Source organism: Neomonachus schauinslandi, chromosome 4, assembly GCF_002201575.2.
Source record: "Neomonachus schauinslandi chromosome 4, ASM220157v2, whole genome shotgun sequence".
Classification (NCBI taxonomy): domain Eukaryota; kingdom Metazoa; phylum Chordata; class Mammalia; order Carnivora; family Phocidae; genus Neomonachus; species Neomonachus schauinslandi.
The window spans coordinates 69,016,073-69,160,251 of record NC_058406.1 but is presented as its reverse complement, the minus strand read 5'-3'; the positions used below and the strand labels follow the sequence as shown (position 1 = coordinate 69,160,251).

General features: G+C 35.4%; 1 protein-coding gene and 2 pseudogenes across 1 annotated transcript; 1 reads left to right on the top strand and 2 right to left on the bottom strand.

The window, feature by feature from the left end:
* Window positions 1–2,072: 2,072 nt before the first annotated feature.
* Window positions 2,073–2,652, bottom strand: LOC110580522 (annotated as a pseudogene).
* Window positions 2,653–25,090: 22,438 nt separating this feature from the next.
* Window positions 25,091–91,386, bottom strand: PRKACB (protein kinase cAMP-activated catalytic subunit beta). The gene is made up of 10 exons (XM_021690319.2): window positions 91,117–91,386; window positions 61,685–61,746; window positions 59,170–59,298; window positions 52,871–52,969; window positions 51,778–51,860; window positions 48,461–48,587; window positions 47,245–47,340; window positions 44,102–44,224; window positions 33,576–33,740; window positions 25,091–28,391 (listed from the first exon to the last, which is right to left on the bottom strand). The coding sequence occupies exons 1-10, from the start codon at window positions 91,298–91,300 to the stop codon at window positions 28,266–28,268; spliced, it is 1,194 nt and encodes a 397-aa protein (XP_021545994.1). The 5' UTR covers window positions 91,301–91,386; the 3' UTR covers window positions 25,091–28,265.
* A 52,479-nt stretch (window positions 91,387–143,865) lies between these two features.
* Window positions 143,866–144,179, top strand: part of LOC110580446 — a 5,712-nt pseudogene continuing 5,398 nt past the window's right edge.

Below are 144,179 nucleotides of genomic sequence, written 5' to 3'. Positions count from 1 at the left end.
ATGGACACACTTAGCCTGTGTGAAACTGTCTTACCTGCCACAGTCACAGGAATCTTTGAGTGCTGGAAGGTCAGTGTCTCCTGGATGTTAACATTAGGACATTAGCAAATGTTGGCTGAGTAAGATTTTAATAACAAGTGTCTGCACAACTTGTCCAAGTTTTCTCTAATTGTCTTTATAATCCTACTATTATGAATTTTTCCAGTTGAAGAAATCATCTGATGACATTACTGAAATGAACATTGTCTGGCAGGTTTTCAGAGAATGAGATAAAATTCCCAAATTTTATGTCAGGGTAGAATTTGATGTGTTTGGTGTTCTCCTCCCTTCTCAGGGACACATCTAGCCATCTCTAGGGAGAGTTGGCACCAGGAGCCACATGGAACAGGAATACTCAGGCTGGTGCTCTATACTTCTGAGGTCCTGATGGAACCAGACCGACAAGTCCCAGCACCTTACCCTGACCCCATGATAACTCTTGGCTTCTCTCCCCGGTTTGTCATCTTGTTAGTTCTTCCAGTTTAGACACTCTATTCCAACTGATGGGCTTTCTTCTTCTTTCTTCTTCCATATCCTCTGTGTTTCGTCCCCTCTTCTTTGGTCCGGTGCCTGTTTCAAGCCCTGGTCTTGGTAACTGTCCTCTCCTGCTCAGTCCAGGATCACTTCCTGCCTCAAGGCTGTGCCGTATCCAGGAGACCTCAGCCAGCCCCTGAGTTTCTTTCAAGACTTTACTTTCTTAGAGTAATTTTAGGTTCACAGCAAAATTTAGAGAAAGGTACAGAGATTTTCTATATTCTTTCCTGCCCCCTCCCATGCATAGCCATGGGGCACCCATTATCAACATCCCCATCATTATCAACATCCCCATCAGAGTTCTATATTTGTTACAATCAATGAAATGCATTGACACATCAAAATCATTCGAAGTCTATAGTTCACACTAGGGCTCACTTTTTTTTGAACATTTGACACACGATATTATATTACTTTCAGGTGTACAATGTAGTGATTCAACTTCTCTGTATGTTATGCTATGCTCGTCACAAGCGTAGCTACCATCTGTTACCATACGACCCTATTACAATACCATTGTCTATATTCCCTAGGCTGTACCTTTCATCCCCATGATTTATTCATTCCATAACTGGAAGCAAGCCTGTATCTCCTGCTCCTCTTCACCCATTTGTCCATCCTTCCACCCTCATCCCCTCTGGTGATCATCCATTAGGGTTCACTCTTGGCATTGTACATTCTGTGGGTTTGAATGAATGCATAATGACATGTATCATCAGAGTGTTTTCATTGCCCTAAAAATCCTCTGTGATCCACCTATTCATCCCTTTCTCCACACTAACCCCTGGAAATGACCATATCCATAGTTTTGCTATTCCTGAATGTCATATATTTGGAATCGTATAGTATGTAGCCTTTCAGATTGGCTCCTTTCACTTAAGTAGTAGGCATTTAAGCTTCCTCTGTGTCTTTTTATGGCTTGATAACTCATTTTCTCTTAGCGCTGGATAATACTCCATTGTCTGAGTGGACCTCAGTTTATTTATCCATTCCCTTACAGAAGGACATCTTGGTTGCGTCTAAGTTTTTACAATTCTGAGAATAGCTGTCATAAACATTCTCGTGCAGGTTTTTGTGTGGACATAAGTTTTCAATTCTTTTGGGCAAATGTCAAGGAGCACAATTTGCTGGATCATGTGGTAAGAATATGTTTAGCTTTGTAGGAAACTGCCAAACTGTGTTCCAAAGTGACTATACATTTTGCATTCTCACAAGCAGTCTATGACAGTTCCTGTTGCTCCACACCCCACCAACATTTAGTGTTGTCAGTGTTGTGGATTTTGGCCATTCTAGAAAGGTGTGTAGTAGTAACTCATTGTGCTTTTAATGTGCATTCCCCTGATGACAGATGATGTGGAGCAACTTTCCATATGCTTTCTTAAAAAATACAGAGCATTTGTTGTATCTTTAAAATATCACAAGATATTTTATCAAGAATCATCTTGATAAAATATGAAGAACATCTATCATTTTGTTTCTGTTCCTGAACAACTTAGAAGTTATTCATCAGCCTGAGGAGCTATTCCTTTTTCAGAGACATAGATCCATCCCCAAATTTTCTGATATCCTTGTTTTCAACTGTTGTGGCTTGCTGAATCAAAGCAGCTGGATTTGATATAAGTTCAATGTTGTTTCCTTCCAGAATTAACTCATCTTTCTGGGCACGAGACACTGAACAAAAGTAATGCCTGGCCTCATCCAAACCCTGCAGATGTATTTTTCACCCGAGAAATTTTGGACTTCAATAAGAGACCTGTTCTCCTGAATAATGACGTTGATGGGGAAGTGAGTATACATAGACCTCATCTTGTAATGAAAGCCCAGTGTAACACCCTTGATCACGTTCTGTACGTGACTATAGAAAGTGTGAACAGTAGCCAATTCCTTTCTATTTCCCCACCATTTGTCAACCCAGAGCCCCTTCTTTTTCTTTCCAAGAAGACTGAGTTTTATATTGATGTGCTTGAAGTCCTTTTGCAGGGTTCTTCTGGGGCTCTTCACAATAACTGTGCATCCTTTCAGAGTGATGTCGACATTTTCTGGAATGTCAGTCATCTGATTGCTGAGAGTGGTCTTCATTCTCACAGCTGATGTGGCAAAGAGCTCATATGCTTTTTTGTCATCTCCAGGTCTTCTTTGGTGAGGTGTCTGTTAAGGTGTTTGGCCCATTTTTAACTAGGTTGTTCATTTTCATATTGTCAGGTTTTAAGAGGTCTTTGTGTATTTTGGGTAACAGTGCTTTATCAGATGTGTCTGTTACAAGGTATGCTCCCAGTCTCTGGGTTGTCTTCTCATTTTCTTAACGTTGTCTTTCACAGAGCAGAAGTTTTGGGGCATCTGGCTGGCTCAGTCAGTGGATCATGCAACTCTTAATCTTGGGGTAGTGACTTTGAGCCCCACATTGGGTGTAGAGATTATTTTATAAAATAAAGATAAAAAAAGCAAAATAGTCACCCTTCTTGAAAATTTTCACAGAGCAGTAGTTGTTTGTTTGTTTGTTTGTGGTGGGGGGGGGGAGAGAGAGAGGGAGGAGGGGCAGAGGGAGAGGGAGAGAGAGAATCTTAAGCAAGCTACATGCCCAGTGTAGAGCCCAACACGGGGCTTGATGCGGGGCTTGATCTCACAACCCTGAGATCGTGACCTGAGCCAAGATTAAGAGTCTGATGCTTACCAACTGAGCCACCCAGGAGCCCCGAGAAGTTTCTAATTTTAACAAAGTACATTTTACCAATTATTTCTTTCATGGATTGTGCCTTTGGTTTGTAGTTAAGTCATTTCCATGTCCAAGGTCATCTAGGATCTCTCCAATTTGATCTTCCAGGAGTTTTATAGTTTTGTGCTTTATATTTAGGTCTGTGATCCATTTTAAGTTAATTTTTGTGAGGGCGCCTGGGTGGCTCAGTTGGTTAAGCAACTACCTTCGGCTCAGGTCATGATCCTGGAGTCCCAGGGTCGAGTCCTGCATCGGGCTCCCTGCTCAGCAGGGAGTCTGTTTCTCCCTTTGACCCTCACCCTCTCATGCTCTCTCTCTCTCATTTTCTTTCTCAAATAAATAAAATCTTTAAAAAAAAGTTAATTTTTGTGAAGGTGTAAGGTCTATGTCTAGATTAATTCCTGGGTAGTGAACAAACTGTTATCTGGCAAGATCAATTAAGAATAAGAAAAATAGAAGTTTTTATTTTATCTTCACTATTTCTTCTCTGATGCTCTTCCTTTCTTTATGTAGATCCAAACTTCTGATCTGTATTATTCTCCTCTCTAAAGAACTTCTTTTAACATTTCTTGTAAGGCAGGTCTACTGGCAACATATTCCTTCTTGTTTGAGGGAATTTGTATTTCTCCCTCGGTTTTAAATGTTAATTTTGTAGGGTTCAGAATTCTAGGATGTTTGGTCTACGTGGATGGACTAGGATGATTTCTGAGAAAAAGCCATATATAATTCTTACCTTTGTTCCTCTATAGGTAAGATTGCCCCCCACCCCTTCTGGCTTTTTTCAGGACTTCTTCACTTTTGATTTTCTGTCATTTGAAAATGATATGCCTCCATGTAGGTTGTTGGTGTTTGTTTGTTTGTTGCATGTATCCTGCTTGGGGTTTCTGAGTTTCCTGGGTATATGGTTTGGTATCTGACATGAACTTGGGAAATTCTCATTAATTATTGTTTCAAATATTTCTTCTGTTCCTTTCTCAATTTCTTCTCTTTCTGGCATTCTCATTACACATATATTACATCTTTTGCAGTTATCCTCAAGCTCAGAGATTCTTTCCTCAGCTGTTCCCAGCCTACTAATGAGAGCCCATCAGAGGTATTCTTCATTTCTTTTATAGTGTGTTTTTTTTAATCTCTAGCTTCTCTTTTTGGTCCTTCCTTAGGATTTCCAGCTCTCTGCTTACATGGCCCATCCATTCTTTCATGCTGTCTGCTTATCCCTTAGAACCAAGCCTAGTTGTTTTAAAGTCCCAGTCTGATCATTCCAACGTCCCTGCCACGTCTGGTTTGGCGATTTGCTCTGTCTCTTCCAAAAAAAATTTTTTTTTGCTTTTTAGTATGCCTTGTAATTTTTTCTTGATAACTGGACATGATGTACCAAGTAAAAGGAACTTCTATAAATAGGTCTTTAGTAATGTGGTGTGAGGTGTGGAGAGAGGGAGAGTTCCACAGTCCTATGACTAGGTCTCCATCTCTTAGTGAGTGGATGCCTCTGGACTTTGAACTTCACAAGTATTTCTCAGGGTTTGTTTCCCCGCACCCCCCCCTCCCACTTTAGGTGAGACAGGATGGGCTATTTGGAGTTGGGCATTTCTCTTCTCCCAGTTAGGCTCTTATAATACCTCAGCAGGTTAGCTTCTGGTTAATTCGTTTCCCCTGTGGGCAGGCCTTGTTGAGAATGGAGAGCTCTGGCATATTTCAAAATGGTTCCTTTTCCCCTCTCCCTGCTGGAAGCCCATGGGGATTTTTCTTGGCTATTTACTGTGAGAACCTGGTCAGGTTCTTGGGGATAAAACTCACAAAAGTTTGGGGCCATGTCTAAAACTATGTTCTCCTGTAGTTTTTAACTCTCAGACCTGCCCACATTGAGCCTTTTATAATTCATTAATTGCAAGTCCGGTTTTCTTACCCTGGTGCTGGTTCCCATAGCGGTTTCTGCTCAAGAGTCTGCTCAGGTAAGCTGTGACTTCCCGTATTTGCCTGTCTATCCAATATTAGGGGTAGTGGTTTGCCTTGTCCTCCCCTCTCTTATATGTTCAAGAAGCATTGTTTATTTTTCAGTTTGTTCAGCTTTTTACTTGTTGTGGGGACAGAATTGTGATTTCCAAGCTCCTTACATACAAAACTGGAGACTTTGATCCTGGGTTTCTTGCCCTGGCTGGAGGAATTTATGAAATCTCCAGGCTACCTGGGTCCCAGGTGAGAAGAGCATGTGGTATGAGTGGCCTTCCACCTGACCAGCCAGGCTCAGGAAAAACACTTACATGCAGGAGAATGTTCCCTGCTCAGAAAATATGATGGGGCTCTGCCTGAGATGACTTTCTGTCTCTATGAATTTACTACTCCAGGTACCTCAGATAGGTGGAATCATATTTGTTGTTTTGTGACTGGTGTATTTCACTTAGCATAATGTCTTTAAGGTTTATCCATGTTGTATCATGTGTCAGAATTTCCTTTTTAAGGCTGAACACTCTTCCATGTATGCATATACCACATTTTGTTTATCCATTTATCCCTCATTGGACTTTTGGGTTGCTTCCATCTTTTGGCTATTATGAATAATGCTCTATGAACAGGCGAGTACACATATCTGATCGAGTTCTTGCTTTTAGTTATATTGGGTATATACCCAGAATTAGAATTACTGGATTGTGCGGTAATTCTATTTTCAATATTTGTGAAGAGTTGCCGTGCTGTTTTCCTCAGTGGCTACCCCATTTTACATTCCCTCTAGTGGTACACAGGAGTTCCAATTTTTCCACATCCTAACCACCTCTTGTCATTTCCTTTTTTCCTCCTCCTTCTTCTTCTATAGTTAGCTACCTAATGAGTATGAAGTGGTATCTCATTGTGGTTTTGATTTTTATTTCCCTGTGATTCATGATGTGCATCTTTTCATGTGCTTGTTGGCCACTTGTGTATCTTCTTTGGAGCGATGTCTGTTCAAGTCTTTGCCCATTTTCTAATCATGTTGTTTGCTTTTGAGTTGGGTCAGATCTGATTTTTTTAAATTGTCAAACAAATTTTAAATATTGGTTACCAAGTAACCATTTAAAAAACATGGGGAAAAAAAACCCCCAACAACTGTGGAGGTCAAACAAATCCTATCAGCCCATGGCGCTGGCCCCAGTGCTGTCCGCTCACTGCCTCGGCCCTCGATGGGTATGGATGGCTCCACTGGGGATTGTCCAGAAAACAAAACCTGGTAGGAAGGAGCAAAGGAAGGGCATTCCCTGTTTAACAAATGCAGTGGTTTCCAAAATCCGGTTTTGTTTCCTTCTGTTTCCGAAGCCTTACCTGCGCTCACCACAGCAATGAAAGCAAATTACATATTTGGCTTTATTTAAGGGAGGGCCTCACCTGGTGAGGAGTCAGAGAAAACTTCCCATCAACCAGATGTGGAGCATTAAAGACCTTTGTTCCATTGTACAGAATATTCCATTCTAAAACATCTGTTAACTTGCTATTTGCAGGAGGAGAAAATAGCACATTGATCTGGAAGTATGTATATATATATATTATATATATATTATATATATATATATATATATATATACACATATATAATATATATATATATTATATACAATATATATATATATATATATATATATTGAAAGTATATTAACTAGATAACTCAAGGAGATGGCAATTGACCTCCACGCTGCTGTCTTCCAGTACTGCTGGGAAAGGTACTTCGAGTGGGCTCAGCGGAAGCGACCTGCCGTGGAAGGTCCCGCGATTGATTCTGCCCCTGCTACTGTCTTGTTGTGACCTTCCGTTCTGAGCTCTATTTCTTCCCCTATAAGATGGGCTTAATAATACCTTACTGGAGGAGCTTTTGGAAGGAGTAAAAGATTTTTTCTTTTGAAAAGTAGAGGTGCTTTTAAAATGTAATGTTCTATGTAGCCCTAACCTTTGAATCTCATTTTTTCCAGTGGTCCTGGGAACAAGCGTGGGAGGGGTGACGCTTGTGATGGTGTTAGGTTTGAGCCTGTTACAAGCAAAGCTCCAAGCCACCTGGAGCTTTCATCATATCACTACCCTAGTATTACAGAAGAGGATGTTAAAACTCAAGCTGCTGGGAAACTTGCCCAAGGTGACCCAGCTAGCAAGGAGAGGCCTGGGGTATGGAAAGGCCATGCTTTTGTCTGTTATGTGCTCTCCTATTTTCCATCATTGGGTTTCCTAGAACACTGTTTGCTACACCAGGAGCCTTTTGAAGGCCAAGGAAGTTTTTTTTCCCGGCTCTAATTATTATTGTCCTTGATGTTTTCCACTTGGCAACTTGCATGTCTCCTCCTGGCTTCCTCGGAAGCCACCGCCATCCTCCTCTGACACATCCCTGGCAAAGGCACTGCTATGGTTAGCCAGGGGGTCCGTGTCCTTTGCAACTCACACAAAGACAAGCTCAGGACTTGCTCCTGAAATTCTCATCCACACCCGCTCAGGGCACAGAGGCAGCTCCCTGCAAGTGAGCTCCAGGCCAAAGTCTCTGAGACTCAAGCAAAGTAAAGGTGCTCTAAAGGAAGAAAGCATTCTCACAGACCCTGAGAATACATTTGAGGACCTCCAGAAATCCTTAGCTCCTGGTGTAGCAAACAGTGTTCTAGGAAACCCAGTGATGGAAAATAGGAGAGCACATAACAGACAAAAGCATGGCCTTTCCATACCCCAGGCCCTCTCCTTGCTAGCTGGGTCACCTTGGGCAAGTTTCCCAGCAGCTTGAGTTTTAACATCCTCTTCTGTAATACTAGGGTAGTGATATGATGAAAGAGCTAAATGAGACCATCTTATCAACATGATGAAAGGGCTGAATGAGACCTCAAACTTAAAGTGCCTGGTGTTTGGGGGGATCATAATAAAAGTTAATTTCTTAATAGTTTGGAGGTGGAGAACCTACCAGTGCCAGGGCCATGAAGCATTTGCCAGGTACCAGCAAGAAGTGCAGCCTGCACATTTTTCATTTTCAAGTCGCTGGGCTCCAGGAGGGATCTAAGCTCTGGGCATCCTCATGCCATCCAGTGAGTTTCCTGTTCTTAATGGGTGGTTTCCTGAGACGTGGGAGGTTGCATTGCCTAAAGTCAGTGTCGTATAAGCCCACCCTCTGTCCTTCTTTCCTACTTCTCCCGAGAGACTTAGGAGCCCTTGTACAAATACAGCTCCTGGGCTCCTGGGGTTCTGCCGGATAGCCAAGTTGTCCCAGCATGGGTAGGAAGATTGGGCTCCTCACTGTGCCTTTCTACACAAATGGCCACAGCTATCATTATTCAGGACTGCGCCTGCAGAGAAAATTGTATAACTGTGCAGATTAGGGCCATGACAAATTCATGGTTTTCAAAATCGGTTAACCCTTAATGATCCTTTTGTCAAGGGTCTGCTCCTTTTCCTATTTTCCTCAGCTACTCTGCCAAGCATTAGCCCCTTTCCACAAACCTCCTAACCTACCTCTGCCCCACCTTCTCTGCATATGCACTGGCTTCCACTTTTCTGAGAAAACCAGTTTTCTAGGCATCACCTTTCCCATTCTCACATCTCTGCATCTTCAAAGTTGTCCACTCTGGCACCTTGCCTCCTCAGAATCAATCCACAGGCTCTTGGCAGAGCCACTGGGATGTGGTCTATTTATTTTACTGAGACTCTAGGCCTCATAGGCCAAATAATGATGGAGATGGCAGGCACCATCTTTGCTACCACGTGGGTACAGGCTGCTTGAGAGAAATGAAACAAAGTGGTGGGGGCGGGGAGTGGAGAGAATCCTATAATATTTTGATCTCTCTTTAGAGGCAGTCATGCCTGGTTTTTTTTTTTCAGTTGCATCAGTTAACTCTCTTTTTCTCTTAAGCTGGTTGGCTTCTGTCACTCACAACTAAAGGGGACTGAAAGAAAGTACACTCTTATAGACTATAAATCTCAGCAGGGAGAGACTAAGTCTATGTCTATGTTGTTTATTTCTGACACATAGGGCAGTGCCTGGTGCATAGTAAGTTCTCAATAAATATTTATTGACTAACCCTACCTGTGCCTAGTATTGATGGTCCCATTTCTTCACCTCAGCTCCATCTTTGTTCCTTTCTCATTTTCTTTCCTGTGTTTTAAGCCTCTCCTTTCCTCCGATGGTATATATATGTATTCAAGTCCCCTTAATCCTAAAAATAGAACCAAGCACATAACAACAAAATAAAAATCTTCCTTTATTATGGCATTTCTTTCTAGCACCCTGACCTACTTTCCCATCTCATCTGAGCTTTTCAAAAGCATAATCTTAACTCACTGCAACCTGGCTTCCATTCCAACTATTTCAGTGCTGTCATACTCATTCCTGACATCTCTGACGTGAATGCACATAGCACTCTCTGTCAGCCACTCTTCTTACAATCCACACAATAGATACCCCTCCTTCCTAGAAGGCAGGATGTCCCTCGGAATCTTCTAGACGCCACTTTCTCAATCTCAGCTCATGGCTCTTCCTTTTGCCTGAAAGCTCTGCTTCAATCCTAGCCTTCTGTTAACAGAATTTGGAATTCTTTTCCCACATTGGAACTACAGCAGCACAACACTCTCCTTGGCCTTGGTAATTTGCCCCCGGTGGCAAAGTAGATCAGGCCTCTGTCATCCGGTGTGTCCAGGGCCCACACTGATGTCATATTTTGACCTTCAGAGTTATACCAAGTGGAGGATGGCCTTTGTGGCTGTGAGGCTGATGCTCTTAGCTCAATAATATTCAGAGGCCTGTCTCCTAGGTCCACACTTTAGGTATTGAACTGGAATTTCCTCTGCAACCTCCAGGATTAGGTGAGAGAGAGATTTCATTTTCTGGAGGATAGTGTACTATTACCTAAGGCCATTTCAGGTATGAGACTATGAAAGGAGGTAGCTTGTCACACTGTTTCAGGGGCCTTCTGGGAATTAATCCTGGCTGGTTCTGATGACCTGACAAGTAGTGGAGGATTCTAGGCATCTAAGTAGAAAATTACAACTTCACCCATATAACAAGTGAACGTGCAAAAATAACCTGAATTGTTTAATTTATAGAGGCTTAAGAGATAAATGATCTCTGCTCTTCCTGCTAGCTATAGAAAACAACAGAGTCCTCCAGTGGCTACATCCATTTCATTTATGCACTCAGCAAATATTTGGCAAGCACCTACCGCCTGCAAGTAGTTTATTATCCACCTAGGGACAAAAATCGTGCAGTTAAATAGCTTTAATAAAATGTGGCATTAAATTTCAAATGGGTTTTCTTCTGTTAAAAGGCTACAAGGAGCCTTAAGAGTAAGAGCTAAGTCAACAAACACGAAGGACTCATTTAATCTGGTACAACGCCAGTTCATCTCATTCAGTGATGGCTGAACATGGCTCCATATCAGGTGAGAGCAGTGGCCTGGGGTCGATGCTGGGAACTGATATTTCTAACAGTGTTCCAGAGTGAATCCGATGTGCCCCTAGGTTTGGACGTCATTGGTACATTTCACCCTTTGCCTCAGAAATGGACTTGCCTCCGTAGTGTCATTCGACGGCATCTTCTTGAAAATGGGTCCTCTCTTGATTATCTAACTATACTGTCTGGTTCTTGCCTTTTCTTTCCTCAGTCTCTTTCCCTGGCTACTAATTTTCTATCAGCCGTGTGTTGGTTTTCTATGGCTGTCAGAACCTTAAACTTAGTGTTTGAAATAACACAGAGTTATTATTTTGCAGTTTTGTAGGTCAGAAGTCCAACACAGGTGTCACTGGGCTAAAATCAAGGTGTCAGCGGGGCTGTGTTTCCTTCTGGAGGCTCTAGTGGGGGAATCTATTTCCTTGCCTTTCCAAGTTTCTAGAAGCTCATGGCCCCCATCCATCTTCAAACCAGCAACATGGGGCGGAGTCCTCCTCATGCTGCATCACTCCGACTTCCTCTTTTGTCACCCCCTTCCACTTTTGAAGACTTTGTGATTAGGTTGGGCCCACTGGGGTAATCCACACTACTCTGAGCAACTTTGATTCCATCTGCTGCCCCCTTTGCCATGTATTCTAACCTCTGAAGAGGTTCTGGGGATTTGGATGTGGATGTCTTTGGGTGGGGGGCGGGGGGCATCACTCTGCTGCTGCCAGCCCCCTGCTGTGGTTGTTCTATAGCCCTTTCTTTGCAAACCTGGCCTTCAGAGCCAAACAGGTGGTATGAGTGAGTGAAGCTGGACAAGGGTGTAAAGGGGTACTGGCTGATCAACTGGCCAGTTGTTACTATGTGAGAATGGGCACCCATTGTTGCCAGATCTTTCTGCTTTTTCAGGAAAGTCAGAACTTTCGATTTTGTTTCTTTCTTATATTCCCCAGCTTTTAAATATTGGCACTAAATTTTAATATTTAAAAGCATTATGCGAGCCAAACCAAACACTTCTATTGCTATATTTGACCTTGAGCTGTCCATTTATAACCTCTGCTCCATATATTCCCCCTGGAAATGACCTCATTATGCCTGAGGATTCAATTACCCCCTGTACCGTGCATGATGACTCCCAAACCTCTATGTTTATTTACACTTCTCGGATGTGCCGAGAACAGCCTCGCCAACTACATTTTCAACAGCCACATTGACTCATGCTCCCCCTGCACAAATCTGCTTCTTGAGCCTGAGACCTGAGAGCCCCTCACTCTCTAGACCAGTGGTCACCAAGTCCTACAGTCTGTCCCCTCCTTTGCTCTTGCGTCCATGATTGCCTCCTTACTGGATTATTATAACGCTTTTTTTTGCTCATCTCTCAGGATCCATTCTTCCCGATTCCAGTCTACACTCTAAAATGCAACTTAGACCACATCATCTTTCGCTTCTACTGAATATTCTTCAGTGGATTCCAATAACTTCACAGGGTGAAGTCCAAGGTCCATAATACAGCATTCCATGCCTCTCACGTATCTCTCCAACCTCATTTCTTACCACTTTTCCATTGCTATCTGGTATTTCCCTATTACAGAACATTAATGGCAATTCCCTGTATCTGGGCCGTGGCTTAACACTCACTGGTCCCTCTGACTGGGATGCCCTTACCCATGGAAACACCTGGAGACCTGCTCCTCCTTACCCTGAAGGTCAGGGCTGACTTAAGCTGTGAAATGTTCCCCAACTCCTTCCCCTGAGCCTTTCTGCAGCCCCTCCTCCCAGCAATCATTGTGCTCTGCTTATGCATTCTTTGTTGCATCTCTCACGTGGCTTTAATTATTTGTTCACGTATATGTCTCCTATCTTTGTGTCTTATCATCTTTGTGTCAGGAGTACTTAGCAGAGGGCCCTCACAACAGACACGCCTAATAATATTTCTGAATGAACAAATGAATGAATGAAGGAGCCATGCTACACAGATGGCAGCTGTCCTATTTATGATCAAAATTACCCCAAGGAGTTGTAATTCTTTGATGAGCTTCTCATTCCTCTCTTCAAATAAGTTTCTATCTTCCGCCAGCTGCAGAAGCTCTCTGAATGATTTAAAATGCAGAATTCAAAATTGGCTGCCAAGAGATGCCACTTCATTTCCTTTCTAAAATAACGTGACTTTCCCCATGACCCAGACAAAAGAGCAACCCTTAGATAATGTTTCATTAAAAAAAGGATTTTTCAGGGAAAAAGAGGTGAACTTGAGTGGATTTTAGCTTTCTCCCTTTCCTTGGTGATCCCATTTCTTTCCAGGTGTGAATACTTTTCCCTGTGTAGATGCTACAGGGGAAGGCCACTCCAGGTCCTGCTTTTAATCCCATGGTGACGCCATCTCAGGAAGTGCCAGGAACCTGTGAACCTTAAAGGTTCCTGCAACTTAGTCATAGAACGGGGCAAGGACCACAATTTACAAGGCACTTCTCTCAGACAGAGAGCAGATTAGTCATCTTTCTAAAAATGGAACGAACAGGCACAAAGGGGCACTTGTCTTCACAGGGAGCCTGGCCAGCAGAGCCCCCAGCAAAGCCTGTAGACTGACTGGAAGACCTGGGGGGAAGATCAGCTCAAGGGCAGTCCCACGGTCACTCCCAATCTGCCTGACTGTATGAGGGCAGGCCCAGGGGCAAAAAAGAAACCCAGTTCCTGGACCCACATAGTTACCAGTCATCACTTGTTTTTGTTCTTTTTTAAGATGGATTTTGTTTATTTATTTGAGAGAGGGAGGGGGGCGCAGGGGGAGGGAGAGGGAGAGAATCTCAAGCAGACCCTGCACTGAGCACAGAGCCCACTGTGGAGCTCTATAGCACGACCTGAGCTGAAACCAAGAGTCAGACGCTCAACCTGCTGAGCCACCCAGGCGCCCCCAAACATCTTTTTTTTTGATGCCTGAGGTTTTCTCTTCTCCTGTGTCTCTGAGTATATTATCCCCCCCCACCCCCCGCCCAGCTTGAGGGAAAGAGAGAGGGGGAAAGGAATTGACATTCCCTGTATATTCACTGTATACCTATTGTGAGCCAGGAAATGTGTTAGATGTTTTAATGTTTCTTTTTTTAACTTGTTTCAATTTTATTTGCCTTCTTAAATCTCCATTGTACGAGTGAGGAGACTGAGCATCGGGGAGGCCAAGCGCCTTGCTCATTTCTGAACCACCAGTGAACGGTGGGGCCGAGATACAATTCAGTAGATGTTATTTTAAAGCCCACGCTTGTTCCACTGATGACATGGCTGATACAGGAGAAGAGCTGTACAATCTAGTTTTTGTGACTGTGCGCCAGAACGGACAGCTCCTGTGAGCCTATTCAAGCTCTAATCTTGCTGGCTAGCGTGTCCAGAGTATTCTCAGGCCAACATTCGGGCAACAACTCAACACCCATTAGGTGAAGGGCAGGGCCTGCCAGGTTGACCCCAAGGGGCATAAGGACCAGCCCCTGCCTGCCCGGGCTCGGAGACTTCTCTGCTGAGCTCTAACACGGGAGCGCATGAGAGCCCAGGACCTGCGGCAAATAAGCATTCGGCAGTTCTGGACATTTCTGCCATGACACGTGCTCTGCTGATGTTCTCATGGGAGACACGCTCCCCTGGGGGCTTGTGGGGCCAAGATGCCATAGCGTCTCCTTTGCTCACTCAAAAGCATGCGTTAGACTGCAGGTAATTGAGGGCTTGCCGTTACAGGGACTCCTTGAATCAAGGAGGCTGTTCGGTATTTTCATCGTTAGTAGCGGCGTGCCAGGGGCAGCTTCCCGAACGATGGCGGTACGCCCATAGGGCCGGAGCAACCGTGTCTGACCATCACTGCAGAGGGCAGCCACACGTCTAATGTGGACAGAACATGCTGTGACCTGAGATGGGGGGGCTCGGTAGGGCTGGAGCAGGTCGGGGTGTCTTGCCTGGAGGAGCAGGTGACATAGATTCAGGCGCTTAACAGGTGAATCAAATAGAAAAATGCAGGGCACACCCAAGGTCCAGCATGAGGCAAGACCCCCTTTGCCCAGTGCAGTGAGGACATGCAGTGAACTGCAGCCCCCACCCCCTCCTGCAGACACATTATCTCAGGTAGGGGATCAGGGGGAGGGGAAGCTCTCAGGAGAGACTGAATATTTTCTGAAGGAGTTGCCCGATGTATTCGTCTGGAGTATGCTTTTATTTTATTTTATTTTAATTAATTTATTTTTTTAAACATTTTATTTATCTGACGAGAGAGACACAGGGAGAAAGGGAACACAAGCAGGGGGAGTGGGAGAGGGAGAAGCAGGCTTCTCGCCGAGCCGGGAGCCCGATGCGGGACTCGATCCCGGGACCCCGGGATCATGACCTGAGCCGAAGGCAGACGCTTAACGACTGAGCCACCAGGCACCCCTGGAGTGTGCTTTTAGTCAAACAGCATAAAAACGATTTCTTCCCTTGGCCAGAGGGTGTGGGGGGAGGACTGGAATGATAAGGAGCAAAGGAGTTACATATTCTCTGCTTTGCGGCGTGTGCAGCAAATTTTGTGACTCTACCACATTGATATTGTTATTTGCTGGTTTTTCCATTTTAGGTATTATACCACCTTGTGTCACTTTCTCCCTTTTCATCCCAATTTTTGATAGTTAACACTATCTTTAGTTCTTCTGTCGGTACCTTTGTGTGACTTCACATTTTGTATTTAAGTCTTTCTTTCTTATTCACCAACTTTCGGTGAGGTCTCTGGGTTCCTATTTTGTATACGGTAAGGACATTTCCATCTACTACTCTTTCTACCTTCTAATTTCTGTAATTTGGATAATTCATGTTTACCTTCTATTCTGTAACCAACTTCAAATCTATTTTACATTATATGCAGGTTGAGTCTAAAAAGTTGGGTATCAAAAATAGATTTGTGCTACTTTGACTATGAAATCCTTTTCTGTGTGGGGTCACCTCTCAGTGTCATGACTCCTGCCCTTTGCAGAGGGCATTAGCCCCTAGCAGCTGCTGTCCCAAGTTGCTATAGACTAATCCTACCAAACACCACCGTTGCTTAGTGACTGACTAAAGCAACACAAATCTAAGGTTTTGGGAGTCAGAAGTCCTCCAGGGGTCTCCCTGGGCTAAAATCAAGGTGTCAGCACGGCTGTACTTTTGGGGGTTCTAGGGGTGAACTTATTTCCTTGCCTTTTCCAGCTATTACAGGTCACCTGCATAGGCTTGTGCCATTTCCAAAGCCAGTCATTGGATTTCTCCAATCCTTCTTCCATCATCATGGTTTTCTCTGATCATAGCCTGGAGATGTTCTCTGCTGTGAAGCACTCATGTGATTAGATGGGGCCTAACTGTCAATCCAGGGTAATTTCCCCATCTCAAATTTCATAATCTTCATCACATCTGCAAGATTCCTTTTGCCATAGAAGGGTGACATAGTCACAGGTTCCAAAGAATGGGGCATGGACATCTTTGAGGAGTCCTTATTTTGCCCACCACAAAAGATAAAATGTTCCTGGTGTTTAAAAAAAAAAAAAAGAATGGATTCTACTTCTTACACTCCATCACTGCTCAAAAGCCACACCGTATTTTAATGTGCTTCATTTTATTAGACTTTGGTTTTCTTGTTTAGATTGTTTTAAGTGGAGTCCTTGTTAGTTTTTTGTTAGAAGTATGTTTTCTGTTCACCAAATCCTTATATCTTCCTGCCTTTTACCTTTATCTAATGTATTATTGAGATCCATTTTAGCCTTTTTATTTATTTGTTTATTTTATTTTTAAAGATTTTATTTATTTATTTGAGAGAGAGAGAGAGAGAGAGAGATAGTGAGAGAGAGCATGAGCGGGGAGGAGGGGGAGAAGCAGGCTCCCTGTCAGCAGGGAGCAAGACGTGGGGCTCGATCCCAGGACCCTCGGATCATGACCTGAGCTGAAGGCTGACGCTTAACCAACTGAGCCACCCAGGCACCCCACCTTTTTGGTTTTTTTAAAGCCATTTTTTGGGGGGAGTTCACCACATTCTTATTCTAGTGTGGACCAATCGCTTTCTAGGCCCGATGTGCTTGCATTTCTTGTTCTTGAACTTTTGGTTTGGTCTCACCATTTCTTATATTCCACATCTTTATGTTTGTTGTGTTTTACCCCAGTCTCTAAACAACTTGCCGTGAACAATGCACGGAAGATAACCTCTCTCAATTCTTACACAAGAAAAATATTCCCCCGCCCCCAAATCTTTTACATTGTTTTGCCATCTTATGTTCACTTCATGCTGATTCCTAATATGCCTGGGCTTTCTAAAAAAAATTTGCCATTTATATTTTTTAATGGATTAATGATATTCTTTTTTCTTACTTTTAGTTGGGTTATCTTTTGCTAGGACTCTTTTTATGTACAGTGGATATTAATCTTTTGTAATATAAATTGCAAAATTTTTCTTCAGAATTTATTTTAAAATTTTGTTTGTGGATGCATTTATATTCTGTGTTCTTCTATAAACATTATTGTCTTCAATCAAAGCTTACTCCTTTTTCATTATATTTAGTCTTTGGTATAATATAGTTTTGTTGATATTATGAGTGGGGTTTTAAAAATTACATTTCCAGTTATTATTTATTTAAATCATAAGAAAAAATGACTTTTGTAGGTTGATTCTATGGTTAGCCATCTTACTCTATTCTCTTATTAAGTCCAATAATTTTTCAATTTATTGTCTTAGATTTTAAATGTAGACACATTTTGCCTGCTTAGTGCCAAAATTTAAACCTTTGCTGATTTTTTGGATGTTATCTAACGATATCTCACTATAAAGTAAATATTTTTGATAGGTTTCTTGTATGTTACCACTACCATGTTACTAAAGCTTCCTTCTTTTCATAGCTTACTAAAATATTTTTTAAATTTTAAAATCAGCAGTGGATGCTAATGTTGTGAATTCCAAGAACAGAATAATTGATTTCCTAAAGTTGAACCACATTTGAATTGAAAGGATTTTGTAGGATTTATCAGTCATTTACCCCTCACCCATGATGTTGTTTATTAGGATAATTTTTTTTTTAAGATTTTATTTATTTATTTGACAGACAGAGACACAGCGAGAGAGGGAACACAAGCAGGGGGAGAGGGAGAAGCAGGCTTCCCGCTGAGCAGGGAGCCGGATGTGGGGCTCGATCCCAGGACCCTGGGACCATGACCTGAGCCCAAGGCAGACGCTTAACAACTGAGCCATCCAGGCGCCCCTGGATAATTTCTTAAGAAGTGGCATGGTACAGTGAAATTTTTACACCCCTCACTCTGGTAAACCCAAGAAGTTTTTCCAGAACACAAAATAATTCTTTTCCATACAAAATTGTTGGTTTTTGTTGTGGAAAATGTAGAAGATTTTGGTGAAGGTCAACTTTTCCCTGTCTGACCAGCACATCTTTCTTTGGGGAAAACTACCTCTCCCCAGTCCTCAGAATTCTGGTGAGGCTGTCAATCATGTCTGTCTCCTCGCCCAGGCCCAGATGTAGGCTCTGACCCAGGCTGTACCGTGAGTCCCCTTGAGGAATTTACATAGTACAGGAGAAACTTCTGAAACCTCCGTCCCTTCATCTGGGACCATGGGCACTTTCACAAGTGCAAGCCTGGAGGGGCTGGTGGTTTTATTTTCTGTTCCATGGAGAGTGTCTATTGAGGATGAAGTGAATTCTGAGGACAGGGCCAAGAGGTTGAGAAAGAGGCAGAATTTTGATGATACAGTCTGGTCTTTTAGACTTGATTGTTACAGAAGTCCACCCTCAGACTTCCTGGTTATGTGAGTTCACTGCTTCTCCCCCCCCCCCTTTTTTTTTTTGCTAAAAGTGCTTTGCATTGTGTGGTCTGTTACTTGCTAGGGAGAGAGTCTAGGACTACTATCAGTTACCAATGTACAAAAGCAAGATTCCTAGTCTTCCTCTTTATAGAAAGAATTGGTACCAATCACATTATATTCAGAAGGGTACAAAGCCAGCCCCCATAAAGAACAAGTATGTATGGAGAGAAAGCTAAATGAGGGGAAAAAAATCACTGGCATGCTATCTAGAACAGTGTAGGTGAGACCACCAATGAGAAGATCCTACACTTGGTTTTAGGTGTTGAGTATCTGTGAAGTGCTCAGCAGATTTTTGTTTGTTTATCATATGGAAGAAAACTTGTGTTTGGTTTGTGATTATTTTCTGAGCCATGGTATAGACAGGAATGAAGTTATCCACAGAGCAGTAAGCAACAAAGAAGGACATTGCTACTTGAATGAAAGAGGCTTTTTTTGGATGCCAGTAACCACATGATTTATTCAGAGAGAACAGGCTGCACTTAACTTAGCTGTGTGCTTCCTGACTTTGACTTAATATAAGGAAAATAGTAAAATTTTAGTAACAGGTTGGTTGTGCTCGTTGAGTATGAGTTTTTAGTGTACTCTGAAGAAATGGGCAGTGAAGACAAAAGTCTTTTTTTCCATACAGCAGTGGTCTGGTTGTTAAAGGGAAGGGTGCTCATGAGCTTGGGAAATGAGGAACGAGATGAAAACATTTCTTCGTGGTAGTGATAATGCTCATGAGGCCATTTCAGTGACATCTGGTGGTTTTCTCAAATGCATTATCAGTGATATACTATCTCATTTTCAATCTTGAAAGAAAGACTTTGGGATTTCTTTAGAAGATAGCACTCTGGTGAAAATGGCTTAATTGCTAAGAGTAAGTCTCATAATATTGGATGATTTTTAAAAAATACATAAGAATTTCAATGCTCTGTTATTGGGCATATTGATTTTTGATTAATTACTTTATCATTATAAAGAATGCAAGCAATTCAGCAAAGTACAAAGGAGAAATTATGAGATAACCCCAAATCCCATATCAGGAGTAACGTCCCAGACTTCTTCCTATGCACATACAGAGTCAGAAGGCCAGAGAGACGGAGAGGTACATCACTAGATAGCACTCGTTTTATAAAAATTACATCATACTTTTTAACAGAAAGTCTTCAATTTCATTTTACTTATATTATAAAACCCAATTTACCATGAGAAACTGAAATGAAAATAAATGTAATTGAATTTAACGCAAGAAAAAGAAGTTGAAAACTGCTGATAAATGGTCCTTCCTTACAAAATAGTTACACAATTATAAAAAATCATTCAGAAGTTAGAGTCATTATCTTATTTAACCACACATACTAATTTTAGATTCTATTAGTTGACTTCCTGCAATAAAGGGTAAGGAATTACCAATCTCACTTCCTTTCTCCATCTTCCAATTTTGCTAGTTATCTGATTCCAATTTTGCCAAAGTTTAAAGCACTTACATTTAGTTCTATAGTTCTAATTACCATAGTTGCTTATAATTAGTATGACATTTAGACAGATTCAGTGTTCACCATGGGCTTTTTCTCACGGCTTCTTTATTACTAAGTTCTTTATTTTGATTCATATATCCAGTTGGATGGCTCATAGGTATCCAGTTTCTTTCTTTTGGTTGTTAACAGGGACCTGTCTCGTGTGTTTATTATGTATTTTTTTTTTTTTTGGAAGAACAAATATTTTTATTTTTATTTTATTTATTTATTTTTTATTATGTTCAGTGCTTTTAAATTAAAAGTAACTTGGCTAGGTATAATACTCTTGGCTCGTACTTTCTTTCCTCTAGAACTTTATAGTCATTATTTAATTGTCTTTTGGCACCAAGTATTACTGTGAAGACACCTGAGGCCAATCTATGTCTGCCCCCACCTTAAGGTGATTTCATTCTTATGCATAACATTTTAATCTTTGGAGTTCAAAATCCTCACCATGGTCTGGCTTAATGTTGAAAACTGTGTCTCTCTCCCCTGAAAAACAGTGTAGTCTTTCAGTATATAAATTCAATTTTTGCTTCATTTTAGCAAAAAGTTTCTATGTGATATATTTGAATATTTTTTCTGTTTCATTCATTAGTTTCAAAATTCAGGATGCCAACAGTGGATCATCTTTGTTCTCAGTATCTATTACCATTTCTGAATTTTCTTTAATCTCTTCACCTTTTGATTCTCTGCTCTGTAATTATCTCATTGTAATAAAAATCTTCTCTGTATGAGATTCATCTCCACTGTGTATTTTCCATTGTGTTTCTGGTCTGTGGAGATCTTTATTTTGTCTTTAGTGGAATCTATGCCCTTAAAGATATTTTAAAATATATTCCATCATTTCTATATGTTTGGGGATGGAGGGCAAAAGCAAAAAAGGAGGGCTTGTGTGTCTTTTAAATTCTATCATGACCAGAATTTTTAAAGCTCTTCTGTGTCTATCTCATTTTTATTCCTAATGATGGTTTTTTTTGGGGGGGGGGTTTCTCTTCAAGCTTTTCAGAAGCTATTTCTTCCTTGTGGGATCATTTTCCTTCACAAGTTTCTTATTGAGTCCCTGTTGGTAAAACACAATTACAATGTATTTTATTTGGAGTGGCCTTAATTTTACCCCTGTTGTTTCTTCTCTTACTGTGATGGCTAGAATCACCTTTGTTCTTTCTTCTTTTACTATGATGGCTAGGGTCCTTCAGCACAATGTAGAATAGGAGTGATGATAATGGGAACATCAATCGGAGTCCAGCTGGGAAAACAGCAACTATTCTAGGTATTTCAACAGAGGAGATTTAATAGAAGAAATTGGTTATACAGGTGATGGGAGAATAGGGAATCCAACAGCTGCACTTAATATAGGAAGAAAAAGTATCAGTCACATTACTACAGAGTTTATAAAACCAGCCAAAGATAAAGACAAATATTAAAATGGTGAATTCACCCAAAGATGAGCAGCAGCAGGGCAATTTATCACCCTGGCCTGGAGGAAAAAAGGAGGAGTGGGGTTCACAGAGCTCAGGAGCAAGGACTACCCAGTGGAGAACCATAACAGTGACCAGGCTGGGACAATAGAGAAGACTCCAGAGATGGTACAGAACACAGAGGGAGAGAAGGAGGGAAACACTCTGGTTATACCTTTCTGCTCCCTCCTATGTGTTACCATCACTTCTCACTGGTCAGACCTAGCTGGGTGCTAGAGGACTAAGGTGCCTTGGAACGAATGTGCCATACCTTGCGATGAAACAGCCGTTTGCTTGTGGGGGTGGGGGGGGGGCGGATATAATTTTAAATTAAAAGTTACTCAGAACTTTGGAGACATTTTCCATTTTTATGTCTCCTTTTATTTTAAACTTTAGACAATTATGTCTCAAGGCTGACTTCCCATGTTTCTTAACTTTTCTCTCATATTTTTCTATCTCTACCATTTGAGTATAAATTGAGAGATTTCCTAAACTCTATCTTCCAGATCACTAACCTTCTATTTTAATCGTAATCTACTCTAAAATTTGTTTCCTTTGCACAATTGTTTTTTTTTTAAAATCATCTTTACAAAGGTATAATGTACTCATTTTAAGTACATAGTTCAATGAGTTCTGGCAAGTGTAGACAATCAAAATGCTTTTAGATGCCACTCATGTTGCCGCTTCTATCAGTAGCTTGTTCCTTTTTACTGGTGAGTAGTATTTAATTGCGTGGATATAGCCATTTGCTGATCTGTTCATCTGCTGCTGTTTGTTTGAATTGTTCTCATTTTGGGACTGTTACAAAGTTGCTGAACATTTATGTCTTTGTATAAACAAATGTTTTCATTATCTTGGGTAAATACCTAGAAGTAGAATGGGCAATCATATAAGTGAATGGTTAACTATATACAGACTGCCAAATGGTGCCATTTTATATTCCCACTGGTAATGCATGACCGTTCCATCCAGTTGCTCTCCAGCCTCACCAACACTTGGCATTAGCAGTGTTATTAATTTTAGTCTTTCTGTGGGTGTATAGTGATGTCCAATTGTGGTTTTAGTTTGCAATGTGCCAGTGAATAGTGTAGTGATATTGAGTATCTTTCAAGGTATTCAGAGCTGATTTGTTACTCAAGTTCCCCGACAATGTCCTTGAAAATGCACTGCCTGCTAGTCACTCCACTTCAGGAAAATCGGTTTAAGTCTAGCTTCTGTCTTAGTTGTGAAAAGATTGTGTCTACTTCTGCCTTTCAGATAATCATATTTTCCACCTAAAATGACATTAGTAAGTGTGTAGGCAGAATAATTTCTCCCTCTTCTCCCTCTGCCCCAGATATGTTCATGCCCAAATCCCCAGAACCTGTGAATGTGATAAGTTATATGGCAAAGGGCAATTAAGGTTGCTTATTAGCTGATCTTATAATAGTGTGAATAGCCTGGACATCCAAGTGGCTCAGTATAGTCACAAGGGCCTTTAAAAGTGAACGAGGGAGGTGGAAGAGGAGGTTAGACGGATGCAACATAAAGACTCAGCCCAATATTGCTGGCTTTGAAGATGGAGGAATGGGGTCACAAGTCAAGGAAAGTGAGCAACTTCTAGAAGCTAGAAAAGAAACAGATTCTCCCCTAGAGCCTCTAGAAAGAATACAGTCTTGCTGATACATTGATTTTAACCCAATGAGACTCATTTTTGATGCCAGACTTCCAGAGCTGTAAGATAATACATTTATGTTGTTTTAAGCCACTAAGTTTATGGCAATTTGTTATAGTAGCAATAGAAAATTAACACATTGAGGTAATAATTTACGGTGACAATTACTACCACTGAATAATCAGAGGACGAACCAACTACGGTTTATTCACCAACACTTTATCCCCATTCCAACTTTCCTTTTGGCCATTTCATTAACATCACCATTAAGAGATGGCAGAGACTCTAACGATTTGCTCAGTTTTAGGTTGTATTAGCACAGTTTCAAGAAGATAGTTTGATAGCAAGAGTAAGTCTGACCAGGAGTTAGAAGTGGTTTCAGCTACCCATGCTTTCCCCTATGCTCAGTAGCTACTATTTTCTGTTTCCTGCTTATATTGCAGAAAAAAATAGAAGGCAGCAGGTGCACTGAGGTTTGTGACCACACTGACAGTTTTTTTTTTTTGCTTGTTTTTTGCTTATGGTACGTTATTTCAATTTGGGCCAAATATAAAGCATTTGAAGTGAGATCAGTGCAAGCCCTTCACCAGGGGAATACAGTGTACACACAGGAGTACCCTTGGTGGGTGTACTAGTTTTTTTTTTTTTTTAACCACAGAGCGGGCAGATTAAACAACACGAACTTATTTTCTCACAGTTATAGGGGCTAGAAGTCCAGGGTCAAATTGCTAGCAGGGTTGGCTTCTTTTGAATCCTCTCTCCTTGGCTTGTAGATGGCCATCTCCCTCTTATGTCTCCACATGGTCTTTTCTGGGCCTGCATTCTTTATGTCCCAATCTCTTCTTAAAAATTCACCAGTTATCAGATTAGGGCCCATCCATAGGATTTTACCCTAATTAAAGGTCCTACCGTCAGTGGCACCTGGGTGGCTCGGTCGGTTTAGCGTCTGCCTTCAGCACAGGTCATGATCCCGGGGTCCTGGGATCGAGCCCGGTGTTGGCATCAGGCTCCCTGCTCAGCGGAGAGTCTGCTTCTCCCTCTCCCTCTGCGCCTCCCCTGCAATTGCTCATGCTCACTCTCTCTCAAATAAATAAATATCTTAAAAAAAAATAAAAAAATAAAGGCCCTCCCTTCAAATATAGTCATATTCTGAGCTACAGCAGGGAGAGTTAGGACTTCAACATACGAATTCTGAAGAAACACAAGTCAGCCCTCATCAAAGGCTATGAAATAAGGCATATAGAAAATGTTCAAGAAAACTAAAATGAAAGTATTTAACTTCACATCCAATATTTATGCATAAGAGAAAATTTAAATGGATTTCAAATGATGATTTGGAGTGAAGATATGCCTAGATTTTTGTAATTAGTTGTATAAGGAAATGAGAAAACTGGCATTTTGTGTTAAGCCCTGATAGTGATAAAATAAAGCGAGCACCGGTATAAAAATAGTAAACACGGTGTTATACAGTACATCAATATTTATAAATATTAACAGTAACAATCCTAACGATGAAAAATGGTAAGCTGTTAAAATAATTACCTAAAACATTATTTCTTGAGTTCAAGGACAACTGTAGAAACACACACTAATCAACCTGGCTGGAATCATAAGACATAATGTGAACTCAACACTTCTGAAAGAAGAAAGTAAAAATTCATAGTTTATTGTTCCAATACAAGGATGAGGTCTCTTGTAGGGTCAGTCATTTAAATATGAATATTTTCAATATTCTGTTGAGAGTAATTTGGACTAATAGCTTGAGGAAGAAGTAGAAACACTTTTTAGAAACTATGGAATGAATCTAGTAGTTTCTTAATATACACTGAGTTGGACCTGCTTGGTGGACGTTTCTCCCCTATTACTCTGTTCCCACTACCAGAGACCAACCCAATACATAAAAACTGGAATCTATAAGCATCTGTAGTACCTGCAGAAAAGAAATCAGGAGATAAGGGCACCAAATAGAACACAAGACTTAATATACTGTTTTATCCTTTGAAGATACTTTAATTTTGCTGTTATGATTAATTAAAAAACACAGTTGTTTTCAGCATTTCCTAGCTACAGTAGTGCATAGGAAATTCCATTCTAAACAAAGAATTAATTAATGAAATAACAACACACCTTAACATTTTACATTGATAGGTTACAGTTTACAAGGTGCTTTCACATACATTATTTCATTTGAGTCTTACAACAAGCAGATAAAACAGTCAGTGGGAAAGAAAAAAAATTTTTGTTGTTGTTTTTGTTTTTTTAGGCTTACGATGAGTATTTTCAGGCCAATGGGCAGTCAATACAAGAACATATCAAAAACAAGACAGCAATACCCACAAGCCACAATATCTTTTTTTTGGTAGGTTGACAGTTTGATATCAATTGGATATTTAGCATCAGTGAAGGAGGAAGGAATCAAAACAGACATGAGGTCCTCATGATATTCAAAAAACTGTAAGAACCCTGTAAGAGATACGGAGAAGAAAGAGAAGAAAGGCCCTAAAATATCGCCTTACCAAGACTTACTTCAAAGTACATTATCCCTTCAAACTGTCAAATAAAAAGAATCCTGTCATGACATGTGAAAATTAGAAAAGGCCTTAGAAACTGCCTAATGGAACTCATTTTGAAGAGCTAAGGCCAAGGTCATGCTGCCTGTGACAGACCAGCCTGAGACCCATGTCTTTGACTTCGAATCAGGGGGTCCTTCCTCTGCAATGCCATCTCCTTATTATTTACTGAGGAAAAATGTAATTTCTTCTGTTTCAAATAATGTAATCTGAGGTTAAATACTGATTCATTCCACTTATTTCTTATTCAAGTTTTTATCTTGTTCTTGGCTAAATTGTGGCTAAAACTGTGAGTTTTATATAACTTTAAGATATTCTAATTCAGTGTACTTGATTGGCTGGAAATAGACTCCCTTGACATATCTGAAAGCTTGCTCATGTCCTTTAAATGGAGAGTAAAATGGGCATGGCGAAATAGCCCTCAAAACCAATGTACGCCTAGGGGTCATCTACCTAGGCAGAGTTTACAGCAAGTTGTGCAGGGCAATAGTAATTTTATTTAAAACATTTTTTTTTAGAACTTACAGAAATCTTTTTAATTGCTGAAAACTAAAATGTAATAATCAAATTGTCATCCCCATGATTTATTAAAATAATTTTACAATAATATACAATAAAGCTACCATAGAATTTGTAGCATACACATAGAATACAATGATCAGCATGTTCTTGGGCCAAAAACTAATTAAAATATTTTATACAAGTGATGTTTTAAATTTATTAACATGATGATATATTTTTGTCACATAAAACTTGATACAGCTAAGTATTTCATATTTTTGTTGCACATTTTAAATATAGGTGGACCAACTGAAATCAGTATCAGCTTTTAAATGACACAACCATGCAAAAACACTTGACAACCAAAAGATGTACAGATTGATGCAGAGAATATTCCAGACAGGCTTTTTTAAATGTCTTCAAAGGTTTTACAAGGGTACAGAGGAAAAGAAGTAGAGTCAGTGACCTGCACCAATAATGAAGCAAAAAATGCTTATATACGCTAAGATCGGTTTGATTAAAAACAACTTATATGCATGTAAATTGATCATAAAAAATGAACACAGTTTATTTTCGACTCTTTCGGTGTGTTGTTTTAAGATAGGTCACTGACACACGGAGATAAAATCAGATGGCAAAATTTAAAAGCAAGGAAAAAAATACTTAAAAAACGGAGGTAAGCCATGGATTCTCAACAAACATTGAACTAAATGTGCAAAAGTGCTTGAAATTTCCACGTGACAGCAATTTTGTTGGCAAGGAAGTATAAAAAAATTAAACTCAAATACTAAAATTGTATCTGCATGATCATACATTCTGTTTCCTGAAAGAAAAGAGGCTTGAAATTCTGACATGTCTAAAAATATCACACCTCAAAATTAAAATACAACTGTGGCAGTTTTAAAAACTTTGTCCCTTTTCCTCATTGATGAGGCATAGGATGAAAGCCGAAGCTTCAACAGCGCCTCTACCTCAGACTGACATACAGATTATACCGGAATAACCTGGCAATAATTCCTTTTGTTCTTAACTGTGACAAAACAAAGCAAAGCAAAACAAACAAACAACAACCTCATATAAATAAGAACATCTCTATACCGTTTACAAGTATCAAGCCATTTGTTTGACTCAGCGAAGTATTTGTCCACATTAATGTTTTTAGTTCATTTCTTTTCCTTTAAAAAGCTTACCATGAGGACTATTTGAGAAACTAAAAAAATTGTCACTTTCTTCATCAGTCACATTCTGTTAAAATACTGGCTAAAACCCTTATGGAGGAGTGAAGGTTTAGAAATCTTAGAGTTAGCTCTAATACCTACATAAAGGCTGGTACCAAGCGATGATCCATAGCATTAGTTTTTCCTGTGAATGAGACACATTTGTCACACTGCACAGCTGGTCACTTAATTACTCGAGGGGAAGATGATACAAAAGGTAGTGAAGGGAAATAGAGCCTCTGATCTCTAGGAATCCAAATTGCTGGGTCTAGCTACTCTATGTTAGTCTGCCCAAGTGTCTTGCCAGAACAGTGAATTCTAGGAAAGTTATTGTTTTGTTTTGTATAAACTGCCTTGTTGATAAGACATTCTGTCTTCAAAAATTGTCAAAAGTTTTGGCAAAACTGAGTCTGAGCTACTCAAAGTAAAAACAGTTATTGGAAGTATATCCTCAAGCCACTGACCAACAAAAATAATGGCAAGAACTACCGAAGGCAACACTCATCCTTCCTTTCAAATATCACAGAGCCATAACACTGCCCATCTGAAACACCAACAAAATAAAATGGAGCACTGTTTGGAGAAAAACTGATGAAAATGAAAAAAGGAAGAAATGGATGTAGGGGAGGAGAAAGACAAACCAAAGGGAAGCAGGAAAGTGTCTAGTTGTGTGTTATGGCACAGATAATGCTTTGCTTAGCGGTGCCTTGTTACATAGGTGGATGCAGAGCGCACACACGGATGGCAATAAAGACCTCACTCAGTCGCTGGAATGACGAAACTAGGTAACTGCTTCAACAAGGACGGTCTCAGCTCCACCGTATCTCTCAACAGAGTGCAAAGACTGAGTGTAAGCTCTGATGTTATCTTGTTGCTCAGCTTTAAAATTCACAAAATTCTTTTGCACATTTTTCTGTTATAGAGACACGGATATCTTCTTCTTCATAGTCATCAAAGTTGCTGGTATCTCCAGAGCCTCTGAACTTTGGTATGAATGGTGCTTCAACCTGTAATTGAGAAGGAAACATAAGTGTGATATGATATTATGATTATAATAAATTTGGTCTTCATCCTAGTCCCCAGCACAGAACTCTTTAAACTCTTGGATTTCATAAATGTTATGTTAATGAGGTGACTTTTGGAAAGCCCCTAGCCAACCTAAGGATGGGCGCTGGTTAGACACTCAGAACTTTCAGTCTTACCCCCTGACCTCCAGGAGACAAGAGGGGCTAGAGGCTAAGCTCAGTCGCCAATGGCCAATGATTTAAACAATCATGCCTACGTAATGAAGGCATAAAACTTCAAAAGGATGGGGTTTAGAGAGCTTCCAGGTTGATGAACAAATGGGAATTTGGGGAGAGTGGTGTGCCTGAAGACACAGCAGGAAGCTCTGAGCCCCTTCCACATACATGTCCTATGCATCTCTTCCGTCTGGCTGTTGCTGAGTTACATTCTTTTATAATAAACTGGTAATAGTAAGTAAAGTTTCTGAGTTGTGAGCCGCTCTATCAAAGTAATCGAAACCCAGGAGGGGTTTGTGGGAACCTCTGATCTATAGCTTCTTAGCAAAAGCACAGGTGACTAGACTTGTGATGAATGTCTGAAGTGAAGGTGGGTGGGGGGCACTCTTAGAGGACTGAGCCCTCAACCTATGGAGTCTGATGCTATCTCCAGGTAGACAGTGTGAAGACTTGAGTTAACTGTGTGGTGGTGGTGTGTGGGAGGGGAACACATATATTGGAATAATAAAGAGGAAAAACGAATGCCTGGGAGTTTCTAAACACTAAGGAAAATAAATTCCCACTCTTACTATATGGTAGCATCTATTTAAAATTTTTTTGGAGATTTTATTTATTTGACAGAGAGAGACACGGACAGAGAAGGACCACAAGCAGGGAGAATGGGAGAGGGAGAAGCAGGCTTCCTGCTGAGCAGGGAGCCTGATGTGGGGCTCGATCCCAGGATCCCGGGATCATGACCTGAGCCGAAGGCAGACGCTTAATGACTGAGCCACCCAGGTGCCCTTGGTAGCATCTTTAAATGCCTTTAAGTCCCTAAATAATAACAGCATTACAAAAAGCAGCAAACAATAGGTTTGCTATTAATCTCAACATTTTCATTCAAGGAATGGTATAATACTTAAGAGATTTCTAGGATAATTAACTATTGGTATCAAAATGTTGGCACTTCAGGTTACAGAATTCTAGATTTTCCTTTATCAGTTCCTTCCTTTTTAAAAAAATTATTTGAAAGAGAGAGAGAGAGTGAGAGCAAGCAGGGGGAGGGGCAGAGGGAGAGAGAGAGAATCTCAAGCAGATTCCACGCTGAGCGCAGAGCCCGATGTGGGACTTGATCTCACAACCCTCAGATCACGACCTGAGCCGAAACCAAGAGTCGGTTGTTATTCACCCAGGTGGCTCATGATTCCCCACTTCTGATACAGAGCTCTTTCTAATATCTAAACCAGTGGTCTCCAAAGTTTTTTGATTTATATGCCTTTTAGTAAAACATTTTTGTGTATATATCACCAACATATGTGGAATTATTTATAAATTATTTACTCACACAACTATGTTAGTATAAGATATATACACAAACAAGACATTTAAAAAGAATAAGGTAAAAAGTATGTAGGACTGGGAAGTCTAATATCATCTTTTAGTTTGCCAGCTGGTTGCCTCATGTGCATGCTCTGGGGACTGCTGTTCTGCACCTTGCAGAGGAATCAGCTGTGCAGACAGCTGTCTCACATCTAGCCAGGCAGCAGTTTAGGATCACACCTGTTGGGATCATCTCTACATGTACAATGATTGCACAGTTTGAGTTGTCCAGGCCTCTTTCTTCCGTTTGGTGTCTCTCTGCTAGACGGCTTGGACTATTTCATTGCTCGTGAGCACTTGGTCAGAGAATAACAAAGACTATGAAAACTATTCAAATTATCATTTTTGTATTGCTGTGCATAGTTATAATTGAGATGATGTTAAAACAAATGGCTATACTAAAGTACTGAATTATTTCTACTTGTAAATTACCCAGGGATCTCCAAGTCCATTTGATAGTCAAGATTTGTGGTTGACCAATCTGTCCAATACTACAACCTGTTTGCTATAGGGTGCTACTTGGCAGATAAGCTGTTCACTACCTAAGGTAAGTCAAGCCCTCTGGAAAGCACACAAACTAAATGAGCAGTAGTAGTTCAGTTTTATCCCACTTTAAGAATAATTGTAGGGGCGCCTGGGTGGCTCAGTCGGTTAAGTGTCTGCCTTTGGCTCAGGTCATGATCCTGGGGTCCTGGGTTCCAGCCCCGCATCGGGCTCCCTGCTCAGCGGAGAGCCTGCTTCTCCCTCTCCCCCTCACCCTCCTTGTGCTCCTTCTCTCTCGCTCACTCTCTCTCAAATAAATAAAAGCTTTTTTTAAAAAAAAAAATTGTAAAAATATAATACACAATATGGGTAGATTAGTAAATGCTAACAGCAGAAATTTTTCTTTTTAAATATAAATATGAAAAGATTAAAAATATTATCATCTTTAAAATACTAATAAAATGGGTAAACCTCAAGCAAATCTAATAAATATATCTAAATATAGCATTAATTAACACAAATATGACAATAAAGATCATATAAACAGTGATAATAATAGGGGGTATGGATGATTTTATAAGAAAATATAAATTTCTGAAATTGACTGAAGAAGAGGCAAAAACTTAGAGACCAATACCCAAAGAAAAATTAGTTTGTTAAAATTTCCAAGTTAATTCTTATTTCCTCAAGTTTCCCAAGGAATAAAAAGACATGGAATCAACTCCGGAAAAACAAAAACTGCACGTAAGTAAAACTTATGACTATAGAAGCAAAGATCCTAAATAAAATTTTAGCAAATTGACTTTGCATATTTTAAATAATATTTTGCAGGTATTATAATAATAATACCTCATGATTAAATTGTGTTCAGGAATGTGAGGATATCTCATTGATATAATTCATCATGCTAATATGTCAAAGAAGATAAAGCACAATAAACTAGGAATCAAGAATATTCTTTTTTTGGTATGTTTTTTATTGTCTTTTTTTGATATTTTCTTAACCTGATCAAGGATATTTATCCAAGACAAACAGCTAACTTCATATTTGAAGCTAAAACATGAAAGGCATTCCCATTCAAAACAGGAATAAGACAATACAGCTCAACAGTCCTACTCTTTGAAAATATTATTTTAGACATTCTAGCATATACAATAGAGCAAAATGGAAATAAAAGATATAAATATTGAAAAAGTAGAGGCAAATGGTATCTCTGCCCACTGTAATTATTTATCAATAAAATGCAAGGGAATCACTGAAAAACCTACGGAAATCAACAACAGAATTTAGTAAGGTGGCCAGTTACAACACAAACATAGAAATTATGTTTCCCCCTATATTCTACTATAATGGGAAAGCAAATGCATTTGCAATAGCAATCAGTGTATAAATTTAAGGAATAACTTTATTTTTTTGAGGAATTTATTATTATTATTTTAAATTAGGTTCCATAAAGGTTCCATTCATAGTGAAGTAGAGATTTTGGTTCTTTAAGAAAGAAATTGGACCTATATGGGGCAGGGCTCTCTAAGACTTTACCGAATGACAGAAAATATTTGAATAAATGTAGAAATATAACATGTTCATTATGAGGAATTTTCAAGATTTTGATTCTCTTCTAATTAATATACTGTTATCCCAATTAAGAGCCCCAAATACAATATAAGTATTTGGAAAGACTAATAAAACAGGGAGTTATTGTTTAATGGGTACAGAGTTCTAATTTTGCAAGATGAAAGAATTCTGGAGAGGGATGGTGGTGACGGCGACAGAACAGTGTGAATGTACTTAATGCCACTGAACTGTACACTTACAAATGGCCAGGATAGCAAATTTTGTTTTGTGTATTTTCATACAATAAAACTATAAAAAATCTGAATTATGTATTCTTTTCCATGAATATTTATAGGAATTCCACAGATCAAATATATATTTTGAAAATTAAAAAAACACCATAAAGCTATATAAAACGGTAAAGTGTACAGTATAAGAATAGACAAAAGGAACTCATAAAAATAAAGTTCAGGAACAGACTGAAATATATAAATATATAATAAATTAACATTAGTAAAGGTGGAATTTCAAATAAGGGGCCAAATAAGGATTATTCATTCAACAAATGCTGAGAGAATAATTAGCTAATTATGAAGCATCAACAAAAAAGAAGTCAGATAAAAAAGCACTAAAAGAAAATACAGATTCACTAAGTCACCCAAAGAGAATACAACACATCCAGCTGAGGTAATGATGCTAAAGGCTGTTTCATGATTTAATGGCTAGGGAGTTTCTGAACCTATCTTATGAGATGCAGAGACTACTGCACTCACATTGTTTTGGTCTTTGCTGCATTATTAAATTCTTTTAATCTTTGTTTTTATAATTTTTTCTAAAAGATATAAACTCGGAAAACTGCTATTAATATTCAATTACAGCATTTACATTTTTTTCCTAAGGAAATTCACTCACGCTGCAGAGCAATATGGCAAGTCTCTGAAACATTAGGAGTTTTGGTTTTATGAAAAAAAAAAAGAGAAAAAATATATTCAAGATGTAAACACTTTATACATACAAATTATCTTTAACTGGGCATTTAAGAAGCAAAGGAGAGAGAAAGGTAATTCAGCACAGCAAAATCTTTACTTAAATGTCTCAATTTGATAGAAAGGTGAAGTGACAAAGACTGAAAAATATCTGATGAATCTAGCTATTAAATGTTATTAAATCTAGCTTGTGCCAATTCCGGGTGGGAGACTATGTTTGTTTATATGTTGTCTTTCTAATGTGGCTTCATATCAGTGTTGAAATGCAAACCTTTGGGACACTGTCTACTGTATAATTACCATGATATTGTAAAGAATAAGAGGCATGGGTAGGAAAAATTTGACACTGAAAACATTTCAGGTTGATGGTCAAAATAGACTATGCTTTCTCTTTTATCAGGGAGAAAACTCATTTTTAAGTTGTGGGCTGGAAAGGTCCCTTAAGTCCTGCATAGGAATAATTCAAAGGTAAAAAAAATTAAAATCATGTGTTAAGCTGAAAATATCTCTGTTATATATAATTTAAATGCCAACTTGTAAAAGCTTTTAAATTAAAGAAACGGCTCACCTTCCTCTGGTAAATAGCAATCCAATCTGTGGTGGCAAACCACTTGTGAGTTTTTATATCACTCACACCATTCTTCAGGTTTCCAAACCGCTTCGTCAAATCCACCTGTAGCAGGTTCCTTAGAAGGTCCTTGAGATCTGAACTGAAGTGCGATGGGAATCGGACCTGTACCAACACACCATGTGGTCAAACATACGTTAGCATGGCCTCAACTTCCAACAGGGCAGAGACCTCTGAAGAAAATGCTTTAAAGGGTTAACAGATCCCTTTCAGAGCTCTTTGCATTCTTACCGTGGTTCTCTCCAAGTGCCACCATCACCTTCTGACTCCTATCGCGCGTCATGACATTGCCTCAGTTGATCTTCATTTAGGTATGCTGCAATATCTGTGTATGTCTCTTTCCCCCAGACCATGAGCTTCTGGAGGGAGGGTACTGTGCCACTTTTGTTTGTTATTCCCAGAATTTAGTACATCATTTCAAATAATGTTGTTTGTCCAGTTGACAGTTATTGAGACCTACTATGTACTACACTGCTCTCACACTGGATATATAGCAATGAGCTATGACATACTTGGTGAATATGGTATTAATTCTATTCTAAAGATGGAGAAACTAGGATCCACAGACATTGTATAACTTACCCAATCATTAGACTACAAGGTGACAGAGTTGGGACTAAACATCTAGTCATGATTCCTAGGCTCATGAATTTTGTTCTTTATTACATGGTCTTCAAATATATAGAACTCCTTAATTTATATTCTGACTTTCAAAAAGCTCAACATGATGCGCATTCTCATATTGTCAAAGTATAAGTTAAATCATTAGCAGGCAAAGCTAGACTCTGTGGCAAAGCCAGATTCAGAACTATAGTCTTCTAACTGCTACTTATGCTATTTTGTACATAAATGCTTCTCAAAGAGTGTTCCTAGGACCCACTTTCATCAGAATCAACTGGGAGAGTGGAGGGATAAAAATGCTGATTCCTGGGGCTTACTTCAAATGATGGGGGCATTGGGTCTGAAATTCTAAGGTTTTTATCTCCAAGTGATTCTTTCATATGTGCATGAAAACTTGAGAAACACTATTTGCAACTCTATTCACTGCTTTGTGCAGAAGTTTTATTTTTTCTGTTAGTGACAGATGAAAAAAATTTTAATGTAAATAAACTAAAATCATCATACTAGAGGAAAACTAATATTTGTGTCCAACAACCAAAGACTAATTGAAGGTCGAATAGCTAATAACTGAACAGGATTTGGGGTCAACTCATATAAATTAGCAACTAAAAGCCTCATTTTTGCAAAGCCTGTATTATCACAGATTATAAGAGGGGTTATGTTCTAAAAAAAAAAAAAGATGTGAATTGCCACTATCTTTAGTTTTTAATTCTAAAAGTAAAGTTTTATTTATACAATGGCTTATTAGAAGTTCATCACTGTGCTAAACTTCATGCGCACTGGCTCATAAAACCCAAAATTAACATTAAGGTAAACATGATTTGATCTCCATTTTACAGGTGATGCAATTGAAACTTACACAGATTAAGTTATTTGCCTGAGATTATAGAGCTAATAAGTGGTAGCAGAGCTATAATTCCAAACCAGGTACTCTGACTTCAGAGTATACACTCTTAATTATTCTATACTGTTCTCATGATTCAATAACCTGAAAATAGTTACTGTCAGGACACTTCCTCATTTATCCTAGTTGGAGTAGAAACTACAGAATATGCTGTACTCAAAAGGCATACTGTCTAAAAATAACATGATTTATTTATACAGTGGTTATATTCCAACTTTGCTTAGATTCCAAAGAAGTAACTTATTTGAAGTAGAGCTATCTTTGTTTGGAATAGAGTCTGCATGAACTGTTCAATGTAATGTGCCAGTTATTTTCCCCTTCATGATGTTCAGAACAGTAGACAATAATGTACCACATATAAATTATCTTTTGAATTCAGGTAATGTGCAATAGAATGCTTAAAGAATATACACACCTAAATAGAGTAGTTCTTTATTTTGGAATGCAGATAAAGTGTTGGTATTGGATTAGTTAAGGTGTGTGTATATCTTTGTAATCTTAAGAAGAGTGATTCTCAAATGAGGAGTTGTGGTTGGGGGGGTTGTGATGGTAGATATCAGAGTCATTTGGAAACCTTATCATATGATAGGCATATCCTCTTCACCTCCACATCACACCCTCTCTTCTTCCCCAGAGATTCTGTTAGGTAGCCCACACTCACATAGTAAGCATGTTAATGAGACTATGTCAGATCCTTTAAGTATACTGAAGGAGAAATAATGGGAATCATTATGAAAGTATTTTTTCTGTTTGTTCTGAAATGTAATCAGAAATGTAGTTTCTTTGTTGATTTGACTTTCCAAAGAGCCATGTTGATTCATCAAACTGAAACTAGCAAAAACCAGAAAATGACTTAAACACAATTATGTTTTAGATGCAAGACTTTTCTTTATGGTACATTAACTTGGAAACACCAAAGATTTCTATAATGGGAAGAATGACTAATTTTTCCTTCAAAATTATATTAAGAAGAGTATTATTTCTATTACTATTATTAATTATAACTGCTGTAGAAATTGAAATCAGAATCCTAAAATATTGGAGCAAAGGGAGTTTTAGTTTAATTTAGTCCAAACCTTCATTTTAAGATAAGGAACCCAAGCTCCAGTGAGACTACCAACTCAGTTTCATTGTTGGGAAAATAACTTAATCCTCCTGATTTCTACGGCTTTCTGATAATTTGGGCAAACAATGTGAAAGTAGCAGAAAAAGAGCCAGAGAGGGAAAAGAAAAAGTCTAGATCCATTAAACCATTAGATCTGAGAGATAAGATCACTGGAAACTGGCATTAACATGAAAGAGATGTTTGCACAATATACACTTCCTAGAGTGTTTATTTGGTCTTCTCCCCCTAATTATTTCCTGGTTAGGATTATTTAAAACCTTTAGGGACTAAGTTACTGCTGAATTTCCTTATGATATATTCTTGAGAATAAATCTGTTTCTACAGGTATGAGGTATAGACATACAGAACAAGCTTTTGACATACACTGTGTTTCAAAATAGTCTGTGATAATTTAAAAAATACAGATGTTTGGAATACACAGAAGACCAACTGAGTCAGTATCTCTGAGAGTGAGTGTCCACTTCTTGAAAGCTTCATGAAGGCAGAGACCATAACTAATCGCTGTATCCAGCACTGGTCTGACATACAATATGAACTCAATGAATATTAAATGAATGCAATAATTCAAATTTGACAAATAATGGATGCTAGGCACATAGTGCTTGGGACACAGTAGTAAACAAAATAAGACAGAGTCCTACCTTCACAGAGTTTACATTCTAGTGAGGAAGAGAAATGATAGACAGTAATTTAGCAAAATGTTGTCATCCTCACAAACTCTTGCACTGTAAGGTCTTTGATTTTTACTCTGAAGAAAATGGGGAATCATTGCAAGGTTCTGGAAGAAGTAACAGGATCTAATTTAACATTTTTAAAGAACCAGTCTAGTGATTCAGAAGACAGCAATAAGCGGTGGTAAGAAGTGGTTGAATTCTGTGTATATTCTAAAGATAGATAGAGCCAAAATCGTTTTCCTGTGCATTATATACAGAGTGAAGACTCCAGGGTGTCTTGGCCTGAGTAACTGAAAGGATGGTGTTGCCATCAACTGAGATGGAAAGAGCAGTGGGAAGAACAGATTTGCTAGGGAAAACAAAAGTCTGTTAGTTTTGGACGGATTTAGTTTAAGATATTTATTTGATACCTGAATGGAGATCTCAGGTAGGAAGTTGGCTACAAGGGTCTGCAACCCAAGAGTCAGGTATGGACTGAAAAAGTGAATTTGGAAATCGTCAGTTGGCATTTAAAGTCATGAAACTGGATGAGACCACCAATGGAGAAAGTGCAGAGAAGAGAAGAGGACCAAGGCAAGGAGGTTGATAAGGAAAGATTAGTAATGCAGGAATAAAACTAAGATTGTGAAGAGTCACTGAAGCCAAGGGTACAGATAATAAATGAACCACTGAATTAGATTCTGTTTCTGGCTTTGCCACAAACTACCTTTCATCTTTGGGCAATTCTGAATCTTGATTTACCTACATATAGGATAAGGGAGTTAAACTAAATAAAAATGAACATTCTTAACCATCTCAAAAATTCTACCAGCCTTTCATTTTCGTAGAAAGAATACCTGGGTTTCAGTCCCAACTCCAGTCACATACATGCTCTATGCTTTCGGGCAAACTCTTCCACCTTTCTGAGTCTCAGTTACCTCATTGTTAAAATGATGAAAGTATACTTCATCCCCCCAGGTACGAAAAGAAATTAGGTAATTTTTATGAAACTGACACAAGGCACTAATTCAATATTTTTAATTTTTTTCAACCTTTCTGTTAGAATATTTTAATGATAAGGTGAATTTTGAATCAAAGAAGGAACTTGGAAGACAGCAATATCTATCACTAGATATCTAGACGACTCAAGGACAGTCTGTGCTAGAAAAGTCATTTGGAGAATGCAAGAAGTTCCTTCTTATGCTCTACCTGTTAATTTACAGAAAAGCACTTTCTTCTTTTCTAATGGTACTTAAATTTGGTAGAGTGAAGGAGAAAAAGGAAAACTATGACCCTATTTTAGAAAGACAGTATTGTAAATATACCTGATATTTTAAACAACTTCATCAAATTACATTATGTAATATGTTAAACCAATTACAAAATTCACTCTGAATTATGCAAACTTGATAGAATATTGGTTCTGCTTATAAAGTCTTACACATTTTGGTTTTAGGAAAGATTAATATTTTCTAAAAATTAAGAGGAAGTTACATCCACAAAGCAAGTCAGATCATGTTGTTACCATATCTATACTGGGTGATTTAAATTCACTAACCACTTTACCTTTTTTTTTTTAGTTTTAGAAATAAAATAAGACCAAAATCAAATTTGTCTACATTCAATTTAATCACAAAATTACAAAGTTGATCTCTGACTGAAGAAGGGATAATTTTTACTGCTATTCTTCTGCAAGTGACAGGGAGATGGCTTAACTAGTAACAGTACTTTTATGCGTTGGGATAAAATTTACTGGCTTAAATGACTCAAAAGAGTTTGCACACAGCCAACAAGCAATAATCCGTTAACTTCTGTCCACAAGCATGTTGGAATAAATTTTTAAAAATTACCTTTCTGCATCTGAAACTAATGATGTACCATATGTTGGCTAATTGAATTTAAATTTAAAAAAAAAGAAAAAAAATTTACCTTTCTAAATTAGGTACAGTTCTAAGAAATCTATATCCCAGTAACAAATTTATCTAGCAAAAATGAGCATATTTATTAGTAAATTTTTCAAAAGGCATAACAACTTTCATACATTAGGCTTTCTATAGATATGGTGCCAACCTCCACACTGCTTCATAGGACCTGAAGCAACTTTAATCAGCCTGGATCCTATATATAAAAAGAACTAGTACATTTAAAAAATACTTATTAAATATTAGTACTACAACTGTGGGCTCTCTGGTCTGTTCTCTTACCTATGCAGAAAGAGTGGTAGTTACAGAGGACCATTACCCACCCGATCCTCATTCCCTCCACTGCAAAACAAGTTGCCATCATTTGCCCAAAAGACCACTAGAGTAAGGACTGTCTCAAAGAAAGTATTAAGAAGAATTTTGAATGACCACAGCAAAGTGTTAAGAAATGGCCTGGGTTTTAGGCATTGGTAAAGCTGCTTTTGAATTTTATGGAAATGACTACCAAGTTCTCTAAGTTTCTTTAACTATAGCCATAGACAAATAGTAAATGGCATTTAAATTTCCCCAAAAGCATTAACAATGGCATCTTAGAAAAAGTGTAGTGGTATTTCTGCATATATGTATATTATTTAGGAAGTAGAATCTGTGCAGAAAAGAGATAATGTAGCAGGTTTGGGGCTGTTACCCTTAAGGAAGGCCTGCTTGCAAGTTTAGCCCTGGGCAGGTTATCTGGGAAGTGGCATGGTAACAGTTCCTCACACTGATATGAAACTTTCCCTAAATAATATGAGTGGTTCACTGTACCTAGATTGTTTGTACAAACAATATGGCTTATGCTGAATATCTATTTTGCTCTGTGAGTTTGGGATGCAGGTATGCACTAAGTAGAAGGTGTATATGTGATCCCAATAAAACCCTTGGGCTCTGAGTCTCTAATGAGCTTCCCTGGTAGATAACAATTTGTTGCTGAAAGAATTAAGTTCATCCCTTGTAACTCAACTGGGAGAAGACTCTTGAAAACTTTGCCTAGTTTCCTCAAGAGACTGCCCCATGAGCCTTTCCCTTTGCTGATTTTACTTTATATCTTTTTGTTATAAGGTACCTTATAATGAAGGTACAATAGAAGATATTCATTTCTTGAGTATTACTATATGCTGAAGTTTGTGAGTCTTCCTAGTGAATCACCTAACCTGGGATTGGTTCTAGGGACCCATGACAAAAAAAGGAATAGCCAGTTAACCGCTAATCAATTACCCTTCATGTGAATGTGAATTTCCCTTGAGGAATAAATGAACTGCCTCTTTGATCATTCTATATATATGTATGTTTACAACTTTATATTTTGTATAGTGTCTCCTTGTACATTTTTGGTGCTCACTAAAAATGGAATGATATTTACTTTATATCTATAATGAAGCTCAGAATTTTTTTAATTATATAAGTCAAGGACTATAAAGTTATGGTTTCCACAACAGCTGTTACTTGACTGCCTTATTTGCAAGTATCATTTTTGAACACAATATCAACTTTTATATTTCCAAGAGTAACGCAACCAGATAGAGTTGCTGTAGAAACCATAACTGATACTTGTCATGGAGTATATGGCACTGAAGTATGAAATTTAGACTATATACAGAAACTCAGCATATATATTGCTAGGATATGGCAAATATAACGCGAAAATTGTAAGACTTTTCTGTCAACTATGCATTTCTAAACCTGAACCTTGATATTGCATGAATAATTTGACATTTAAAATACCACCTCCTCCTTTTTTAAAGGCAAAATATGTGTAGGAGAGAATCTAACAAGCTGATTGATCATCTTTCTGTGCATTTAAAAATACCAACCTCAGTTAAAATATTGTAATAGAGAAAGTACTTAACAATCTAATTTTCAAATGTATGTATTTCAGTGAATTAATCACTTCATTAAATACATTTTATTTTAACTTTCATGTTACTGACACCTATAATCTTTGTAACATGGTTTCAGAATGGAAAAATGTAATCAATATAAAATGTTGCATAAAATAACATACTTTTAAAAAATCAGAAAAAAGAATTCTCATTGAAACATTGGTTTTTAAATGATGTATCATTCAAACCATTAAAGATTTTAAATAGAAATACAGGATTTGTAAGACCATAATTTGATTTTTAATGACTCGAGTAATTAAAAAATTTAAATATTAGTCTCCAATTTGACTTTTATTTACTAGCTAGAGAGATAATAATACTTTTGTAAGGTAGACAGAGATACATCCTAGTTTGGATTTGAGTGTTGAAACAGATGGTTTTATTGGGAATGGTGCATATGACTTTATGTTCACATAAAACAGATCTTAGAGATCACTTAATGGCAATATTCTGCTTTCATGAGTTCTACTTTACCAGCAAAAGGGAAAAGGGATGAAAATAACTTTGTATCCAATATGGGAAGAGATAATCTGGCACCCTTAGTTAAAAACAATAGTACACCAAACATCCTCTCCTATTTTTAAATAAGTGAAGAAAAGTATCTGTGATAAGATAAAATTTTATGTTGCTAAGGTGTTGTTAAGGTGACTCAGATTTAAACAGTTATGATTTTAGACTATATGCAGATTTAAATATTAAGTTAATATTGTATCCTGACTATTAAAGTTTGATGTGAAATGAAAACATATTCATAAGCAGTTAAAAAATTTTTTAGACAATGTAATGATTGGCCAATGAAGGCCAATTCATACAAATGAAGATACATTCATTTTAAATAAAGCAATTTTTCTAAGTAAGTGAAATTTAGTTATGATGGCGTCCTTGTCAGACAGTTTTATTCCTTTTGTAAAGTTAAGGATAAATAAAAGCAATGTAGTAAAGATTCAGGAACTTTGTAATGATCTATAATTAAATTATTTGGAACTATTAGTGTAATTTCTGCATTCTTAATTTTGGCTGTCTTTTCCCATGTAAATCTACTTCTGATAATGCGTAATTTATGAATTAGGCACAGTAAGAGACTAACAACAATGAACCACTGTAACACTATGCTGCTGTAATAAAAGTTACATGGGTCTGTCCCTCTATCAAACGATCTTACTGTATGTCTCTCACCCTCTTGTGATGACGTGACATGATACCAGGCCTACGTGAGGACAGGAAGTGAGGTGAATGACGTTGGTGTGTGACGTAGTGGGAGGCTATTACTGACCATCTGATGATACCTCAGAAGGACGATCACGTGCTCTGGACCGTAGTTGACTGCAGGCCACTGGAACTGCAGATAAGGGTGGACTACTGTATGCTTCTCTCATTCAGGGATTTTAAAGTGTTTTAGTTCTCTCAACATTCTTCATATCATCTTTGGTTCTTATTCTTTCTTGGGATTTTACATAATTACTTTTCAAATTCTTAAAAAATAAATACCTGGCTTGTCTACTAATTTTTCTTGATATTTATCTCAAAAGTTCTTTTACAGGGACTTTAATATTCTCCTGGGTGAAAACAATTAACAAGGGTAAGAAACCTGAGGCCTAGAGATCTACAAATGTAACAAGGACAGCAGTGATACCTTTTTTTTTTTACTAAATTTATTTATTTTTAATTTCATTATGTTAATCACCATACATTACATCATTAGTTTTTGATGTAGTGTTTCATGATTCGTTGTTTGCGTATAACACCCAGTGCTCCATGCAGTACGTGCCCTCTTTGATACCCATCACCAGGCTAACCCATCCCCCTACCCCCTTCCCCTCTAGAACCCTCAGTTTGTTCCTCAGAGTCCATAGTCTCTCATGGTTCATCTCCCACACCGATTTATCCCCCTTCATTTCTCCCTTCCTACTATCTTCTTTTTTTTTTTTTAACATATAATGTATTATTTGTTTCAGAGGTACAGGTCTGTGATTCAACAGTCTTACACAATTCACAGCACTCACCATAGCACATACCCTCCCCAATATCTATCACCCAGCCACCCCATCCCTCCCACCCCCACCACTCCAGCAACCTTCAGTTTGTTTCCTGAGATTAAGAATTCCTCATATCAGTGAGATCATATGATACATGTCTTTCTCTGATTGACTTATTTCACTCAGCATAATACCTTCCAGTTCCATCCACGTCGTTGCAAATGGCAAGAGTTCATTCCTTTTGATGGCTGCATAATATTCCATTGTATATATATACCACATCTTTTTTATCCATTCATCTGTCGATGGGCATCTTGGCTCTTTCCATAGTTTCGCTATTGTGGACATTGCTGCTATAAACATCGGGGTGCACGTACCCCTTTGGATCACTACATTTGTATCTTTGGGGTAAATACCCAGTAGTGCAATTGCTGGGTCGTAGGGCAGCTCTATTTTCAACTTTTTGAGGAACCTCCATACTGTTTTCCAGAGTGGCCGCACCAGCTTGCATTCCCACCAACAGTGTAGGAGGGCTCCCCTTTCTCCGCATCCCTGCCAACATCTGTCGTTTCCTGACCTGTTAATTTTAGCCATTCTGACTGGTGTGAGGTGGTAACTCATTGAGGTTTTGATTTGGATTTCCCTGACAGCAGTGATACTTAATTACTTAACTATTCTATTCTGCCTTTCTGTATTACCTTAGTGTAAATCTTTCAACAGCTAGCTTAGTTATCTGTAAGAAGTATTTATTTTTTATTTTTGACATTGCCGAAGTATAAGTTCTTTAGTTAGTCCCCTAATTTGTGAATACTGCCATAAAATAAAACTTTCCCCATAAAATGAAGTAAAGGATAACTGAAAATCTTGTGATCCCTGTAGACTACATCTGCACTGTGAGATATGGAACAATACTGTGTTGATATGTAGATTCTAGGTGGCTGGATAGGACTCATTCTATTGGTGTCTTGTTCTTATAGTCCAGCTATGCAGCATCCATGATTTAAATTTGGATCTCAGTAAAAAAGATAAATTACTACATTAGGAACATTCAGGGAACCTTCTGAATAGGTGATATTATAAATTTTAAGTTCACAGATCAGAAGGTCAGCTTTCACACGAGTGTGAATCTGGCTGAGATACAAAGAAACAAGAAACTTCAATAATTTAATATTTATTTTGTTATCTTAAATGAACACTAGATACAAAGGTAGCAACTATGGATATTTTTGTATTTTTCCCAACTTAGGGTAATATTCTCATGACATTAAATGGTGTCAATCTACAAAGCTTACTCATTATAGAAATTATGAATGACAGAGGAATAATAAAATGTATTACTTACCTTTCCAGAAACAATCTTTTCATAAATCTGAATTGGTTGGTCTGCAAAGAATGGGGGGTAGCCCGCTGCCATTTCATAGATTAACACGCCTAATGCCCACCAATCCACTGCCTTATTGTAGCCCTAAGATAAACAGCAGAAAATATCATTTATTACTTAATCTACTCAGAAGAGAATGAAGTCACAGATGATTTCAAAATGATCTACAAGCATATGAAATTTGTTAAAGAGCAGTTGCTGAGCAGCTAGGTATTCAGGATAAAATAAAAAATGAACAAAATATATCAGGTCACATTTTATCAAATAAAAGGAAATGACGTACATGAAAGTACACTACAACCCAAATGTACAATCCTAAGGTTATTTTTAATTGTTTTTTTCTCTCATACTAAACTTACCAAAATTAAGAACTAGCAGTATGTATAAGAAAATAAAAATAAAATATTAACATGTTTATATAAAGTTTGTTATCAATTATGATCAATGTCAGTTGGCACAAAAGATTATGGGGAAAAAAACCCAACTCAATCATGGAGAGAAGAATTGAGTTCTTGCCACATTTTTTGTTCTGCCCTCAAATTACCCTCACCACTCCCCATACTCCAAATTTTTTTTTAAATTTTAGCTTTACAAACTATTTAATTTTCAAATTATTAGGTAAAATATATTATAATATAGAGATTTTTTTTCTTTATGTGTTTTTAAAGGGAGACTAGCATAAAAAGAATAGCACTTTGTTTCACTAATAGAAATGGGCATCAACTTTGCTTTAATTCTTTTAATTCAACTCACGATTAATGTCATTCATTACAGTATTTTTACTATAATGAAGGCATGTGATGTTGAGCCAGAACCTTTTATTAAACTTTGATTTCTATTTTTGAGATTGTTGTGTTAATGTTTATAAAAACTATACCAGATTTTAATACCCTAGGTATAGAGAATTAAATCAGTAAGAAAAACTAAATTACAACAGATAAATGGGCAAAGGACATGAACTAATAATTCAGATACACACACACCTAAAACCCACCAAATGTCTATAAAGCATTAAAAAAATCTAATAACCAAAGATGAGACTTAAAATTATAAAATATCACTTACTGCCTATTAGTAATGATTTTAAAAATAAGAATATCTAATGCTAGACAGTGTGACTAAACAGTCACTCTCACACTGCTAGAAGGAGTGTAAAATGTTACAATCTTTTTGAAAAGGACTCTGGCAATATTTATGGAGAGACTTAAAAATGTTCATACCCTTCGTCCAAGTAATTCTACTTCTGGGAATCTGCCCTGGAAAAATAATTTGAAATGCAGAAAAAGCTTTACGCACAAAATGTTTATGTTTATTACAGTTATTTATAATAGCAAAAAAAGAAAAAGAAAAAGGAATGTCCTGAACATTTGGCAATAGAAGAATGGCAAAATACTTTTTGATATATTTGCAAACAAGCCATTAGAATGATGTTTGCATGCTTGTTATCATTCAAGTGTAAAAAGCTGAGTACAAACTATACATTCACTATATCTCAACTATGATAACATGCACGGAAAAATATATTGAAATATTTTTTTTTTTAAAAAGGCTGTCTCTGGATAGTGAGATGATAGGTTTTTTGGTTGTTTCTTTTTATTTCTCTGCCTTTTCCAAATTTTGTGCAATGAACATCTATTACTTTTACAATATATACACATTTTTTAAAGTTTTGGTGCTTATTCTGTCATCACATTGTTAAGTGTTAACAGCAATGTGTTAACAGCAATGATATTTAGATTACAAAAGACTGAAAAGTTATAGATGATTTAAATTATAGATAACGAGAGGAAAGTTGAATGAGGTCATTTATTTTATTCTTATATTTCTATAGGTTAGCCAAATTTCAATTATTCAAGGGGTGGTTTTCCAGTTTGTAAATATCAACGCATGTGTGCTATCCATTTTTCTTTCCTTGTCACTATTTGTGTTCCGTCATTGTTAATTTCTCTTTTCTAGCTTTCCCCACATAGGGATGGCAGTGGGAAGGAAAACTGAAACCATCCTTTTAGATATGATACAAATTTCTCTCACCACATTTTCGCTGCTTTGAAAAGTAGAACTATCTTCAAAAAGACTATATGCAATTGCTATAATATTCCTGTTTTAAACTAAAAAGAAATTTGCATACATTTCTTTCATTTAATTGGTAAAGTTGAAACAGAAGAATTGAGAACTAGTACATATCATTTTTACATTTGCCTTGTGGGATAACACACACAAAGGTTTCCCGCCTTCCTGTTACTAGGAATAATTATGAAAAGGCTATGATTTTGCTTTCAAAACATGGACTTTCTCCTTTTCTTTTTACTACATCTATATGAGATGATGTATGTTAATTAAACATATGGTGGTAATCTATTCCACAATCTATGTAAATCAAACCATCATGCGGTATTGTATGCCTTAAACTTATACAGTGATATATGGCAGTTATTCTCAGTAAAACTGGAAGAAAAAAATATGGATCTGGAGGTTAGATTTATTCACATTATTTTTTTGAAGTATAGTTGACATACAATATTACTTGCAGGTGGACAATAGAGTGATTCAACATTTTATTTTATTTTATTTTATTTATTTATTTTTCTTAAAGATTTTATTTATTTATTTGACAGAGAGAGACACAGCGAGAGAGGGAACACAAACAGGGGGGAGTGGGAGAGGGAGAAGCAGGCTCCCCGCCAAACAGGGAGCCCGATGCGGGGCTCGATCCCGGAACCTGAGATCATGACCTGAGACGAAGGCAGATGCTTAACGACTGAGCCACCCAGGCGCCCCTGATTCAACATTTTATATGTATTATGAAATGGTCACCACGATAAATCTAGTTATCATGTGCCACAATACAAAGGTATCACAATATTATTGACTATATTTCCTATGTTCTACCATACTATTTCTCTTAGATCCAGAGTTAAAATTGAGAGGTTACTGGATTAGTGGTAGACTGTAAGTAATTATTATTTTAGTAATCAAACAGACATAAATTCGTAATTTAGATTAGGTAAAAGTATAATATTAGATCAGTAAACTATTTTTGTAAAAGTCCACAGTGATGCATGCCTTATATTTTTACTTCTTACATAATGGCATTATAAATATACCTTGCTGAGGATTATCTCTGGAGCCAAATATTCTGGAGTACCACATAATGTCCAAGTTCTGCCTTTAACTCTTTTGGCAAACCCAAAGTCTGTAACCTACAAAAAACAAACAAATAAACAAACTTGTGAACATTCATTAGTTCACAATAAACATATTTATCATACCTAAATTGAAAGTTAAAAATCAGGGTTAAATTAAAACCGTGAAAAAAAATTAAGTCAATATAATTGAGATTAATCCATGCCGGCCACTATTAGTGAATGAAGGTTCACTCTGGAGAACTTTCCCTGACTCAAAGAAATAAACATCAAAAAAGGTAACAGTAAATAGTTTTAACAAAAATGAAGCAGTGCCAGAAGTAGTCCTTGAGTCTAGCATATGCTCTGCCATGAATTATGTCATCAGAAGTATCAACAGGAGAACCTACTGATAACTGTAAATAGGAATGCTCTCACTCTACTGATAAAAGCAGCAGAAAGAAAACACCTCCACTCGTTGAGTACTGGTAGCCAGGGCACTTTGGCAGCTGCACTGTGGTGTTAAAGGGTAATAGGCTCTAGAGACAGACTGGGTTCAAATTCTGACTCTACTGCCTGTGTGACCTGCTTGCCTTAATGTCGTCAGCCTTAAAATGAGGATAACAGCAGGACTTACACGTTATAAGGTTATCAGGGCTAAAAAAGATGATACATGTAAAACACTTGGAATAATGCCTGGCACCAAATGAGAGCTCACTAATTTAGCTATTCTATATATTTCTGTATGTAGGATCCTGTGTTCTGTCCACAACTATAGACCATGGGAGGTATAAACAGGTTCTATTCTTGATGGGATTTTAGGTCTCTGTAATAGTGGCAGAACTATGAGCTCAATTTTTTTTTTTTTTTTTTTTAAGAGTATTTATTTGAGACAGAGAGAACGAGAGAGAGCACATGAGAGGGGGGAAGGTCAGAGGGAGAAGCAGGTTCCTTGCTGAGCAGGGAGCCCGATGCGGGACTCGATCCAGGGACTCCAGGATCATGACCTGAGCCGAAGGCAGTCGCTTAACCAACTGAGCCACCCAGGCGCCCCGTATGAGCTCAATTTAAGCTATTAGGAAGAAGTAATTGTCTCGCTCAAAGAAAAAAAATCCAATATTGATAGTTGAGGTTAAAGACATACAACTTTTACCTAGTATTTTCTCAAATACATTATATAAATGTGTTCAAGTCATACCTGGATATACCCTTGATGGTCAATTAAGAGATTTTCAGGTTTTAGATCTCTGTAGATGAGGTCTAGTGAATGGAGGTACTCGAATGTTAGCACTATCTGAGCTGCATAGAACCGTGCATGGGGTTCACTACAAAGAAAAAAACATGGATTTTTCTATAAAATGGGTTAACACATGGTAATTAATAGATTATGTAAAAAACTTAATATGGGGTAGAGATATTTTGGAAGCAAAAAATTTTCTTTTGAACATATATAAAGAATCTTGTTAGTTTCCGAGTATCTACTAAACCTCTGAATTATCTTCAAATAATACTTTTTAGTATACTTAGGAAGCAGCACATATTGAAGAAAAATATAACTCTAAAATAGTCATCTTATTTTAAATTATTATTCGCCATATTAGAAGATACTGATGTCTTTATAATTATGTCTGACCTGGAGAATGACTGGAGCAAATGTGTCAATTACATTGTCTATCAGGCCACTGTTACTTTTGATACGCTCTGTCTGCCTTTCTCACAAATTTAAGTGCTTAAAGAATTTCACTACACAGAAGTTGTTTAACTGCATTAATCTGAAGACTAATGTCATTTCACCCAGACTATTCCTATTACAAAAATGATATAGTCTCATTAAAAAATTAATCATAAAATATTGATGAAGAGTAAAGAGCACCCATAATCCTATCCAGAAACCGTAGATACAATCCCAGTGTCTGAATTTCCAAATCTTCTACTATGCATGTTTACACAGATATATAAACATAGATGTAAACAGTATGTGTAAACATGTCCAGTTCTTGTATGCACAAATCAGATCAATTGATAGATCAGTGTAATGTTGATGCCACATTCTGAGTATTACTCCAAAGGATGTACTGATTTTCTAATTTGAGTTTCTATTTCATCTTCTAGCGTACACAATGAATTCTGCTAATTGGCCTGATAAACTGCAATGACTTTCAGATTTATGTTCTCAGTGAATAACGTGAACTATGAATAGAATTTCCGTCAAGATGGCTGGCATTAATTTGATCTCATAGCACCAGAAATAGAAATTCCAAAAAAGATTATATATGCTGCTCCTTTTACTTGTCACTGTATTTCCTAGGTTCTAGCCTGATACATATCAGATGCTAAGAAAATATTTGTTGAGTAAATGAGTATGTAAAGAAAAATACTTTTAGGGGAAAATATTTTATAATACCTTTAGAGTTTTAGCCCCACCTCAAGACTGTAAAATCTGTATCATACATTGTATGACAAGGAATGGGGGAGAGACATTTTAAAGGGAAATTGGAAGAATCATCCTTGTCACTGAAATATCCCTAACTTTGGAAATATTTGACTTGGAAGGTCCCCTCCAATTTTCCATGCATCTGTAAATACAAGATGCACAGAGCATCTTATACTTATAAATAAATACAAATTTATCAGAACAAATATAAGATGCACTAAGCATTTTATATTTATTTCCACATACTGACATGTGAGTGGAGGAATATGAACATTACATAGATCTGTAATCAAATTGTTGAAAGAGGAAAGCAAAATATTCTGTAGGAAGACTTAATGCTGAAACAGCTTTAAATCTAGACAGTTGCTGTTTAAGTAGAGACTCATAGTGACTGCCCTGATTCTGGTTAAAGCCATGCTCAACAATAACTCAGTATTCTTGTTGCCTCAAAGTTTCTAAAATAGGAGTTAGCAACCTCTCAAGTGTACATGTAGTACGAGTGAAAGATTAGAAAAGACAGTGTCTCAGTGTGAATTATTGCAATCAACTTGCTTTTCCTCCTAGTACCAAGTCAAGTATTAAAGAAATACCAGTGTGGGGAATTGCAAAGGAAAGAAATTAGTTATTACAGAAAATGGACAAAATAGTTTTTGAAGCCAGGTTTAGGTGTAGTGTTTCAGTGTAAAACTTTGAATTATCATAGGGCAATCTGAGGATTCTGGGCCTGTGTGGATAAGAGTAGTAGGAAAGGGGACAACAGGAGGTGAAAGGAATCATTAAAAATAAACAGAAGTTGCTCTGCATTAGCACAGTGCCTGATACATATTAGGTGCCTTATCACATTAGGTCAATAAATGAATTTTGTCTTAGGCCCCAGGTAACTAAAATAACTCTAATGTTGGCCCATAATTGAACATGATCTTGTGATAATCTGAGTCTATCATCATCTTTTTTCCGAGTCGGATTACGATCATCAGCCCAGTTTGAACTCTGACAGGTGCTTTCATCATGCCAACACATAATGTGCTAAATGAAGCTGGACCTGCTCTGGGTTTCAGCTTCATTCTATTAGTGATTACTAATAAACAGTAGTAGCTTACAAACTATTACACACAGGTAAGGTTAACAGAATCTATTTTTAAAACTGTGTAGCCTTGTAAGTAATAACCTAATGTAAGGTAGAAACTCTTTATTTATTTTAAAGATTTTATTTCTTTATTTGAGAGAGAGACAGCAAAAGCAGGGGGAAGCAGCAGGCAGAGGGAGAGGGAGAAGCAGATTCCCCGCTGAGCAGGGAGCCTGATGTGGGGCTCGATCTCAGGACTCTGAGATCATGACCTTAGCTGAAGGCAGATGCTTAACCGATTGAGCCACCCAGGTGCCCCAAACTCTTTAAATTACATATATATTTTTAAAACTCAACATAGCAACAACTTTAAGGAGAATTAAATTTGTTTGAAACAAACTTTCATAATCTCATCACTATGGTACTGTTATTATCTTTTCTATGTACTCCCTTTCTTATCTTCATCTTTACACAAACCTCTTCCCCAGAGTTGTATTATTAATATTTGTTCAATTAATATTAGTATGTTTAAATTAAATTTTTGCATCTTCTGAAAATTCTTTAAATAATAGACCTTCATAATACCTACTAATGGTAGAATATTTACAATGGTAATTGGTGCTTTCATTTTATTTTTATTTACTTTTAAGATTTTTAAAATTTATTTGAGAGAAAGTACACATGAGCGGGGGGTGGGGGAGCAGACAGAGGGAGAGGGAGAAGCAGACTCCCTGCTCGGCGGGAAACCGCTTCTCCCTCTCCCACTCCCCCTGCTTGTGTTCCCTCTCTCGCTGTCTCTCTCTGTCAAATAAATAAATAAAATCTTTAAAAAAAAAAACAAAAAAAACTTAGTATGGTGTGGCCTCTTATTAATGTTTCTACATAATTTCTTCATATAGCTAACATATTACTAAATTAAATGAAATAAATTTTTAGCATTGACAATAACTTAAAAATTTGGTTTTAAACAAACACACAGCATATAAAGATTTGAGGAGGATAAAATATTAGTTACCTGAACCTTCCAATTCTTCTTAGATGTGAAAACATTTCACCCCCAGGGATATATTCCATAACCATGTATAAATTAGAATTATCCTATGAATAAATAAGAATAAATCAAAATTATGAAACCTAGCTTATTTCAAGAAAATATTTTAAGATAACACCATGTTAAATTAGAAAAAGACAAATTTAAAAATCCACCCGAGAGATTACTAACATTGGGAAAGAGAGAATAAATGGAAGAGGCTCTAATTTTTCTACAGTGAGGAATTCATTTTTTTTTCCTCCTAGTTTTCTTGCCACAAATTAGTCTGGGATTTTTGCTGTTCCTGTCCTTGCAGGGAACACTAACTTTTGAACAATTAGACACTGAGGCAATGACTTAATGCTATAGTGTATGCAAAGGAATAACAGTTAAAATAACAATTTGAAAAAGTAAGAATGTTAACATTTTATGTACTAAATTAGGTCAGAGAGATTAATGATTTTTAACATCATCCTAAATACACAGATGTTCATCTGATTTAAAGAATAAAGGAGGAAAAGGAAAAAGGTTAAAATGGTTCATATGAATCAATATTGCAGAGATGCCAAGAATCATTCTAAAGAGCTGAGAAGCTGCCAACTTCAAGAATAAATCTTGTGCAATTTTATGAGACACTTGAATGGAAGGCCAAAGACTGTTCTGCCTTATATAAATGGAAAGACTAGAACAAATTGACATGGAAAAGAAGATGGTAAGATTGTATCAGAAAAGGTTTAAAAGGAAGGGTATGTGGGTACATTCATTTGCATGAGTTTAAGAACTGCTTAATAAGATATTTCTATGGATTTTGATAAATTGAAAATATTTGAATTTGTAATACCATCTCATGAAAAATTACACATTACCGTTAAAAATTTCCCTACGGAGAACCAAAACCTTGTCAAATGTTAACCTAAGTTTGTAAGCCAGGATTTAATTACATAACATCTAAATATATTACTTTTTTGTTTATTCATATTCTCCAGGTTTATCATCTGGCTTAGAATTCTATCATAGTTTCATATTTTTAAAAATATATGAGGGTAAAAATATTTTATTTGAATTCTGTAAATTCTACCTTAAAAGAGTACTCCAGTCGAACAAGAAAAGGAAAATTCACCGCCTGTAATATTCTTTTCTCATTCAAGGTGTGCTCTATTTGCTTCAGTTTAACAACCTGTGATTAAGAGATAAATATATTTAATGTACTTGAACAGAATTTAAAATTTACTATAATTTTAAAAGAAAAAACTTAAAATGCTTCTCAAATAATAATGAGCTTGGATAAGCAAAATCACTAAGTTGGATAAGGTGATAATAACTACCAACTGGGTTTATCAGATTCAAATGAAAAAACTAACAACAGATTAAAATTTGGTCTAAAGAAGGTCAACTATGATTTTCAGTCAAGAAGCAAAAGCTAAGAAGAAATAGACTCCTAATACATTACTTAAAAAATTAGTATGTGAAAATGCTTAGCTCCTAATGACCTATAGTCAGTACACTAAAGTAGTTGGTACAAATCACTGCAATAAGTAGGTATTGATTTTAAGTCTTCAGAAGATCAGCAAGGAAATTAAGGACTGAAGAAAAGCCAATAATTGAAAAACAGTGGGTAAAAATGAACAATCTGTTCATTTCCTAATACCTGAATAAATACAAGATTAAATTCTAAAAATTCAATTTGTGCAGCCACAAGAGAGGACACACAAAATACTGGCAAAAAACCAACTATGTCTTTTTTTTTTTTTTAATTTTTTAAAATTTTATTTTATTATGTTATGTTAGTCAACATACATTACATCATTAGTTTTTGATGTAGTGTTCCATGATTCATTGTTTGCGTATAACACCCAGTGCTCCATTCAATACTTGCCCTCCTTAATACCCATCACCGGGCTAACCCATCCCCCCACCCCACTCCCCTCTAAAACCCTCAGCTTGTTTCTCAGAGTCTGTAGTCTCTCATGGTTCGTCTCCCCCTCTTCATTTTCCCTTTCTCCAATCTTTTTTTTTTTTTTAACATATAATGTATTATTTGTTTCAGGGGTACAGGTCTGTGATTTATCAGTCTTACACAATTTGCAGCACTCACCATAGCACATACCCTCCCCAATGTCTATCACCCAGCCACCCCATCCCTCTCACACCCCCACCACTCCAGCAACCCTCAGTTTGTCAACTACGTCTTTATAACAAATAGGTCATTTAGGATTAATCAAGCTTCCTCTGGATTATCTACTCAATTAATACATAGCAGGGGAAAGCAACTTATCTTCATGAAGACTATGTTTCTATCCCACATGTGATTCCATTTTTAATTTAAGAAAAGGTGACCTTAGGGAGATATAAATAACCGTCCAGTATATGGGTAAGTCATTAAAATGTGGCATTCTTTCTTGCTAGAGGCTTACTGTCAGTGTGGGATAGTCACAGAGTTGAAGAAGTTGAACATAAATAAGAAAGGTAAAGATACCATCCAGTTATTAGTATATACAGTTATAGTATAAAAATAATACTGAGCAAAGATTACTTGACTGAGAGTCAGAAGATCTGTATTCTAATCTAGGCCTTCTAATCAAGAAGTTTCGTGATTTTGGAGATGTTATTTCAACTCTTAGGATTTCAGGGTTTTTTTTTTATCTGTAATATGAAGAGGCTGCACCACTTCCATCCAAATTCTAACTAGTTACAGAACTAACTAGTCCATACTTATCACAATAAATTATGTAACATTAGCTGGAAAATTACTGTTGCTTTGTATTTACTTTTAAAAATATATAGGCTTAAAAATTTTTTTTTTAATTTTAGCTGTTTCAGGTTCACAGAATTGAGCAGAAGATACAGAGATTTTTCCATGAGACTCCCTTCCCCACACAGGCACAGCCTCCCCCACTATCAAAATCCCCCCCACCAGAGTGGTACATTTGTTACAAGTGATGAACCTACATTGACACATCTTTATCATCCAGAGTCCATAGTTTATGCTAGGGTTTACTCTTGGTGTTGTACATTCTGTCGGTTTGGACAAATGTATAATGACATGTGTGCACCATTATAATACCATACTGAGTACTTTTCACTGCCCTTAAATTTCTCTGTGCTCCACTTAATCATCCATTCCTTCCTACTAACCCCAGGCAATCACTGATCTTTTTACTGTCTTCACAGTTTTGCCTTTTCCAGAATGTCATGTAGTTGGAATCATAGAGTATGTAGCCTTTTCAAATTGGCTTCTTTCACTTAGTAATATGCATTTAAAGTTCTTACATGTCTTTTCATGGCTTGATAGTTCATTTCTTTTGAGGGCTGAATAATATTTCATTGTCTAGATGTAACACATTGTTTATTTCTGTATATTATCATATAGTAGCCTTTTAGTTAGGCATTGACAATGCGTTTCCTTTGAAGAAGTAATAAAAACTGCAATAGATAGGCTTTCTGCATTATAGCTCTAAGGCAACTATGTGTATGTAGGGCATAACAATTAAAAATAGAAATAAATGATATACGATATATATATGATAAAAGAACTGGCAAAGCATAAATGCCTAGTTAATTTTTAAGTTAATTTAAAAAGTTAACTAATTAAAATCTAATTTACTTTTAAATGTGCATACTACTACATACAAGGCATAATAATACAATTGAGATAAAGACAATGAAGTGTCTGCCTTAATGCTGCATAAAATCTATTTGGAAGTATGGTATATGAATATGTGAATATTAATATGCAAATAGTTGCCAAATGAGAGTTATCATGTTGTAAGTGTTCAGACAAGAAAACGTTTATGTTAGGCCCAGTACATAATCTTTCTAATTCCAGATTCTTCATCTATAAAACGTTGATAATAATACCTACTTTAAAAGTGACTGTGTTGCATAATGCATGTGAAGTGATTAACACAATGCCTGGCACAAAATAAAAGCTCAAAAAAATATCAACTGTTATTATAATCTACTAAAAAGGGTGAGAGTTCAGTTGGGCCTTACAGATGAATAGATAACAAAGATTAGGAAAAGAGAGAGGAGATACTGTAGTCAGGGTTAATATCCAGAACAATTACCTGAAGGGGGAAATACACAAAGGTAAGTCTGAGTGCTAGTTTCATCTGACAATAGCTTAGGACAATGCTTCTCAAGATTTGGTAATGAAATATCCCTAAATGGCAGAGAAAAAAATAACAAGTAACCCTGGGAGTTTAGTCCATGTTTTATTTTCAACATTCAGATAAAATTTATATTTACTTCTTAATATTTCTGTTGGTTTATGTATATTTAAAAGCATTTACAAATGATTACTATTGTAATATTATTGGCTAATTTTTTTTTAGCCAAATACTTGCAGAGTTTTTGATAAGGAAGATGGGCTATATATCATCACATACTCCCCTCAGCCCACCGAGATGGCACTGTATTCTCCTGGGGGTCAAGTTTCAATCAGAGAAGTAGAGAATAGAGGACTTGTAGGGGAACAGTGTGAAATAAGACTATGGTAAAGTATGGAAGAAAGTTATGAAGAGTTTGGAAGTAGGATGCAGAGTTCTGCTTTTATTGAATAAATATTAGGAAACTTTTTGAGTGAGTAAATAAAATCATATGATATGGTAAGAAAAACTTTTTTGGCAGTGAGGAAGGGAATTAATAGAAGGTGAAAAGTCTGGGGTTGTGGAAATTAAGATGTTACTGGGAAAGCCCAGTTAATGTTAATGAGGGACCAAACTAGGTGGTGGTAGAAAGGATCTTAGGGGTAACAAATACATTTTAAAGGAAAAATTAATAAGAAGTATAGGCACAGAAATCAGACCAACCTAGTCAAATTCTTGGTTTATCTTACTAGCCTGTTTGATTTTGGAAAAACTACTTAAATAGAAAGGTCATTGGCTTAAAAGGGAGATTAATGTCACACAAAATTGTGAAGATTCACTGATACAGTAAATATAAAATTCCTAGCAATGCCTGACACATTGTATGTAATGAAGAAATGCGATTTCCTTAATTTCTGTACTGATTCCTTCCCGTTAACCCATACACCCTAAGATAGGAGAAGCCAAAATTGAAAGGTGTGTGACTTCATTAACAGAAAAGAAGGTGATTGTGGAGTGTTATTTTATTACTTATCTTTGTCAAATTCAAATAAATAAACTTGGAAAAATTCAAAATATAAAGTCTTTGTAATAGATTCAGAACACTGCCATAGCAGAAATGACTTAGGGTGGCAAATACTCTCTCGCCATGATTTATCTATGAGGTAACCTTCTCAGTATTTTACTTAACAAGTCACTGTCTTGTCAAGAAAAAAAAAAAGGAATTAAAAACTTCTTCCCTAAATACTTTAAACATAAAAATGGCATATTGTATAACCCTTTTAATATTTTATGACTAAAGCATAGTCTATTAATTCCTTAAGAAAGATAACAAAATATTAGGGGCTATCCAGACAATAACATTTTAATGACAGGTTTAATAAAGAATATTTGATTCAAATCAAAATTTTGAAGTATTCTGTGTGCTACCAACACAAGTGTACAAGTCACTTATTCTCTCTGAGACCCAATGACCTCATCTAGAAAATCAGAGCAAGGACTAGTCGGTCTCTAAGAGCTCTGTGCTCAGATTGTACAAATTAGGGGTGTAGGCTCAAGGATGAATTGAAGCTTGGACAGAATCCAGAGGGAGAATATGAAAACAAGACAAGGGGATAGTCCAGAGATTGAAATTAACGGTCTTTAAAGAGTAGACAGGAAAAAATAATAGGAAAAGATACCTAAAAAAGAAGAGCCCAGAAAGGCGAGCATAATTAGAAGAACAAGGGGTTACAGAATTCCAGGGACAAGAGAGTTTCAAGGGAGTGGTCAGCACAATCAGAGGCTCTAAAATGTCATATAAGATGAGCAAAAAGAGCCCACTGGTTTTGTTGATTAGGCCACTGGACTGGTGATAGAGCCATTTCAGTGGAGTAGTAGGAGGTAGGAGATGAACAAGGAGACAGTTAAATTATTGTGGGTTAAAGAATTAAGAGGAAGTGACTTAGTGGACAGAGTGATTAAACTATTTTTTCAGGAAGCATGTTAAAAAAAGTTACATGAAAAAGGGCAGTATTAATTAATTAAATGTGTGTATGGGTGTATTTAATTTTAGAAAGATTTAAGTCATTATTCTTTTCATGTTGGAGGTTAAATTTGTTTTTTATTTTAAAGCATTTTGGACTGGAACTGCAGACCAGTCTAATGCTGTGCTGTCCAACATGGTAGCTACTAGCTACAGGTGGTTATTTAACACTTGAAATGTGGCTAACCTGAATGGAGATATACTGTAAGTGTAATATATACATCAGATATTGAAGATTTAGTATGAAGGAAGTAAAATATCTCTGTTTTTTGTTAATTACATGTTGCAATGATAATATTTTAGATACACTGGGCTAAATAAAATCTATTAAGATTGACTTCAACTATTTTTTTTTTTACTTTTTAAATGTGGCTACTAAAAAATTTAAAATTACTTATGTGGCACATTCTATTTCTATTGGACAGCATCAGTCTAGCCATCTGTACCCCTGACTACTAGCTCAGTACCATTTACTCCACATCCAGCTCAGTATTGTTTACCCCACATTTTCCTACATTCCAGTAAGCCAAAATGTTATTCTTGGGAACCTAATATCTAATATCAAGATTTACCCTTTTTCTTTCACATTCCCTTAATTGTACATGATTACCAGGAAAATGGAAGTTTAACAATTAAGCCATGAATAATTCAGACATCCTGATTCATCAGATATACCAATATGTGATAAAAACTTATAAATTTTTTTTTCAAAATGATTTAGTCTTTTTACTGAGATATAACTGACATCTAACATTATATTTATAAGTTTCAGGCATACAATATCATCATTTGATATTTTTTATAGTATTAGTATTCCAACTTTTTTCTGGTTTAACTGACATTTTAAATTCAGCAAACTCAATCACATTAAACAAAGGGCTTCTACTGTCAATCAAAACAAGTCATAAAATAAAATCACCAAGTTTTTGTTACCTCAATCTAAAGATCAAGTACAACTGATCTCTACATTTTCCACAAGGCAGAATGTAGTAGAGATGCCTGTTCTTTACATGTTGAATTCAGTATTTTGTTAGTAAACATACACATACCTATTATATAAATATAATTATTGAAATAATAATGTATCCCCATATACTTAACTATTAACTACGTATCATATAGTCACAATAAATAAAGATGAAATTAAGTGCAACAATAAAATTATCTGAAGGTATCAATGGAAAGTCATTATATTGCATCTGTTTAATAATCTAGCTGATAAAACTGAAGTTTACCCTTCAGGTAAATAAAGACAAATACACTAACCTTCTGCTTATCTAAGATCTTCATGGCATAATACTGTTCAGTGGCTTTATGTTTCACCAACATGACTCTTCCAAATGAACCTGTTCCAAGGGTTTTTTTCCTTTCAAAATCTTCCAGCCCGGCATTATTCTACACATACATGAAAAATAAAATAAAATTTAAAATTAGAAATTCTCATAAGACTATGGTAACTATAATAGATTTAGTTATATATAATCAGAAGAGATCACTTAAAACTATCCATTTAAAAACAATACAAAAAGACTACTGAGATTCCAGGTTATTGGTTCTATTTTTCCCTTTGAATAAGAAATGAACTAATATTTGAAAAGAGAATTATATTGCAAAACAAAGCATAACAGTAATGGGAGGAAATAAGAGCCTAAGCTGAAGTATTAAAAGTCATAATGAATTCCAATATGAATTCCTAGTATTAGACTTTTAATAAATAAGTTTCATATTTTAAGAATTACAAACTGACCAGCAGTATACTGACACAATCATGGAAGCCATACAGTCTCAGTGTACTCACAAATAATTCTTTTTTTTTTTTTTTAGAGTCCTTTCACTAGGGTTACCTCTGAAGAAAGCGCTATCTTACTTCATTTCTATCTTTATACAAGCTTATAGGCCTAGATAATAACAGCATGAAAGATCCTAATGGCTCTTTCTCTGATGTTATAATAACCTGGTATTACCTAAAACAGTAATAATAAGGAAAGAAGAGTTCCTCATTCCCACAAAGATAACCGAAAGTCAGAGTCTCAGAACAATAATCAGTCTCTTTTTCTCCCTCAATAGATGCTTTGTTATGAGCAAACATCTTTGTTTGGCTTTGACTATAGCATAGAAGCAAAGAATTGGAGGCATCAATCTATTGAATTTGTTGCTGCCACAACAAAATGAAAATTACTGGGAAGAAATTATGTGCTAAATAGCCACAAGTTGTAATTGCTGACCCATTTGTTTAATAGGTTTCATTACAAAGATCTTCATGAAAATCTTGGAAAAAAATATTTGCAAGGGTCAGTCTGTACAGTGTTATAGCTTGAGAAAAATGTGATGTAATGTGATTCTTGTATAAGTAAAAAATCTGGACAGTTACTGCAGTTCACTGTCATTGGATTTAATCTCAATTACAAATCAAAGCTTGCCTTTGGAGACATAGCATAATTTCTTGCTGAATCATTACAAAGAGAGCAAGCAGCTCTAAGTTATAAAACTTGTTTCATCAAATTTAGTTTCAAATTTCTAATGATTTTAAATTGCTATGAAATTCTATATCAACGTAGAAAGGAAAAGCTCTTATAATTCTGATGGAATTATTTAATTTTATGGATTAATGCTTAATTTTTTGGTTTTAACAACACCAATTGAAATGTTTAATATAATTCCCAAGTACATAATGGAAACAGACTTACTAGACAACAAACAGAACATCTCTTTTTGCTAGTTATTGCTTTTCATACATATGTACCATCTTCCTCACCTTCCTCAATGTTTCATGTAAGACAATGTCTAACTTTTTACAACTGCTAGAGTAACTATGTTTTAAAGTACAGGTCATGCTTTTAATTTTAGTATCTTTATAAAAAATGGTGGTATGATGGTATCTTTATAAAAAATAATACTTAGAATTAAATATTTTTAATGAAAAAGATACTTGAAATAAAAATTTTTGTGGTAGGAAAATAGATGTTCAAAATTGAATCTAGTATTAAAGTTCATTAATTATTTATAACTTCAAAAAGAGATTTTTTGGCAAACATAAATGGCCCTTTTTATACACAGTTTTTAGGTCTCAGTTACAATTTAAAGTACTTAAGTTATGTAGAATTTACCTCATCCAATGCTTATGGAAAAGGATCCCTGTGTACTTGGTATGTTGCCAATAGCCAAGTATTTGTGATTAAGAATTTGAAACTGCACAATAGTATCCCTATTGTTGTAATTAATAAAAATAATAAATATGCTATCAAAGGCACAAATCAAAATTACTATACATTAAAAATATCAAGAGTTTGTAGCAGCTTATAATTAGTATCAAAATTTACATAATCATATATTGTAATGGAAATTAGGTTCTTCTCCAATTTAGGTATACATAAAATTATTTGTTTTTTGTTTTTTTAAAGATTTTATTTATTTATTTGAGAGAGAGAATGAGAGACAGAGAGCACGAGAGGGAAGTGGGTCAGAGGGAGGAGCAGACCCCCTGCTGAGCAGGGAGCACGATGTGGGACTAGATCCTGGGACTCTAGGATCATGACCTGAGCGGAAGGCAGTCGCTTAACCAACTGAGCCACCCAGGCGCCCCATAAAATTATTTGTTAGCAAATCAAAACATAATGTTATAATATTATGGCAAAATTCCTATGTTAAGCTTACTTTTTAAAATGCGACTTGAAAGTTTAATGCTATTTTACGGTTTTTAAAGTAGTAAATTACCTGGGCAAGAATCATGATTTTATATAACAGAACTTTTAAATTATAGAAAATTTTAAATATTCCTTACCGGAGCAGGATTTTCCCACTTTTTAAGAAAGTCTTCTTTGGCTTTGGCTAGAAACTCTTTCACTGAAAATATAATTGAAACAAAAACAAATTTTGTCTTGTAAGAATATTTACATTACATTACATGTAAATATACTTTAAAAACACAGACTTATGTCAACTATTGTTACCATGAAACACGTGTATTCATAACCATGATAAACTACAGGACTATTTACTTCCTCTAAACAAGAAGCAAATATTTTTTTAAATTTCTAAGACTCTCCTCTAATACTCTTCTATATGGAGATCACTTTCATGATTTCAAATCTAATAATAAAAATGCCATTCCTGAAAACATACTTGAAAGTAATATAAAAAAGTTAGAAACCAATCTAGAAGAAAATATTGATTATAAATAAGCCAGCAGTGGTATTAACAAAGCTATTAAATATAAGAACTGAAGATATCTGGAGAATGTGAACTTGTTGATTTGTGGAATTTCAAATATAACTGATTTTGATAAAAGGCTGTTTTCAGGTATAAGGATTTATGTTATTAGATTTGTGTTTTCTCTACTGATGGTAGAGAGAAAAGGAAAAAATACAGGCTATACTTAAAGGATACCCACAAACACTTAAAAACAAAACAGAACAAAACAGAACAAAACACCAAAAACGAAACACCCAAACAGCTTAAAAATCTTATTCTAAATTTGGAGCAAAGCTAAATGACTAAATGCCTGAATGCCTAATTTAAAATGTGCACGAAAGTAAAGCATTCAAAACCAAATGTTTATCTAGTGATCAATAACAGCTACATTATCAAACTGTGGTTTGAAGTTTTAAGATTTGTTAAATGATGAATCATTTAAAAGGTTTCCTCTTTTTCATTTTCTTTCCACAAAGTTGCCATAATGACTTCTGTTTACAGAATGACTTCAGGAGTTTAAAAACAAATAGGAAAAAGATTACAGAGATAAGACAGTATTAACAAATGCATTCTTCTTCCTATAGTCAGGTATGAGAGCAAAACCTGGCAATTCAAGAAGCATTTATTTTAGTATTTCTTTTTGTTTGGAAGTTCCCAATATTTCTCTGATACCTAAATCTATAAATAAAGAAGACAACAGAATTTAAATAGTGTTGAAATAGTAAAAAGCTAGGCAAAATGAACTTAGAGTGGGACACTGGCATTTATTTCAGAAATACTAAGAGTGATGATAATGAAGAAGAAGAAAAGACAAAGCTAATAGTGGAAGTGAGGGGCTCACAAATTCTTTGATAAGATCATCTAATGATGTAGTGGTATTAAAGTGAGGCATTTTAAGATATACATTATTATTTCCTCCTTTACCTTTGTAAAGTACCTTTGCCAAAACACTGTTGCTAACCAAAAAAGGCTGTTGGCATTCTAAATGTTTTGAGATTTCAAAATGGTGATGATAAGCACCAGGAGCAGACATCAGTTTTTAAGTAACACTAGAGTGTTCATTTCTGAAGACATTATTTTACTACTTCATATAAACTGTCACTTGTATTTTGCTGTAAAACATTTTCAAAATACCTATTTTAGAAAATTTGAGAAAAATAATTTTTAAAATTAGAATCTTCCCATTGTATGAAAATCTCAACCACCAAAACAATGAATCAAATAATTGCACCTAATTATGCAAATATGATCTAATTCTTCCTGGGGGTGGATTTGGGGGTGGAAAAGTCTTACATTTTGAGTTTAGGATGGTTCAAGTCATCCTACTTCTAAAATTTAATGTACTAGTTACAACTGAAGAAGAGTGGTTTTAGAAGATTGTATTATATTTTATTTATTCTTCCCGTGGAGCAGACATATTTGCAATGGCATTGACTTAGAGATGACAGCTAAAATAAATTAAAAACATCATTTCCTGTTAAATGCAACTGTGGCTTTTAAGAAACAACTTGTGATTCTCAAAATATACATCTCATTTCTTTTCAAAAATATTTTTGGTTATCTTCTATTTATAGAACTTGCACATCAAGTTGCGGTATAAACTTTCCAGATGCCTGCATGAGTATAGATAATTTGGAGACAAGGAAGAGAATCAGGCAAAGAAAAACAAAAAAACAAAAAACATTCCTAACATCCTGTTTCACCTTATCCTGTCACTTCCTGCTAAGTGGATCTGGAGTTAAGAAAAAAGTAACTGGTCAAAGGAAGGACTAGTAGCATTTGCCAAGGATGGTACACTGAAAGAAAATTTCCTTCTCCCTGCTTGGTGTTTGAGCTAGAGGGAAAATTTCAGGTACTACTTAATTTCATTCACTAATAGGATATTCAGGAAATTCTCTGTATTCATCAATATTCCAAGTTCACTGCTAAGTAACATTATAGACAGTAACAGTTCTCAAAAACGTCTTACAGGAAAATTATCAGAAAAGGATAGGAATCAAAGATATTAAATTTTGTGAATTATTTCAACAAATAAAGAGATTCCCTTCTAGAGTAAGGATCAGTATTAATTATAATGTCATTAAATAGTTCCATGAATTAAACTCTACTCCTGAAACACTTTTTGTCACCTAAGTATATATACATACATAAAATCTCTAGTTCATATGTGCACTGTTTAGATGCAAAGATGAACACAGTTAACTCTATAAAAATACAAGTTAACCAAAATATATATCTTACAAATATAAACACCAGAAATAAAATATTTCACAATATGCTGGGTTATGAATAACTAAAACAATAGCAAGCAATCTAGAACCACATGTATTCACTTTGGTTTTTACTATTTTTAGACAGTGGTGAATTTCACTTTCTAAATGTTTTTCTCTGGTTTTTTAAAAAATTTATATCCACTGACATAAGGTGTCAACCTAATTAACAAAATAACTGGTAGGAGAGATAGCCAAATTCAAATACTGCAGCACATTCAATCCAGAGTTCCCTATAAAGCATATACTTGAAGTTCTCAAATTTTTTGGTTTTCTTGTTGTATCCTAAAATGTATGCAATATCTATATTTAACCATTTTAAACCACTCTGATATCCTGAAACAGTCCTAAGTGTTAGAGGTTGGCATATCTGAGTTAGAAAATATTGGCTCTAATACTTCTTAGCTACATGATTATGGGTAACTAAGTACCTAATGGTGATTAGTAACTCTCCTTATGAAAAGATCTCAGTGAAGAATTTTTCTGCAAATATATTTTGTTCTGTACTGGTCAATAATGTACTACAAAAAATGAAAAGGACATACCAAAAATTAAATCAATTTCTTTCTAGGAGTATAGATTTCAATTATATATTGTTTCCAAATAAATTTATTTTCTTTTCCATCTGTACCATTTAAAGATATCACATTGCATTCAAAAGAAATGAGCATACCAAAGAAATCTATTCCTACAAATAGGACTGAATGTTTACCCAAATTCATGAGATAAAGAAGAAACAAAGTGACAATTTTTATGTGTTTCCAAAACTCCTAAACTTAATTCTTATCTCCCTCAAAATATTTTTGAATATATTTATACACAGGACACAGCTTAAAAATTAGATTACAAAGTTCATTTTAAACATTAGGAAAATTAATTAAAAAGTCAAGTATGGCATATCTTTATTCCATCTTTTGCAAATAATCCTACAATGAATAAGAATGTTTCACTAATTACATTTAGTAAATGTGTTTATTTGGCACTTTTGGATTCTGTGTTAAATATACTTACATTACTGCGTATTATAAAAAGAGCATATTATTATAGGATGCCACTATCCAATGCTTAAAAGACGTTGTCACTGATGGTTTGTAAGAAGAATTTAGAAATCCATTCCTATACAGATTACAACTACTCTGATGTTAAGTTCTCCAGTTTCTTTGTAATGAGATAAATGTCACCTTCCTTTTTAACACATCTTTTACAATAAAAACACAACTTTATTAAACTTTTATTTAATGGATGTCAGAAAAAGTAAAGAGAAACAATCAGAAAATAGAACAAAACAGACTATAAACTTTCTAGGGTAAATACCCAATTAAAATATTAGCTGTTTTGTTCCAAATTTACACTATATTTTCTTTAAAAAACCATTCATTAACCTGGGTTATCTAATTTAAGTGGTGTGCATTAATCTGTATTCTGCTACCCTGTACAATTCCCACTACTTTACAGTGTTATATTTGTTGTTTCTAAAATATCACATAAGAAACTGCAATATAAATCATTTCTATAGATCAACTCAACATAAAACTAAACCACTTCCCTCTATCAACTAAAATATTTTATTAACTCTGTATATTTTATAAAATATAACTTATGAGGAGCATAACAACTTGCAAACAACCAAATAAAAAGTTTAAAGGTAACATTTGTTTTATTAAAAGTAGTTGCCTACCAGATACTTCTGAAGAGGAGCAAGCTTGTATCCAAAAAAAATAAATTAAACAGTGATTAAAAAACACTCACACAAAAAACCCCCAACATATTAGCATGATGTCACCTATACACATTTTCTCAGAATATTATGTACACAAATAAAACATTAATATGGAAACTCAATTTTTTGACATATTCAAAGAGGGCTTTTTAAAATTAAATGGTTAAGAAATAAAATCAGTAATCTTTGTTTGGTGTCAAAATCAATACCATTCTAATTCTCCTTAACTAACAAAAACTTAACTCTTGTAGCAATAGTGCTAATAATTCTCAAATTTTTTGGTTTTCTTGTTGTATCCTAGTTAAGTAGTATACTGAAATACACATCCTGTAACTACTGCAATGCCATCACTGGCTTTATTATTTATTCAAAACTCCACTGTAGGAACAACACTATTAATTGTAACACTTTGTAACTCCCTTTTGAAAGACATTAGTGTCTCTCAGGCATTTACTTCCTTAGTGCTAATTTAACAATCTTTCAACAACATTTATTGAGCACTGTTTAGTGGTGCCAGAAACTGAGCTAGAAGTGTATAGGTAAGAAGGTGCCCAATCATGAGAGTAACTATTTGCCATGGTGATGCTTTTCAATGTGTAGGAAGGAATGGGAGTAAACGGAATTATTCACAACTGCTAGCCTCTATTTCTTCTGGGAAACAGGAAGCAAGATCATTTGCTAAGGAAGAGGGGGGCCAGATAGAGTAAGGAGCATTTACCGGTTGGGGTTTGAGGCCTGGGGGTTTAAACCTTGATGGCTATCTATGTAGGGAATAATGAAGAGGGCTATTCTTCTAAAAATTTCCCATTAGGAAAAGAGAAAGTATTAAGTACTATAAACAATGGTATGTTTCTTAATATTTTTTGTAATAATAGTTTAAAAATTTTCTTACTGAACAGATTGTAATTCATGGGCCTCCTGAACTCTCTGCAGTTAAATTATTTTTATCTTCCTTAATGAAAGGATTAGTCTATTTAAGAGTTATTTCGTGTATATCAGAAAGTACAAAACAGGATGGAAACTGAGATTAATTACCTGTGAAAATACCAAGTTCTATTGACAAATAACAGAATAGTACAATCCCTTCCAAAACCTCTGGAAAGTGTAAATCTAGTTGAGTGTAATAGTCTGTCTTCTGCCACCCCTATTTCAAACACCCACATCTTTGGAGCTCTTCAATTGTTATTTCTAAGAATAACCCCCCCCACACATACACTGTACTACACATATTTTCAGTAAACTAAATATAAAACATTCTAGTTGCCACAAAATACCTAATAAAAATCCAATTTATAGCAACAAAGCAACAGAATTATTCTGTAAAAAATGGTTTCCTACCAGATGCTTCTGATGATTTGCGTGCTTGGTCAAAAGGAATAAATAAGTTAAACAGATTAAATAACACATAAAATAACATACCCACAAGAAGAAACCCATTCGTATATGTTCATTAGTATATTTACACATAGAAAAAGAATGAAAAATACTTGGGCATACATATTCAAAAGTGTTTTATCTAAGGATTACAACACATTCTCTGGACATATACTTTTTTTAACCAACTAAACCCTATTCTGGAAAATTGTTAATCAAATATATTCTATCTCTTTAATGTGAAGACCAGTTGTGTTCACTTTACTGAAGGGACACTTTATTTGCTTCACCATATTCAAGCATGTTCACTCAGAGCAAGTTCACTGGAATCTTAAAAATGATAGTGAGTATAAAAAACAACTTTAATTACTGCAATTATATTTGTGCATTTCAGTGGGTGGGACCATGCCTACTTTTGTTTACTAAGATATCATTTAGTCATGCATAAAGTCACGCATGAATGGGTGTTTAGAAATTTAATAGGCAATGAAAACTTTCCAATTGCAATATCTATTTTACTCTTCTTTCTTTTTCTTATGTTTTTTAATTGGTTAATTCTTTATCAAGTCTTGGTTACAAGTGAACAGTATAATTGACTAACTTTCACTAAACTGTTAAAAAATAATTTTTTTGTGTGAAACATATACATTTAAATGATCAAATTATAGAAACACATTAATTTATTTAACTAGCATCTACATGGAGAAATGGATACACCATGAATACACATAGTGCACCCATTTACAACTAATGACATGTCCATGCTTTCTCTCCCAACTTCCTCTTGATTTAGGGATGTTGTGGATTTTCTAGGCCATCCAAGTCATATTTGTTTGGAGATGTTCCCTGTAGGATTTTGTAAAACTTTAAATTTACAGCAATAAATGACCCAATCTTTGAAGTACTCTTTGAAATGTACTTGACTTCCTTAATTGTTCAGAGACTTTTTCTTAGAGAAATACTATATCATCACAATCATATGTTAAAGATTTTCCATTCAGTTCTGAATTCAAATATTCTGTCTTGCTACCAGACAGCATAGAGCTAGGAGTGGATTCCTAGATGATAGAGTATGCACATTTTCAACTTTACTAGGTAGTAATAAGTGCCTCAATAAATGTTGTGCCAGTTTATTTTGGCACATCTTTGATTATCCATATCCTCAATAAAATGTGTTACTAACATAATGGGTATGAAATCATATTTTATTGTTAAAGATTAGGTAAATATCTCTCAGTAAAATTTTATAACTTTTTCCCTTACAAGTCTTATTATACTTTTATTAAATATAGTCCTAGGTTCTTTAGGGTTTGGGTTGCTATTGTAAAAGGGAGAATTTGTTTATTGCTGATGTATGGTTAATGTTTATATACTGATTTTATTGTATCTGGCAAACTCTCTTATTAATTCTAAAATAACACTGGTAGAGTCTCTTGAATTCTCTATGCAGAGAATCACCTATCATTTGTGAATAATGACAATTTTGTTCCCTCCATTTTTTTATTGTCTTATTGTGCAGGTTATGACTAATAATTCAATACTTTACAGAAACAGACAATGAGCATCCTTTTCCTGTTCCTAAATTCAGAGTAAATGTTTCTAATTATTTTCTTTTCCCATACTTAACTTGTAAAGCTATACTTGACTCAATAAATAAATAAAAAAGTTTCTCCTCTTTTTCAATTCTTTGAAAGATTTTGTACAAGACTGAAATTATTGTTCTTTGACTACGTCCTAGAACTTGATTATAAAACTGCCCAGTCCTAATTTTGTCAAGTTTTGAATAAAGATTTTAATTATGATTAGTTCTCATCGTTCTTTTAAAAGTCTTTTCCATGAACTAACCTTTGGTGCTGATGGATTTTAATTTTCTATTTTACTGAGTTTTGCTCATGTCTTCATTAGTTTTTTTGTTTTTTGGATTAACCACGCTGTGCTTTCTCTAACTTATTTACTTGAATACTTACATCATTATCATTTAATGTCTTTCTCCTTTCCTGATGTAAGCATTTAAAACTTTGTTTCTAAATCCACTTTAGCTGCACCCTGTAAGTTTTCATACATAGAGGAATTTTGAGTTTATTCTTGACCTGTGAGTTACTTGAATTTTTTAAATCTCTAAATGTAATATTTGTATGTTTGTTAATTGTTTAATAAGTCCTTTTTACTGATTAAACTTAATTGCTTATGGTCAGAGATCATGGCCTACATCTCAATTCTTTAAAATATTTTGAATATGTTTAGTTGTATAATCAGTTTTGTAAGTGTTCTATATATTTCTGTGTATCCTCCAATTACTAGGTGAGAATTCTCTATAAATATCCATAAACATTATATATTTACAATTTCTTCTTCTAAATGGGTCAATTTTGTTTTCTATGTTTTGAGGTTCTGTTAGAGATGCATAGTCTTTCTTCTCTTATTTTATATTTTTTATGTGAATATTAATTTTAAATGGTAGTCTGTGACAATTCTACTCTCTGACATTCTTGGAAGGGTGTAATCCTGTGGTATCTGGTGAATACTGTTTGTAGTGGAGTGTGTGTGTACCTATTTTGATTTTGGATTGTGAATGTAAAGTTCAGTTGGGCTTTATCTGTGAGAAACCTGCAGGGCTTGACTTGAGGATATATTTTGTATTAGCTTCTGTCTGGCATCCAGCGGATGTTGCTAGCCTGGGACTGTTACAATAATGTATTTTATTTTATTGGTGATTCTTAGACTACATAATTAATACAGATTAAAACATGAAATTTACTGGAGAAGCAGCTGATTACAAACTCTCACGAGAGGCATCCCACACACATGCACATATACTCCTCCCATGTCCCCAGGAATCTAAGCCAAGAAATACAAGCTTCCTTATTTTCTCCCTGTGTCAGTGGAGAGGCTTTATTTTCCAATCTATGCTTTTGCTGAGGTTATAATCCTTTGAGGATCCTGGTTTTATGTAGGAGTCTAGGAAATCCCAAGATGCATGGATCAAATAAGTTGTCTTCTGGCTCTGTGAGGCCATTTAAAATGAGAGCCCTTTGGCTCTTTCCACTTTTTCATGTGTCTGTTGGCCATTGAGACACAAACTGAGGGTTCTAGAGGGGAGGGGGGTTGGGGGATGGGCTAGCCTGGTGATGGGTATTAAAGAGGGCACGTTCTGCATGGAGCACTGGGTGTTATACACAAACAATGAATCATGGAACACTACATCAAGAACTGATGATATAATGTATGGTGATTAACATAACAATAAAAATTAAAAAATATATATATATGAATTAAATGGAAAAAAAAATGAAAGCCCTTTGGTTAGACAAGATAGGAGAATCTCAAGGTAGTCAAAGTATGCTCCCCCTTACAACTATGGTTTCCATTTACCACTTCACTTTTTGTACACTGAGGATTTCTGTTATATTCTTGTGAGTTCAGGTATTCATTTAAAGGGATGCTTGTTATATTTTATTTAGCATTTCTAGATGCTGTTGTATAATCATTAATTTTTGCTCTAGAAAGCTTTTCAAATTAATCTAAAATGTTTGGATTTTTTTCTTTGTAAGACAAGCTTTGAGTTAAATTATAAGATGCAAAGATAGCTTGACGTTTGTATAATTTTTTATCTTTGAAATTAAAAACTTCTACCAAGGTGTTTAGGTGTTGGTGTTTGTATTAATCTTTGTCAAAAACAATGAGCTCATTGAATCCATAGACTCAGGCTTTTTTTCAACTAAGAAGTTTCCCTGAATCATATTTTTTATTATTGTTCCTATTTCATTGGTCATTATCTGTTCTGAAGGAATGCTATTCATTCAATTTGTAGAGTTCCCTATTCTAATATACTTTTTACTTCATAATTTTTATCCTGTCCATTCCCCCTAGATTCTGGTAGGTTTTATCAAGCTAGTTCTCCACATCATTAATTCACTTTCCTGGAGTGATTATTTTGCTCTTTATTGCTTCTAATGCAGCTTTATGTTCTGCAAATGCCAGGTTCATGTTCTTATAACCATCCCTTATCACAATTTCTTTTCTATTACTGCCTGTCAGCCAGCTCTCTTCTCATCCTACTCTCCTGTTTTTTTGTTTTTTTTAATCTTATCTTTCAAGTGAACACAGATTCATGTTCACTTGGAATTTTTAAGAATTCAACACAGATACTATTTATAATTTCTTATTTTTAAACTCTCCCCAACATATTTTCTAAATATAAGTTCACTCTTTTCCTCTTGAAGTCTGTGATTTATCCTTTAATGATGCATAATCTCATTCATAGGATCCATGTTGTTGCTTTTCTTGTTTATCCATTTATAAACAATGAGAAGCCTTTCAAAACTTTACAAATGCCCCCAAATAAGGTGGATCTCAGATCTTTTAATTGGCACATATTTATATTATCACTAAAATAATTCAGGGACTTTCAGAAATGGGAATGGAGGCAGAACCATAGGGTTTCTTGCTGATGGTGATACCCACCACATAAGGGAAGAGCCCTGTTATATGTGGAAGTAGAAAAGCCACATTTTCAACTTGGAATAGCTTAGCAAATTCTTGGCTGTCCCATAAGTGTTTTAAAATGAAAGTAATCATCAGTGTTGGATCTTCCACTCATCTCCCCCAAAGCCTTTCTTATAAGCTTCATCCATCCCTCCAAATTAGTGAGGATGAAACTATTGTTTATTAATTTTCCATAAAGGCAAGCTACTCAGAGTAAAACTATTAGTTAGACTTTGATGTATGATCTTCAATCTAATACTGTATATTTCTGGGCAAGTACAGTTTCTTAATTCCAAAACTGAGAATTGATAAACTGTTTTTCCAGTTTTGTGTTCTTATATTTTTAATCTAGAAAATATAGACCTAGAAAGGGGAGTTAAGTAAATGCTTGTGCTCAAGTCTGTAACTTTCCTGTCATTCATAGCAGGTTAAGCTTCTTCTTCAGAGATTTGCCCTCCACTAGGCCAATAGAGTTCTATTAGCTAGGCCAATAAGAGTTCTCTTCTGGGATTTTGAAATAAGGGTGCTAGTTTTGTTCTGATAAGCATAGGAATCAAAAACTAAAACACATGACTGATAGTTTTCATTGATAATGTAAGAAAAGCACTCAAATATGGGTAATTTTTAGTCGTTTATTTATTCTACAAGAATTTATGAATTCATTACTACATTTGGTGCACTGGGATAGCTACTGGAAACACAAAGATTAACTCAGCACTATCCTTGATTTAAGGATTTCAAAGTTTGGAGACTGGAAACTGACATGCTAGTATATAATCTCAGTATAATATAAACAATTTAACAAGTTTATAAGTTTATAGTTTATAAGTTTATAAGTCTGTTTTGGGAGTATAGGGGAATCACCTAACTCTATAAAGTCAATGTTGAAGGCACTGAAAAGCATAGCTGGTTTTCATAATTTTTATGATATAAGATATCAATATGAAAAGGAAGCAAGGAATAATATGTAGTATAGTATGGCCAGAACAGAATTTTATGAGAGAGATGCAGATAAATAAAGCCAAAAAGGTAGGTCATTGATCTTACATACTTTACTTTAAGGAATTTAACCTTTACCTTAGAGACAATAAGGAATAACTGAAAGTTTTCTTGTTTGGTTATGAAATGGGCATATTGGCACTTAAAAAATGGCAGCATGTTAAATGAATGGTCTAGAGGGATATAAAACTGGAAGCTTAGAGGCTGGTGAAGCAATTACTAGAATAGGACTGAGAATATATGGAATGCCTAATCTTCAGCATTCCCAGTGTTAATATGACTAGAGAAAATTGAGTGATTTCTGAGGCATTTCTGATATAGAATCAATAAAAATTAATGACTGAGTGCCTGCCTGGGGTGGGGTTAAAAACAAGTTAGGAATTACTATAAGGTTTCTGTTTTAAATTCCTACATGGGCACTGGGATCATCAACAGAAATCAGAATCAATGAAAAAGGAGTAGATTTGGGATGGAAAGAGAAAATTCACATTTGAGCTGAATGTTCAGGTAACAACTGAAGATGTGGGCATGGATGAGATCATTCGGAGAGAATATAGCATTAAGAGAGGGCCAAAGATAGATTCTCAGAGAAACCTAACACTTAATAGGCAGGAAGGAGAAAAAGAGTAGCTTTTTAACTAGAAAAATACCACATGCATATAAATACCACATGTACAGCTATAAACTCAGATAAAAAGGACTAGCATTTGTTTATTTTAATAAATAAAATGACACTTCATTTGTGATTTCCCACATTTCGAAATGGCTAAGGCTTGTAACCACTCTGACAGGAGTAAAATTAGTTGAAATTGGACAATACTGAAAAAGTCAGAATGTCTAATTGTGATTACTAAGATTCCTGTGGTAGAAAGGGCTATAAGGACAAGCCAATATGATCAAGTATATCAAATATTATCTGAATAATCCATACATTCTTCAAAGAGAAATAAAGCAATAGAAAAGCAGCAACAATTTTCTCAGCTAAAACCAATACATCCAACTGTAAAACCTCTAGAACACCACAGTAGTTACCTAAAAATTCTGTTTTAAACCAAACTTTCAAAGAGAAAACACTCATTGGCCAGAGTCAAAGAAATCTAATATTTTAAGTATGATAACCAGGTATATTCAATTTTGATATCCATAGAAATCCTAAGGAATGTTAACATGTTGATTTTGTAGTATTAGCCCAAATTTAAAACACTAGATCAGAAGGATCTATCTACTAACAGGAAAATAACAATAACAATTCTTAGTATCTTCCATATAAAAATGTCCTTTAATGTCTAATATCATTTTATAAACAAAACCTAACAGTGTTGAAGAGGCTTATGGTATATGGCAACAGGATAAAAAAAATATTTATTGGCAGTAATGAGGTGATCTCCAATTATGGAAGAAAAGGTACATCTATTTTGAATTCTATCATTATATAGCAAAAATACAACTCTCTCAGGTTCTGAATTCCAATTCCAAATCCTTTAAGTGTAAATTATAGACTGTTACACATTATAAGAAAAACAATATAACATTTCTCTTAAAAATGTATCAGATTCAAAGGTTAACTTACAAACATCCTCCTTTTTAGTTAAGCAAAAAGATGCTAATGAATTATGCTCTAAGCAAGTATTTCTCACTCTAACAACAGGATATCTATTTTTAGCTACAGGTTTGGCTTAAAGTGAACAGCTTTTACCCTATGATAAACTGCAGTATATACTGTAGTATATTTTCTCAAAAAACATTTTTGGAAATGTTTCAAAAAAAAAAGCCATATGATAAAAACAAAAAAGGAAACTAATCACAAAAGTACGTATTCTAACAAATTATTTCCCCCAAAACAGTATCTCTGAAAAATTTTAACAAAGCTTTCAAAACCAAAATGTACATATTTATTTCATCATTAAATCTTTATTTCTCAATGAAGTGTAGTTAAAAGCAACCAATACAATTAATCAACAAAATTCTGGCAGCATCTTACTTAAGATTAATATTTTGAAAATATTATCAAAAAGAAGCTAACAAAAATTAATATTAGAATGACAAGCCAATAAATGGGAAGTTTAATTATCTTCAGGATCAGATACTAAAAAGAAATTCCTCTCTTATCATGGTGGGTCTTTAAAATACTAATTTGTAACACAATATCAACAGAATTTAATGAATACAATAAATCAAACCATAAAGAGAATTAGAAACTGATTACTGATATTGACTATTAATACTGGTTTTACTTGTTCACGGTTCTCAATGGATTTTAAAAGCAAATTACTATAATGCCAAAATGCAAAAGCATCAACAGAAAATGTAATTCACTATAGCTCTGGCTTTACAATTTCCCCTTTAGAAAATATTTTTTCCTCTTATAGTTAAATATTTTTTAAAAACATATAGCTGCAGAGGCTCAGAGAGCATACTTACCACTCATGATGAAAACCAACCTTTCCAAAACATATTGCTCAAAACAACAATCCAACAGCAAAGGGAGTTATGCTAATCTCTAGAGGTAGACGAACCGATGGTGTAAACACATACACTGGAACATGCAGCACACAGAAAATGAAAATAGCTTTCTTTTGTTTAAAAAAGAAAAACCCCTAGAAGCAAAGCACAACTGCCCAGCATGAGATATCACTAGTAAACATGAGATTAATGACAAAGATGTGTATAACTAGATTTAATTTCTTTCAAGCTGGTTATCGTAGCCTCCTTCATATACCACTAGAACAACTCAAAATGGCAGGGAGAAAATGTTCAAACCAGGATGTATAAGATGTTCTCAATTATATCAGCATGAGTTGTTACCACGGCAACATTAGACCAGAATTATCGGTTCACTTGTAACCAAGGAGTAGCTTTTCTAAAGCTTTAATCAAGCAAGACAAATAAAATATCTTTTTATTTTAGAGCCACATGATTTAAAAATTACCACGTTTCTTAAATTTAAGCACTTATCTACCCTTTTTACATCTTTCAAAGATACAAAAAAATTGCTGTTTTCTTCAAATACTCACACAATCCCATCTTGAACCTGGCAAGGAACAGACAGCAGAATGATTGCACCTAAACGTCTTTCAATTACACCAGCTCTTACTGCTAGCTGTGGACCTCACTGATATTAAAATGCTGTGTGCTGTTGCTAGTGACTATTGGCGATGAATCTTATTGCCCAGATCGCTGATAGCTTTCATTTTTCATGAGCCAGAAAGCTTTACTGCAGCACAAATGTTAACCATTTAAACATTCTGTATTATGGAAGAAACAAAATACAACACTATATATTTCTTCATTTATAAAGCAGAATCATAAAATAATTTATTTATAAACTTCCATTAAATTCAGCATTACAAAGAGCGTCAGATGCCACTTATGTGGTTTTCAAAAGAGAATAATATACAAAAAGTTACTGGAGATTGTTGTTGAAATGTATAATTCCTTACATCAAAAAGGATGAAGATGACAGATTGTGTAGCAAGGTAGGCAGACTGGATAACATGGGGAACAGACTATTTTGATTCCCAGAGACCAAATTTTGTACCAAATGGTACAAAGGATTGATAGAATAGTACCTAGTTAAGTTTGGAACTTCAGCAAGTGAACTTGCTATTTTGAAAGTTGCCAGGTGAGATAGGACTTCTTGTGATGGGGGAATGAGTTGAGTCAGCAAATCTTTTCTCTGAGAAACAACTATGAAGCTGAACAAAATTGTCAAAAACAACAATTTGATGGTTCTGGAAATCTAGCAATCACAAACAATAAATTGCAAAGCACATATTCATGAAATACTGCTAAACTTTGTATAAGAACAGTGGGAGTCTGTGGTGGTCTTGCTTGGTGCTGCTCCTGTTCCCTTAACAGCTCAGTCAGTGCAGGATTTCTATCAGGTGGGGCTGGCCATGACAACCAGCAGCGTTGCTGCCAGAGAGGGCTGATGTGATATACAGAGGAGGCCAAAAAAATAAAAAAATAAAATAAATGAAAAATAGCCCACACATGATGTTGTCAATAAAAAAAAGCAGACTATAGGAAATGAATAGGGCAAGTGTCCAGCTTTGCTAGACTAAAGTTGTGGCCCTTGGTAGGGGTGAGCAGCAGCCTGGTAGTCTAGCAAGAAATTTAACACAGAAAATGGAAATGAGAGAGTCAAAGTGGACCTAAATAAGCTCTTCACATATCCCTGGCTAACTACGAAGCTATTCCCATAAGGGAGACCCAAGAGGGCCCTACAGAGAGTTAAAGCTGGTACAGACTTGAAAACTGCCTGAACACTGAAATGTACCCTTCAACCACAAACAGCTTCATCAGCACAGACTTGCTCAAAGTGTTTGAGCACAACCTCTGATCAATCACTGAATAACAACTAAGTTACATAGACACAGGGTAATCCCTAGCAGAGAAATCAGCAGCCAGACACCATGGGGGACAGACCATACATTAAGGCCAAAAAAGCTATTAAAAATAAATAAAAACAACCAGGGAAGAAAAAATAATCAGAATCCAGAACTGCTACAAAAATACCATTTAAAAAATAGATTTTTTTTGACAAAAATATTATATAATCCAATAATGAAAGGCAGTCAATAGAAAATGTCTCTGAATAGGCCAAGATATAGGATTTAGCAGACAAAAGACTTTAAAACAGCTATTATAAATATATCAATGAATAAAAGGAAATGTTTAAAGAATTAAAGGAAAATGTAATGGCAATGATATAATAATAAGTTTCAATACAGAAAGAGAAACTATTTTTTTAATTTTATTTTATTACATTATATTAATCATCATACATTACATCATTAGTTTTTGATGTAATGTTCCATGATTCATTGTTGGCGTATAACACCCAGTGCTCCATGCAGTGCGTGCCCTCATTAATACCCATCACCAGGCTAACCCATCCCCCTCCCCCCCTCCCCTCTAGAACCCTCAGTTTGTTTCTCAGAGTCCTAGTCTCTCATGGTTCGAAGAGAAACTATTTATAACATAAAAATTATAGACTTCGAAAGTACAATAACCAAAATTTACAAACTGACTACAAAGGCCCAAACAGAAGCTCTGAGGGCAAAGACTGAATCAGTGAAGGTGAAGATAGATCAATACAAATATCCAGACTGAAAAATACAGAGAACAAAAGACAGGAGAAAAATGAACAGAACCTCACAAACCTGTGGGATATCAAGGGTAGCAACATACATGTATAGGAATCCTAGAAAGAGAGGAGAAAGACAATGGACAAAGAAAAAATATTTGAAGAAATACTGGTTGAAAATCCAATTGGATGGAAAACACTACCCCACAGATCCAGAAGTTCAAATAATACTAACTAGAATAAACACAAAGAGATCTATACCCAGGCACATTGTACTCAAGTTTTTGAAAGCGAAAGACAAAGAGAAAATCTTAAAAGCAGCAAGAGAAAAATGACTAATCATGTACAAGGAAAAAGGAATAGGATTGATTACCAGAAATAGGGAGCTTAGAAGACAGTGGAAAGATATATTCAGAGTGCTAAGAGAAAAAAGAAACCTGTTCACAAAAATTTTCTATCCAAAACATTATTCTCCAAAAACAAAGGAAGACATTCCCAAATAAATAACAGCTGAAAATGTTTGTTGCAAGCAGAAATACTTAAGAATGTCCTTCAGGCTGAAAGGAAATGACACTAGACAATACTCAAATTGACAGGAAGAAATGAAGAATACTGGAAATAGTGAAAATATATGTAAAAGACTTTAAAAATACATACTTTTCTGTCTTCTCTTAATTTCTTTAAAGGACTTAAAGTGTATGAAATTGCAATGCTGGGTTTACAAAAATATACATGTAATATATGTGAAAATACCCCAGAAGAAATGGAGCTATATTGGATCAAAACAGCTATATTTTACCAGAATTAAGTCAGTATCATCCTGAAGTAGATTGTGATAAGATAAAATGTACATTATAACCCCTAAATCAAACATAAAGAAAATATATTTTAAAAATTTAGTTAAAAAACAAAGAATAATTAAAATGGCACCTAATAAATACTTAACACTAAAGATGTAAAAGACAAAAATAACAACAAAAACTATAAGACATAGAAAACAATCAGCATAATGGAAGGTGGAAATCCAACCATATCAATGTGAATGGAATAAAGAGAGATGAAAAGGCAGAAATTATCAGACTGGATTAAAAAAAAAAGCAAGGTCCAACTATATACTATCTACAAAAGCCAGATTTAAAGATATAAATAGGTTGAAAGGAAAAGGAAAAGAAAAAGATATACCATGCAAAAAGTAACCATAAGACAGCTGGAGTACCTAAATCAGTATCAGACAAAATGAACTTTAAGAGAAAAAATAGTACTTCAGACAAAAAAGGACATTTCATAATGATAAAAGGGCCAATACATCTGAGAGATTTAACAATTAAAAATGTATATGCACTGAACAAAACAGCCCCCAAAATACTAAAACAAAAATGGCAGAATTGAAAGAAAAACTAGATTATTCAACAATTAGAGCTGAAGATTTCAATATTCCCTGCTCAATAATTCATGGAAAAACTAGACAGATAATCAGCAAAGATACAGGAAACTTGAATAATACCATAAAAATGTGACATTTATAAAACACAGTACCTAACATCATCAAAATACATAGTGTTTTCAAGCACAAATGGGAATTTCTACATTAAGCATTAGCTAAATGTTATATTAATCTGAAAGGACAAAAATCATTCAAAATATGTTCTCTGATTACAGCAAAATTAAATTAGAAATCAACAACAGAAAATTTGGAAATCCCCAAATATTTGGATTTAAATCACAAAGAAATCTAAAGGACAATTAGAAAATGTTTGCACTGAATGTAAAAACACCTACAAGAAATCAACATTTTATGAAATGCAGACAAAGCAGAGCTTAGAGGGAAATCTGTAGATTTAAACACCAAATTAGAAAAGAAGAAAAGTCTCAAGCAATCTAAGCTTTTTCCACCTTAAGAAACTCAAGAAAGAAGATCAAATTAAACCAAAACCAAACAGCAGATCAGAGCAAAATCCAATGAAATAGAAAATAGAAAAACAACAGAGAAAATGAGTAAGACCAAAAGCCTTACTGATAAACCTCAAGCTAGACTGATGAAACATTAAAATTCATAAAACATAATAAAACCAGACAAAATAGAGATGATACTAATTACCCAAATGAAAAATGAAAAAACAACATCATCACTGATACTAGAGAAATTTTAAAAATTATAAGGGAATACTATAAACAACTTTATCTTGATTATATAACTTAGATGAACTGGACAAATTCATAGAAAGACACAAGTTACTGAAACTAACTCAAGAAGAAATAGAAAATCTGAAAAGACCTATGAACAAATTAAAATGTTGAATTAGTAATTAAAATTTTTCCCACAAAGAAAAGCTCATGTCCATACGGTTTCACTGGGGGATTCTATGAAACATCCAAAGATATAATATCAATTCTACATAAACTTTTTCAGAATATAGAGGAGGATGTGACACTTCCCAATTTATTCTATGTCTGATACCAAAGCTAGACAAAGCTAGACAAAGATCAAAAGAAAATTAGACTAATATCCATCAAAATGCAAATATCTTTATCAAAATATTAACAAACCTAATCCAACAGTATATAAAAAGGATTATATACCATAACCATGTAGGATTTATACCAGGAATGCAAGGTTGGTTCAAACTGAAAATCAATTAATGAAATATGCTGTATTAATAAAATAAAAGACAAAACCACATAATCATCTGAACATATGAGGAAGAAGCATTCCATAAAATTCAACACCTGTGATAAAAGCTTTCAACAAACTAGGATAGGAGGGAACTTCATCTAGCTGATAAAGGGCGTGTGTGTGTATGGGGGGGGGAGGGTACTCTGTAGCTTACATCATATATAATGGTGAAAGATGGAATGTTTTCCCCCTAAGACTGGGAATAAGACAAGGATGTCAGCACTCACCACTTCTATGCAGTTTTGTATTAGAAGTTCTAGCCAGTGCAATGAGGTAAGAAAAAAGGCAGATAGACTGATAATTTTTATTTGCAGATGACTTGACTATATGTAGACAATTCTAAGGAATCTACAAAGAAACTACCAGAACTAATAAATGAGTTTATTAACATCATAGGATGTAAGATTAATATACAAAAATCAATAACATTTTAATATACTAGGAACAAACAACCCAAACATAAAAAAGAAACCACTCCATTCACAACAGTATTAATAGAAATAAAATATTTAAAAATCAATTTTAACAAGACTTCTTCACTAAAAAATAGGAAACACTATAGAAATTAAAGAACATCTACAAATTGGAGAAATATTTCATCTTCATGGATTACAACACTCAATATTGTTAAAATAGCAATTCTTTACAAATTAATCTACAGATTCAGTACGATCTCTATGAAAATCCCAGCAGACTTTTTTTTAAGAAATGAGAGCTGATGCTAAAATTTGGATTAAGAAAGTGCAGTAAAATTGGATAGCCATATGAAGGGGGGGAGAAAAGGACTTCACTCCATACCTCAAATCATATACAAAAACAACTAAAAAAATGGATTTCTAGATGAAAGCAGAGAATAAAAGTCTTCATTGTCTTGGGTTAGACAATGATTTGATTTGGCACCAAAAGCACAATCTATAAAGGAAAAAAATGATAAATTGTACTTCATTAAAAATCACAAACTTTTACTCTTCAAAGACATCATTTAAGAAAATAAGCCACAGACTGAGAGAAAATATTTGCAAATAATGTATTTGGTAAAGTACTTGTGTTCAGAATATATAAAGAACTCTTAAGACTTGATGATAAGTGGGGAGCCTGGGTGGCTCAGTCGTTAAGTGTCTGCCTTCGGCTCAGGTCATGATCCCAGGGTCCTGGGATCGAGCCCTACATTGGGCTCCCTGCTCTGCGGGAAGCCTGCTTCTCCCTCTCCCACTCCCCCTGCTTGTGTTCCCTCTCTCGCTGTGTCTCTCTCTGTCAAATAAATAAATTAAATCTTTAAAAAAAAAAAAAAAGACTTGATAAGAAGGCAAAAATCCTCAATTTTGGAGGTGGGCAAAATATTTGAAAATATGTTTCTCCAAAGAAGATACACAAATGGCTTATAAGAACTTATGAAAATATGCTCAATATCATCAATCATTAGGGAAATACAAACTGAAACCATAATGAAATACCAATTCACATATAACAGAATGGTTATAATCAAAAAGACTGATGATATTAAGTATTAAAAAGAATGTGAAGATGGGGCGCCTGGGTGGCTCAGTTGGTTAAGTGACTGCCTTCGGCTCAGGTCATGATCCCAGGGTCCTGGGATCGAGCCCCACATCGGGCTCCCGGCTCAGCGGGAAGCCTGCTTCTCCCTCCCCACTCCCCCTGCTTGTGTTCCTGCTCTCGCTGTCTCTGTCTCTGTCAAATAAATAAATAAAATCTTTAAAAAAAAAAAAAAAGAATGTGAAGAAACTAACCCTCATACATTGCTGCTGGCAATGTAAAGGGGTAAAGCCACTTAAAACAATTTGGAAGTTTCAAAAGAATAAACATAAACTTAGCATATGACCCAGCAATTCTACTCCTAGACATCTACTTAAGAGAACTGGAAGCATTTGTCCGCTCAGTCTTGTATGCAAATGTTTATAGCAACATTATCCAAATAACCCAAAACTGGAAACAATCTTAATGTTCATCAATTGCTGAATGGATAAACTAAATGTATTATATCCATACAGCATGCTATAATTCAGCAATAAAATTATTGATCTATAAAATGGATAAACATCAAAAACATTATTTTAAGTGCAAGAAGCCAGAAACAATAGATTACATGTTGTATAATTCTATTTATATAAAACATCCAGAAAAGGAAATCTGTAGGTCCAGAAAACAGGTCAGGGTCTGTCTGTGGTTGAGGTGAAAGTGGAGACTGATTGCCAAAGGATACAAAAGAACTTTCTCAAGTGATGGAAATATTCTAAAAATGAATTGTGGAGATGGCTGCACAATTCTATAAATTTATTAATAAACATTGAACTCTACACTTATAATGACTGAGTTTTATGGTACATAAGTCATACTTCATTTTTTAAAAAGTTGTCAGAGCTCCTGGGTGGCTCAGTTAAGTGCCCAACTCTCGATTTCGGCTCAGGTCACAGTCTCAGGGTTGTGATATTGAGCCCCATGTCCTATCAGGCTCCACGCTCAGTGGGGAGTCTGCTTAAGATTCTTTCCCTCTTTCTCCTTCTGCCCCTCCCCATGCTCGCAAGGGTGCATGTGTGTACTCTTTCTCTCTCTCTCTACAAATCTAAAAAAAAAAAAAAAGTTGTCAAGTGCTCTTCTATGTAAGTAGAGACAGTTGACTGAAGCAGATCTTCTTTGCTCTAGGAAGAATCACTTCAGTGGACAACTTAATTACGTAAATATAAGGCTGACAGGCATCCATTAGTTTGGGGGAATGATCTAACAAAAACCCTTTGGAGCTAGTAAAGGCTGTTCCTTCCCAATACCTAATGGTAAACAAAACTAATTAAAGGGAAGGAGGTAAGTAGATTTGTATTAAAAATAAAACGGGGATCCTGAAAGGGAGGGATTAAAACTAGACCCCATTCTTTCTAAGGTTCAGAATTACCAGAATTTCTTCCATGAATTTTAGTGATAGTACCTGTGGCCCATGAGTAGGCACACTAAAGAAGCTTTATCAAAGAGTAAAGGAGAATCTGAGTTGGTGATTTAGGGTCCACATTAGAGGCACTATAGGCCAAATTTAAGTGCCTACAGGGGCCATATAGGCAAAGCAATAGAAGTAAAGGCCAGAGTAAATCACACAGTATAAACCCCGATTAAAGAGGATATTCATTCAGTGTCCATTTATTCTTAAGTGGGAATAAGAGGCCACTGAAATCAACTTTTCTAATGGTTCAAGGATATGAAAGTCCAATATTAGTATGAAATCTTTTGTTTTAAAATCATTATTTTATATTTTTATATAAAATAATGGTATCAAATTCAATTATTTAAAAAATACTATGAGGACCAAACAAAACTTACCTGTGAGCTACATTTGAGTTACAGACAACCAGTTTGCTATCCCTGGACAAGATGTTCAAGAGAGGAAGGCTGATTTTGATACAGTGGGGGAAGGGCTAAAAGATAACCTTGTCGCACATTCAACCTGGCATGGAAGTCAGGATCATGAAGCATGTAAGTATAAATTAAGGAAACTAAATCCTGTGATATATCCCTTGGATAAGCACAACACTGGAAAGGGTGGTCATCCTCCTATTAAGAACCACTAAGGTCTCCACAAGGATCAGTGTCATCACATCAAGAGCAAGGATACATCAAATTCCTTGGGACCAGTTTTAAACCATGAAACTATGGAGCAGTAGCAAAATCAAATGAAGCTAAAAATGAGACCACTAGCTTATATACTAATCAAAATACTCATCTCTTTTTTCATCTATGCTTTGAAAGGAAGATTAGCCTCTCTGTAATGAGTGAACTGTCAAAAGTTTAGCAATATGTGAAGGGGGCTGGAAGGAGACACCAAGAAAAGAGCTACTTAGCAGTCCTGCTAACATGAACAGATGAGTGCAAGTGATTAATCTAAATACTTAAAAGATGAAACCTTATTTGTATCCTAAGTGGGCCATACTAGTTATACAACTAGTTAAAAGCTGAGTTAAAAACAGCCATTATTTTAGGACTTTGCAAGTAATAGTCAATCCTTCAGAGAATATATCACTCCAGTTTCGATTTATTAGCTCTTTTTTGGATGGCATCTTATTTTCAAAGTTCTCTTTCTAGCCTGTTGGTCTTCTTGGTCCTTATAATATGCATGCTGTCTCTGCATTAACAGGAAACCTCAGACACAAATCTTTGCTATAGGAGCCAGAGACCTGTTTTTCTTAAACACATATAGAAAGATTTCACAGAATAGGTACTAAAAGCATGGGCTTTGGAGCCAGAATGCCTTTGTTCAAATTTCTTCCTTTGGATATGTTATCTTGAAGAAATTACTGTCCCTCAATGTGCTTTAGTCTCTTCATCTGTAAGATGTGAATGATAATAATACTTACCCTACTGGGTTTTTTAAAGGATTACATAAATGAATATATGCAATGTCCTTAGAACAATGTCTGACAGATAGTAAATAAATGTTTCATGTGATAATGTATATGACAGTATTCCACGCAGGGAATGTGACAATGAAGGGGTAAGGGTCACTGCTATATTGCACAAGCAGAATTATGTGATATACTTTATAATATGACTGAATCTCCAACCCAACTAGATTATAGTCTGTTGATTACCAAGGAACATCTAATGATAATGGTCTATATTCAGCAACTAAAACATGTCTCTCAGACCATTTGCTACTAATAATTGATCAATTTTGAAAAGTGGATAATTCTGATAAACACTAATAATAAAGGAGAAAGTAAAGCATGTTTGATGTATCAGAAAATTATATGAGGGAATTTAAACATCTTCTCTGAATACTGAAACAAATTTAACTCCAAAAGGATATATTACTTATATACCCGGGGTGCAAATTAATTTAATGCAAAAGCCTTAAAATAGTCATAACAGTTCTCTAAATTTGTCCTATAAAATATAAAAATAATATGTACAATGATTTACCTACAAGGATGTTTGTCACAGCATTTTTTTATATAATAGCAAAAATTAAAAACAATCTAGATGGCCAGTGATCAGTTAAATAAATTGTGGTACATCTTTAAAATATAATACAAAACAGCCATCTTAAAAGATATTGTGGAACAACTCTTTATGATGAGCAAAAATGTAATGAAACACTGTGTACTAAAAGATCCAAATTTAGGGGCTGGTGGAAATTCGTTTATCTGTGCAAAAAGTAGTCTATATATACAAAAGATATCTATAAGACTATATATACAAAAGATGTTGGCAGTGGTTATCTTTTGGTGGAATTGTGTGATTTTTTACATTTTTCTTTGTTCTTTTCTAAGGTTTGCAAATTTTCTCCAATGAAGACATATTATTTGATAATCAGATTAAATATTAGTAGGGAAAAAGTGCTTCTCTAACTTTAATGTGCATATGAATCAGCTGGGTAATTCTGTTAAAATGAAAATACTGACTCAGGTTTGATAGCGCCTGAGAGTCTTTCTTTCTTTTTTTTTTTTTTTAAAGACTTTATTTATTTATTTGTCAGAGAGAGAGAGAGCAAGAGCAGGGGGAGCAGTAGGGAGAGGGAGAAGCAGATTCCCTCCTGAGCAGGGAGCCCGATGTGGGACTCGATCCAGGACCCTGGGATCATGACCTGAGCCAAAGGCAGACACTTAACTGAGTGAGCCACCCAAGCATCCCGAGTCTTCCTTTGTTAACAGGCTCCCAGATGATGCTAATGCTGTTGGACTGGGAACACACTTTGAGTAGCAAGACACTACCTAGAATATATACTTAATCTTTTTTCTCTAACCATGTAGTATGGCTATTCTTGCAAAACACAAGCAAATAGAAGCTACTCTTTATGTTATTACACTTGATATACTACTTGGCATTGCTAAGTAGCCCAAGGAAACATTTTCTAATTTTAAATTATTTAATTTTCCAATTAGTTTAGTATAAGTTCTGCTGATTATTCAAATTCTTATAAGCAATCATGATAAAAATACACAGATAACACTGAAGAGTTTAGTGCCTCTGGAATGTGGTATTCTCCATGCTCAGGTTAGCACTTTACTGCTTTTGGTTAATGACATAAGCCTTTGAAATAAATTACAAAGATCATAATAGAACAAATTAGAGAATGCTTGTTAGTGTAAGACCATAGTGATATTTAACAGCAATCTAACAAACAACTCAGTGTTTATTGAGAACTATGCTGGCAATGCCAAAAATAAATTGACAAATTTATGCCCTCTAGGAGTTCAAAGTCAAATAGGGGAGATATGTAACTTAAGGACTAATGTAATATAACTTTAAATCTATAAAATAAGCCATAACGAAGTGAGCATAAAATGATAGGAGAACATAGGAAGAGATTATGAACTCTAATGGAATGAAAAACAGGAAAAGAATGCTTTGGTGATTTTGTTAGAGATAATATTTGAGCAGAGTCTGAAAGTACGAGCATATCTCACCACTGGTAGAAGAAAGGAAAAGGAATTCCAGGTAGAAGAAACATCTTAAATGAGCACTGTTATTGTAAAGGGAATCCAGTGTCTGACTATTCATTTGCCATGGTCATGCAGTGACCAAAAGTCTTAGTTGTAATTACCTGCCCAGCTCAAATAAAAAACCTTTAGTATCCAAATACATTTCCTTGCAGAATAAGCAAGTTAACTTTTCCTTTATTATGCTAGTTAAAATTCTTTAGGCCCTTTTAACAAAGACTGCATATATATTATTTTCCGCTTTAAAAAACTGGATTAGCTCCCCACTGTCTTTTAGAATGTAGTTCAAAATTCTGAATATATAATAGATTTCAAAGATCAGATCTACAGACTACCTTTCTAGACAATATCTTACTATGTCTTTTAAGTAAATCCTAAATTTTCATATATTTGTGTATGTTATTTTCTTATAATAAAATAACCTTTTCTTCCTTTCCTGAGTCTCAAAATTCAATTCATTCTTTATATTCTTGAAGGTCCCATCTCCCCTTAATGTTAATTTCTTCTTACACTAAGCTCCCACAGTAAACATATTTTTAAGTAACCATTTCACTATATCTTAAATATTATGTTGTTTGTTATGCTTGCTCTTCCTATTCCTGTTTTTGAGGGTAAGAACTAGATCTTACTTTTCCCAGAGACCATTTATAGATTATGATACGTAAATTCTCAAAAAATTTGCCAAATGACTAAAAATGGATTACTACCAAGAAGCTTATGGAATAGCTGCTGATGGAAAAAGCAGATAAAAGGATAATGTGGGTGGTCTTCTAGGATAGAAGTTACAATGAAAAAAAAAAAGGAAGTTAAAATCACACAGATTCAGTGGCCTAAGAAATAAACATGAAGGGGTACCTGGGTGGCTCAGTTGGTTAAGTGTCTGACTCCTGATTTCGATTCATGACATGATCTCAGGGTCGTGAGATCCAGCCCCACATTGGGTTCCACATTCAGTACGGAGTCTGCGTGAGATTTCTCTCTCTCTCTCCCTCTCCCTGGCCCTCTCTAAAATAAATAAATAAATCTTTAAGAAAAAAAAAAAGAAACATGAAAGTGAATTGTCTTAAAGACTGTATGAGCTTTGGAAAGGTAAAACTGACTAGATAAAGAGGTCTGATAACCCACATTAGCTATCTAATTCTACCTGAAGAAATCCATATACAAAATTGCTTATTTGTTTAATATGGTATTTAAATCTAAAATTCACTCATATGGATTTGTATCTACCAGAAAAATAGCCTGTCAATTCATGGGAAAGGAGAATAAGAAAAGTGTTTGATGGTATTCACCTCTTCAGTCCTTAAAATGTTATTAGACATTCATTAAGTGTATAGTGTCCAAGATTTAAAATGTGAAAACTTCAATCAAGTTCAGCACTGTATAATTTGATACACCATTTATGATCAAAGGAAGATTTAAAAGCTAACCATAATACACTTGCTACAAAGAGAATTCAATGAATGTCAATACTCCTGTTCATTCTAAGTCAGAACAAAAAGCAGAATTCCTCCATGTTTTTCTTTTGAACTTCTTGTACTTACATGTAGATGGAATCAGCTGTTAAATATTTATGTTATCAAACAGGAACTCCTGTTACTTAATTTAATAATAAAAGATGAAACACAGTTAAGGTACCTGGAAATTACTATGTGGCTTTTATTCTGTATTTCTTCCTATATTTACTACCACTAGAGAAGAAACTTGGATTAAAACTTGTTACATTTTATAAATGCCTAAATTGGTAATTAATCTTTACTCAATAGTTCACAAATCTAATTTTAAAAAAATTACATGTATTTTCTGTGCTTAGTTGATTTCTTAAAATAGCACTTTTGGATCAAGCATATTCAGAGTGTTTATTATCAGGAGACAGCACATTCCTTTTTCTTGTCCAACAAGTCATGCAAGTAGAATGCTTTAAAGTAGCTTTGAAGAATGTGATTTTCATAAAAACTTCATATAGTCAAAATTCCTTCTATAACTCACTCTGTAAATGATAATTTGTGTTTTCATCATGAAAATAAACCTTGAAATTTTGAAATGACAGAATTCCTCTGTTTCTGTTGTATCAGTGTTTTCTCCTCTACAGCAACACATTCCATACTATAGTAGAAAAACTAGAGCTTGTATTTACTATACTCATCATTATGTATAGAAAATTATTGTGTCTTTTGATATTTTTGGGGTGTGAAAGAGAAAAGAGAGTAGAATACTTGAATAATGAACATTCAGCTACTCTAAGTATTTCTTGTATCATGTCCATTATTTGCAGGGCTATAAGTTCTGCACCTAATTTTACTTGTGTTACAAGTGTACTATTTATTTTATTTATCACAATAAAGAAAAATGTTAACAGTATTTTATCAGTCTCTTTTTTCTAAAAGAAATCATGCTCATGATGTTATCTTCAATTTCTAGGTTTTAAAATGTGTTTCAGAAAACATCACAGGCCCCATATATTTTTTACAATGGTTTAAAAATGACAGTATAGTTCAAACATAACTTTTAATTATTACAGGCCTGTGATAAATTCATTCATTTGAGATACACTTACTAAACAAATACTATTTGGAGGAGTAGGTACTAGTGAAACAGAAACTAATTCAGTACTGTCCTCATTCTTCATTGAATGCTTAATTAAAAGGTCTTCAAAATGCATGAAAAACATTCCAAAGGGACCTAGGAGAATGCAATTTAACAGAACAGGACAAGTGGAATGAATAACAAACTTCTGTTGTATGGCTAATTTTAGTAATGTAGTATTATTTCCAATATTTAATAGTTCACTAACTTGAAGATATTTGAGATTCCTCATCTATCAATCTGCTTTACAGTAAGGATTAATTATAAACAATCAAAACCTTTTAGTAAGAAAAATTTTAACAATATATGTGTTCTTTACTTTCTCCTTAAAACAGCTCGAAGAAGGTAAAAAAAATTCTGATGCAGTAAATAAATAATTCAAATAAACTTCTATAGAACCATGAAGGTACTGTAAAAACCAAGGAGTAAATTTTGTAAACCATTCTTGGTTTGTTTTGTTTTTTAAACTGAGTTTTAAACTGCTATGGAATATATAAACAGAAAAAGGCAAAACCTAGTGCTATTTGATTATCAAACACATCAAAAAGGGCAAAGGTACTAAGGGTAATTCTATTGTTCTTTAGTCACAATGACAAAAATACCTTGGGGAGGGTCCAAGGTGAGATGTGGAATGGAGGCACTGGTATTGTTTATATGTGAAATTTATCTTTTAAAGTGCACGTCACCAAAAATGGTTACATGTCACCATTTTAGCAAAGCAGCAAGTCCAAACATTTTAACATGCCTGGAAAGAATGTGATGTATGCATAAACAACTTTTTCCTCCTTTACCGTAACTATAAATAACATAAAATATAATTATAAAAGCTTTTGATATTTATAATGTTATAAAAATAAGATTTCACATAGAGTAATTATACTATGCCTTCATGTTAGAAATCCTGCTTGTAAAAAAATGAAGTAACTTTCACACAGGTGTTTAAAAATAAAAAATGGTAAACATAATAGAACTTTAATTATAAATTCAAGAGTCTTCTGCCCTTTTAAATTTTAAGGCTTATAAATCCAAAAATTTTTTAAAAAAATAAACTGAAATTTGTTTCTAAAATTTAGACTTTTCACTTTTATATAAGAACAAAAAATAAAAACAAACAGTAATATACACTAGAAATGATGTAAGAATTCTGTAGAAAATTTCCTACTGATATGTGACTTAATGGTCACATATAAAACAAAACAATGAACTACACGATTCAGTTCAACTTATAATCAAGTTTTTGTGGAATTTTGCAACTTCATCCTGCAAAATGTCCTTGTATAAATCATAAAAAGACAAACAAAACATTGTTCTTTATGCTTGATTCTAAAATTCCAATTAGTATTTTAGCTTCTAGTTAAAATGTATCATTAAAAAAAAAAAAAACTTACTTGATCTGTCCCATAAAGCAGTATGTTCAGAGAAATGAAGGCTGTCATTTTCCAGAGCAGTTTTCTGGTCATGTGCAGTACTTTTAGAATGTCTATGAAATAATCGGCTAGCAAAACCTTCCAATTTCTGAAGAGCAGTTGTACCTGTATACTGGTTACAGGGTAGTTCTTTATAAGCTGCCATTCATATGCATTTACACTTTACTTAAAGTAACTGAAAATATTTCCAGAAGGAGCTCAACAAGTTCTTACACAGAAGCTAAGAGCTATGCATGTGTCAAACTTCCTGTTTGCAGGGTATTCAAACCACTACTGCTGTTCTGTTTCCTGTTAATATAAAACAGTACATTACTGAGCCTTTCTTAGCAAACCCTTCATCTCAACTAGAGACGGGGATTTTAAAGACTTGCAATATCAGCCTAAAAGGTTTTATGCTTAAGAGTGTTTAATATTAATGAGAACATTAAAGATAAGACTTTATATATAGATAAACTGAAAAAAACTTTTAAAAAAAGAAAACTAGTTAAACACGTATTACAACTGTATGCAAACAATTAAGGCCAAACCACTCTCCAAATAGTATGTTAAAAAGGCTGTGTTTTTTTCCAGGAAATCAGCTAATGTACAGATTTTATGAATCCTTATAAGCAGTTAACTTTTCACTGAAAACTTGTATAAAATGAATATTAAAAGCTCTTGCAAAACAACTTTATAACATCTTTTAACTAAGGAAAATCTGAACTAGCACTTAAAAAAAAGAACCGAATGTTGCTAACTCACTGACTTAAGTCTAAAATATACAGGAACTACAAAAACGTAGTATGTGAGTACTGCTTATCAAACTTACAATCTGCTGACAAGTGTCTATCAGCAGTACATAAAACACTCTGCCTACTTGTGCTCTCTGTCAAATAAATAAATAAAAAATCTTTTAAAAAAATTCTAAAATATGTAAAAAAGGAACAAAATATAAGATTTAAAGTTATATAAAATCAGCCACAACAAAACATTTCAACTGAGAAAAAACTTCCTTCTAGTTTACTGAAACATGTTAATTTGTAAAACTTAACACTGAGCACTACTGCTTCCCTGATCCCTAACTTTAGGTCTGACTTAAAACAACTGTTTTGATTAAAAGTAAGTAAAATTGCCATTATCCATTTGAAGGAAAAAAGTAACCTGTGACATTTAATGATGATTTTGAGTACTTGCCTTCTGACACTAATTAAAGGATGAGAAATCTATATGCTTTTCTCCTTGGGAGAAAGAGGATCTACCTAAAAATATCTTAGTCCAGATTTCCTGCCAACTGCTTGACAAATAGAATAGGAACAATAATAATAAACAGAATAAGTTGGAACAATAATATAATCAGTTTAGGACAACACACACACACACAAAATGGACTTATGAATTTTTCCAAGTAACAGCTCTGTTATGTACATTTTGTTTTGTGTAACAAAATTAGTATCAATGTAACCAAACAGGGAACAGTATCTATAATACCAAGCTTTTAAAATTTGTAGCTTTCTGTGTAAATGTGTGTGTATAAGAATAGATAATTTTTTATTAACATCTGACAGTGCTTTACACAAAACAGACACTGAAAAAGTGTCTGCAGTCTTTAATAAACCTCTACAGAGCATGGAAGGACTATAGGGGCAGAAGTAGATGAAATTCCTTAATTCTCTGTCTTGCTTTCTTGACAGATATTCTATTCATTCTTGAGGCTCACTCCAAGTGTCACCTCTTCACTGAGTTTTCCCACATATTTCCTGGAAAATAAATTGCTCTCTCCTTTCTCCACTGATTTAAACTTTTGTGTTAAAACTTGCTGTTTATAAATTTATGTCTCAAATTACATTACTTGCATTCATAAATGTAATGCATGTATTACATACTCAATAAATATGTCAAAGAAAGCATTCATTTTTAATAGATTAAAGGTCTAAGTAAAATCATCAAATATTTGAAAATGTTTTTAATTATGCAATGTCATTGAACTCTTTTTCTCTATATTCAGTCAGTTACTTAATTTTGTTCATTCTTTGGGTTTCATTTTTATAATGTGCAAATGTGGATTTCTAAAATTACTTGTTTTCCCTGCTTCCAGTCATTTTTTTCAATCACTCATCTCTGACACATTAACTTTCCCAAAATATTGCACTCATGGTATTCCCTTACCAAATGCATGAACTAATCCTAACATTTCAGCCCTACCATATTGATTTTTAAGATGTTTAGCCAGGCATATTCAACGTTGCTTAAGCTTAGCACATATATTCCAGATTCCTAACTAGAACACTAAGATATTTAAAACAATGCATAAGGCTATTACAGAAAGTAAGTAGAAGAAAAAGGAGGAGGAGGAAGTAAGCCTCACTAGATGAGTGAAAACCCTACATTTGAAACCTGGACTTCCCCCCCCCCCCCCAGTAAAACTATTTCCATTTGTTACAAAGTCCTTATAGAAAGTAGAATCTTTAGTCTGCAGAGCAATGTTTCTATATATGGTAATGTGACCAGGAAGTTGTTGCTATGGAAGTACTTAAGCAACTTGATTTTTATTAAAAAGAACTCTACTGGCATCTACTGCTAGAAGGAAACAACTACAGCTTTTACTAAAACTATGAATTCTTTCCTTCATAATTGAAATTAATCTTAAGAAGTATATTGCTTGTTATTCATCCTGATGGTATTTACAGAACTTTAATTTGTACTAAGATGTCTAGTCCTGTACTCCAAATTTGGTGTAATAGCATATTTTATACTCTATTAATAATTTAATTAAATAATCTATGATAATAAAACCAGAGTAATCAACTTTGAGATTATGAAGTCCTTATTATTCATTTTGCATTAATTTTTGAGATTGTAACAATTTTCAGAGTTGAATCTCCTGTGATTACCATAAGATACCACAAAATACTGGTTTTTTGTTTTCTTATATTTAGTAATGGTAGTGAAACCTTACATTTATTTACCAATGACTTTACAACATACAAAATGGGAGTTTCCACTGGCTCATCAGATCTTTACAAATGAAGTAGGCAGGACAGGTGTTATTATCTCTACTTTAAGATGGGAAAATAAACTTAGAAACATTAAGTGACTTGCCCAAAGTCACTTAAGTCTTTTGGCTCCTAGATCAAAGCTCCTTTGTACTGCACAACAGTGATTAACAAAGGAAGTAAAGATTTTTTCAAATGCAGTATTTTTCGAATAAGGATGGGGAGCAGTATTTTCCAAATAAAGATGGGGAAGTGGGGGGCACCTGGGTGGCTCAGTCGGTTAAGTGTCTGCCTTCGGCTCGTCAGTCATGATCTCAGGGTCCTGGGATCCAGCCCCACATCAGGCTCCCTGCCCACCAGATAGTCTGCTTCTCCCTCTCATTCTGTGCTCCCTCTCTCTGTCTCAAATAAACAAATAAAATTAAAAAAAAAAAAAGGATGGGGAAGTGGGAATAAAAGAATAGCAGAAGGGTGGAATTAGTTCTTGGAAATACTGTTCAGAGTCTAAGAATCTGCTATTACAATGTTTCCATTCAGATGGTCGGTCACCTTATACCCATGTGACTTCATTGTTTACCTTTAGATTCACAATCATGCCGAGGCCAAGAGTAACTATGTACTTTAGAGTTTCAAGGTTAAAGAAAAGAAAAACATGGAAGCATATTTGATACATAAATAATGTATTTGTTCCATGTAGAGGGCAAATAATATGACCATGACCCCTGCCTGCTATTCAAATAAAGTTTTTAGGATAATGGTTTTGCCTTTCAAAAAATGTTTTAAATGGATTCATATCTTTTATAAATGGATTTAACCTTTTAAGACTTGCTTCTTTCATTTAGCACAGTGTTAACAACTGAGGCTCAACCACGTTGTGTTTCAATAGTTCACTCATTTTTTACTGCTGAATAGTATTCCATTGTATGGATTTACCACAATTTATATATCCATTCACAACTGAATTGCCTTTGCACCTTTGTCAAAAATCAATTAACAATATTTGTCTGGGTCTATTCTGGACTCTATCATATTCCACTGATCTGTGTGTGTGTCAATTCTTTCACCAATACCATACACTGTTGGTTACTATAGCTTTCTAGTAAGTCTTAAATCTTACAGTGTAAATATTCCAATATTTTTTTCTTTTTCTTAATTGTTTTGACTATTAAAGTTCCTTAACCTTTCCATATGTATTTTAAGATTATCTATGTCTACAAAAATAATCTTGCTGGGACTTTATTAAGATTGTTTTTATTGAGAGAAATGACATCTAAATATATTGAGTCTTTCAATCCATGATCATAGTGTATCTCTTCATTTACTTGGGTCTTTGATTTCTTTCATCAGTGTTTAATAGTCTTGAGCATAAAGATCCTGAAAATATTAAGAGTTATACCTACATATTACTTTTTAAATTGGAGTTATTGTAAATGGTACTTTAAAAATGTTTACAATTGTTCATTGCTAGTATACAGAAATATGTCTGTATATTTTAACCTTGTATATTGCAACCTTGCTAAGCACACTTACTAGTTTTAGGAGTCTTTTTGTAGATTTCTTAGGATTTTCTATGTAGGCAATCATGTCATCTTTGAACAGATGTAGTCTGTTTTATCTCTAGGGCTTTCAGTAATAATGTTGAACAAGAGTATCAAGATGGATCCTTGCCCTATTCCCAATCTTAGAAAGCTTTTAGTTTTTCATCATTTATTATGATGTCAGCTGTGGACATTTTTTGTAATTGCCCCTGATCGAGATAAGGAATTTCCTTTGTATTACTAGTTAACTGGGTATTTTTTATCTTAGAGGGATGTTGAATTTTACCTAATGCTTTTTCAGCAGGTATTGGTATGATCATATGGTTTTACTTCTTTAGTCAGCTAATATGATAGATTACAGTTAATGATTAATTTTCAAATATTGAACCAGTCTTGAATCCCCAGGATAACCACCTCTTGGTCTTGGTGTACTATTCTTTGTATATATTGCTGGATTCACTTTACTAATACTTTGTGTGTATGTTTACAAGAAATATTATTTTCAAATTTTCTTTTCATTACTATTTTTGAATGATTTTGATACCAGGTTAAGGATGACCTCATAAAGTATGCTGAGAGGTATTCTGTCTTCTATTTTCTAGAAGAGACTTCAGAAAAGTGATATATATTTGGTAGAATTTGTCAGGAAAACTATCTGGACCAGGAGTTCTTTTTTGAAAGGTTACAAATACCAATTAAATTTCTTCAGTGATACGGTACTATTCAGTTGTCTATTTCATCTCCAGGGAATACTGGTAGTTTGTTTTTCACAAAATGGTCTATTTCAACTAAGTTGTCAAATTAATGTGAATAGAGTTATTTCTAATCTCCCCTTATTACACTTTTAATGTCTGTAGCATCTGTAGTTATAGCCCCTCCTTTGTTTCTGATAGTGGTAATTTGCCTACTTTCCTTTTTTTGGTAAATCTGGCTAAAGGATTCAAAAAAACCACCTCTTATTTTCATTGATTTTCTCTGTTCTCAATTTTATTGATTCCTGCTATTTTTTGGGGGTTTATTTTGCTCTTTTTCTAATTTCATAATGTGAAAACTTAGATAATTTTATTAAGACTTTTCTCCTTCTCTAATATATAAACGCAACTCTATACATTTCCCTCTGAACAATGATTTAAGTGTATCTCACAAATTTTAACATATTGTATTTTCATTCTCATTCAGTTCAAAATATTTTCTAATTTCCCTTAAGACTTTATCTTTGACCAAGATTATTTAGAAGTATGTCATTTAAATTTCCAAGTATCTGAGAATTTTCCCTGGTACCTTTCTGTTATTGATTTCTTAAAAAAAAAAAAAAGATTTTATTTATTTCTTTATTTTAGAGAGAGCAAGTGCACAAGTGGGGACAGGGGGGGGGAGAGGGAGAGAATCTCAAGCAGACTCCATGCTGAGAGCAGAGCCTGACATATGGCTGGATCCCATGACCCAGAGATCATGACCTGAGCTGAAACCAAGAGTCGGAGGCTTAACTGACTGAGTCACCCAGGTACCCCTCTGTTATTGATTTCTAATTAATTCCATTATGGTCAGAGAACTTGATTTTTAATTCTTTTAAACTTTTTAAGTGTTGTCTTATGACCAAGAATATGGTCTTTGATGGTGAATGTTCCATGAACATTTGAAAAAAGTGTCTTCTATAGTTGTTAAGTGTATCATAAATATCAATTAAGTCAATTTGACTGATGGTGTTGTTCCAATCTTCTATATTCTTTCAAATTTTTGGTTTAATTGTTCTATAGATTACTGAGAGATTATAGAAGTCTTCAACTTTGTAGATTTTTCTATTTCTATCTTTTCAGTTATATTAATTTTGCTTCATGTGTTTTGAAGCTCTGTTTTTAGGTATATATATATTTAGGATTGTTTTGTCTTCTTACCGAATAGACACTTTTAGCATTATAAATGTCCCCTCTTAATCCTGGCTAATTTTCTTGAAGTAGACTGTGTATGATATTAATACAGCCAACACAAATTTTGCTGAGCAGTGTTTGTATTGCATATCTTTCCCCCTATTCTTTTGCTTTTAAACACTGTATCAGTATATTTAAAGTTGACTTCTTGTTACAACACATAGCTGAGTCTTGTTTAAATCATTTACATTTGCTGTAATTATTGATATAATTGGTTCTAGGTCTATTTTTTTTTTAAAGATTTTATTTATTTATTTGACAGAGAGAGACACAGCAAGAGAGAGAACACAAGCAGGGGGAGTGGGAGAGGGAGAAGCAGGCTTCCTGTGGAGCAGAGAGCCTGATGCGGGGCTCGATCCCAGGACCCTGGGATCATGACCTGAGCCGAAGGCAGATGCTTAACGACTGAGCCACCCAGGCGCCCCTCTGGGTCTATTGTTTTATTTCTTTCCTATTTGTTCCCTATTTGTTAAAAAAGCTTTCATGAATATAACTGACATACAATAAACTGCAAATATTCAAAGTGTAGAATGTGATGTTTTGACATATAAATACAACTGTGAAACCATAACCACAATCAAGATAATGAACTTTTCTCAAATCCCCAGCAACTTGATACTTCCTGACAAAATAGATAATTTGAATTTTAAGACCTATATAAAATGGAACTTTTGGTAAAATAAACTTTTAATTTTAGAAGTTTTAGATTTACAGAAAAATTGCGAAGATACTATAGGGTTGCCATATATCCAACACCCAGTTTCAACTATTATTAACATCTCACATTAGTATGGTAAGTTTGTACAATTAATGAGCCAATGTTGATACATTATTGTTAACCAAGGTCCATAGTTTCCTTAGCTTTAATCTAATGTCCTTTTCCTGTTCCAGGATCCCATCCAGGATACTACATTACATTTAGTAGTTATGTCTCCTTTGGCTCCTCTTGGCTGTCATGACTCATGTTTCCTTAGACTCTTTCTCAGATTTTCCTTGTTTTGATGACCTTGACAATTTTGAGTATTGGTCAGGTATGTGGTAGAGTGTTCCTCAATTAGTGTTTTTGTTTTTGTTTTGTTTTTGTTTTTCATGATTAGCTGGGGTTATGGGCTACTGAGGAAATACAAGTAAAGTGCCATTTATATCACACCATATTCAGGATATATATTATCAACATGACTTATCACTGTGGATGCTATCCTTGTCACCTGGTTTAGGTAGTATTTTTCAAGTGCCTCCACTGTAGTTACTCCCATCCCCTTCATCCATACTGTACTTGTTGGAATGAAGTCACTTAAACAATGAGGAGTTATACTCTAATTTCTTGAAGACAAAGTGGAATTCCTTCGCCTGGACAATGTGTCTCTTCTCCCCGATTTATTCATTCAATCATTTATTTACATTCAGTATGGACTCATGGATATTTACTTTATATTTTGAACTATAATCCAATACTATGTTATTCATTTTTTTTGCCCAAATTATTCAAGCTTTGACCATTGTAAACTCTTTCAATTGCCTCCTATGTCCCATTTATATACAATCGTATGTTTGTATGAGTACATGCACACATGCATGTATGTTTGAACCCTTATTTTCTAACACTACAAAATGGCCCATGCTCATTTTGTATACTTCCTGCTCCAATCCTAGAATCAGCCATTTCTCCAAGGAGCCCTAGTTCCTTTTACTGGACAATGGTATTAGAAACCAAGATCTGGGAACTAGGTGAGCTTGTTGCTACTGGAGTGTTGTTGCCTCTAGGCCTTCTCAGCTGATGGAGCAAAGAAATATATGTGTATACAAATGTGTATATACCCATATCTGTAAGTATTTCTACATGTAATCACCTATGTCTATGAGGTAAAGATGAGTTCTTCCTAGTATCTCCAAATCTAATTCTTTACTGCATGATTCATTTTACTCCCCCTTGCTTACTTGAAAACTCCCACTCCAACAGTGAGAAACCTGGCTTCCACCATCCACCATTCATTTACTTACTAGTTCAATTTCAGTATACACATGTGGCAATATCAGAATTGTTAACCTGGTATAGTTAATAACTTTATCCCCATGGGAAACAACTTTATCAACCAGAGTACACTACTACACAGTTTCTTTTGCCTCTACTCTTACAGATTGCACTTATGTCCAAATTTACTTAGGTCAGCACCTTTTGCCTCATCTTCAGTAAGGTGGTTTCATAAGTTTGTAATACAGTTAGATTGTTTTGTCACAGTCTGAATTTCATTCTGGGATTCCTCAATTTTCTAAATGATGTTTTTAAAAATTACCTATATTTAAAAATTACATATATTAAGATTTACTCTGTACTAAGGCACTATGGGTTTGGACAAGTGCATAATGTCATGTAGCCACAATTACATTATCATACAGAATAGTTTACCACCTTTGTAAATATCCCGTGCTTCCCGGATCATTGGTACCTACTGAATTTTTTATCATTGCTAGAGTTTTGCCTTTTCCATGGTATCAAAATTGGAGTCATACTCCAAGCAGACTTTTCAGACTGCTTCTACCACTTAGCAATATGCATTTAAAATTCATGCATGTCTTTCTGTGGCTTTATGGCTTATTTCTTTTTATCATTGAATAATAAACTATCATATGGATATACCACAGTCTGTTTATCGATTCACCTACTGAAGGGACCATGTTGCTTCCAGTTTTTGGCAATAATGAATAGAAGCTGTAAATTTTCATGTGTAGGTTTTTGTGTGGACATAGTTTTAAAATCAGTGTAGTAAATTAAATTCCTAGCAGTGTGATTGCTGGAATGTATGGTAAGACTATGTTCAGCTTTGCAAGAAATTGCCAAAATGTTTTCCAAAGTGGCTGTACCATTTTTTATTACCACCAATGAAAAGAGTTCCTGCTGTTCCGCATCCTTATTGGAAACTGGCAGTTTTGTGTATGTCTTAACTTTAGTCATTCTAAAAGATGTATAGTAGTAGCTTATTGTTACTTTAATTTGCAATTCCCTAGTGACAATGATGTTGAGCATCTTCTCATATACTTATTTACCATCATTATCTTTAGTGAAATGTCTGTTCAGATCTTTTGCCCACTTTTTAATTGGATTTTTTTTCTTTTTTTTAAGAGAAAAAGAGACAGAGAGAGTCTGAGTGGCAGGGAGGAAGGGCAGAGGGAAAGAGAGAATCTTAAGCGGACTCCATGCCCAGCATGGAGCTTGATGCGGGGCTTGATCTCACAACCCTGAGATCATGATCTGAGCTGAAATCAAGAATTAGATGCTTAGCCAACTGAGCCATCCAGGCACCCCTGTTTGTTATCTTATAATTGAGTTTTACCTGATAGAATTCACTAGTGAATCCATCTGTCCTGTGCTTTTTCAGAAATTATTTCTTAATTATTAATTTTCAAGTTATTGATTCAATTTTAATAGATATAGATCTTTTAAGATTACCTATTTCTCCTTTTGTCAGTTTTGATAATCTACGTCCTTCAAGAAACTGGCCCATTTCATCAGAGCTATCAATTTGTGGACCTAGAATTTTTCATAGTATTCTTTCATTACCTTTTAATGCCCATAGGGGCTATAGTGATCATCAAGGTTTCATTTCTGATATTGGTAATTTGGGCTCTTCATCTTTTTTTTTTTATTAGGCTCACTAGGTACTTATCAATTTTATTGATTTTTCCCTAAAACAAACTTTTAAATAAAACAATTTTTCTCGCACTGGGCTTAAATTGTTTTTCTTTTTCTACTTTCCTAAGGTAGAAACTCATGTTACTGATTTTAGATATTTCTCCTCTTCCTGCATATGCATTTAAGGTTATAAGCTGCTTGAAAAGCACTGCTTTTGCTAAATCCTGCAAATTGTGATAAATTGTATTTTCATTATCATTTAAATTATTTTAAAATTTCTCGAGACTTCTTCTTTGACCCATATGTTATTTAAAATTACATTCTTTAATTAACTTCTATATTTGGGATTTTTCCAGCTTTTCTGTTATCAGTTTCTAGTTTAATTCCACTGTGATCTGAGAATATACTTTGCATGAGTACTATTTTTTCAAACATGGTAAGGTGAGATTTATGGCCCAGAATGTGACCTATCTTGGTGAATACTTCACACAAGCTGGAGAAGAATGTATATTCTGATGTGGTTGAATGGAACTGTCTATAAATGTTAATTAAATCAAGTTGACTGACAGTGTGGTTCAATTATCTACATACTTACTGATTTTCTGCTTAATAGGGGTGTTAAAATCTCCAACTATAGTGGCTTTTTCTATATTTCTTTTCAATTCTATCAGTTTTTGCCTCATGTATTTTGACACTCTTGTTCAGTGCAATATTTAGGACTGTTAAGTATTCTTGCAGAATTGACCACCAAATCATCATGTAATGTCCCTTTTTATCCCTTATAATTTTCCTTGTTCTGAAACCTACTTTGTCTGAAATTAATACAGTTACTCCAGCTTCCTTTTGGTTAGTGATAGCATGGTGTATTTTTCTCCACCCCTTTATTTTTTTATCTAATTTTTTATATTTAAAGTGAGTTTCTTACAGATAATACATAGCTAGGTCTTTCTTTTATATAAGGCTCTTATTTTTTTATCCACTCGGACAAAATCTGTATTTTAATTGGTGTATTTAAACCATTCACATTAAAGTGCCTATTATCATAATTATATTAATATCTGCCATATTTGTAACTGTTTTCTACCCATTGCATATGTTTTCCCCCTACTTTTCTGTCTCTTCTGATTTTGATGAACATTTTATATTATTATATTTAATCTACTCTTTTAACATATCAATTATTCTTCTTTTCAGAAAAATTTTAGTGGTTGTTCCAGTGTTTGCAGTATACATTTTTTTAAATAAGCTCTACACCCAATGTGGGGCTTGAACTTACAACCCTGAGATCAAGAGTTGCATGTTCTACTAACTGGGCCAGCCAGGTGCCCTGAAATATACATTTTTAACTAATCTCAGTCCACCCTTAAATAGCAGTATACTGCTTCACTTGTAGTGTGGATACCTTATAACAGAGTATTCCCAAACCCTTTCTCCTATTCCGTATAGATACTGCTGTCCTTCATCTCATTTATCCATATTCCATAATCACTCAATACCTTGTTGCTATTACTTTAAATAGTTATGTTTTAGATCAATGAAGAATAAAAAATATTTTACCTTCCTTTTTTTTTTACCTTATGCTTTTCCTTTCTTTATGTACATCCAAATTTCTAACCTAAGTAATTTTCCTTCTCTCTGAAGAACTTCTTTTATCTTTTCTTATAGGACAAGTATGCTGACAATAAATACTCTTAGTTTTTGTTTGTTTCAAAGAGAATTTCTCTTTCACTTTTTAAGAATAATTTCAATGGATACAGAATTATAGGTTAGTGGCTTTTTTTTCTTTCAACTCTTAAATATTTTACTCCACACTCTTCTCATTTGCTGGGTGATGAGAAGGCTGTCATAATTCTGTCATAATTCCTCTAACTGGTAAGGTTTTTACCATCCTCTTATGGCTTCTTTCAAGATTTTCATAATTTCTGGTTTTGTGCAGTTTGAGTATGATGTGCCTAGGTGTAGTTATTTTGATATTTATTTTGCTTGGTATTTTCTAAGCTTCCTGGGCCTCTGTTTTGGTGTCTGTCATTAATTTTGTAACATTCTCTGCTATTATTACTTCAAATATTTCTTCTTTTCCTTCTCCTTCTGGTATTCCAATTATGCATATGTTACACTTTTAAAAAATGTCCCATAGTTATTGATGTTCAGTTCTGGGTTTCTTCCCCAATTCTTTTTTCTCTTTGCATTTCAGTTTAGGCAATTCCTATTAGTCTATCTTCAACCTCACTGATTCTTTTCTCAGCTGTGTTCATTCTGTTGATGAACTCATCAAAGGCATTTATTTGTTAGTGTTTTTTTTTTTACTTCTAGCACTTGCTTTTGATACTTCCTTAGATTTTCTCTCTGCTTACAATACTCATTTTTTTTTTTGCATATTGTCTATTTCCATTACAGTTCTTAACATATTAATCAATTATTTTAAATTCCCTACCTGATAATTCCAACATTTGAGTCTATTTCTGGTGCTCTGTCTTTCACATTGTTTTTTCTTGTCTTTAGGCATGTCTTCTAATTTTTGTTGAAAGTTCACCATTTGGCATTGGGAAATAGGAAGAGAGGTAAATAAGCATTTACTATGTGGATCTGTTAATCTGGCCAGGAGGTGAGCTGTGTTTGATGTTTGTTATAGGTGTCAGAAGCTTCAAGTTCCTCCATTATCTTTGTTTTGTGTCCCTTATTGACTCTGGGCTTCCCTTAGTACTTCTCTTTCAGAGTCCATGCCTCTTTCAACTGTATTTCACTGTTATTATATTGGATTGCTGTTTTATATCTGCATATTTGCATAGTTGTTTTTTTCTTTTTTTGTTTTGGTTATGAGGGTAAGGTGTGGGGGAGGAAAAGCATTCTATAATTTTAGAATTAAATTTCAATTTCTTATTTGGCCTGTTTCTCTGGGCTGTGACCTTCACAGGTGTTTCTCCATGATATAGCTTTTCTCCCTCTTGAGAAAGGAAGCCTAGAAGGGGTTGGAAAAGGAGGGATGCCCTCCCCAAACTGAGATAAGGCTCTGGTAATATCTTTTCCCTCAGAGTAGACCATTATTGAAGAATGCTTTGGGCATATTTCACAAGGATTACCCTTCCCTCCTCCTGCAAGATTATTACTAATAACAAAGATGGTGCCATCATTAATATGGAATAACTGTTTCACACTTGGCAAAATGATATATTTTCAAATATATAAATAAATTTTCATAATCATACTCCATATTTTTCATCCTTACACTCTCCATAATGCCTAAATTATCACATAGTAAAAAATCTCAAAGTATAACAACCTAAAAAAGTCTATAATCTTGCTTATTAAGGAATAAGATAAATTGATATAATATACAAAGACAGTATTTTATTATTCCACATCAAAAGAGAAATAGAAGTTTATTCTACATCAAGGCAATGTTACCCTTAAAATATGAAAGGTGTCAGTTTTCTGTGTCCCATACTGTATGTCAAAACACTCTGTTTAAAATTGTGCTTTTTAGCAGATGGGGTACCTACATTATAGAAATAATTTTAATGAAAAATAGATTAGATTCTGAAGAATCCTGGGCAAAACCTTTCTTTTTTCTTCCTTTTTTTTTTTTTTTGCATAATTAAAAATTTCACAAATCAGTTTTCTTTAAATAAAAAATTCATTGAATATATATTCATCTTTAATATAATTTTATGATATAAGAATAGGAAATAATAAATTTAATTCAAAGCATAAAATATATTCACTGAAGTATTATCAAAACAGACCTGTAAATCCCCAAACAGGAAAATAGTTAATATAGATAATTCAATGTATTATTAAAATAACTTTTCAAAAGTCAGAGTCTAGCAAGGAATAAGAATTAAGTTTGCTGTGTATAGCTATCAATATAAGAAAAACAAAAAGAAAAAAACTCACAAAATGCTCATTTATATCATAGTCAATGACAGTAAACTAGTTCAGTAATGAATCAAGAATAAACAGTTATGGCAAATGATTAATTGTTCTGAATTCATGCTGTTTACCTAATTAAATGCAACTACTAGTAATACTAGCAGGTAAGTTAACTTCATTCTTTCCTGGGAAGAGATTTTTTAAAATACTGATACAGTTGAGTATACTTCCTAAGGAGTTCCACAGTACAACATTTTTGTTATCAGTTTTTATATTTCCAACAAATAAAGGCTTTAGAATACCTAACTCAATGTCTGACAGGAATTTTTAAGGGACATAGGGAAATTATCATGCTTACTAATGATATGTTTAAACCCCTGATGCACCTGTTTGGCAGATTTTATTTGATGAATCACTATTTTCTAATTTTTCAACTTAGGCAGCTTATTCTACTCTTTGGTTTTCCTCCCTTATTTATCTTCATCTGATATGCAAAAGTACACATTTTATAATATATCTTGGGTAACATACACAGTGGATTTTTTTCCATTTCCCTACCTTCACTAAACTAGGACATATTGGTCATGTCTTGAATCAGTAAAATTTTTTTTTAAACATTTTATTTATTCATTTGACAGAGAGAGACACAGAGAGAGAGTGAACACAAGCAGAGGGAGGGGGAGAGGGAGAAGCAGGCTTCCCGCTAAGCAGGGAGCCCGATGCGGGGCTTGATCCCAGGACCCTGGGAACATGACCTGAGCCGAAGGCAGACGCTTAACGACTGAGCCACCCAGGCGCCCCAATCAGTAAAATTCTACTAGTGAATATTTTATTCCTTGGAAACATGGCATGTATTTCCACCAATGAATTAGTTTTATTAACTTCTCAGAAAATATTTTTGATATTGGTGTAACGCACTCATTTAGTTAGCTTAAGTAAGTTACATTCCCGTGAACTTATGAACATATTTCAATGGACCTGGATTTCTTTTTTTACCTAATCAACAAAGAAACAGAGAATATATAACCACCCACAAATATGTACTGAGTATCCGTAATGTCCAAGTGTTGAATTGCAGAGAATATAAAATAATTATGTAAGAGTAACTATCCAAGAAATTTAAAAGTCAAGTAAAACTAGTAATATTTGCTATAGGTAATAACTGAAGATTTATATGACATATAACTAAATATACAGCTGTAGAATGGAGGCAAAATTTTCTATATAGTTAATCTTTTATGGCTTGAGATAATTTTTTAACAAAGTAAACTTACTGATACACTAACTCAAACATGTCAAAGAACTCACATATCAAGGAACTCCAGCCACTTGTTCTATATGGAAGACACCACAGAAAATATAAAAATAAAGATTGACCATTTTAGAATTCTAACATCTCTGACTATTGGTATTATCTACTTAAGAGGCTTTAAAGGACTAAAGGGACTTTCAAGCACCAAAAGACCATAAAGAATAGAAAGGGGAGTTCAGTGTATACGAGGTACAAGGAAAATGGAATGGAATATGTAAAACTTGAGAAGGGTCTTGGAGGAAAAGCAGGATTTATATACACCAGGAAAAGTGAAAAGAGCAATTCAAGATCAATCTATATAAATGAAGGCTATACGTAAGAATAAATATGATATGCTCTACCCTCCCCAGCCACTCCCCTTTTCAGATCAAGAAATGTAAAGAAGGAAATAAGAGAAGATATGATAGAGTATAATTTGCAGGGAGATGATTATTTTATATAGGGTGATCAAAGATGTCTGAGGAACATGACTTTACTTTGACTTGTCAAGACCTGAAGTATAAAGAAAAGGAGCAAATCAAAGGCAAATAGAAAAAGAGTAATCCAGGAAGAAGACAGTAAATGAAAGACCCTGACAGAAGAATGGACAGAAACAACAGGACTACTAGGCAGAGAATGGACTGGGAAATGGACTGTGTAAGCTGAGAGTAAGAGTGGAAACAGGGAAAACAACTGAGACTACTACAAAGTCCAGGCAAGAGAGAGTGGCCACTTACACTGAGATTGTGGTGAGAGAGAGAGAAAAATGGACATATTTCATTTATATATTTTGGAGAAACAGGGAAATCTGCTGACAGATTGAACCTGGAGAATGAATAAATGGAAGTTATAAAAAATAATACCAATGTTTTTCGCTTGAGCATCTGGGTAAATAGTCATGCCAATTACTAAGATGGGGGAAGGGTGAGGAAGAGGTTGGAAGCATGTTATAATAAAGGTTTTGTCAGACATATTAGACATCAAATTGGAAATTTCAAAAAGAGTTGGATTGGAGTCTAGAACACATTATTGCATTCTAAATTTTATTTTAAAATTCTTATCGGGGTGCCTGGGTGGCTCAGTCATTAAGCGTCTGCCTTCGTCTCAGGTCATGATCCCAGGGTCCTGGGATCGAGCCCTGCATCGGGCTCCCTGCTCAGTGGGAAGCCTGCTTCTCCCTCTCCCACTCCGCTTGCTTGTGTTCCTTCTCTCACTGTGTCTCTCTCCGTCAAAAAAAATAAATAAAATATTAAAAAATAAATAAATAAACAAAATTATCTTATCAAGTGTTTTAGATTTCTGGTTACCCAGGGGAAAAAAGAATGGCTTGAATTTACTTAAAATATTAAATAAATCTCCTTCTCGGTGGTGACTGTGAAACTGTGATATACATACCAGAGGTCTGGAGAAAAGGTACTCTTTTCTCTATGCTCCCAGTGTCTTAGTTCTGACTCATATTTGCCATCTTACTAAAACACAATCCTATGTCATTCCAAAGAAAAACAAACTCAAGTGACTTCCCATGGCCTACAAAATCTAAACCCTTAGCACAGTAATCAAGGACCTTTGTCAACCTCAAGCAGGCCTCCGTTTATTTCCATTTTACCAATTTATTTATTTTATTTATTTTATTTTTTTTTAAAGATTTTATTTATTTATTTGACAGAGAGAGACACAGTGAGAGAGGGAACACAAGCAGGGGAAGTGGGAGAGGGAGAAGCAGGCTCCCCACAGAGCAGGGAGACCGATGCGGGACTCAATCCCAGGACCCTGAGATCATGACCTGAGCCGAAGGCAGTCGCTTAACCAACTGAGCCACCCAGGTGCCCTCCATTTTACCAATTTATATCTCAAACAATAATAATGCTAACTTAACTGCCATTTCTTTAGTACTACATGCCCTTTCTTAACTCTATTGCCTTTACATATACAATCTTCCACTTTGGTTCAAAACCATACTTGAAAGTGAAACAATGGATCCTGTAAATATGTTATAATGCATGGCTAAAGAGACTTTGCAGATGTAATTAAGGTTACTAATTAATGACCTTAAAATAGATTCTTACGGATTATCTAGGTGGGACTGATCTAATCATATTAGCTCTTAAAAGCAGAGACTTTCTCTAGTTGAAGCAGAAGAGAGCCAGGGCAAGAAGTTTTCAGATTCTAAGCATGAAAAGGATACAACACACCGATTACTAGCTCTGAGACATTAGAGTCCATGTGCAAGGACCAGAGAAAGGCCTCTAGGAGCTATGGGTGGCCCCCAGATGACAGCCATCAAGGAAACAGAGACCTCAGTTGTGTAACCAAAAGGAAATGAATTCTGCCAAAAATATTAATGACCCTGGAAATAGATTCTTCCCCAGAAACACCAGATAAGAGCCTAACAGAACCGTAACCTAAAAAATTGTGAGATAATAAATGGATGTTGTTTTAAACCACTAAATTTATGGTAATTTGTTATGGTACCAAGAAAAAACTGAGACACGAGTTAAATGTAATAAGGTGATGGGGGTTGGGAAAGTGACATTCTATTTCCAGAATACTAAATATATGAAATTGAAAATATGAAGCTTCTAATCATAGTTGATGCATGCACTCTCTTCCTCTACCCCTTATAGTCTTTTATGTTGATGAGAATTCTGCCATTGACTTATTACTGACTCACTAGCCAAGATAATGGCCAGGTAGCCCAACATCTAAATCTCCATGGAGGGACTTTCTAAATCCTTGATACAGAAGTGAAGAATATAAAAGTTATCCCTTCAACTCCCACTACTGCTATATAAATGTATTCATTCCTTTCACTCAAATGAGAGTCCTCATCAATACAGATAAGGGCAAACTCAGGCCTCAGGACTGCCAGTGTGATAGGCCTGCCTCCACAGAATGGGGAAGTGAATGTAGGGGGCTATAGGCTCAGATAACAACATTGCAAATGTCCACCCAGAGAAATACAGTTTGCCTTTACCCAGAATTACCACAATGGAAGCCAGGCCTTCCCTACTAAAATACAAACACTTGAAAATCTCGTTCTTTAGGTGATGTGTGACAAAGCATTCTGGATATGAAAGAAAGTATAATATTACTAATATGAAATGTGGGGATGTACAGATAAACCAGTAGTCAAAATATTAAGCATAAAAGTTCTACTTAGGTAAGATGAGTTTCTCCCGGCAAATTCCTACTTGTTACCCAAAGTTTATTTCAATGTTACTTCCTCAGTTCTAACTCCTAAAATACACTAACACCCACATTATTGTACTGCCCACAGTGTACAGTAATTACATGCTTATACTTCTTGTGAGCTTCTCCCATAATTTTCTTCTTGTGAGCTTCTTGTGAGCTTCTCCCATAATTTTCTATCTCTAGAATCTAAAACAATGGTGACCACATAGTAAGCATTTAATAAATGTTTTTGAACTGATTCATTTTTTAAGAGACACCATGGCTCTTTTATGAGACAATTTTAGATTTCTCAACTCAAATATAAGTCACACAAAGATAGGCCCCAGTATATCACATATATTTCTACAGTACTTTAGCAGGCTATGCGTTTCCACTATCTTCAATTTCTCTATTCTAATTTAACATTGGATATAAAACTGTAAGAAAATATAAAACATTGTCCAGGATATCTTGGAGTCTATTTACTTATAAAATATATAAGAATATGAAATATATTCTGAATGTTGTAAGACTGATGATAATGCTTACTTATTACATGTCAGACACTGTTGTAAGCATATGCATTAAGTAAATAATGCATATACTTCTCACAACAACATACCTTTAAGATGAATAATTATCTCATTTTCCAGATGAACAGAGAGATAAAGCATGTTGTAAAAGGTCACAAAATTGCAATATCCTATATTCTAATCCCTTCTTCCTAAAAAGTATATCATATTTACATTTCAAATATATTATATTTTCAAGTTTTAAACCTTTACCAAAATCTTTTTTGAATAAATGAAAATACACTGAAGAATCACAAAACCAAGGAAGTACTAAGATTTCATTAACATGCACATGGTTTCTCCTTTTATTTCAAGCTCTGATAAATGATTATTGAACCTAACATTAGTTTCTAAGAACTTAGCACTGATTTTAGTAACTTCCATTTCTATATCACTCTCCAAACAGTTTTCTTATTGTGACTGTGATAAATATCTAACAAACTTGATATGTCTTAATTTCAAGTAATATCTATTAATATTGAGGAAAAGCCAAAAGTAGTTATAACTACATACTGTTAAAGGTAACAACACCTCACATCATCATGTGGTATCACATTCCAATAAATTCTGACACATTTTAGAACTGAGAAATAAATGTGAGCCTAGGGCACCAGAACTATGTTACAGCTTAAACTGACTCAATTTGAAATCTCCCAGGCCCCAAAATAAATGGTGCCAACCATGGTGCCAACCATGGCAGAACAGTTAGGTGTTCTTAGTTCATACCACTAGAAGATACGAAGTCAGCCAGAAGGTGGCAGAACGGGGCCATTTAGGTTTCACATACAAATCCAGAGAAATCTTTTATTTTCATCACCTAAGGTTTTAGCAGTACACAAAAAACCCCCCACAATTTTAGATCCTAACACAAAAATATTATGTACTAGAGATATAAAAGAACATCATTTCAAGTATACAAAATCAAACTATAAAATTCCCACATAAACCACATTAGAAACTGATCCCCCATTTACCCTCTCTGATAAATCTTCCCGATTTACAAAACTCAATGAAAAAATGAAGTCCTTCAAAGTCTGCTGCAGCATTCCAGTATCACATTTGAATTCACTAATAATTTAATGAAAAATTACTAGTAAATGTATTATGTAATATATTTAATTTCATAAGTTCAATCATAGTTGCTATGGCAAAGCAAAATCTCTTGTAAAATCTCATATAACTTTAAAGAAAACAGTTGTTCTTATATTGGGTTTTTCAAATGGGGTTTAGAAACTATGGCTTATGGGGCACCTGGGTGGCTCAGTCAGTTAAATGACTCTGGATTTCAGCTCAGGTCATGATCTCAGGGTCTAGCCCTGCATCAGTCTCCCTGCTCAGCAGGGAGTCTGCTTGAGGATTTTTTTTCTCCTTCTCCCTCTGCCTCTCCACCTACTCATGCTCTCTCTCTCTAAAATAAATAAATAAAATAAATATGAAATAAATGAAAATAAATCTTGAAAAAAAAAAACTACCGCTTAATATATGGCAGATTAACTGTATTAGTCTTCATATTACATTTGAATGTTCACAATGGTTCTGTTTATTTTTGCTTCCCTGTACCTGTCAAAGAACCTAGAATACATAAGCCCTCAAAAACTTTTGCTCAGTTCAGTACAGGATTTCCAGGAGAAAACGTAGGGCCAAAAGCAATTCAGTATATACCTAAGACACCAATTGGTATTAAAACAGTTCTCTTTAGTGTTCCATCAGGTGACCAGCCTCTCCAAACTGAACACAAAGGAAGAGGTGCTAATTACTCTCAAACAGGGACTAAGCCACCTATACACAGTCAAACTAAGAGATCATAAAACCAGATCTGCCAATATTAACCAATTTACAACAGAGGCAGAAGTAGAGGAGTCCTGGAAAGAAATGTTATGTATTGAGTTGTGAGGTAGGCAACACCATGTAGCAAAGGTGGTGTTTCACCCTTACCTCAAATCAAATAAGGGGCTCCTGGGGAACCACTCAGAGATCTGACCTATCTCCTATCCTCTAGAGTCCACAGGAGTTAGGGACTATTTCAGGGGACTTACCAAATGTACCAAATGTAATTACCATGGTAGATGAAGCTACTTAGGCCTACTGGCAGAGTAAAATAGCACAGAGAGGGAGCTTCCCTTGCAATGGCCAGAAAAAATGTGTTTATGTCTCAGGGACGTGAGGGAAAGATGTGTAGACAAGAGAGTTGTAAGTGGCCAGTCAAAAGAGAGGCATTCCGTCATAAGGAGAGCTGAAATCCAAGATCCACAGCAGATTACCTGCCAAGCTAAAGAACCTTAAATTTCAGGAAACCTCGGGTGCAGGGGAAAATTCTAATGCCCTGGAGAGACTCTAGCATTGTGTTCCCAAAAATATATGCTTTTGTAAGATTTGCAAAAGTGAGGTATTTTAAACTACAATTGGTTAAAACTCCTGTCTCCTTTCATTCCAACTTTCCCTCTTCGTATTTCCCATTATGTCAGGTGTTAAGGAGGTGGCTGCAGGCAATTTAGAGAATTTGCTAAGAGGAAACTGATATAGGAATATGCCATTTTAGCTGCAACAGGGAAAAAGTTTGGGAATTTTTCAATAAAGAAGAAATTATAGACCTATGACTTGAACATACATGAAGAGTACCTCCTTTTTCATCTTTAAATTTATGTATTAAAGGACCAACACAATATTTAGCTAGAAACATAATGGAATATGAAACAGATGAAAAAGAGCCACAAAAGCAATAAATATTATTCTTATTTAGAAAAGTGACACAACAAAAATTTTCTAGGTCACACAAAAACACTAAATTAAAAAGAAAATGAATACTACTTTGTTTCATAATTAAATTAATGAAGAGAAATATGAACATGTTAGAAAAAGGTTTTTAAATTTCTTGCTGTTAATATCTTATCAGATAAAGGACTAGTATCCAAAATCTATAAAGAACTTACCAAACTTAACACCCAAAGAACAAATAATCCAATCAAGAAATGGGCAGAAGACATCAACAGACATTTCTCCAAAGACATCCAAATGGCCAAAAGATACATGAAAAATGCTCAACATCACTCAGCATCAGGGAAATACAAATCAAAACCACAATGAGATACCACCTCACACCAGTCAGAATGGCTAAAATTAACAAGTCAGGAAACAACAGATGTTGGCAAGGATATGAAGAAAGGGGAACCCTCTTACACTGTTGGTGGGAATGCAAGCTGGTGCAGCCACTCTAGAAAATAGTATGGAGGTTCCTCAAGAAATTGAAAATAGAGCTACTCTATGACCCAGCAATTGCACTACTGTATATTTACCCAAAAGATACAAATATAGTGATCTGAAGGGGCACCTATATCCCAATGTTTATAGCAGCAATGTCCACAAGAGCCAAACTATGGAAAGAGCCCAGATGTCCATCGACAGATGAAAAGATAAAGAAGATACGGTATATATACATAATAGACTACTACTCAGCCATCAAAAAAATGAAATCTTGCCATTTGCAGTGATGTGGATGGAACTAGAGAGTATTATGCTAAGCGAAGTAAGTCAATCAGAGAAAGAATTACTATATGATCCCACTCATATGTGGAATTTAAGAAACAAAACAGAGGATCATAGGGGAAGAGAGGAAAAAATATAACAAGACAAAATCAGAGGGAGACAAACCATAAGAGACTCTTAATCTTAGGAAACAAACTGAGGGTTGCTGGAGGGGAGGGGGTTGGGGAGATGGGGTAAGTGGGTGATGGGCATTAAGGAGGGCAAGTGATGTAATGAGCACTGGGTATTATATATAAGACTGACTTCTACCTCTGAAACCAATAATACATTATATGTTAATTAATTGAATTTAAATAAAATTTCTTGCTGTTTAACACAAAATATGAACACTGACAGAAATACATAAAATTCATAATAGCCAGTACAATGAGGCTGTTGAAGACAAACTGATTAATATTAACTCAAAACTTATTTAAGATTAATTATTGCCAGGAAAACATGAAATGTCCTGAAATCTTATATATGAAAGAAATCTGTCATAGTGGTATTTCTTCAACCATAAAAAACATAGATGTGAGAACCAGAGGATAGAGGTAGAAGTGGCAGACCTCACTATTTCACTGAATCTAAGCCTATCCAGTTGTAAGAATCGTTATTATTTTATTTACCACTAAGAAAGAAAAAAGGAAAAAAGTGCAATTAAACTATGATGAGATAATGCTTTATTAGTTACAATTTTTGTTTTTCTTTAGAACTACTTTAGACCTATTTTGTCATAACTTTCTATCTTACATCACTTGTGCATACATAAAATGAAAAAACATACAAACAAAAAAATTGGTTAAGGAGTTCCTAAAACTCCTTCACATTTATATTTGAACCGTAGAATCATTTTTTGACTCACAGTCATTATTGTGTGTTTTTATACAATTATTGTCCTTTATGACATCAAGAATATTGCTCATGCAGTATTTCTTGAAGTGCTCTACTACCACCTCCTAGATTTTCTTCCAATATATCTATTCTGATGTTGTGCATGCATAGACAATGCAAGTATGTCACAAGTACTGCCTGACAGATAGTAACTATAGGATACCACCAAGTGTAGGAAGCATCCTAATTTCAGAGACAGTAATGTATGAGAAAAGTATGTATCCTAGAATTAATGAAATATAGTATCATATTTAATTATCCATTTGAAGAATGTTTGCTTCCCGTCCCTGTGACTTTGGATGATTTAGAAATCTTAGTACCCATGAAAGGGATACTTCTACCAAGAAGACATAACAATGAAACCCTTGAACTAGAAGTTAAGAGTGCCACCTGGGTATTCTGGTCTCCTCACTGCACTACAATAACAGGCAAAAAGAGGAGTTACTATTTTTGTTTGGGTGATTAATCCTGGTTATCACTGACACATAGGTTCTTGCTACAAAATGCAGGCAGAAAAGAATAGGACTGGATCCTAGGAGATCTTGTGGGTTGTCTTCTTGTAATTTCCATATTGAGTGGTGAAAAACACATGGGTTACCTCAGCGTTCCACTATGGGAAACACTATCAAGTTCTCAGTAACTCAAGAATGATGATCTAAACTACTACCCTTCTAACTTATATGCTGGCAGATAGGACATGGGATGAACAGTGGAGAGGTTATATATATAATACCAACCTCCAGACAAAACAAGGACTGTAGCAGCTATCCATAAATACTACTTGGCTCTGTATGCATGTGCATATGAATGTGAGTGTATATATAAACACATTAATTTCCTTCTGCCCTCCCCCCAATAATTTCATATAAGGTGTGATAGTGGTGATTAACTTTGTAATTTAACACCAAGGCAGCAGAAAATCACTGTGATATTAAGAGCTGAGATGAGTATCATCCACAGACTGATACAGGAGCTGATGGTATTTTGTTTTTTTTGTGTTTTTTTAAAGATTTTTTATTTATTTATTTGACAGCGAGAGAGAGACAGCGAGAGCAGGAACACAAGCAGGGGGAGTGGGAGAGGGAGAAGCAGACCTCCTGTGGAGCAGGGAGCCCGATGTGGGGCTCGATCCCAGGACCCTGGGATCATGACCTGAGCCGAAAGCAGACGCTTAATGACTGAGCCACCCAGGTGCTGATGGTATTTTGAGTCTCTCCCTTTGGGTAGATGTTTGATGTGTTTTCATTTTTATGAAGGATAACAGCATTAAATTAGATGTAGTATATTGTGGTTGCCATTGTTGTATGGAACCATCAGTAAAAGGGTGCATATAGGTGATAAGCAGCCAAAGGAGTGAACTGTGTTGGATGTTGCAAATTGGCTCATTCAACATCCTTTCCATTCTGTAATAGTAGGAGAGCCTGGAAAGCTATAAAATATATTTCCTGGACTTCCTAAAGTTTGGATGCAAATAAAGTTCTCTCTGTTAAATGCACTTCTATGATACTTGGAAGATAAAAATGGGAGGGTAAAGTTTCTGATGGCAAGCACAGGTCATGGAAATAAGGTTTCCCAGAGTCAGTATTTCAGTGACTTCCAGCTCCAGGTTCTGACCATTAAAAAAAAAAAAAAAAAGTATCAATACTGTAAGAAAGAAAAAGAAAGAGAGACAGATAAATCTAATAACATCATTTAAGGTTGTGGATACCACAATTCCTAAAGCCAGTTTCATCACTTGAACTTTCAAATTATTTTAGAAAATTGATTCTCTTTGCATTTCAATCAGTTTCAATTGGGTTTCTACTTCTTTAATACATATTCTGAAAACAAGCGTAATTTTTTGGATTATTCCACTTTTTATAAAAAGCAACTATTTTCTACAAGTAAATGAATTTTAAGAGCTGTTAGGTAGTGAGAGAAGTGAGTTCCCACTTTTCCTCAATTGAAGAAATGAATACAGTAAATGGTTTGAAAAATATCAAATTTTATAAGCAAGATTAATTGCTGTTTAATAAGAAATAGAGGATGGTAAGTGTGACACATGGCTATACGACATTCAAAATATTATCATCTGGAAAGTTCACTAATAATATTATGGCCCCTGCCAATAAAATACCACGATCCCTAAGTTCCTTCTGTTTCTAGGCAGAATCCTAGGTTTTCCTGTTGTAGTCACTGATGCACTGTTCCAAAGGTCAGTGACCTTAATGCTAAGCTGTTGTTCTGGTGGTATTGCTGCCAGGTCTGCTTTGGGCTCACAGGGTTATCACTGACATTTTTCAAACTTTTTTTTTTCACTTTTACATTATTTTTTTTAAAACACCTTTGTATTAGGTAACCAAAAAGAAAGATGACTCTTATATATTTGTTCTCAGATTTTGGTTTCTTTTCTCATTCTTATTCCCATCACCCAGAAATACTATGCTTGATAATTTGCAATATTTGCTTCAAGTCCATTTTTCTATTTATACTTTAAAAAAATTAAGTAATTTTTAATTTTGAATAAATTTTAATTACAAAAAGGCCCTCCTGATTTCTATCCTCAACCTGACTTCTCTGCTTGGCTCCCTAGAGGGAACCACTATTCTAAATTTGTGCGTAGCCTTCAAATCTCTTTTTTATATTTTACATATACATAGTTCCACAGAAAACATATATACTGCTATTTTTTTTTAATATATCCGAATGGTGTCATATTCTAAATATCTTTTTGCAAGTTACTTTTTTCAAATACACCTTATTTTACTTAGCTGTTTCTCTATTGATGGGCCTTTAGGTTATTTCTGTTTCCATTATTACAAAGAATGTGATGAGCATCTGTATCTCTCCCCCACCCCCCCATCTCTCTTTCTATCTCTCTGTGTGTGTTTTCCATTTTGTTTATTTCTCCTAAAAGTCATGATATGTCTCTGGTCATAATTTCTTCCAGCTACCCTTCATACAAGAGTTGATCTACCACCTCAGGCTATAATTTTAGGAAATCCCCAGCTATTAATCACTTTGAACAGTTTTACTAAGATACAATTTACATACCATGAAATTAAGCAGTTTTAAGTGTACAATTCAGTAGGATTTTTAAGGTAAATTTATAGTTATGCAATTACCACTACTTCACTTTAGAACATTTCTCATCACCCCCCAAAAAACCTCATGCCCATCTGCAGTCATTCTCCATTCCCACCACTAGCCTTGGGCAACTACTAATCTACTTTCTGCTTCTAAAGATTTTGTCTTTTTCACAGAAATGAAATTATACAATATGTGGTCTTTTATCTCATTTCTTCCATTTAGCATAATGTTTTTGAGGTTCACTCATGTTGTCACATGTATCAATACTTTGTTACTTTTTACTGCTTAATAGTATTTCATTGTATAGATACACCACCTTCTCTTTGCCAGTTTAGTTGTTTCCACTTTATGGTTATTATGAATAACATTGCTATGAACATTCATGTACAAGTTGTTGTGTGAACATTTGTTTTTATTTCTCCTGAATAGATTTCTAGGAGTAAAACTTCTGGGTATGGTAATTTGGTGGTTAACATTTTGAGAAACTGCCAAACTGTTTCCAAAGTGGCTGCACCATTTACATTTCCACCAATGATGTATGAGGGTTCCAATTTCTTCACATCCTTGCCAATTCTTCTCTTTTCTTTCTTTTTTTTTTTTAATACCTAATTGGTTTTGTACATATGTGTTTCTATTCAGGAGATACCAAAAAAGGGAAATTCCCTAGTCTAGTTTACACCCATTTTCAGTTTTAATAAATACAACCAAACCATCCCAGGAGTAGGCTATTCCAATTTATACTCAACATGCTTGCCATACATGTGACTTGTTCATCTTTGCTAAATCTCACAAATGAAAAAAGGCATCTCATTTTAAATCACATTTGACTGATAATTGTGAGGTAAAATTTTCATATGTCAACTGATCATCTGAATTTCATCTTCAGTAATTTACCTATTCATATACTTTATTTTTCTTTCCTTTTTCATTTATCTTTTTGTTGACTTGTAAAATATTTTCATTCTAGATATTAATACTATCAGTTTTATGCATTGAAAATATTTCCTGCCAATCTCTTTTCTTAAGGAGTATGAAACACTGTCAGAGTTCTACACAAAAATATTTTTCTGAACTAGTATTTACAGTCTTATGCTCCTTGATCCCTGTGCCAAAGAGCTTAATTATGCATCCTAAGAACACTTTTCATTGGTTTACTGGGAGCCCTATGAAACATACATACAAAGAAGATCCCACGTTGCCTTTCCTGGGTGGACATTAATTAATTCACTAATGTGAATTAAGTTCCCCTTTAGGACATATAGTAGGTTGTTGGTTGTAAAAAACAAAACAATAAAAAACATACTAGTTTAAGCAGAAAAAGAATTTATTCAATGGGTACTTTACAGAATTGTTAGGAAGACTGGAAAACTAGGTAAAGACATGAACCAAAGGAGGTAAGACACAGTTGAGAAGCAATCTGTTGTGAAATGAACAATCATCTCCAATGCTGATGGCAATGCCACCAGTGAATAGTCATTGCTATCCCACTATATTCTCAACTCTGCAAAATAATCTGTTTGATCTTGTGTCTTTGAGTCAAGTTCACAAGACTCATTTGCAATATTAATTTCTTACTAAGACACTTTGTCTAATCTAACAAGTCAACCCTGGCCTGAAGTTGAAATACATAGTTATAATTATCACCAGACACATAATTATTAGTCTTCTCTACTGCTAAGCATACTACTAAGTATTTTGATGGCTATCTTCCCAATCTTTTATTAGAAATAAGTACAAAATAAAAATTGTTAGCACATCATTCTATAGGGACAATAGATTTTTTTTACAGTAATTTTTAGATATATACATGGCTATACTTAAAACAAGCACCTCTCTGAAAAATATTTCAGATCTATCCTCTTCTGCCTAGCAAGAAACTATTCATTTATTCATCAACTATTTCGTGAGTGCCTACTAGGTGCACACACACAGTACTCTGTGGTAGATTTCAATCTGAGCAAAAACAGACATTATAGTTCAGTGGGAAGATTGTATTATTAAAAAAAAACAAAAACAGTGCCATGACTCCATAAAAAGATAATAGGAGACCTTAATCTAGTGTGGGAAGATCAGAGAACACCTTCTTAAAAGCATAATGACTGAAATGAAATGTTAAGGATGTGACAAAGGGTTCATCAGGAACTGGGAGATAAGATAAAAAGAACTCCAGACAGGAAATAGATTGGGTAAAGGCCTTATGGAAGAAAAAAAAAGTAGGAGGGTGAATATCAGAAACTATAGCTTTAAAAAAAGCATACTTACAGAGTAAAATATCATCAAGAAATTAGTAATCATGTATTTATAATACTATAACATACTATTTATATCTTTGGTTAATTCTTTTGAGATATTTCCATAAAATCAAATAATGAAGGAGAATTAAGGTACAGTAAATCTTCAATAATCCATACTAATGAAAGATATTAATATAGATAATCCCAAGCAGGAAACAGCAGGCAAAATAATTTTTTTAAAAGATTTTATTTATTTATTTGACAGAGAGAGACACAGTGAGAGAGGGAACACAAGCAGGGGGAGTGGGAGAGGGAGAAGCAGGCTTCCCGCAGAGCGGGGAGCCCGATGCGGGGCTCGATCCCAGGACCCTGGGATCATGACCTGAGCTGAAAGCAGAAGCTTAACGACTGAGCCACCCAGGCACCCCAGGAAAAATAATTTTGATTTAGTTTTGAATTAAGCCAATATGTTTTCCTAGTATATTGATTTGTTCTGCTCAAAAAAAGTTGACTTGTAATATCTTAATAAATATTAGCTAGCAGTACAGAAAGAATTGTTTTGTATTTGAGACACACTTCTGAATACTACAACTTTGGGTGTTAAAGTCCAGAGCAATGTCAATGCACTCATAATAATAATGTCTTATTGTGTCTTAAAAGCACTATGTGGTACAACAGAAAGGAAATCATGCCCAATCATGACAGGCCTTACATACCACACTAAGAACAGATTCTATCCTATAGGCAATGAAGCACAATAAAAATAATCTTAGGCAGGGAGTAATCAGATCAGATTTGAGAGATGGCTAAGAAAAATAAAGGTAGGGGTTTGATTAAGCAACTATTTTATATATCATGGAAAGGGATGATAAAGACCTGAAATAAGCTAGGCACAGTGAAACTGGAAATGAGGGGACAAATCATTGATAAGATCCAGTCACCAATGAGAAGTAGGGATAAGAAAAGTGAAAGAATCTAGGCTCCTAGATTTCTGGCTTACATGACTAGGGAAGTTCCCCATTTTCACCAAAATAGGGGATGGAAGTTTAGGGAAAAGAAAATTTCATCAATTTGACTTTCTAGGAAACACATCCAGTAAAAATTAGATGTGCCTGGAGAATAGAACAGAGATACGTGTTGGTCACAAAGATAAGAAATAAAAGCAAGTGGTGGTACTTGAAGTAATTGAGTGAATGACTCTTTTAGGGGACCACTACAGAGTAGGGAAACTATTACAGAGTAAAGAAAAAAGTTCACAGAGTAACCCTAAGATTACTGATGATGCTTGCCAGACACATGTATATGTATGCGTGTATGCTTGTGTGCATACACCTACATATACACATACAAAAGTAAAGAAGAGAATAGAATGGAAAAGTTGAAAATATGAGTAGGCCCTTTAAAGCATACCAAAGATAAAAACTGTAAAATACATATTTGATTACAAACAACGTATTTTATAAAGTTGAAGGATAAACAGGAAAAGTTTATAATATATAAAACCAGAAAGGGTTAATAATGGTGTTAAATAGACATTTATAAATACTTCAAGAGAAATAGGAACACAGAATGAGAAAGACTGTTTAAAAATATAAAAATTGCCAATAAACATAATGTTCAACTTCTGCTGGAAATTAAATTAAAAATATGAGATGCTATCTTTTACTGAGTAAAGTTGTAAGAGTTATAATAACTCATTCTTATAATGTTTCAGTGAAACACTCATTTGTATAATTATGTGCATAGGAAACATGTATCAGAAGTCTTAAAAAACAGACAAGACCATTAGTGTCAACATGTCGTATTTTTTTTTTAAAAAGAATAGAAACAACTTAAATGTTCAACCATAGGAAGTACCTTTAAAAAAAAGTACATATCCATACAATGGAACACTACATAGTCATATAAATGTTATTGTAACACCCACCAGAGTGGTTGAGCAAAAAAGAAAGAAACAACCAAAAGTTGGTAAGAATGTAGAACAATGAGAACTCTCATACAGTGCTGGTAGTAATGCAAGTTGGTACAACCACTTTAGAAAATTATTTAACTGTATCTATTAAAGCTAACTATCCACAGCTAGCGACATACTGTATAGAAATGCATACATATGTTCACCAAAATTCATGGAATGTTTATTGCACCACCATTTACAATAGCCCCAAAATGGAAACTTACCACATTCAAACAGAATGGATAAACTATAATATATTCAAAAAATGGAGTATTATGCAGCAAAGAGAATGGACAATTTCCAACTATACTCAACCATAGGGATGAATCCTACAAACTGTCAAGCAAAAGAAACTAGACAGAAAAGAGAACATACTATATGATTACATTTATAAAACAGAAAAACTAATCAGTGCTATTACAAGTAGAGAGAATGGTCACTGAAGTGGAGAGTTAAAAAATTTGTTCTATAAATGTTATTATTTTAATAAATGTAACATACTGAATGTAAAAAAATTCCCTACAAAATAATCTGGTAGCTTGGAAAAATTCATGACATAAAAAAACAAAAAAACAAACTGTAAGTCAGTATGTTTAATATGGATGGCAGGTTAGAATAATGGTTAAAAGTGCAAGCTGTAAGGTAAAGATGGCCTGGATTTGAATCTCAGTTATGTGATCTTGGGCAAATTACTTAACTACTGCAGTTTCTTCACCTGCAACTGGGGTTAATAAAAGTACAGACCTCACTGGGTTGTGAGGTGGATTAAATAAAATAAACCAGATTAAAGCACTTATAACAGTGCCTGGCACATAATAAGCACTATGCTATTATTATTATAATCTCATTTTTTCTTATGCACCCATTACTTAAAAACATATATATATTGAACAAAAAATGTTAACAGTGTTTATCTGTGACTAAAAGGATTATGGTTGAGATTTGTCTTCTTTTTTTTCTTATATGTAAGTAATGCTGAGTGGAAATTTTCACCTTAATAGTTATGAAAATCCCTTTGTTGAAAAAAATAGTTTGATAAGTTCACTCTGAGAAAAACAAAAAAGCAAGTGTCAGTGCCTCAATGTTAGATTGAGTATTCTGTGAAAGAGAGAAGTTTCTCTGCAAATGAGGAAGTGGGAAGGAATTGAATGTTCCAGATGAAAACATCCAGAAGGAAGAAAATGACCAGGATAGAATTTTGTTCTAGAGAATGGTCAAGAGAGAAGACCTCTAATGCAATCAGAAGGACATTTGAGAAAAACTTTAATGCTTTATGAGAATTAAGTTGCTTACCTTTTGGTAAATTATATAAACTATCCTGAATTTCCTTTAAGAAATTTTCAGTCAGTAGCACTTTGCTAACTAAATGTTTTTGCGTGCAAAAAAAAATCCTGAGATTTTTTTCAAACTAAGGAACAGTATACAACTGTACCCTCAGATTATATCATTACTGTAGAATTTAAGTCAAGGGATATGCTAACCATAACTGTCCAACTATTAGATGAAAGTGGTAGGAATAAACGCATTATATGGAAAACCTGTAGGTGTAGATAGGTTCATTAATGATCGAAAAGGGGCCCCACAGTCTCCTCTGTAAAGAAGAGGCACATAGTTTAAAATGTGTCTGTCAAATAAATAAATAAAATCTTTAAAAAAAAATAAAAATAAAATGTGATTGAAGGCAATGGTTCTTATTACCTCTTTGAAGTTAGGCAAGTGACAGAATTTTTCTGTATTTCAGTTCCATCATTTGTATTTCAGTTCCTTCATTTGTATTTCAGTTGTCTATTGCTATGTAATAAACACCAAAACTTAGCATTAAAACAATAACTATATGTTGCTCACAATTCTGTGATTTAAGCATTTGGATAAGGTACAGTAGGAATTGTTCATCTCTGTTCTACAAGGTCAGGTGTCAGAGCTGGTTGCTCAAACAGCTGGGTGATGGCTGGAATAGCACAACTGAGGTCATACATCTGGCATCTCACTTCTCACTGTTGGCTGAGTCACTCACTCATCTGGTGTCAGCTGAAGCCCGGGCTCATTGAAAGGTTTAAGAAAGCTTCATTCATTTAATACCTAGGAGCTACTCCACATGGCCAATCTTTCACACTCTCACTCACCTTTCTTCCTCTCTTTCTCCAAGTGGCTAGTTGGGCTTCTAACAGTATGCTGGTCTCAGAAGAGCCAGACTTCTCACACAGCAGCTGGCTTCTATGACAGAAGAGGCTGTCATTCCTCTCAAAGGCATAAGCCTGGAACTGACCAGCATCACATCCAACATATTTTACTGGTTAAACGATCACAAGTCCAGCCCAGATTCAATGGGCTAAAGAAATCAACTATGCCTCTGGATGGAAAAGGTGATTAAAAATTTGCACCCGTCTTTACTGTCACAGTCTACCCTCTAGCCACATATTATTTACACTCCTTCATTTTCTTTTCTTCTTTTTTTAATTAACATATAATGTATTATTTGTTTCAGGGGTACAGGTCTGTGATTCATCAGTCTTACACAATTCACAGCACTCACCATAGCACATACCCTCCACAATGTCCATCACCCAGTCACCCCATCCCTCCCACCCCCTTCCACTCCAGCAACCTTCAGTTTGTTTCCTGAGATTAACAGTCTCTTATGGTTTGTCTCCCTCTCTGGTTTCTTCTTGTTTCATTTTTTCCTCCCTTCCCCTATGACCCTCTGTCTTGTTTCTCAAATTCCTCATATCAGTGAGATCATATGATACTTGTCTTCCTCTGATTGACTTATTTCGTTTAGCATAATACTCTCTAGTTCCAACCACGTCATTGCAAATGGCAAAATTTCGGGTGTTTTTGATGGCTGCCTAATATTCCATTGTGTGTGTGTGTGTGTGTGTGTGTATACACATACCACATCTTTACCCATTCATCTGTTGATGGACATCTAGGCTCTTTCTATAGTCTGGCTATTGTGGACATTGCTGCTATAAACACTGGGGTGCACATGCCCCTCCAGATCACTACATTTGTTATCTTTGGGGTAAATACCCAGTAGTGCAATTGCTGGGTCGTAGGGTAGCTCTATTTTCAACTTTTTGAGGAACCTCCATACTGTCTTCAAGAGTGGCCGCACCAGCTTGCATTCCCACCAACAGTGTAGGAGGATTCTCCTTTCTACACATCCTCTCCAACATCTGTTGTTTCCTGACTTGTTAATTTTAGCCATTCTGACTGGTGTGAGGTGGTAACTCATTGAGGTTTTGATTTGGATTTCCCTGATGCCGTATACTCCTTCATTTTCAAAATGTATTCAAACCCTCCCAAGGCCCAAAAGTCTCATCACATTACAACATCAGCTCAAAGTCCAGGACCTAAACTAAATCAGGTACTGTTATATAGATGAGGCTTCTCAGATCCAGTTTCTTGGTTGCAGCTTCACAGGTACAATTCCTCCAATCTGAAGACGAATAAACTAAAGATACAAGTTAACTGCCCAACACACACCTAATATACAATGGTCAGGAAAGAATATGAAAATTGCAGTGGTTTTTTTCCCCATTCAAAAAGGGAGAAAACCAGAGAACATAACAGTCATTGGTCAATAATAATTCTGAAATTCAGTGGGGCACATGTCACCAGTTCCTTGATTAGCCCTGCAGTGGTTCTCCATGTCTCTTAGCTCTACTCTCTGGCTTCTTGGCTGCATCCTCTGAGTCATCTTTCATTTTCCATAGAAATGGCCAGTGTTTAGAGCTGAATAGCTTCTGAGCCTGCGTCCTTTTCACAGGAGGTTGAGAGCTCACAAGCTTCTTTTCATTATGAACTCTCTCTGCCCCTTTTAATCAATGAGATAAAACTCCTGTTAAAACTCTGTGGGTTAGGGGGTGGGACCAAGATGGCAGAGTAGGATGAGCTGCCTCCTCCCAGGGACACACCAAAATCTGTAACTACATATACAACAAGTATCTCTAGGAATGAACTGAACACTAGCAGAACTAATCATACACAACTAAGGATATAAAGAAAAAGCCACATTGAGAGGGTTAGGAGGGGTGGAGATGTGGTTCAGTTAGGAACCATACCCTCAGTATGAGGACCTACAAGCAGGAGGGATATCACAATCAAACAAGTCCTCCCTGAGGAATGAGGGGAATGAGCCCCTCATTAGGCTTCAAAGCCCAGGGTACCTGCACCAGTAAGACAAGCCCCCACAACTCCTGGCTTTGAAAATTTCCCTGGCTTATGTCCAGGGGAGCTGGGGGATAGTAGGAAATCAAGAGTTTGCTCTTAAAGGGCATGTGCACAATCTCACTCACTCCAAGTAGCAGGGCAGAGGCAGCAGTTTAAAAAGCCCCTGGGTAACACATGAAGGAGATCAATCAGTTATTGACTAATTTTAGGGCATGTGCCAGAGAAGCACCATTTTTTTTCTTTTGGCACTTCCCTTCTTCCTAGCTAGCCCAGTGTTGGTGGGTGCCATTTCTGACACTCTCCATCTACTGCACTAGCACTACTCACCCCATTCCCACATTCCCCTGCAGAATCACTTCAGTCAATCATCCACCTGGTCCAGAGTGCCTCCTGGTGGGTGGCCTGGGCCAGCACCAAAGCCTCTCCAAAGCACTCCTGCCCTAGGGGGCCAGTCTGGCACACTAGAACACCTACAACAATCATAGCTCAACCTTGAAGTGAACCATGCCAAAGGACTGCCCCAACCACTTAGGCACCTAAAGATATGGCAGCTAGGCCTTGAGGCCAGCCTTGCTAGGGGCTAACCCCACATACTCGTTCACCTGCAATAGTTACTTACAGCCAAGCTTCTCAGCCAGATGGACATGGGGCCAGACACACACACTAGCTGCCTGAAGCAGTCATGGCTAGACCTTGCAGACAGCTGTGCTGGGGGAAAGTTCCATGTACCATGAGTGTACCAATCACAACCCAGTCACAACAGGAGGGTCCACACAGCCCACACAGGTCACTCTTGGGGCACCTGGTTATGGTGACCAGGAATGTTTACAACACTGTGCTCCATAAGACATCTTCTGTATAAAGCCACTCCTTCAAAAGGGAGACATAACTGATCTACTTAATACATAGAAAAAACAGACTTAGGCAAAATGAGAAGACAGAGGTGTATGTTCCAAATTAAAAAACAAGACAAAACCTCAGAAAAAGAATGAAATGAAATGGAGATAACAAATCTACTAGAGAAAGAATTTAAGTAATGGTCATGAAGATACCAAAGTGAGAAAAAGAAGGTACACTGTGAGAACTTCAATAAAGAGATAGAAAATATAAAAAAGAACCAATTGGAACTGAAGAATACAACAACCAAAATGAAAAATACACTACAGGGAATCAATAGCAGATTAGATGATGCAGATGAACAGATCAGCAATCTGGAAGACAGGGCAGTGGAAATCAATCAATCTGAACAACAGTAAGAAAAAAGAATTTAAAAAATGAGGATAGTTTAAGGAAATTCTGTCATAACACCACACATACTAACATTCGCATTACAGGAGCCCCTGGAGGAAAAGAGAGAAAGAAACAGAAAACCTATTTGAAAGAATATTGGCTGAAAACTTCTCTAACCTGGCGAAGGAGACAGATATCCAAATCCAAGAGGCAAAGAGAGTTCCAGATAAGACGAACCTAAAGAGATCCACACCAAGACACATAATCAAAGTGTCAATAGTTGAAGAGAGAATTTTAAAAGCAGCAAGAGAAAAACTAATCACATACAAGGGAACCCACATGAGGCTATCAGTTGATATTTCAGCTGAAACTTTACAAGCCAGAAGTGACTGGCATAATATATTCAAAATGCTGAAAGGAAAAAACTTATAACCAAGATTACTCTACCCAGCAAGATTATAGCTCAGAATTGAAGGAGAAATAAGAGGATTCCCAAGCAAGTAAAAGCTAAAGGAGTTCATCAATACCAAAGTGGCCTTACAAGAAATGTTAAAGATCTTTGGTAAATGAAAAAAAAAAGGCCATAACTAGAAAGAAGAAAATTATGAACGAAAAATTCTTGCTAGTGAAGGTAAACATACAGTAAAGGTAGTGGACCAACTGCCTGCATAGCTAGTATGAAGATTAAAAGACAAAAGTAGTAAAATCATCTGGAAAAAAACACAGAAACACATAGAGGCTAAACAACATGTTACTAAACAACCAGTGAGTCCACAAAGAAATCAAAGAGAAACTTTAAAAAAAATACCTGGAGACAAATGAAAAAGGAAACACAAAATACAAAATCTATGGGATGCGACAAAAGCAGTTCTAAAAGGGAAGTTACGGTGATACAGGCCCACTTCAAGAAACAAGAAAAATCTCAAATAAACAATCTAACCCTACACCAAAAAGAACTAGATAAAGAAGAACAAACAAAGCTCAAAGTTAACAGAAGGAAAGAAATAATAAAGATCAGAGGGGAAATAAATGAAATAGAGACTAACAAAACAATAGAAAAGATCAATGAAACTAATGGCTGGTTCTTTGAAAAGGTCAATGAAACTGATAAACCTTTAGCCAGACTCTCAAGAAAAAGGAGAAGGACCAAATAAACAAAATAAAAAATGAAAGAGAAGTTACAACTGGTACCACAGATACAAAGGGTCCAAGGAGACAACTATGAACAAGTATATGCTAAAGATGGGACAACCTAGAAGACATGGATAAATTCCTAGACACATATAATCTTCCAAAACTGAATCAAGAAGAAATAGAAAATCTGAACAGACTGATTACTAGTAATGAATTTGAATCAGTAATGAAAAAACTCCCAATCAATAAAAGTTCAGGACCAGATGGCTTCACAGGTGAATTCTACCAAACATTTAAAGAAGACTTAATACCTATCCTTCTCAAACTATTGCAAAAAAATTGAAAAGGACAACACAACAAAGAAAATTGCAGGCCAATATCCCTGATGAATATTGATGCAAAAATCCTCAACAAAATATTAACAAACCAAATTCAACAATACATTAAAAGGATCATCACCCTTATCAAGTGGGATTTATTCCAGGGATGCAAGGATGGTTCAACATCCACAAATCAATCAATATGATAAACTACAAACAAAGGGAAGGAGTAAAACTCATATGATCATCTCAACAGATGCAGAATAGCATTTGATAAAATTCAACATCCATTATGATAAAAACTCAACATAGTGGTTATAGAGAGAACATACCTCAACAAATTAATAAATATAATGGATATTACTCAGCCATAAAAAAAGAATGAATCTTACCATTATGACAACTTGGATGGGCCCAAAAAGTTTTATGTTAAGTGAAATAAGTCAGATAAAGACAAATACCATATGATTTCACTTATATGTGAAAAACAAAAAATAAAATAAATTAACAGCAACAACAAAAAAATCCCAAAGAGAAATGGGCTCATAGATACAAACAATCTGTGGTTGCCAGAGGGGAAGTGGGTGTGGGGATGGGCAAATAGGGGAGACGGATTAAAAGCTATAAACTTCCAGTTTTAAAATAAATAAGACAAGGGATACGATGTATAGCTGAACGAATATAGCTAATAATCTGTAACAACTTTGTATGATGACAGATGGTAGCTAGATTTATCGTGGTGATCATTTTGTAATACATATAAATATTGAATCACTATGTTGTATATACCTGAAACTAATAGAATATTGTAAGTCAACTATACTTTGATAATAATAATAATAGACTAAGTTTCTTATTATCAAATTATAATCAACTTCAATAGACAAAAGCTGCATTCATGTTTCTTTCTGAGACAGCCTTCTCTACCTTGTGCCTCACATTAGGCTGGTATAAGACAATGAATGTCCTTATTTCTGTAAATCCCAACTGTCTTATGTCAGAGGGTTCCCATGAGACACACACTTAAGGTAAGATGTTTAGTCAGGTTAAAGGTCTTGAGGCATCACTTTAAATGTGTGTCTTAGTAAAGGACCTTATAGCATTTTAAATTTTATTTATCAAAAGAGGATAAAAAAAGGTCAAAATATAAATAAGAATTACCAAAATAACAGCAACAATAATAACTGTATCCATCTCTCTGAAACCCTCCTCCTTGTACCTAGAAATCTGGAGAGAATTCTCTTTTATTAAGTAATAATTATCTTGTTAATTATGTAGGCCAATGCTCCTTGTATTTATATAGATTAATTTCCTTTTAGAATTTGATGCTAAATTCTTATTAGAATATCTGTGAATTTGGGAAAGAGATATCTATACTATGTAACTCCCTTGCCATGTAAAGAGTGCTAATTTTATGTTCAACTATAGTAACTAGCTTCAGCATAGGGTTTTCAGTTCAATCATTGCTCTACCTTTTATTTTGAGGCTCTTATTTATTTTTAAAATTTTGTTTTAAAGGTAATATGTTTTATGTAGATGCCTTCAAATGCAAAACACACAAAATCCTTTTGGGTGTGGTAATGGGGTGGGGTAGAGTTGAAGAGGGGGCAGGAGTGATCAGTAAATACATGAATATTGAAAAGAAAACAGAAGTTCCATTCGTAGCTTGGGAAAATGAAAGCCGCTGACCACCCCAAACCCACCCCAGGGTTTAAAAAAAAAAAAAATGCCAGTGATGATCACTTTTGTGTCAACTTGGCTAGGGTAGTCTCTAAATAATTATTCAGTCAAACACTAATCTAGGTGTTGCTGTAGAGGTATTTTTTAGATGTGATTAAAGCCTATAACCAGTTTACTTTAAGTAAAAAAGATTATCCTAGATAATCTGGGTGGGTCTGATTCAATCAGTTGAAAGCCATAGCAGAACTAAAGCTTCCCTGAAGAAATTCAGCCTGTGGACTGCAGCGTCAGCCCACCCAAGAGTTCCAGCTTGCCCTTCCTAAATGCCTATGGATTTTAGACCTGCCCTTTGGACTTGCCTAGCCAGCTCCCACAATAAGTCAACTGCTTGCAATATATCTCTTAATGCATATCCCACTGATTCTGTTTCTCTGGTGTAGCCCTGACTGATATATTGCCTTACAGAGTAATGAGTTTTCTATCACTGGAAATATTATTACAAAAGAGGTAAATGAAAAAAAAATTACAAATTTTTAGAAAAGTGGCCAATATGGTGTGGTGGTTAGGAACAGACTCTAGAGTCAGACTTCCTGGGTTCAAATACTAGCTTCACTGCTTACTAACAATATAACTTTGGACAAGTTACCTAACCTCTCTGTGCCTAAATTTCTTCTTGTATAAAATAAGAGCAATCATAGTTCCTATCTCAAAGGGTTGCGAAGATTAAATGAGTTATTATACATGCAGCGCTAACAGTGTCTGGCACGTAGGAAAAGTTAAGTAATATTCTAAAACGGTGATAGGTAGGTAGAGCTTCTAGAGGCCCTCGGATTCTAGGACAGTTTCAAATGCACAATTTTTAAAAGAAAATATCATCATCATGTTAGGGGAGCAGTATAACACAGTGATTATGAGGGCCTTGCATTAGACCAAGTAAGTCTGTGTCACACTCAGCTCTGCCATTTAACTAGATGTGTGTTTAACTTCTGCATTAAATATGTTATGCTCTCTGCACGGTAATTGTAAATATCTATACTATAGCAGGAGAAAAAAAAAAACTTTTTTTTTTGTAAATCCTGTTCTTAGGTTTTATCCAACACACATTTAAATTACCTGCCTGGCCACCAAAGGCAACGGAAGTGGCCACATTACTCTATAAATCATAGGCCAGTTCACTTTACTAGGTAAGAGATGAAAAAGGGAAACAATGTAGAGTCAAAAAGCAAAACAGAAAGGTAAAGAAAACGGGGTCTAGTTTAGAAACAAATGAAAAGAAAGCAGGTTGACTATAAAAGAGAAGAATATGTAATAGCATAAGGTCCCTGGGAAAGCAGTAAGGGATGGGATCCAAAGTAATGGTGGAGGGATTGGCCTTGTAAAGGAAGATGTATCATCATACAGTGGCTTTTAAAACAGGTCAAAAAAGTTATTTAAACTCCTCCCATCAAAGGATGGAATTTAATTCACCTTCCTACAAATATGGACTCATCTAAGTGACTTACAATAGAAGGCAGCAGAAATGACACTGCTTGACTTCACAGGCTAGGTCATAAAAGGTGATACAGCTTCCACCTGGGTCTCTCCCGTTCCCTTAGAACTCAGTCACCATAACAAAGCCCACCCCACACGTAGAGGCCATGTGTAGATGTGCCAGCTGAAAGTCCCAGCTAACGTTCCAACTACCTACAGCTAGCACAACAAGAAAACGTGAGTGAGCAAGTCTTTTGGTGATTCTAGGCCCTAGCCTTTGAGCTGAGCTAGCTGCTATCAAATAAAGCAGAGATGAGGTGTCCTTGTAGAGCTCTGCCCAAACTGTACTTTCCTAAGAAAAATAAATGTTATCATTGCTTTAAGCCACTAAATGAAGGAGTGATATGTGATGTAACAACAGATAAATAGAACAGACAATTCTTCTATTAAAACAAAATAACAAGATAGATTAAGTTAAAATCTAGGAGGTGTGCATGTTTGATAGAAAGAAGGTGAAGGGGTTCTTGTCTGATATATTTGATTTTCTTTGTGAGATCTGAGGCAAGATCATCTCTTAGAATGAGAGAGATAATGGGGATTCAGAAGTGTGAAGAGAATAAAATAGAAATTATAAAGAATGGGACAGTGTTGATCAGGGAAATATGGTAGAATTGTCAAATCATGTTGATAGCCTATTTAGGCTGAATTTATACTGCCCTTTTACGTGGTTTTCTCTGGTGGTTTTTTAGCTCTTAATGGAAAGCACTGAGAAAGCAGATAAAGTTGAGTTTATCAGTTAGATTTCTGTCAGAAAGATGTGATAAAAAGACAAAAGTGCAACAGATCTTGGGGACCATGTAATCAAACTGGTTAAGAAGGAAAATGAGATGAGAGACACGATGGATGAATGGATGAAAGATTCTGATGAAGAATAATAGTGAGAATACTTAAAGAGCAAAGAAAAAGGAGAGGATGTTATGATCAGAAAATGGCATGCGGACATTAGTGATTCTTGAGCAGTTAATAAATATGACAAGATTCTTGGTGAGACTGGCTATTTGAAAGGAAGTGAACAGAAGGGGATAGGAGATAATGTGGTCAAGGAACTGGGATGCATGGTAAGGAATGGGTCAACCACATAGAATTTGAAGCCACCTAGGATAAGTGCAGGGCTTAGAGTATAGAGAAAGATTGTGAGCCAGGTGCCAAAGTTTTTGATGAACAAAGAGAAGTGAACAAGAGATTGGTAAATGAAAACAATAAGGACGGGAACATTGTAGTACAGCTTGATAGTATAGGCCTTGTCTTGGTCCTGTTTGGGCTGCTCTAACAAAGTATCATAGACGGGGTGACTTCTAAACAAAAGAAATGTATTTCTCACAGGTCTGAAGCCTGAAAGTTCAAGATTATGGTGCTGGCAGATTTCTGGTAAGAGCCCACTTCTCCCCTGATGGCCGTCTGCTCACAGTGGCCTCCTCCGGCAGAGGGGCAAGGGGGCTCCCCTGGGCCTCTCTTGTAGGGGCACTGATCTCATTCATGAGAATCACCTCCAAAAAGCTACACCTTCTAATAGTATCACCTTGGGGGGGTAGGATTTCAACATATGAATTTTGGGGAGACATAAACATTCAGACTATATATAGCAGGCCTCAAATGAGCAGGGATTTTTCAAGAAGTTGGGAGCCTAGGAGTTTTTCCTAATCTAATGTCTTTCTACCTGAAGTCTGAGACCAGTCTCTCTGTACCAATTAAAAGTGACATAATTTTGACATATAAATGTGAAATTACTATATGCTAAGAAGAGAGAAAGAGGTATCCTCTTATCAAGAAAATCAACTAACAGGCCCAAATAGTCAATATATTGCAGAGAAAGTACCTGCAAACTGAGGGGAGAGATGGGGAGTAAACACTTCTACAAGAGGCTTGAATTTTTTATCCATTTAACTATCCATGATTTTAGTTTCCACTATGAGCTAGGAAATGTGCCAAATTTTAGGGATTAAAACACTAAAAAGACAGGTAGTATATCTGCCCTTACAGATCACAATGCATAGTTGGAGAAACAGCTGCTACAAAAACAAACATAAACATCTCCAAAATGGACTCAAAGCCAGTTTCTATTTCAGTTACAGTCTATCTCCCAAGATGATCTCAGAAATTCTACATTTTTTCTTATATAAACTCCTATGTCGTATTTTCACCCCAGTATCAATCTTACGATAAAGGTATCACTGCACATTTTATCATAAATATTTGTATGTATCTGTCTCCCAGCTTAAAATAGGAACCAATTCTTATTTTTACTCACAAATTGCATTTGTGGACTAGCACAGAGTCTGGTACACAGCAGGCACACTGAGAATGACTAAAGGATTGAATGAATGACAAATAAATGACTGTTCTGTCTCTGTCATTCTACCAGATGAACTATACCTTATTTAGTAACTTCAAGACTATAGCCCAAAGAGGGATTCACATTCTTCCCCAGTTTAACCTTTCATGGCTCCTACTCAGCTAGGAAACTCCTCCTTGGATTACAGGGGCTAAATTATTAGCAGAACTAGCTCCTACAAATGAAGCGAAGTAACACCTGTACAAATATGTTCTCCTGTGGCTCACAGACAATGGTCTGCTGATGCTATATGGTCATCTACTTAAGAATAATATAGAAACTGAACACTCATTTTATTAAATAGGACTCTAAAGTGAGATCTCAAGACAATATCTTTAATTTTTTGAGGACAAAGCCCAGATGGAGAATACAGATTTGCCAAGGACTTAAAGTTTAGATTCAACAGTTATTTTACAAGAAAACAAAAATTTCAAAAGCCATTGAAAAGTTAATGTTATATGAATAGTAGGCAGCAGGGAATACAACCTTAAATCATGGCCATAAAACCTGGGACTTTTTACCTTGTAAATAGCAAGTCAGAGAAGATATAACATCTACACCGGATTTTCTAATGCAGCTTTAATGTCGAATGTGCTAGTATATCATTCAACATTGTGAACTGTCAGTTAGTGCATTTCTCTCTTCAAAAGATTCCCAAATTTGATTCAGAAAATCATCCGCACAGATACAGAACATTACTGAATCTAATTTACATGACAACCAAAAAGTTAAAAACCAAATTATTACTACAGGAAACATCCTATACCATGCTTCCTACAAAATTATGCTTTTACTTAAGTCGTCCAAATGACTATGAGCTACATAAAGGCAACTCTTTATCTCCCATCCCCAAGAAATTTTTTAAAAATTAAATAACTGGATGAATTATAAGATTAAAGTAAAAGTTTAAGCTATACCTCCATATCAGGGGAAACAATTTATTATTTGCTTTACAGTAATAAACCTCAATAGTAAGAAAAAGGTTTATCTGTTAATACTGATGACTTTTTCAGAAGTTGGTAAGGAACTGAAGGGGTTATTAAACCTATAAGAAGAGTAAAAAAGCATTAAAACTTTCTAGCAATTTTTAAGTTGCTAAAAATACTAGCTGAATTTATAAGCACAAATGTTTTTACCTTTAAACATAAATGATTAAAAAGCAGTTAAATATATTTATTCTCTAAGCCTAGTTTACCAAGGTATTTGGTATTTTATTTGCTCTACAACTAGCTTTTATAAGTTTTGGGGAAAATCCCATGAGTTCTAGTATTTCAAATTTAGGTGAACAATCCCAGATTTTCTGTCAATGCTACTTGACCTATACATTTCAATCATGTAGCCATAACCATTCTAGTTCGAAAAGTTCTGTTTTGTTTTTGTTTAGTTTACTCTCATACAATAGACCTTCCATTCTTTTCCCCTATTAGCTGCCTCTGATCTTAACTTTCCCTGGTTCTGCTACATATAAAACATCACAACTGGGGTGCTTGTGTGGCTCATTTGGTTAAACGTCTGGCTTCAGCTCAGGTCATGATCTCAGGGTCCTGGGATTGAGCCCTGAGTTGGGCTCTGTGCTCAGCAGGGAGTGTGCCTCTCCCTCTCTGTCTGCCCCTTCCCCCTCTCGTTTTCTCTCTCTCCCTCCCAAATAAATAAATAAAATCTTTAAAGAAATTTAAAAAATCATTTAAAAAAATCCAACTACACATAGTATGCTAAAGGTTTTACATTAATAGCAGAATGCTTTATGTTTTATTTCCAACATTTAAATGATCCCTTTACCTTTAGTAGAACATGAGAATATCTTCAAAGATTAATACGGTGATTCATAAATTTGTTTCCTAGGTCAAAAATTCAGAGGCTATCATTCTTTAAGTACAGGTAAAAAAAAATTTCCCTAAATACAGTCAGTATCTTATATAGGCTCACATTGAGGCTCATTTGCCACTTCTCTACCCACATAATTTTGTGAGAACCTTCTATAATTTATCCCCAAGTCTTGGTACTTTTTAAATGTACATTCATTCTCTTAATAAATATACTGGAATCATTGGATTATAAAACTGGAAAAGACCACAGCCTTATTATCAAATCCATCCTTCTCAATTTTACAGTATAGCTTGGAGACATTAAAACAAACACTTGTTCAAAGTGAAGTAACAGAAAGTATTAGAAAACAGAATCTAGATTTTTCTTATTCTAAGTTCATGTTCTTACTATTAAATTATATCCCAACTTTTTAATATCTATTTGAAAGCACTCTGGGGGAAGAAAACTGATATTTACTTAGTAAAATATACTGGTTCTGTATTTTACATTTTCTTTCCATTATTACACATGGCTCTACAAAACTCAATAGCTTGCAGGATGCATACTTTTATTACAAAAGCAGTATTTTATCTGATTTTAAATTATTGTGTTACTTCAAAAGTTACACCATTTTCATCAGCGCTTTAGCTTTTACTCTTTTCAAAACAAAAAAGCTAAGCTTTTAGTAGCCATTGGAATTATGTCAGATGTTGTAGTTCTATAGTTTCTAAACAGCTGGCCTTAAAAAAGGGAGCAAAATGAGGATGTTATATGGAACAGATCCTCTGACCATCCAAGGTCATTTTCCTCCCACGGCTGGGAGAATTAAAGACAATACACATACAAAACAACCAATCAGATATCATTTTTCTCAGAAATGCCATAGGCATCCTGAATTCAATATGCCCCCCAAGTCTGCTCCTCGCCTTGGATTCATTTCCTGACTCTATTACTGGCATCACAACCCATCCACTAAGGCACAGAAACTAAAAACTTGGGTGTTATTCCCAAATCCTCTTTTTCCTCATTCTCCAAGTACAGTTCGCTCATTTTCGTTTTCCAAAGGTCTCAAATTTCAGATTTTTTCCTGCATCCCTACCTCTACCACCTTGATTCAGAACCTCAAATTCCCTTACTTGCATGAGACTCTTCTAATTGATCATCCTGCCTCTACTCCACTTGTTCCATAGTGACTCATCTTCACATTACCACCAAAGTGAGCTCTCTAAGACCCAAATTTGATCATGTCTCTCCCTTATTACAAAGTCTACAAAAGCTCCCTAATATCTATGGGACAGAATTCAAAATCCTTCCATTACATGGCCTCTGTCCATTTCTTCAGTCTTATCTTTCATTATACAATTTTCCCTCTTCCCTACCACCAATTCCATCCTCTATCAGTTGTAATGGACAACTTACTTTCCTTTTCCTGTATATCCCATTTTGTTTCACTCCTGGGCATTTTTGCTCACTGTGTTCCTCCTACTCAGAACACACTTCCCCCTGTAATCCCGCTGTTGAACATTTACCATTTTCAATATTCAACTCAGAGCTCACCTCCTCTTTGAAGTTCTTTTTTGAATCTCACCCTCCCCATGCCAGTGGAAATGACCATACTTTCTATTGGTTTCCCCACTGAGCTTTTATGAAAGTATTTGTAACAGTTTTTTTCCCCCATTAATTTGTTGACAGTTATGTCTCCCCTGTTGGAATGCAGGCACTCTGGAGCAGGTACTGTGTCATATTCAATCTTTACTCCCATAGATTTGCATAGAGTCCATCACATATTAAGAACTCAATGATGTGGAACGAATGAATGAGCCAACAAAGAAAATAACCATATAGGATACTCTTGAAGGAATATTTTTAAATTAAAATACTCAAAATAATTTGGTACTGACTATGGTATATTTACTCCCATAAATTCCACATTTTTCTATTTAACATACTTTTCTTCATTAAAAACTTAAGATTTATTCCTCTGAAAAAATCTGGGCACATATGTGTAGTAACATTAATATTACCTAGATAAACAGACAATTTTGTAAATTATACTAATTGTTTTACTTTATTAATTTAATGGAATATCAAAATGATTTATGGTCAACTCCTGATTATCTGAAGGATTTTAATAACTATCCTGGCTTACCTAGGATCTTTTCACGTGCTGCTTCTGCACATGTTAAATAAGCTATGGCTTACTTTTCTAAGCTGGCTTTCATGTCTTTAATTATCCTGCTACAGGCAATGAAAGGCAACAATCTGTCTACATCCTAAGTGAAGGACACTGACCAGGAGAATGGAAAAAAATGGTTCCTGAACATGAGATGATTTTATGCATTAGATGATCTGCACAAAATGAATTACAAAATCACGTAACTGGATGAGATAATATGTATTTATTAAATAGTGTTGCTGTTTGTTATGAACTTTTTTCTTTTTCAAAAATTTTTAACTCGAAAACTATTCCCAAGTACTTCTGCCAATCCAGTAAATTGGAACAAATCTCTACTACTGATTTTCCCTTAAAAATATCTGATAATTAAAAGCTTTAAAGACATGAGTAACATATGAGATCACTAAATTTTTCCTAATCAACATTTAAATCTACAAAAATTTTCAATAAAAATATTTTCACTGAGATTCAGTAATAAAAACTAAAAAAAAAAAATTCTAGTAGAACCCAATAGAGAAACTCACTTTGTAGTTAACTTTACAGATTATATACAAATTACTATAGTAATCTGTTCACTGAAGTTATAAAGGCTTATTCAGAGGAAATGCTTTAGAAATAAGTTAATTCCTAGTATGAGAAAAGATAAGTCCAGCATTCCGTTCATCAACACATACTTGTGAGGATCCAAATTCCAAAGATGATGAAAAGATGGGTTGGCATTTTTATTACATATAAAGACAGCTATGTTCTAAACCCGTGCTGTCCATTATACCAAACATTAACAGCCACATTTAAGTTAAAAATTCAGTTTCTAAGCTGCCCTGGTCACATTTCAACTGCTCAATAGCCACATACAGCTAGTGACTACTACATTAGACAATACAGAAACATTTCTACCACACAGAAAGTCTGACTGGATAGTACTACTCTAAACCAAAATGCAAATTTCTAAATACTTTTTAAAATGGCAATACAAGTTTAAATAGTAATGTTTTGATTGGCTATTTATCAGGAAGGGAAAGTATATATTTACAAATGAGAAAGATAATTAAATACAAATACAAATAGCAGTGAAGGGTTTAGGCATATAAATTAATTTATATGGCTTAATTTGAAATTACACCATATCAAATCTGAAAAGATTTTCAAGACGATTTAATCCTTCATCCTCATTTTACAGATGAGGAAACTGGAGAACAGTACAAGAAAAATAATTCTCTCACTTAAGATACTTAATATATACAAATGAAGTCACTATTAAAAGCAACCAAAATTTCCTATAATTGATAACAAACTGAAACAAAGTGAAGTCTAAGCTATTCTGTGTGTCTTAGAATCAGTTTTCCCATTGGATACACATAGGCTGTTTGCACAGTGGTGAGGATTTCGGGTCCCGGGTTAAGCTGCCTAGGTTCAAATGCTGCTCCTGGACTTCCTAGCTGTAGGAATTTAGGCAAGTCATTTAGGCTCTCTGAGCCTCCATTTCCTCATTTATAAAATGGAAAAATAATTAAACTATTTCATAGTAGTCTGGAAAGATTAAGTGAAATTATACATGCAAAGTACACAGAGAACCTGGTTCATAGTAAGCCCTCCAAAAATGCAAGTTGTTATGAAACTTGTATTTTGGTTGAACCTAATCTCCTGGCGACTTTCTTTGATTAATTTCTATTCACCTTCAAGCTCTTAAGACAGAGAGATACTCTGGAAAACATTCAAAATCATTATGTAAACACTAGGTTACATGGTGGCTCTACCACTTACAGTCACAGAAGAATCTGCATCCAAATCTCTACCAGGACTTCACGAACCATTGGCCTCAACACCTTTGCTATGAAAGTGTAATACAAAGCCCCACAGGCAACCTGTGGGGTCTAATGTTTTTCTTAAAAAAATGAAATAAACCACAAAAAAATCCTTCCCATGTTAAAATGGTGGCATTTGTGGTTTTTTTGTTGGTGACTGTGGGTAAAGTAAGAAGTGGGAGACTGGATAAGTAAAACAATTTTGAATGACAAGAGTTTATAACTTCTCAGAGAATTATATACTCATATATTTAAAATGTATGCTTCTGTGTATTAGTGGAAGTTTAAGTAACTACACTCAAATTTTGAAACACATATTTTTGAGAATAACTTTTTATAAATACACAGAATAGTTGGTATGTAATAGTAAGAGATGTTCTTTCAGTAAGTTTTAAGATATATCAATACAATTTCCTAGTTCACTAAAGTAGAAAAATAGGTACCCAACTTAATGTTATCTCCAGAAAGTATGGAGATGAGAATGGCATCTCCAAGTCCTACCCTGGAAAATGTTTCATTCTAAGAGTAGAGAGATTTCAGGGCGCCTGGGTGGCTCAGTTGGTTAAGCGACTGCCTTCAGCTCAGGTCATGATCCTGGAGTCCCTGGATCGAGTCCCGCATCAGGCTCCCTGCTCGGCAGGGAGTCTGCTTCTCCCTCTGACCCCCCCCCTCTCATGTGCTCTCTCTCATTCTCTCTCTCAAATAAATAAATAAAATCTTTAAAAAAAAAAAAAAGAGTAGAGAGATTTCAATAGAATACAACAGAGGCGCCAAATGGTCAAAGCTTCATTCTTCTGGAATATTTTTATAATGAAGCTCCAGAGTCACCCATATGAGGCATGGTCCTAACCAAACCTTAAATCTTAATCAACCTTATACATTTTAATCATTTCAAATCAAACATTTTCCTATTGGTAGTTTTCAGAGTTCTAACTTCACTTTCCATAGTTTTAGCACTTATCATATTTTGCTCTTCGGTTAACTTCTATAAGTACATTTTCTCACTTACACTAGGTAGATTTCTTGAGCTTTCACTTAGAGTCTCCAAATGAAACTAATACACTTTGCAGGCATTTTGAAAATATATGTATTTTTTTAAAGATTTTATTTATTTATTTGAGAGAGAAAATGAGAGAGAGAGAGAGCATATGAGAGGGGGGAGGGTCAGAGGGAGAAGCAGACTCCCTGCTGAGCAGGGAGCCCAATGCGGGACTTGATCCTGGGACTCCAGGATCATGACCTGAGCCGAAGGCAGTCACTTAACCAACTGAGCCACCCAGGCGCCCCGAAAATATATGTATTAACTGATTATTTCATGAGGCAGAATGGAGTCAGAGCACCAGATTCTATTCCTTACTCTGGTATCACTAATAATCTGATCCCAACTTCAGTTTCTTCAAAGGTCAGGCTCTTTGGCTTTGAAATAGAATCATTATACAGGCTGATCTGTAAGATTACTTATATTTCTAAAAGTTTATGCTGTTATGTATCAACTGAAGTTTAAATAACTACATTCAAATTTTGAAAGGCATGTATTTTCAAGTAAAAATACATAGAAAGTTAGGTTTGTAATGGTAAAAGCTGTCCTTTCATTAAGTTTTAAGAGATATCAATAAACTTTCTTGATTCACTATAGAACAGCAGCAACACACACACACCTGATAACATTGCTCCAGATGAAATTACAAAGTGATCAACACATGGCATTTCTAATAACTGTCCCTATGAGATATCACTTGCTATTTTCTTTTATCACTTCACAACATTTATTCAAACTACTATATTGACCTTCAGTTTCCATAAATAAACTTACATAAAAAGCTGGCTAACATACTTACTAAATAGGCTGTCACTAATAGTTAAAGCTCAGGAAAGAATTCATTCATAGGAATAATTTAAATATATTTAGATAAACATTTAAAGTTTCCATTCTGTTTTCTGTAAATATTCTAAGATTATCCCATAGTTCTGAGCTTCAAATCAGTACTGTCTCAGGGAGAATTAGTTTGGTAACTTAATAATGGAAATATATAGATCAGAGAAGAGTCTACTATCATTATTAAAAATAGAAACACTGTACAGGCCAGTACTTGCTAATGAAAATCACTGAGATGATTCAATTACCAAGCACACTCCTTTGTAACACAATTAGCACATATTTTATCTTTGATTTAAAAGGAAAAATAACTCATCAGACATAAATAATTCTTTATACTTTCCACATTCCTATACTTTCTGTACAGTTACTACATTTGTGCAGTTAAAAAAGAAAAGACAAAGTTCTACCTCTAAATTGGCTTTCTAAAATTTCCCTATCACATACTAAAGTATGGTCATTGATAATTTGTATGATAGTATATCAAACTTTTCTGGAGCTCCCGAAAATTAATACCAAAACCTCACTGGTGAAACATAAACCATATAATCTCATTATTCACATTAAACAAAATGAATGACTAAATTTTTCCAAATTGATTCTGCTTTGTTGATACAGGAAAAAAAAAGCTTTTTCCTTCATGCTAAATTACAAAATTAACCTAAAACATGTTACAAACATAGAAACATTAAAAGATACTAATAACACAAACCGGAATAAATCATCTGGCATTCTGTCATTTACTCCTGGTGACATAACAAATACCATTTGTTGTCTTATCATTCTGAATTATAAAATCTGAGATGAACCTTACAAAGACACACTATTTTTTTTTTCACAACCATCCTGACTGATTGATTGAACTATACAGAAATTCAATTTGCATGATTTTTTACTATTTGGTGTAAAGTGTAGGGTGCCTGCACTTTCAGCTGTCAGAAGAAATTCACCCTATTCTGGAAGCACTTCAACTTCCAGTGACCTTTAAGTTTTACAGACACTCTAGGAGAGTCTTGAAATGTCACAAGAAAAGGCAAACCTGCCTTGCTTTTTTTCATGGATAAAGTTGCAGTTTAGTCTCGTTCTATCTTCCATTCCTAATCTGAAGAGCTGCAGGATCTCTAAAACATAGTTGCTTACTCAGAATTAACCTTACCTGCAGCAGAGAGCCAGACTAGCAGCCCCTTACCCTGTGATAAGATTGGGCTGGACCCAAGCGATGCAGGGAAAAGAGCCAACTCTGCCCACAGCACTACCTGTGGCTCCCAAAGAGGTGGTCAGGGGTAGGGGAAGCGAGGGTTGGGATGGTACAAGGGACTTCTTTATCCGGACCATATTTGGGGAATTGTTCTAGTGAGTGCGTCCCCTCGCTCTAAAGAGAAAGGGAGTCTCGGGGAACACTCTTCTACCTCGATCTCTCCATCCGGCCCTTCGCGCTCGGCCCTCAAGCCGGAGCCGGGGGGCAAGGCTGTGGAGGAGGAAGGCAGCTGGTCCCTAGGGCCCCCACGAGCAGCTACCGGCGGCCGCTGCGAGGCCTGGACCATGCCCGCGGCCTCGGGGCTCCGACCCGGAGGGACGGTCGATGCCCCGCGCCCGCCCGCCCGCCCGGCAGGTACCCAGACCCGGCCCTTGACTCACCGCTCTCCACCTCGCTGCCTTTCTTGGCGGTCGCCGCGTTCCCCATGACTGGGGCGATGGAAAGAAGGGGTCAGGGAGGGGAAGGGGGGCCGGGGTCGTCCCCGCCGCTCCACAGGCTGAGGCAAGTCCCGCTTCTGCACCGATCAAAGCGGTGAGTGCTCCCGGCGTTGGCGCCCCGAGTCCGGGCGGGAAAACTGGGCCGGTTCGGAGGGCAGGGCTTCAGCCAACTCTTCAGCCCGGGAGGCAGCAGCTGTGGCAGCGGCAGCTGCGGCGGCGCCGGGCAGACACTCCCCTTTCCCCCGCCCCGCCCCCCTTGCTCCCCTCCCCTCCCAGGCCCCTGTCTTTATCCGCGGGCTGGCGCGCGCGCCGGAAGTGACGTATTGTCCGGGACGAGGGCGGCGGGGTGAGGGGGCCTGATCGGGGGCGGCTGATGGGGTAACCCTGACAGACAGCTCCGCGGCCCGCTGAGCTGGAGTGTTGTCGCCAGGGATTGAGCTCGGATGCTCATCCCTGAGATATGGGAAGCGGCGTGAGAACCGTTAGCTTGGAGGAACCCGTCGTCTCTCAGCCTGGAGTCCCCCATGTCCTGGAGCGGGGCCGCGGGAAGCCCTGTAGGGGCTCGGGTGCTTTCTTTGTGCACCGTATCCCGTCGGCTCCTCATTCAAAGGCTGCCTTCTC

Coding starts and splice junctions, on each gene's coding strand:
- PRKACB (XM_021690319.2), bottom strand. CDS start 91,300: ATGGCAGCTTATAAAGAACTACCCTGTAACCAGTATACAGGTACAACT. Junction 51,861..52,870: donor GACTGGAGTACTCTTTTAAG/GTAGAATTTACA, acceptor ATTTATTCATAG/GATAATTCTAATTTATACAT. Junction 33,741..44,101: donor AAAAGATTGTTTCTGGAAAG/GTAAGTAATACA, acceptor GTGTTGGTACAG/GTCCGATTCCCATCGCACTT.